The sequence below is a fragment of the Gopherus flavomarginatus genome, chromosome 9, assembly GCF_025201925.1.
Source record: "Gopherus flavomarginatus isolate rGopFla2 chromosome 9, rGopFla2.mat.asm, whole genome shotgun sequence".
In the NCBI taxonomy this organism is placed as follows: Eukaryota; Metazoa; Chordata; order Testudines; family Testudinidae; genus Gopherus; species Gopherus flavomarginatus.
In genome coordinates this window covers 25,413,299-25,549,822 of record NC_066625.1, presented here as the reverse complement: position 1 = coordinate 25,549,822, position 136,524 = coordinate 25,413,299, and the positions used below count along the sequence as shown (strand labels likewise).

Sequence of the window (136,524 nt, the reverse complement as noted above, 5' to 3'; positions counted from 1 at the left end):
GGTCCTGTTTCCATTCTGTCTTTCTGGGTATGAGTTTTATAATCAATCTATACAATTTTCTGTGGGCCATAATGTAGTACTTACAACATGCTGGTTTGGGAGTTTTACATACTCAAAATTGAGGGCAGCGATGTTGGTTTGTGACAAAGCTTGTATACCAATAGTACTTATATTCTATAGTAATAAGCACATTAGAATTGTAGCCTTTTTATAGTAGGGCAATTCTAAGCGACTTAAATGGTTAAACTTCTTAATTCATATGTTGCTTATAGAATGGTCTTCAAATTTAACCGAGGATATTGATCAGTTTGTATTTAGTTCTTGTGCAGAACATTTTCTATTGATCTTTCTAGATACTTTTTAGATATTTTTGAACTGGCATTTACATCAGCAGGTCCTTGTACCTCAATAACATATAGTTAATTTTTTTAAGGAATACAGGTCTGCCACATCTTACGCGCATTTAACATGTGCGATTTCAGCTTTACACGGTCGACAACAACAAAAAAAGAGAAAAATAACAATTTTAATACTGTACCTGTAGTGTGGGCAATTCCGCCTGCCATTCAACTCAATGAATTTTGACTATATGCAGTTTTCGCTTTACATGCTAACCGCAGAACAGATCCCCTGCATAAGGTGAGACTCGCCTGTATTCAACTTTAAATTTGGCACAACTTTTGTGTATAAAAAGCATTTTTACAGTTAATCCTCAGGTGTTTTCATAATCCAATGGAAAGCCTCTTATTTAACCCTTGTATTGCAACAGTGAAAGTTAAACTTGCTTTATTGTTACAGCTTAGAAGTGCAAAAATTGTAATTCACTTAAATTCATTTCTAATGTGTTTTCAAACTTACCCTTTCATGATCCCAGTTCTAATTGTCCGAGTACAGCCTCTTCATAGGCAGCCATATAATAGAAACAAGTAGAAAAAATTGGCCCCAATTGAATGTTTGCACAGGGACATAGAATATACACCTACCTCACCCAGCTAAATTCACTGCACCAAGTGGGAATGATGCTTTCCTCCAGGCTAGTCAAATTTCTTGTTTTTCCTCACTCCACCCAATTTCACTCTGGTGGGTTCTTTTTCCTTTTGGTGTGGGAAGGGGCAGGGTCTCTAATACAGCCTTGAAAAATTGATCACTCTGGATGATTCATCATTAACAGTAACCTGGGGGGAGGGTGAGCTATAGATTTTGTGGTTGGGAAGGCACGTCACAATTTTGCAGTGCTCTTTTACAGTCAACATTGGTGCTTTCTGCTACCAGCCCCCCTTGCCAAAAAAAAAAAAGTATGGTTCTAAATCAAGCAGAGCCTTGCTATCGGAGACAGCTATAACTAGAGCCCTGGCAATATCTTATGTTCACCATATAATTCAGTTTGGGGTGTGTGTGTGTGTATATACACATAGATAAAATGTCCCTATTTTTCAGAACAAGATCTGTTTACTTAAGTGCTAGATTTCTGTTAATATATTCAGTTTCTCAAATCTTAAAAGTAGGAAGTTGACACCATTACAGAACAACTTCTGTTTCCCCAAGGTTGCAGTCTGGTATGGGAGGCACACCTTGAATTTGGGGTGGAGGGGAAGATGGATCATTTTACAGTCTAAGGTAGCATCTACGGCCACTTAATTCTAAGATCTGGATGTTAAGATCTTCCCATACCACTTCTATGGTTTATACTTTTCAGAGAAAAAGTGTAATTAATGGATCACTATTGGAAGTTTTCATCAAAACCTGTCTTAGAAGCTGGTGGTTCTGTATACCACTTAAACAAAAATATCAGTTGTATACATGTGTAATGGAAACAAGCCAGACCTTCAAGGAATGAAGAATAGCATGCCCTGTAGTCTGTCATTCTTTATTTTTTCCGTTTCTTGTTGGTACACAAATTGACACTACTCAGTTTCTAATGTAGTATTCCGTTACACTAATTTTTCCAGCATCATATACCTTTAGTGTCCTGTTTTTTATAAAATAAGAAGTGAAATGATACAAAACATGCATGTTTTAAGATAGCCAGTGTTAAGAATCCTATGCTTCCGTGTCTCCCACTGCACTTTTGGCAAGCTGAAGTGTAACTGCATTTCCAGCTCCTATAATAATAACAAAGCATGTCTGTGCCAGTTATCAAACACTATTGGTGTGGGTTTTTTGTCAGCCCATCTAAGATCAGAAGGTAAGAAGCACTTGTCACCATGTATGTTTTTGTTTGCATGTGTGTTATAAGCATTTGAACCTAATGTTAGTGGTACTCTTCTTGAAGCAAACTAGTTTGTGACCATCTAATGCAGTGTACAAGACTGTGTGAGCGTAAAGGAATAGGGTTCCAGTAAACTATATGGTCACCTCACCACAGGCAATTGATAGGATGCATGTCTCTCTCACCCCGCCCCCCTTCCTCCCCAAAAAAAGATGATGTAAACAAGTCACTGCCACTTGTACTAGTCTCTTCCTTTCAATAGGCTTCAGAATGGTCTTAGTTTTCATTGCTGAACATTCTTTGTGGAATACAAGAAATTAGACTTCTTATAGCAGCTCTACAAGGAGAAACTTCAGGCTCCACAAAAAAGCAAGATGGGTGTTTCCTTGTACCTATTTCTGCATTTAATGAAATACTTGAATTCAACATCAATTGTGAGCCAGAACCATTGTCTGACCCATCCAAAACCCTTATGCCCCAGCCTTTTCCAAAGACTCAGGTTGTTTTGTTTGTTTTTTTCAGATTCTGAAGGCCAGCAGACTTTATGACCAAGGTGGGGCAAGTTCTAGAGAGCATCATAAATGCCTTCCTAGTAATCCATTCCTGCCTATAATTAGGCAGTTCCATCTTAAGAACTTCTGAAAGGCCTAATGCTATGGATTGCTGCAGGAAAAGAGAATTTTTTCCCTTCCTGTAAGGTGGGCTTCTGCCAGAGAAGCTGCAGTAAATTTTAGGCATGACCCTTAGTTGCTCTCTACTGAGGGTATGGCTACACTTGGAGATGTGCAGCGCTGGTAGTTACAGCTGTGTTCGTACAGCTGTGTAGGGCTAGCGCTGCACTGTGGCCACACTGACAGCTACCGGCACTGCAGTGTGGCCACATTTGCAGCGCTGTTTGGAGTGGTGCATTGTGGGCAGTTATCCCACAGGTCACCTCATCCCATTTTGGCACCGTGGGTTGTGGGAAGGGGACGGAAGGGTGCGGGTCATTCCGCTTCCTGTCCCAACACCCTGTGGTGCATCGCTTCACATCCCAGCAGTTTGGCGCCATTGTGAGTCTGCAGTGCGATTTCTGTGGGAAATGGAGCCCGAGCTGCTGAGGACTTTGCTGATGAATGTTGCCAGCACATCACGTTTGGCAGTTGAGCTATTCCTTCAGCTCCAAAGTGACAGTGAGGAGTCAGACGATATCGATTCGCCTGACGCGTGTGACACTAAATTGCTTGTGGCAGTAACGGACATGCTCAGCACCGTGGAATGCTGCCTCTGGGCTTGGGAAACAAGCACTGAGTGGTGGGATCACATCGTCCTGCAAGTCTGGGATGACAAGCAGTGGCTGCAGAACTTTAGGATGAGAAAAGCCACTTTCATGGGACTGTGTGAGGAGCTCACCCCACCCTGCGGCGCAAGGACACGAGATTAAGAGCTGCCCTGTCAGTGGAGAAGCGGGTGGCTATTGCAGTCTGGAAGCTAGCAACTCCAGACAGCTACCGATCGGTCGCGAACCAGTTTGGAGTGGGAAAGTCGATCGTTGGAATAGTGTTGATGCAAGTTTGCAGGGCCATTAACTGCATCCTGCTAAGAAGAACCGTGACTGGGGAACGTGCAGGACATTCTGGATGGCTTTGCACAAATGGGTTTCCCTAACCGTGGAGGGGCGATAGATGGGACGCATATTCCTATTCTGGCACCACCCCACCTGGCATCCGAGTACATTAATCGGAAGGGGTATTTCTGTATGGTTCTCCAGGTGCTTGTGGATCACCATGGGCATTTCATTGACGTTTACACAGGCTGGCCTGGAAAGGTGCATGATGCACGCATCTTTCGGAACAGTGGCCTGTTCAGGAAGCTGCAGGCCGGGACTTTTTTCCCAGACTGCAAGATCACAGTAGAGGACATCAAAATGCCCATTGTGATCCTTTGGAGACCCCACTTACCCGTTAATACCTTGGCTCATGAAACCGTATACAGGGAAGCTTGACAGGAGCAAGGACTGGTTCAACTACAGGCTGAGCTGGTGCAGAATGACTGTGGAGTGTGTTTTCGGCCGTTTAAAGGGACGTTGGAGATGTCTTTATGGGAAGCTAGACTTGGGGGGAAAGCAGCATCCCTGTGGTTATATCCGCGTGCTGTACCCTGCATAATATTTGTGAAGGGAAGGGTGAAACATTCAGTCAGGAATGGACCTCCGAGGTTCAACGCCTGGATGCTGAATTTGCACGGTAGAGAGCAGGGCTACTAGAGAGGCCCAGCACAGGGCTACAAGGATTAGGGATGCCTTAAGGGAGCAATTTGAGGCTGAAAGCCAACAGTAATGTTTGGTGCCTTGCACGGGAGTGAAGTGCACTGGTTACAATGATTTACAGTGCCTGTTTTTTCCTTGGGGTACAGTATCTTTCACTTTCTGCAATAATAACTGTTTTAAAAGCCAAAAAATCATTTCTTGAAAAGACAGTAAGTAAAAGGACAGGGGGGTAGGGTGGTGAACTGTACAGTCAAGGTTTGAATATGTCCTGCCTGGAGTGCAATGCAATGCCTGGTGCACTTCAGGATGAAAATGCTGCATGGTGATGGGGGTTGAGTGCAGAGGGTAAGGGTCGTAGTTCTCAGGGCTGGTAGGTGAACGTACAGGTGTTGGGGGCAGCTGGTGGTGGTAAGAACCTGGATGCTGGAGAAGGGGGTTTTGAGCTGAGCTGACATTGGGGCACAAGGGAGAGAGCTTTGGGATGAGGGGTGGGGGCGGGCGGCAGCACAGTAGTGCTCTGCCTGCATGGCTATGAGTGACTGCATACACTCCGTTTGGCGTGCCAGGAGGCTTATCAGCTGCTTTGTGCTTTTCTTCTTAGCCAATTCCTTTCTCCTGCTTTCTGTTTCCCTCCACTGCTGAATTTTTTCTCTCCAGTCCTGCAGCCTCTTACTCTCTCTGGCAGACTGATTCATAACTGCTTTCACCAAATCCTCTTTGCTTTTTCTTGGTTTCCTCCTCAGGTTCTGTAGCTTTTCAGCAGTCTGTGATAGGGACGGTGGCTTACTGGTACTATTCAAGGACACTTAGAAAAAAAACAGAAATAGAAACATTTATTACAGAGGCTGCATTGTTTATAATCACAGTGAAGGAGTTTTTAGTCTAATATGTAGCATCCTTTACACATTGCAAACATAGCACAGAGAGGCCACAGCAGTGAAGGCATGGTGAGTAATGGGGAATGAGTGATTAATGAAGCGATCTTGCTGCTGTGGCTCACCTGTGAAGGGCAACTGCTTGGGTCAGGGCTGCACTGAGGTTTCTGTGCATTGGGGAAGGCGGAGAGCAGCTGGGGGGAAACTACACTGAACACTACCCCTACATTTGCTGCAGCAGTTACTCCTGGAAGCCATCTCGCTTCCGCGGCTCACCTGGGAAGGGCAACTGCTTGGGTCTGGGCTGCACTGGGGTTTCTGTGCATTGGGGAAGTCAGAGCTGCGGGGGGGGGACCTGCACTGAACACTACCCCTACCTTTTCCACAGGATTTTATCCTGCCAGATATCTCGCTGCTGCGGGTTACCTGGGAAGAGCGGGAGGGTCTTCTCCAGCAATGCGGATTCCATCCTGGCCCCTATGCAGCTTGCCTGTGTGCAGCAATGGTCCCCCCACCCCTCGCGGCACAGTGGCGCAGATGCGTTAGCCTGACTGGGACAAGGACCACAGTGGCTCTTGCTATAAACTTGTGCAAGCGCATTGCCCACGCTCTGGCAGAAACTTTTGAAGAGATTACTGAGGCTGATTACCGTGATGTGATAGACCACATCAATGGGCTCTTCCACATCTAGGCATGCATGCATGCAGCCCTAACTCCCCCTTCTCTCCTGAAACATTTCCATCCTGAAAATAAAAGCTGCTTACCGGGAACCCGCTCCTCTGCTGCTTCTTCACCAACAAGTTCCAGCTGCTGTGACTGGCTAGCTTCCTCCTGGCTTGAGAAGAGCTCCTGGCTGCATGCCTCCTGGGACTCCGGGGTGTCTCCCACCACCTCAGTACCCTCACTCTCGGTTTCCTCCCACCCTCCACCTCCCCTTCCCCTCCCTGTGGGCAGTGCGCTTGCACAAGTTTATAGGGAGAGCCACTGTGGTCCTTGTGCCAGTCAGACTAACGCGTCTGCGCCACTGTGCCGCGAGGGGTGGGGGGACCATTTCTTTGAACTGTCCATCATGGTCCTCGGATTGGCAGTGGGGTCACCCCCAAGTATCGCATCCAGCTCCTTGTAAAAACAGCAGGTCGTGGGGGCAGCTCCTGAGCGGCGGTTTCCCTCACGGGCTTTGCAATAGGCACTCCGCAACTCCTTCACTTTAACCCTGCACGGCAGCGCATCCCGGTCATGGCCCCTTTCCACCATGGACTTTTATATCTGCCCATAGGTATCATAATTCCTACGGCTGGAGCGCAGCTGGGACTGCACAGCTTCCTCACCAAAAACACCTGATGAGGTCCAGCAGCTCGCCAGTGCTTCATGCTGGGGCTCATTTGGTGCGTGGAGGCATGGTCACTGATTGATTGCACTCCACACCTGGCTGAGCAAACAGGAAGGGAATGTTTTAAATTCCCAGGGCATTTAAAGGGCGGGTCACCTGAGCCCAGGGCAGTGGAGTGCGAAACGATGAGCAGAGTGGCTGAAAAGGTATTCTGGGATACCTCCTAATACCCTGGAGGCCAATAAAAGCGCTTTTGCTGGCCACTCTTGATGAGCAGCGCTGCATCACCAGTGCTGGAATCGTTACACCCCAAGCAGACCAGGTGTACAGCCAGCACTGTAGCCAGGGAGTTGCAGCGCTGGATGTGCCTTGCAGGTGTGGACAGTTACTAAGTTGCAGCGTTGTAAACCCACCACCAGCGCTGCAACTCTCCAGCGTAGCCAAGCCCTGAGGCTGGACGTTAATCAGAAGTTGGATGTTTAACGTGTGTGCCAGAAGCAGTAATACAATTTATATAGTGGGAGATGTCTCTACTTCTCTGTCTACCTCCAGTCTCCTGTGGATCCACTTGTGTAGAGTCCTAAAGCTGTTCTTACAAAAACTCATTTTACAGGTGTTGAAAATTCTCTTCTCTCTGACTCTCATCAATAAAATGGGGCTAATAATGCAGATAGCTATGATAAGATCAAGTGAGGTCTAAGCAATATTTGCTTTGTCATGGGGTCCTGTGTGTTCTAACATCTCCCAATGCAACTGTGCATTTCAGTTGGAGATTGGATAGTGTTTCACAGCCAGAGATTGGTTCTAGAGCAGGAGTCAGCAAACTTTCAGAAGTGATGTGCAGAGTCTTCATTTATTAACTCTAATTCAAGGTTTTGCGTGCCAGTAATACATGTTAACATTTTTAGAAGGTCTCTTTCTATAAGTCTATAATATATAACTAAACTATTGTATGTAAAGTAAATAAGGTTTTTAAAATGTTTAAGAAGCTTCATTTAAAATTAAATTAAAATTCAGAGCCCCCCGGACCGGTGGCCAGGACCCAGGCAGTGTGAGTGCCACTGAAAATTAGCTGGTGTGCCGCAGGTTGCCTACCCCTGCTATAGAGTGACATTTTTATTCAGCTACCAGCTTAATTGAATGTGATCATAATGTTGTAATAACCTTAGTCCCAGATTTGGACCTTAGCGTCCAAAATATGGGGTCAAGTATCAGAGGGTAGCCGTGTTAGTCTGGATCTGTAAAAGCAGCAAAGAATCCTGTGGCACCTTATAGACTAACAGACGTTTTGGAGCATGAGCTTTCGTGGGTGAATACCCACTTCCTCAGATGCATGTAATGGAAATATCCAGGGGCAGGTATATATATGTGTGCTAGCAAGCAAGCTAGAGATAACGAGGTCAGTTCAATCAGGGAGGATGAGGCCCTGTTCTAGCAGTTGAGGTGTGAAAACCAAGAGAGGAGAAACTGGTTCTGTAATTGGCAAGCCATTCACAGTCTTTGTTCAATCCTGAGCTGATGGTGTCAAATTTGCAGATGAACTGAAGCTCAGCAGTTTCTCTTTGAAGTCTGGTCCTGAAGTTTTTTTGCTGCAGGATGGCCACCTTAAGGTCTGCTATAGTGTGGCCAGGGAGGTTGAAGTGCTCTCCTACAGGTTTTTGTATATTGCCATTCCTAATGTCTGATTTGTGTCCATTTATCCTTTTTCGTAGAGACTGTCCAGTTTGGCCGATGTACATAGCAGAGGGGCATTGCTGGCATATGATGGCGTATATTACATTGGTGGATGTGCAGGTGAATGAACCAGTGATGGTGTGGCTGATCTGGTTAGGTCCTGTGATGGTGTCGCTGGTGTAGATATGTGGGCAGAGTTGGCATCGAGGTTTGTTGCATGGATTGGTTCCTGAGCTAGAGTTATTATGGTGTGGTGTGCAGTTACTGGTGAACACCACACCATAATAACTCTAGCTCAGGAACCAATCCATGCAACAAACCTCGATGCCAACTCTGCCCACATATCTACACCAGCGACACCATCACAGGACCTAACCAGATCAGCCACACCATCACTGGTTCATTCACCTGCACATCCACCAATGTAATATACGCCATCATATGCCAGCAATGCCCCTCTGCTATGTACATCGGCCAAACTGGACAGTCTCTACGAAAAAGGATAAATGGACACAAATCAGACATTAGGAATGGCAATATACAAAAACCTGTAGGAGAGCACTTCAACCTCCCTGGCCACACTATAGCAGACCTTAAGGTGGCCATCCTGCAGCAAAAAAACTTCAGGACCAGACTTCAAAGAGAAACTGCTGAGCTTCAGTTCATCTGCAAATTTGACACCATCAGCTCAGGATTGAACAAAGACTGTGAATGGCTTGCCAATTACAGAACCAGTTTCTCCTCTCTTGGTTTTCACACCTCAACTGCTAGAACAGGGCCTCATCCTCCCTGATTGAACTGACCTCGTTATCTCTAGCTTGCTTGCTAGCACACATATATATACCTGCCCCTGGATATTTCCATTACATGCATCTGAGGAAGTGGGTATTCACCCACGAAAGCTCATGCTCCAAAACGTCTGTTAGTCTATAAGGTGCCACAGGATTCTTTGCTGCTTTTACAAAATATGGGGGTTAGCATGAAAATCTCCAAGCTTAGTTACCAGCTTGGACCTGGTACCTGCTGCCACCACCCAAAAAATTAGAGTGTTTTGGGGCACTCCGGTCCCCCTGTAAAACCTTCCCTGGGGACCCCAAGACCCAAATCCCTTGAGTCTCACAACAAAGGGAAATAATCCTTTTTCCCTTCCCCCCTCCAGGTGCTCCTGGAGAGATACACAGACACAAGCTCTGTGAAACTACACAGAGTGACCCCCCCCCCTCTGTTCCCAGTCCTGGAAACAAAAAGTACTTTCCTCTTCCCCCAGAGGGAATGCGAAATTAAGCTAGCAATCCAACACACAGATCTCCCCTGATTTCTTCCTCCCACCAATTCCCTGGTGAGTACAGACTCAATTTCCCTGAAGTAAAGAAAAACTCCAACAGGTCTTAAAAGAAAGCTTTATATAAAAAGAAAGAAAAATAAGTACAAATGTTCTCTCTGTATTAGGATGATACAACACAGGGTCAATTGCTTAAAAGAATATTGAATAAACAGCCTTATTCAAAAAGAATACAAATCAAAGCACTCCAGCACTTATATTCATGCAAATACCAAAGAAAAGAAACCATATAACTTACTATCTGATCTCTTTGTCCTTACACTTAGAAACAGAAGACTAGAAAGTAGAACTACTTCTCCAAAGCTCAGAGAAAGCAGGCAGACGGAAAAAAAAGACAAAAGACTCAGACACTCAATTCCCTCCACCCAAAGTTGAAAAAATCCGGTTTCCTGATTGGTCCTCTGGTCAGGTGCTTCAGGTGAAAGAGACATTAACCCTTAGCTATCTGTTTATGACACGCCCCCCAAATTGCAGACAGTGGGGAAGCTCACTGGCGGCGATTTCCTTCTAGAACTTGAAAATAAACAGATTAATACAACACATAGACCTTTACATATACTCCTAAGTATATAACTAACAGACTTCTACAGTGTAAGAACACTTTTTAACTACTGAATTCTGGGAAACTCTCACGGGAGAGTGCATCAGCTACTTTGTTAGAAGCTCCTGTGATGTGTTGAATTTTAAAATCAAAATTTTGGAGAGCTAAACTTCAACGAAGAAGTTTCTTGTTGTTCCCCTTGGCAGTATGAAGCCACTTTAGTGCAGCATGGTCAGTTTGTAGTTGGAACCGCCGTCCCCAAACATATGGGCGTAGCTTTTCCAGGGCGTACACAATGGCATAGCATTTCTTTTCACTGACTGACCAGTGACTTTCCCTATCAGACAGTTTCTTGCTGAGAAACACGACAGGATGGAAGTTGTGATCTGTTGCTTCCTGCATGAGCACTGCTCCTATACCACGCTCAGATGCATCCGTGGTTACTAGGAATGGCTTGTCAAAGTCCGGGGCCCTGAGCACAGGGTCAGACATGAGCGTTGCCTTAAGTTGGGTAAAGGCCTTTTGACACTTATTAGTTTACTTAACTGCATTTGGCTGGGTCTTTTTGGTCAGGTCGGTCAGTGGGGCAGCGATTTGGCTGTAGTGTGGTACAAATTGCCTGTAGTATTCGGCCAAGCCTAAGAAGGATTGGACCTGCTTCTTGGACCGTGGGACAGGCCACTTTTGGATAGCATCCACCTTGGCCTGTAGGGGGTTTATGGTTCCTCGACCCACCTGGTGCCCCAGGTAAGTCACTCTGTTTTGGCCTATTTGACACTTTTTGGCCTTAACAGTTAGTTCTGCCTGCCTGATGCGCTTAAAGACCTTTTCCAGGTGTAGTAGGTGTTCGGGCCAGGAGTTTGAAAAAATGGCCACATCATCGAGGTAGGCAACTGCAAATTCTCCCAGTCCAGCTAGTAGACCATCTACCAGCCTCTGGAAGGTGGCGGGTGCATTTCGAAGGCCGAAAGGAAGGACATTGAATTCATACACCCCCGCATGGGTGACGAATGCTGACCTCTTCTTGGCAGGTTCATTTAGCGGTACTTGCCAGTACCCCTTGGTTAAGTCTATTGTAGAGATGAACTGGGCACGTCCCAACTTTTTCAATAGCTCATTGGTACGTGGCATTGGATAGTTGTTCGGACGAGTTACAGCATTTAGCTTACGGTAGTCCACGCAAAAGCGTATTTCCCCATCGGGTTTGGGTACCAGAACCACTGGAGATGCCCATGCTATAGCAGCTTGGGCATGAGGAGACACTCGGTAGGGTGGGGTTTTAATTGGGTGAGCATTACCTGTATCAATGGAGTGGTATGCCCGTTTAGTCCGTCCTGGGGTGGCTGAGAACAATGGGGCGAAGCTAGTGCACAGCTCCTTGATTTGTTGCCGCTGCAGACGTTCCAGGGTGGTTGAGAGGTTCACCTCTTCCACGCCACCGTCTTTTTTCCCGTCGTAGTAGACACCGTCAGGCCACTCAGCATCCTCTCCCTGGACTGTAAACTGACAAACCTGTAAGTCTCTGGAATAGAAAGGCTTGAGAGAATTAACATGGTACACTTTAGGCTTTAGTGAGGAATTGGGAAATGCTATGAGGTAGTTTACAGCTCCCAGGCGCTCTTGGACCGTGAATGGCCCTTCCCATGATGCTTCCATTTTATGGGCCTGTTGCGCCTTTAAGACCATAACCTGGTCTCCTACCTTGAAGGAACGTTCTCTGGCATGTCTGTCATACCAGGCCTTTTGCTCTTTTTGAGCATCCTTTAGGTTCTCTCTAGCAAGGGCTAAAGAGTGTCGGAGGGTGCTTTGTAGGTTGCTTACAAAGTCCAGAATGTTAGTTCCTGGAGAAGGCGTAAACCCCTCCCATTGCTGTTTCACCAACTGTAATGGCCCCTTAACCTCGTGACCATACACAAGTTCAAATGGTGAAAACCCTAAACTGGGATGTGGTACAGCCCTGTAGGCAAACAGCAACTGCTGCAACACTAGGTCCCAATTATTGGAGAATTTGTTGATGAATTTTCGTATCATGGCCCCCAAAGTTCCATTGAACCTTTCCACCAGGCCATTGGTTTGATGGTGGTACGGGGTGGCAACCAAGTGATTCATCCCATGAGTTTCCCACAGTTTTTCCATGGTCCCTGCCAGGAAATTAGACCCTGAATCTGTAAGGATGTCGGAGGGCCAACCTACCCTGGCAAAGATGTCTGTTAAGGCCAGGCACACAGTGTTAGCCCTGGTGTTGCCTAGAGCTACTGCTTCCGGCCATCGGGTAGCAAAGTCCACTAAAGTCAGTACGTACTGCTTTCCTCTGGGTGTCTTTTTTGGGAAAGGACCCAGAATATCCACAGCTACTTGCTGAAATGGGACCTCAATTATGGGGAGTGGCTGGAGGGGGGCCTTGACCTGGTCTTGAGGCTTTTCCACTGTTTGGCATACCTTACAAGACCGGACATACTTGGCAACGTCCTTGCCCATCCCCTCCCAGTGGAAGGACTTCCCCAACCGGTCCTTGGTTCTGTTCACCCCAGCATGGCCACTGGGATGATCATGGGCTAAGCTTAAGAGCTTCTCCCGGTACTTAGTTGGAACCACCAACTGTTTTTGCGGCTGCCATTCTTCCCGGTGTCCACCAGAAAGAATTTCCTTGTATAAAAGTCCTTGGTCTATAACAAACCGGGATCGATTAGAAGAGCTGAGAGGCGGTGGGGTGCTCCGTGCCACCGCCCAAGCTTTCTGAAGGCTGTCATCTGCTTCCTGCTCAGTCTGGAACTGTTCCCTTGAGGCTGGGGTCACCAGTTCTTCCTCAGACTGTGGACTTGGGCTTGGTCCCTCTGGAAGCGATGTAGGTGATGGGGTTGTTTCCGTTGCTGGTGAACCGCTCTCCGCTGGTGCACCTGAGGGTATTTCAGGCTCTGGCTGAGCCTTTTGGGTATGGCTGTCTTTTGCTTCTGCCAGTTCTGGCTCGCTGGCGCCCTCTGGCGTTGAGTTTGAAGATGTGGTTGCACTTGCTGGTGCTGGTTGCTGTTCCAGTTCCGGGCCTGGGACTGGAGATGCTGTGGCTGTTTCAGTGGTAGGCATGGAATCCGGGTCCACTACCTCTGCCTGGGTCTCTGGTAACACAGACGGGGCGTCTGTGGACGGCTCAGGAACAGGAATGGGTCTGGAAGCTTGCCTGGTTTGGCTACGTGTAACCATTCCCACTCTCTTGGCCCGCCTCACCTGGTTGGCCAAGTCTTCCCCCAGTAGCATGGGGATAGGATAATTGTCATAGACTGCAAAAGTCCACATTCCTGACCAGCCTTTGTACTGGACAGGCAGTTGAGCTGTAGGCAAGTCTACAGCTTGTGACATGAAGGGGTAAATTGTAACTTTGGCCTTTGGGTTGATGAATTTGGGGTCAACGAAGGATTGGTGGATAGCTGACACTTGTGCCCCCGTGTCTCTCCACGCAGTAACCTTCTTTCCGCCCACTTTCAAATTTTCCCTTCGCTCCAAGGGTATTTGAGAGGCATCCGGGCCTGGGGATCTTTGGTGTGATGGTGGTGTAATGAATTGCACTCGCATGGTGTTCTTGGGACACTTGGCCTTGATATGTCCCAGTTCATTACACTTAAAGCATCTTCCATCTGATGGGTCACTGGGCCGAGGTGAGTTACTGGAGACTGGTGAGGTTGAAGGGTAGGGTATCTGTGGCTTTACTTGGGTGGTATGTGGGGTCTTTGGCTGTCCTCGGTTGTAGGGTTTATGGTCTGTGTGCCCCCTGGGGTAATCGTTCCCCTTGACAGTAGCTTTCTTGCTTTCTGCCAGTTCCATCCATTTGGCTCCAATCTCCCCCGCCTCAGCGATATCTTTGGGATTTCCATCTTGTATGTACCGTGTGATGTCTTCAGGAACACCATCCAAGAACTGCTCCATTTGTATGAGGAGGTGCAGTTCTTCCAAGGTTTGAATGTTGTTTCCTGTTATTCAGGCCTCATAGTTTTTTGCAATGTAGTAGGCGTGTTTGGGAAATGACACCTCGGGTTTCCACTTTTGGGTTCTGAAGCGCCGACGGGCATGATCTGGGGTTATCCCCATTCGGTATCTGGCCTTGGTTAGAAAAAGTTTATAGTCATTCATTTGCTGCTTAGGCATTTCAGCTGCCACCTCTGCTAAAGGTCCACTGAGCTGTGACCTCAATTCTACCATGTACTGGTCTTCGGGAATGCTGTACCCAAGACAGGCTCTTTCAAAATTTTCCAAGAAGGCCTCGGTGTCATCACCTGCCTTGTAGGTGGGAAATTTCCTGTGCTGTGGAGCAATATTTGGCGCCGGGTTGTTAGGGTTGGCTGGCACAGGCAGCCCAGCTTTTGCCAAGTCCAGTTCATGTTTTCTCTGTTTTTCCTTCTTTTCATGTTGTTTTTCCATTTCTTTTTGTTGTTTTTCCATTTCTTTTTGGTGTTTTTCCATGTCTCGGCGGTGGGCCGCCTCTTCTTCTTCTTGCTTCCTTCTGTGGGCCAACTCTTCTTCTGCTTGTTTCCTTCGGTAGGCTACCTCTTCTTCTTCTAGTTTTCTTTTGTGTGCTGCCTCTTGGGCTGCTTGTTCTCTTTGGTAGGCTGCCTGTTCTCTTTGGTAGGCTGCCTCTTTGATCTGTTCTTCTCTTTCTTTCATCTCCATCTCTTTTTGTTTTATTTCCAGTTGCTGTTTGTGTTTTTCCATCTCTCGCCTGTGTTCAGCTTCTTTGATTTGTTCTTCGGCCTCAATTTTTGCCTTAGAAGTCATGGTTCCTGTTTTCTTGGGTTGGGGTGCCCTCCGGTGTTTATCTTCTGAACTGCAGGTTCTGTTGCCTCCTGAAGTCTGCCTAGCAACAGTGCTTTTTTCCTTTTCTCTCTCTAGCTAATGTTCAATGAAAGGAAACCAGAAAAACCACTTTATTTGCATGCCTATAAGTGCTGGTACTTGCCTCCTAATGGGAGGGCTATTGCATGACAAAAGACCCTCAACAGTCTGTTAATGGCTTCTCGCTTAACATGCAAGCCACAAACTGCCAGAGAGAGCAGAAAAAAAAATTCTCTCTGGTTCCCTTTTAAAACCAACTGTTTCTCTCTGCTAAAAAGCCCTTAGCAGAGAAAAGAAAAATATAATATTTCTACTGGCTTCTGGATTCTGTCTATATCCCACCGCTGCTACACCATGTAATAACCTTAGTCCCAGATTTGGACCTTAGCGTCCAAAATATGGGGGTTAGCATGAAAATCTCCAAGCTTAGTTACCAGCTTGGACCTGGTACCTGCTGCCACCACCCAAAAAATTAGAGTGTTTTGGGGCACTCCGGTCCCCCTGTAAAACCTTCCCTGGGGACCCCAAGACCCAAATCCCTTGAGTCTCACAACAAAGGGAAATAATCCTTTTTCCCTTCCCCCCTCCAGGTGCTCCTGGAGAGATACACAGACACAAGCTCTGTGAAACTACACAGAGTGACCCCCCCCCCCTCTGTTCCCAGTCCTGGAAACAAAAAGTACTTTCCTCTTCCCCCAGAGGGAATGCGAAATTAAGCTAGCAATCCAACACACAGATCTCCCCTGATTTCTTCCTCCCACCAATTCCCTGGTGAGTACAGACTCAATTTCCCTGAAGTAAAGAAAAACTCCAACAGGTCTTAAAAGAAAGCTTTATATAAAAAGAAAGAAAAATAAGTACAAATGTTCTCTCTGTATTAGGATGATACAACACAGGGTCAATTGCTTAAAAGAATATTGAATAAACAGCCTTATTCAAAAAGAATACAAATCAAAGCACTCCAGCACTTATATTCATGCAAATACCAAAGAAAAGAAACCATATAACTTACTATCTGATCTCTTTGTCCTTACACTTAGAAACAGAAGACTAGAAAGTAGAACTACTTCTCCAAAGCTCAGAGAAAGCAGGCAGACGGAAAACAAAGACAAAAGACTCAGACACTCAATTCCCTCCACCCAAAGTTGAAAAAATCCGGTTTCCTGATTGGTCCTCTGGTCAGGTGCTTCAGGTGAAAGAGACATTAACCCTTAGCTATCTGTTTATGACAAATGTGTTGCCAGCTAATCACTGAACTTGACTGTCCAGGGCTGTCTGTCTTGGAACAGCACCTGGCACAAAGGATGTCCTGATCTAAATGGGGTCATTTGAATAATACTTTAAGAAAGAATAAAGATGTCATGGGATCATACAGTGTCCACATACAGCATGCACAGCCATTGGTTTTTGACAGCTACTCTGAAAGCTCCCTGTGCAGTGAGCTCTGTGTATCTGACAATGAGGAAGGGCCACGTCAGTTTGCCAGCATAGGGCCTGTGGTCTCTAAGCAGACACACCTGCTGTAATTGAATTCCAAAGTGTGGTTTAAAGAATTCTTATGATTTTGGTTAGCTTGGAGTACTCTTAAAATACTGAGTATTGCCCTTCACCACAATTAAAAAATCTCTCCTTTGTCATGGAGCTGCTGTTCTTGTTTTCAGGCCCTGGCAATTAATCTAAGTTACCGAGTAAAAGATGCCCAGGCAAAGGGGTACACTATAGTGAGGAGCCAATGCTGGATTTTTATAACACTGGAAAAGGATTTACTGTCAGCAGTGAAAGGAAAGCCAGATAGACTACTGGTTTAATTTTACATCAGCATGCTTAAAATTTCCCTCTAATTTCACTCCCTCAAATAGTCTCATTCAACTCATTCCAATTGTGGACCATATATTAAGAGAGATTCCTCTGGTCCTAACTTCTCTGCAGTCATAAGTGTGTGGCCCATTACCCCTCACTGACATAACATCTCTACTGCTTACAGCCGCTGCTTACATGGAAAAGTGCTATTAAAGCACTGGTGTATGTTAGTTAGCATTAATGTGATAGGCATTGGGTCCTTTTTGAATGAAATTCATCAATGTCAGCTTTGTTCTTCATTTTGTCTACCTGTGTCATCTGGCCTGTTCAGCTAGAAGCAAAAAGAATCAGTGCCCTGTCACTGACCAGCTTGCTTAAGACTATCAGCGAGTCACTGATTCCAGCTTGGGTACTCATGAAACTATGTCTTCCATTTGTCAGATGCACTCTCCCTAAGAAATTTCAAAGTTGCAATTAGTTCTAGTACAGGGATGGGCAAACTTTCTGGCCTGAGGGCGACATCGAGGTAGGGAAATTGCTTGCAGGACTGTGAATGTAGGGCTGCAGCAGGGGGTTGGGGTGTAGGAGGGGTTGGGGTGTATGAGGGGGCTCAGGGAAGGATTGGGCTGCAGGAGTGATGCAAGCTGCAGCAGGGGGCTCAGGAAAGGATTGGGCTGCAGGAGGGGTGCAAGGTGCAGCAGGGGACTCAGGGCAGGGGGTTGGGGTGCAGGAGGGGTTCAGGGTGCAGGCTGTGGCCTGGCGCTGCTTACCTGGAGCAACTCCAGGGTTGCAGCGGCGCCCACTGGGGCCCTGGCCCACTCTGGGAAGCGGCCGGCACCACATCCCTGCGGCCCCTGGGGGGGGAAGGGGAGCAGAGGGCTCCAGGTACCTCCCCTGAAGCTCCCATTGGCCATGGTTACCTGTTTCTGGCCAATGGGAGATTCAGGGGAGGTACCCACAGGCAAGAGCAGCATGTGGAGCCCTCTGTCTCCTCCCCAGGGACGTCGCCAGCCGATTCCCGGAGCAGTGCGCGGCCGGCAGCACCATGGGGTGCCATCCCGTGGGCTGGATCCAAACCCCTGAGGAGCCGGATCCGGCCTGCGGGCCATAGTTTGCCCACCCCTGTTCTAGTACTTCTCCTCCATAAGTTCCCAAGGACTTAACAGCATTCCTGCCTTTAGGAACAATTGTTATTTTCCATATCCTTAACAGATCACTCCATTGTGTGTGGTAGTTTCCAGGCCTTCAAATGCAGACAACAGAGAGAACCCCACACACAAACTTCCACTATATTTTGGTGTCAACTTCTTTGTAGTAACTACTAGTTTAAATATTTAACCCAGGGGATTATTTTTGGTTGTAAATTAAACCTGTGATATTTTCAAACAATTTAACATTGCCCACCTATGCTGCCTTCTCTCTAATTCCTCAGCGTGTTCTCTTAAGCTGTCATTCGGTCATGTAATTTGGCTATTGCAACATCTTGCCTGTGTCTTTGTATTGTGTTATCTTATCCATACCTGTGATTTATAGTAATTGAGTTCTCAGACTAAACTGTGAAACTGACACCTTATGGTGAACAATTGAAATGCGCCATCTACTCAAAGCTTCAAAATTAAAGTTTCCTACCACTCAGGTAGCTCCATTGATGAGGCATGAACTAAAGATGTAGAACAGTGGTCCCCAACCTTTTCCGGGTGGTGGGCGTCGGACGACGAGCCACCGGGGACCGTGGCCGGCGGACAAGCATCCGCTGAAATGCTGCCATGAAGTGGCAACGTCAAGAGGGATCGCCGCCGAAATGCTGCTGAAGTAGCGTCATCAAGAGGCGTCGCTGCCAAAATGCCGCCGAAAATCAGCAGCTTTTTGGCAGCGCCGCCTCTTGGTGATGCCGCTTTTCGGCAGCATTTTGGCCGATGCTTGTCCGCCGGCCAGTACGCAGGCGCACGTAGATGGCACCCGCGGGCATGGGTTGGGGACCACTGATGTAAAAAGATGAGGACGATAGATTTCATTGGAACAGCTTCAAGAAGTTGAACTTCTGACTAGAAACAGTTTAAATATTTTTGCTGTATCAAAGACATTCAGATTTGTACTTTTGATATACAATGTTATTTCTAAATTATCTTAAGGGTTTGTTTACACTGAAATGCTACAGTGGCACAGCTGTAGCACTTCAGTGTAGATACTACCTATGCCTGGGAGGGGTTCACCTGTTGGTTTAGGTAATCCATCTCCCCAAGAGGGGGTAGCTCTTCTGTTGACCTAGCACTGTGTCTACATCGGGCCTTAGATCAACTTAACTATATTGCTCAGGGGGGTGGATATTTTTCACACCCTTAGGGGATGTAACTATGCTGATCTAAGTTCCTAGTGTTGATCTGCCCATAGAGTTTCACTAAGTTAGATTTTTAATTACTATTTATTTAGGAAGTATTCATAGATTCACAAATTCTTGTCATGTAAAAATTGGAAACAATACTATCATTACAATAGTGAGCTTATTGGAATATAGTCATCAGATATCTCTAACGGGGTGTTACCATGTTCTTTGAGTGATGGTCCCTATTGTATTCCACTCAGGGTTTACAAATGCACACCATGTGTCTAGTTTTAAATTCTCCAGCTTCAGTGCCTGTTGGTCTGCGCACATGCCCTGACTCGCCTCATGGTTTCATCAGAGATGATAAAGGGCGAGGGAGGGCAGATTGACCATGTCTGCAGTTCCTTCTCACCGCCACACAGGAATGCCAAAAGCTCCCTAGAAGTAGAGGGGCAACCAGCGCTCGAACTGAGGCCCTGCCCTCATGATGCCTCTTTCCCTGGTGCTACCCCCAAGGTCCCAACCCCCACTCCTCTCCTCCCTCTCCCTCCCAATGCTCACCCTTAAGGCTGGTAAAAAGTGGGAGGGGTACACATCAGAACTATCAGTGTCTGCTTGCATGTGACGCGCTTTCAAAAACCAAAGTTGTATACAATTTTTTTTACTGATTCACTGTTTTTAGATTAGGGATTTGTTTCTTTTGTAAACTCCTAAAATCTGTGCCTCCTGCCCATGTTCCTTCTTGGTGAGCAACGAAGATCAACACTGCTGCCTCTGCTTCTTGAGAGAAGGCCATATCACATCCAGGGGCAGTATCTGCCAGTCTTTCCTCAGAGGCATCTGAGGAGGTCAGGCTCTCCACCTCCAGAAGCACCTTATGGAAGTTGCCATGAGGCCTCGTTCAGAGCTAGGCCAGGGAATCCCCCCAGTATATCGGCTTGAGACTGCCAAGCATGCTCCTCTGGCTACAGAGTTTGAGCTCAGCTCTGATTATACTATCTCTTATGGACCCCATGCTAGGGCCTAGTCAGGAGGCAAGGAAGCATGGCCATAAGCATGGTGGTAAGTCTTTCTCCAAGACAAAGGAAGGGGATGCTACTTCCACAAGCTCCAGTCATGGAGAAGGAACATGCTCCAAGTCTCATAAGCATGAGAAGAGGCCCACAAGATGACGGATCCACTGGTATTGGGTACAGAACTGCCAGCACCGGCATCCTATAAGGCACAAGACCCGCCCACTTCAGGGAAGTCTGCCACTCTGGCACTGGTATAGAGAGGGGAAATTGGGGAGAGGGTCAGAATCCCAGGAAATGTTTGCACTGGGAGACCCAACATCTCCACACCTTTCTGGACCCTCTACTACAAGGGAGATTATTCTTCCCCCTCAGGACACATTGCAGTTGACACACCACTCTCCTTCTCCGATGATCTATACTCTGCTGCCGGCTCTGACAGTACTGCCTATGGAAGCTGTGTCCAAGTTTTATCTTCAGACAAGTTGGATGATGGCCAGGGAGCATCCATCCCATACCGCCAACACCAGTATTACAAGAAACAGTCTACACCGTGGCAGTTACCACATAGCCACTGGTTTCTCACACCGTGGGTACACCACAACACTCTTCAGATCTGACATGTTGGCAATATTGACCCTGGGAACCTGCCTGATCCGTGAGGGAAACTTCACTGATTTCCCCATCTCATGCCCCTTCTAGCACATGCTTGGAACCGGTGATGGTGGAAGAGCTGCTCAGTCCAACTTCCATCAGTTCCAGGACCTCCTCCGCAGGGTGGCAGGGGAGCTTCACACACCCCTGGAGGAGGTCCAGAATACTCAGCATCAGCTCTTAGACATCCTTCACTTGTCACCAGGTAAAGTTGTGTTTATCTATCAATGATGCTGTCCTCAAGCCAGACAGGACAGTCCGACATACACTGGCCATGTATATGCCTATCTCCAAAGAGGCAGAGAAGCATTATTAAATAGGGGTCTGAATTTCTGTTTACTTGGCACTCCCCCCCACCCCCCAAGTCTCTTGTGGTCCAGGCTGCGACAGAGCATTCCAGGCAGCAATGTCCACTCCATCTGATAAGGAGGGAAAGAGATTGGACCCTTCTTCCTTGATTGTGGTATTGTGCTTTTAGGGTATGTAGTAAAGTGATCTTGAACAATTCCCAAGTATCATTCACATTTTTTCTGATTAAATTCTTCCTCCTAGCTGATTTGGCTGATGATTGCTTTCAGCTTTGTGAAATTGGCCCTTTCAAAGCATGAAGTATGTACATCACTGGTCTGGACTTCATTCTGTTTTTGTTTGCACATCATAAATAAGTCATGATCACTTGTACCTAAGTTACCATTAATTTTTAGTTCTGTGATCAGTTTCTTTTTATCTATCAAGATGTGGTCTAATATAGAATTCCCCCATGTTGGATGCAACACTTTTTTGAGTTATGATATTGTCATCTTTTATAATTAGAAATTCCAAGGAAGTTTTAATACTGGGAGCATGAGACCTCCAGCATATATGTCACTCAGAATGAAGTTCCCCAGGGTCACACAGGTTTTTTTCCCCTACACATTATAGATAAGTGCATAAGGATCTCTTCATCCTGTTCCCTAATGTGATTTGGTGATCTGTAGCACCTTGTGCTTTATCTATGAGGACACTAATCCACAGTCATTCAAAATAATTTTCTTCTGAGTTGTCAGTGACTCAGAAACAAGTAATGCCATTTGTGACATAAAATGCCACTCCCCTGCCTTCTGTTCACTCAATCCTTCCTAAATTAGTTCTAACTAAGGAGTTTAACATTCCAATCATGGGAGTCATCTCACCAGGTTAGAGTGACCAGACGTCCCAATAAAATCGGGACCGTCCCAATATTTAGTTGTTTGTCCCGCATCCTGACCGATGTATGGTTAGGGCACCATTTGTTGCAATATTTTGACTTGGTGCTGGAGGAGTACACTGTTAAGCGCTCACCTGGGGTCCCGGCAATGCTTATTTGGGGCCGCTCTCAGGAAATGTCCAGCACAACCCTGTGGCCCCCAGGCACAGGGGCGGCTGGGGGGGTCTCTGCATGCTGCATCTACCACAAGCGCTGGCTCCATAATGGCAATGGGAGCTGTGGGTGCGGACAGGGCACAGATTCCCCCCTGCTGCCCCTGACCCTGGGGTGCTGCATGCTATTCACACCCCCAAGTAAATCCCACCCCCACATCTGCCAGCCAATGGCAGCTGGAGCCAGTGCTTGTGGCAGGCACATCACGTGGAATGGAGACTCCACTGGCCACCGCTGACCTTAGGAGCCAGAGGAACCTGTCAAGTGCTTCCCAGTGGGTGGGAACCATCCCCCAGGTAAGTGGCAGGGCTGTGGCTGGGGCTTGCTCTGGGCAGCAGCTGGGGCCCTGTACTTGTGGTGGGGGTCCCAGGCCATTCACCCCCAACCCGTGGCTTGCAGCGGGACTGGAGCGGGAACTGTGTGCCCCTGATCTGCAGCTTCCTCAGGCTTTGTATCCCCCTTCCCCCATGGCTCCCGTGGGGTTGGGGGTGTGAGCCTGTGGCTGCCCTCCACTCCCCATGTATCCCAATATTCTGTTCTTGTCATCTGGTCACCCTACATTAGGTTTCAGTAATATCAACTAGATCAAATTTCTGCTCATGAATGAGCAATTCCAATTCCTCTTGATTGTTACCCAGGCTCCTAGGTGTAATATGCAATGAAAGAATTTCTTCTCTTCATGTCCTTTGGTTTCTTGATTAATTTTGTTCTCTGCATCTTCATTTTGTGCAAATTGAGTGTTTGTATCTTCCCTCTTTTTATCTTCTCCTTTTGTTACTAGTTTAATTCTCTCCTGACTACCCTAATTTGCCTGTTCCTAGTCCTCTTTCTACTGAGATGGAGGCCAGCCAACCTATGCCATCTCCTCTCCCCATAAAAGGTGGACCAATATTCCACAAAACCAAAACTCTTCATCTTCCCCCACTTACCTAGACAACCTAGAATATTGTTTTGATTCTTTTGAGTATTGAATCCTCACAAGGATTGCCTGTCTGACTTGGATAGTTAGAGACCTCTTTGGACAAACTGGATTTTCTTACAGGTTTGGCTGAGCTGCCATCTGCTGGTGTGTCCTGTATATCTCTCTGTTTTCTTATACCCACTGGATCTTGAGAGGAGATTCCCAAACCTGAGCCATTTTTTTTAGGTGACAAATCTGAAGAACTGTCCCAGATTGAGGCGTCATTAGAGGAGGTTTTAGAACCAATTGGTAAATTAAACAGTAATAAGTCACCAGGACCAGATGGTATTCACCCAAAAGTTTGAAGAAACTCAAATGTGAAATTGCAGAACTACTAACTGGTATATAACCTATAATTTAAATCAGCTCCTGTACCACATGACTGGAGGGTAGCTAATGTGATGCCAAGTTTTAAAAAAGGCTCCAGGGGAGGTCCCAGAAATTACAGGCAGGTAAGCCTAACGTTAGTACCAGGCAAATTGGTTGAAACGATAGTGAAGAACAGAGTTATCACACACATAGATGAACATCATTTGTTGGAGAAGAGTTAACATGGTTTTTGTAAAGGGAGATCATGCCTCATCAATCTACTAGAATTCTTTGAGGGAGTCAACAAGCATGTGGATAAGGATGATCCAGTGGGTATAGTGTACTTAGATTTTTAGAAAGCCTTTGACAAGGTCTCTCACCAAAAGCTCTTTAGCAAAGTAAGCTGTCATGGCATAAGAGGGAAGGTCCTCTCATGGATCAGTAACTGGTTAAAAGATAAGAAACAAAGAGTAGGAATAAATGGTCAATTTTCACAATGGGGCAAGGTAAATAGTGGTGGTCTCCCTGAGGAGTCTGTCCTGGGACCAGTCCTTTTCAACATATTCATAAATGATCTGGAAAAAGGGGTAAACATTGGGTTAGCAAAATTTGCAGAGGATACAAAACTACTCAAGATAGTTAAGTCCAAAGCAGACTGTGAAGGGATGTCACAAAACTGGCTGACAGGGCAACAAAATGGCAGATGAAATTCAGTGTTGATAAATACAAAGTAATGCACATTGGAAAACATAATCCAGACTATATATATAAAATGAGGGGGTCTAAATTAGCTGTTACCACTCAAGAAAGAGACCTTGTGGAAAATTCTCTGAAAACATCCACTCAATGTGCAGCAGCAGTCAAAAAAAATGAACAGAATTTTGAGAATCATTAGGAAAGGAGTAGATATTAAGACAGAAATATAGTATTGCCTCTATATAAATACATGATACGCCCACATCTTGAATATTGCATACAGATGTGGTTGCCCCATCTCAAAAAAGATATGTTGGAAAAGGCACAGAAAAGGGCAACAAAAATGATTAGGGGTATGGAACAGCTTCCATCGGAGGAGAGATTAATAAGACAGGCTTTTCAGCTTGGAAAAGAGACAACTAAGGGGGGATATCATAGAGGTTTACAAAGTCATTACTGGTGTGGAGAAAGTAAATAAGGATGCGTTATTTACTACTACTTATAACACAAGAGCTAGGGGTCACCAAATGTGTAGCTGATCAGGAGAATCAGGGATGGGAGGTGGCAGCATATTAGAGAGGGGTTTTTTTTCTGGTGGTTACAAATAGGTATTGGGATGTTGCTTTTTCCTTATTGTTGAATAGGAGAGAAGTCCTGTTATGGAAAAGGTCAAGAACCACCATCATGTAACAGAATCATAGAAGGTTAGGGTTAGAAGAGACCTCAGGAGGTCATCTAGTTCAACTCCCTACTCAAAGCAGGACCAACCTCACCTAAATCATCCCAGCCAGGGCTTTGTCAAGCTGGGCCTTAAAAACCTCTAAGCATGGAGATTCCACCACCTCCCTAAGTAACCCATTCCATTACTTCACCACTCTCCCAGTGAAATAGTGTTTCCTAATTTCCAACCTAAACTTCCCCCATTGCAACTTGAAACCATTGCTCCTTGTTCTGTCATCTGGTACCACTGAGACTAGTCTAGCTCCATACTCTTTGGAACCCCCGTTCAGGTAGCTGAATGCTGCTATCAAATCCCCTCTCACTCTCCTCTTCTGCAGACTCAGTAAGCCCAGTTCCCGCAGCCTCTCCTCATAACTCATGTGCCCCAGCCCCCTAATCATTTTCAGTGCCCTCTGCTAGACATGCTCCAATTTGTCCACATCCTTTCTGCAGTGGGGTGAGTGGCCCAAAACTCAACACAATACTCCTAATGTGGCCTCATGAGTGCTGAATAGAGGGGAATAATCTTTTCCCTCAATCTGCTGGCAATACTCCTAATGCAACCCAATATGCCGTTAGCCTTCCTGGCAACAAGGGCACACTGTTGACTCATATCCAGCTTCTCGTCCACTGTAATCCTGAGGTCCTTTTCTGCAGAACTGCTGCTTAGCCAGTTGGTCCCTAGCCTGTAGCAGTGCATGGAATTCTTCCATCCTAAGACTAGGACTCTACACTTGTTGAACCTCAGATTTCTTTTGGCCCAATCCTCCAATTTGTCTAGGTGACTCTGAACCATATCCCTACCCTCCAGTGTATCTACCTCTCCCACCAGCTTAGTGCCATCCATGAACTTGTTGAAGGTGCAATCCATCCTATCATCCAGATCATTAATGAAGATGTTCAACAAAACTGGCCTCCGGACCAACCCCGGGGCACCCTGCTTGATACCGGCTGCCAACTAGACATCGAGCCATTGATCACTACCCCTTGAGCCCAATGATCTAGACAGCTTTCTATCCACTTTATAGTCCATTAATCCAATCTGTACTTGCTGGCTACCTTTGGGAGGGTTGGGTTGCACACTTAGGGGTCACTAGGATCTGAGCCCCAAACTGGGGGAGTCTTTCTCATTCCAATCCTGTTCAGTTATTTAACTTCCTTAGTATCAGCATGCTCCCTTGAGGAAGAGACTTCAGTCTTTCATTCAAGTATCAGAGGGGTAGCCGTGTTAGTCTGGATCTGTAAAAGCAGCAAGGAATCCTTATAGACTAACAGACGTTTTGGAGCATGAGCTTTCATGGGTGAATGCCCACTTCGTCAGATGCATGTAGTGGAAATTTCCAGGGGCAGGTATATATATGCAGGCAAGCTAGAGATAATGAGGTTAGTTCAGTCAGGGAGGATGAGGCCCTGTTCTAGCAGTTGAGGTGTGAAAACCAAGGGAGGAGAAACTGGTTTTGTAGTTGGCAAGCCATTCACAGTCTTTGTTTAATCCTGAGCTGATGGTGTCAAATTTTCAGACAGTCGCTACGGAAAAGGATAAACGGACACAAATCAGATATTAGGAATGGCAATATACAAAAACCTGTAGGAGAACACTTCAACCTCCCTGGCCACACTATAGCAGACCTTAAGGTGACCATCCTGCAGCAAAAAAACTTCAGGACCAGACTTTAAAGAGAAACTGCTGAGCAAGAAGTGTGTGGAAGGGGAAGAGCTCCTTCTTCCCTCCTACCAACCAGAATTATCTCTAGCTTGCCTGCATATATATATATATATATATATATATACACACACACACACACACACCTCTGCCTCTGGAAATTTCCACTACATGCATCTGACGAAGTGGGCATTCACCCACGAAAGCTCGTGCTCCAAAACGTCTGTTAGTCTATAAGGTGCCACAGGATTCTTTGCTGCTTTTACAGTCTTTCATTGTTTTCTTTTGTTTGCTGAGTCATTCCACCAATTTAAACTGCACCCTTCTGAATTGCTGAGAGAACTATTATAAATGAAACATTATTCACAACTTACTGAATCAAGTGAACTTACTGAAATTTTCCTGATGTGAAAAATAAGAATGGTGAGGTAGCAGATGCCTTTGTGCTCAGATGATCCCAAAGATGGATTGTCACTTTACAGACTAGATGTCTGCTAGCCTAAGAGTATACTTGCTTAGGGTGCCAGAGATCCTAGATTCATATCCCCCAAATGCTCAGGTGGCTGATGTGAAGACTCAGGCCCCTTTTGAAGTTTTCTTTATCCACCAAGGGGTATGGATGAAATCCTAGGCCTTCAGGATGTCAGACTAGATCAGTGTTTCTCAATCTTTTTGATACCAGGGACCAGCTTGCTGCATTCCGAAACTGTGTCAGGGACTGGCACTGGTCCATGGACTGGATGTTGAGAAACACTGGACTAACTTGTCATAACTATCCTTTTTTACCTTAAAATCTATGGGTGTGACCCTGGTCTTGACCACAATGGGCCCAGGGTTTCACCTTGTGAATCTGTCTGCTGGGAAGGGTGCTCTGCTGCATTGCTGTTGGAGCTCTGATTGCTTCTTGGGCTGGGATTATTTTATTTGACAAATGGTTTATGATCCCCAGAGGGGCTGCTCTTGTATTCAGAAATAAGAAGGTTTAGGGAGCTTGAAAGAGCAATCCTGCTGTGGATTGAAAGTGGCATTTGAGGACAGAATATCTCTATGGGCCTCACTCTGGTGACCCAGTAAGTGGAAACTGGTTTATGTTGCATTTAAAGACTTGTGTTTTAGTTAGCAGTACTACCACCCTGAACATATTTGTCATTCCTCTGATATCTCAGTACCCTGCTGTTGTGCCAAATCTCATTAAATCAGTCAGAATTGCTGCAGCTTCTCTTGTGGGCATGTTCCTCTAGCTGCTTCCTTTCTTACGGTCAACCAACTCCTATGTAACTGGGTTGACTCACCCAGATTTACATAAATATGGAATTTGCCCTAATTCACATCTGGATCACATTGACCGTGTGGCAAAGGCACACATGGGCAAGGTCTATATCCCTCCTGCATCCCAAATAAACTCTTTAAGCCTTCAACAGCTCCCCCTATCAACACATGTTCTCTTACAATTTTGGGTGACCTGCAGTTGGAATGTCAGGGTTCAGATTTTTTTTTTCTGTGTCTTCCTGTACCCTTTCTATCTTAAGAGCCCCCATCTCTAGAGAGACTGCTACTGAACCTTTTGGATTCCTTCCTTCTGTCTCTGCTAGGTGAACAGCACGTAAAAGGAAAGATAGTGTTGCTTATGATGCAAGATAGTGTTGCTTATGATGCACAAAATGTAAACATACTGGGCCAGCCAGATCCTCAGCTGGTGTAAATCAATGCAACACCATCTGAAGTCAACAGAACCATGCTGATATGATCCTGTATCTCTAAAGGGCACTTGAACAGCTGAAATTCCATGAAAGTGTTTGAACTCTGAAGGAAAGGTCAAAAATCAGCTTGAATGCGTACCAAAGATTCTAGCTCAGCAGGAACCTGGATGTTGTCAGTCAGCCACTTGTCTTGTTCCAGATGCCTGCTAAATTAGTTCATGTCTTCATTTTGTCTTATTGACTAACCAAACAGCTTAGAATTTAGGAACTCCTGGATTATGACACTTAATTCTGTTCAGAACACTTTTAGTCAGCAACAGCTGCCAATAAGTCTCTTAAAGTGAAATTCACAGCACTGTTATCACATTTTCTTGCATCTCTAGGAGGCTGGATACACAGATGAGGGGAGAGAGGCCACCTGAGCATGCCAGTATGGTGGCCAAAACTTTGTGAAGTAAGTCTTGTTTCTGTATTTCTGTGAATTAGGGCTTGAACCCATGCCTCTTAAAGTCAATGTGAATCTTTGTCTCAGTGTCTAAGAGAAGTATTGGACTTGGCTACACTAAGTTCTGCAGTCCTTGTATTTTCCTGCAGACATGTACAGGAAGTGGCAGTGTATTGACCTGTTTTCAGGACTAATCTGTCCTTGGGCTTTCTGCTGAGATATCAAGGGGTACCTCAATCAGGGTGGTGATTCTTGTGTTGTGGACATCTAGCCCAGTTCTTATTGGATGACATCACCAACTAATCTCATTCAGTTGACCAGTCCTCAGATGGGGACAACTTTTGACCAATGTGTATGTGTGTATATTTGGGAGGCTATCACCAACTTTTTGATATTTTGTCCAATCTTACTGTGCTACAACCATTCCTGAATAGAGAGAGATTTACCCTATCACTCGCAGACTCTTTAGATTTACAAATAGCGCTCACCAGAGTCGCTAGCAGCATTATTTGTATTACTGTAGCACCTGGAAGCCCATCTGAGACCAAGGGCCCCTCATGCCAGGTGCTGTACAAACACGTGGTAAGAGATGGGCCCTGTCCTGAAGACCTTACAAACTGAACAGACAAGACCAAGGGCAGGAGAGGAAACGGAAAAAGAGAGGGAAAGTGACTTGCCTGAGGTCACCACTCTCTTCTGGAATTGCAGCTGTACAGGTGCGCTTCAGATCATGAGACTGGCATGTGAAACAAGGGCAGGTTCAGTACTGAGGAAACTTCTAACCATTGAGAAGTGATGCAAGGCAGGTGGCGACTGCCACTGGTAAGCCAGAGAGAAGGGTAAACTAGCTTGGATAAAATAAATTGCCCAAACTGAATGCAAAACTCAGGTTGAGGTTTGGAAAGTGCAGTCAACATGACGAGTCCTTTCCCCACAGTATTTCTAGCCTGGCAGCTGAAAGTGATTCCAAAAAGTATCCAAACTATTGCTTACACTTGAGAGAGGAAACATGGTCTGCGGACTCAAGCCCTGAAGCATATGCCTGCCTTTAAGCAAAAGTAGTGCTATTGAAATGAATAGCTCTAGTCACATGCTTGAAGTCACTCATGTGAGAGTGAAAGTGGACAATAGAGTATCACGTTTCCAGAGGGGCCTAGTTCAGTGTGCCATTGGTGGGCTCAGGAGTGCCAGCTAGGCCAGGCTGCTAAGCAGCCAAACACAGAGCTATCAGCTTGCATCACCAGTCTCTGCGCATGCACAGAAAAGATCTTTCCTACACCCCGCCAACTGCATCACTTATTGCATGAATGAATGAAACAACATGCTTAAGCGCCATGCCAAGTGGAGGCCTACAGCACAGGGGAATAGGAGGGCCTGAGTTCTGTTCTCTCTCTCGTTGAGCCAAAGCATAGCTTTGGGGCAAGATAAAAATAAAGTGTGCGCTCATGCCTGTTGCAATGAGAAGTCTCTAGAATTCCAGTCTGGTTAGCTGAATGCAGTGTCCTCTCCTAATTAGCACAATAATTGACCAAACATGGGAAAACAGGAGTTAATGTGACCTTGGTTGCTTTAATTCCATAATCTGCTCTTTTCCCAAATTACTTGAAGAGTAATACAGTGGGAGTGAATAAGTATCTCTCAAAGGAATGTGCAGAGGCCATCCTTTTGAACAGACCCTTTGTTATCTCTAAAGGGAATACACTGCCCCTCAGAGCAGGTCACTTGGCAACCTCTAACTAGGCTTACCCACACCACTAATAAAATCTTTGTCAAGCTGAGCCAGATGTTCAACTGGTTTAAGCCATTGATGTCAATGGAGCTATGCCAACTGAGGATCTGGATCAAGCTAAGGGTTCTTTCACACAGCAAAGTTTCACAGTATTTTGGTGCTGGGGAAAACAAGGATTTACCCTTCTATCGATATAGTGCAGATTGCAGCTCCATTGATGTGAAGGGGACTTACGGGGAAAAAACTCATGAAAAAGAAGAACAAATCCTTAAATGTATCAAGCATACATGTGACTGTGAAATTTGCAGTGTTCAAGGGTCCTCGTAATGCTTTCTCTATGTGCTAGGGCAGCAATGTCACTGCTAGCGCGCTATGCTCAGTGTTGGTGTAATGCACTCATGCTGAGAACTCTTGGACTATGAGTGATTTCTTTCTTACATTGTTTCTGCTTCTTTTAACTTTGTTTCTTTTATAATACTGTAAAGGGGACACAGAATATTGAAGTTTTAGAAATGCTATGCTGATTCCAATTTTAACCAGCTGGGAAAGCAGAGATGGTGCCCCCAAAAAAGGGGGTGTTATGGTCAAAGCAGGATTCCAGGGTTAACTCCTGACCTTACTGAAGTCCCTGGGAGTTTTTTCATTGACTTCAGTGGGGCCAGGTTTCACCCCAGGTTTTTATTCTGGTGTGTAGTTTTGTGTAAATGGCGTAGTAACTTTTAGGTGCCTTGATTTACCCATCAATGCAGTGAGATAACACTGATCTCATGGGAATTGTGAGGTTTAATTGATGAACTTTAAGATTGTTGACTGAACAGTGCTGTAGAATAGAAGTATTGGGTCCAAGTTCCTTACTTCTAAAACATTGAAATTGCTAATCTGGAATAAATATGCCATATTTGTATGTTTACTGTACACCATAGAAGAAAATCTCTACACTGCCATCTTTCTTGTGTAGCAGGCATGAGTTTAACTTGACTGGTTAGCCTGCCTCTTTCACCTTACATGCCTTTCCACTGGGCAAGGGTAGTTTTTTTACTGTTGTTGATTCACAAGTTTTGCTTTATTGTTAAACCTGTGTTAATCTGCACATGAAACACATGAAGATCGGTCTGTGCGCTTTCAGTTTAAATCCCTTAGAAGGATAGTTTTGTCATGCAACCCAAAGACTCAGTATAATCCCATGCAGAAATCTGTTCCACTGCTGACCATCTTTGTGGATATGTGTGCAGTGAATGACCAGCTTGTTGACTTTCTGGTTTCAGGTAGGTTGGACTTCAAAGGAAGAGACTTCTCCTGATTATATTTGTAATCAAGTGAGTCCCCTTTTCTTCAAAAAGCTGGGTTTACCTCCATCTCAAACAGGACTTTGTCTACAGCCACCGCTATAGCTGAATGTTTCAGAAGCCTCAGGGAATTTATCTTCACAACACACTTGTGAAGCAGGGAAGTATTATTACCCCCATTATACGGATGGGGAACTGAGGCGTTTAGGTGGTGGTGTGCTTAGTGTTGCAATGCCTAACTGACTTAGGAACTGAAGTCTCATTTCAAAAGGTATTTAGGTACTATGGGCCAAAATTATATCAACAGTCAATGAGATTTAGGCACCTAAATGCTTAAATCCATTTTGAAAACGAGACATTAGGCTTCTTTAAAAATCTGGGTCACAGATTAAGTGACATGTCCACACAAGGTCTGTGGTAGTGCAAGAAACCTCCTCCACACAGAACTTCTGAGTTCCAATCCTAATGTCTTAGCCACGTGAAGATAGTATCTCCTGTGTTGTTTATGCAGATAGGATTATTCCTTTCCTAGTTTTAATTCTCTGGTACCTCCCGTTTGAATTTTCCATTAGCTGCCATATACTTTGCAGCCTGCCCTAACAGACTGACACTTAACCACAGGGCCTTGCTGTAGAATTTTGATCCAGCTTCCCACAGAGTAAATGGGACTTTGACAGTACATGGGGTATTTAATAAGATGATTGTCCCCATCATTTGACTTCTTTTCTTTACAGGACATGAACAAGAAGTGAATGATGGGAGCGGAAAGTCAATATTCACTGATGGTAAAATGCTCTTTTAGAATGACTTTTTTACAGAACAGGTGGATGTAGTGTCCTGGTGAGAGCCCTGCCTTATTCCTGACCAGAATTTTGGAACAACCATAGAAGAGATTGATCTTTGCAATATCTGGAATGGATTCTTAGTTACCCCAACAGATTCCAGGGCAAGACATTGGGAGTCTTGTTAAATAGCCAGTGGTGTGTGGCTGTTTGTGCACCGCAGGCATGATTGATTGATACAGCTTATAGTCATGTACCCCACTACTGAGTCTCAGTGCTTTGATTTAAGTGACTCACAGTTAGATGGGATCCCAGCACTTGCAAAGGGGCTTTTGCAAGATGTTCTGGTAGGTCTTTGACCTCCGTGTTTTATGAGCCTATAGGGCCTGATTCTCATCTACATGAAGTTCTCTTTATGCTGCAGGAGTGCTGTAAAGCGCCCATAGTGTGTAAGGCAAATCCACTGGCTGTTTTTTTTTAACCTCTCTGATGCTCAGTCCAGGTCTTGGGGGAGGTTCTGTGCCGTACCTTCAAGATGCTCAGCACAGAATGTGCAGCCTGCCCAGGCGTTGTGGGGGCTAAGGTGACTTTGAGCCCCCAGGGTCTGTCTAAGTTATGGCACTGCCCCAGCCCTTTTACTTAGTGTAAAGGATCCAGAGTGGAGGGTGGAAATCTCACCTCTGACATAAATGGTTGCGCTGAGGCTCAGACAACTATGCAATGGGACTGTTCTTTTAACAGACTCCCCCACCCCCTAATTTGGCCACCTGATAATCTTGACAGTAATATTATTCAGGTAAGTGAGAAGGGGAGCATAGGGGAGCTAAGTGAACTTCTAGAAGCAGAGCCATAAAATCTTGGTGCAGCAGAGTCAGGGAAAGGGTGGGTGTGGGGGGGAATGTGAATGAGAGCCAGGGAGAAGGAAAGAGTCCGAGGGTTAGGCCTGTGTGATGGAAGTAGCTCAGACAGGAGTCTCTGGCCTATGCTACACAAGAGCTCAGACTAGATGATTGTAAAGATCCCATCTGGCTTTAAAATCTATGAAATGGTGCAGGGGGTTGCTGAAAAGTGTCCAGCTCTCTGCCCTTGCAGGGTTGTTCTCTGAAGTAGGATTTATTATTTTAGGTTTTAACTGATGAATATGGATAAATCACCCCAGATACACCAACAAACACCCACAAAGAAAAGAAATCAGAGTTTTATCCAATAAACACCAGAAATGGTTACTTTGTTCCTAAGGAACTTGTTGACACAGCAGTAATTGGACTATGGGGGGAGTGATGTCTAAAGTGCACTAATACATTGCATGTTAATTGGTCTGTGTGGACCCTGCTGGAATCCACTACAGGTTCCATCGTGCTGTTTCAAAAACCGCTACATTAATCTCCTTGCAATGTTACCTAGTGCACTTTACTCATTTTGGTATATACTTCTGTAATGAGTAACATATATGACTCATCACTGTATATACAAAGACAGCCCCCCCAAAATCCTGATTTTTGGACTTCTACTGAAAACAAAAAAATGCTTACCCCCTCCCACCCAAAAAATTCTCCTTGGAAAAATTAAATTAATAAACATTGAAAAACAGAAGCCTTATCTCTAGTATACTCAGCACTGCTTTGTGTCTAATTCAGCCTTTTAAAATCTTTGTGCCCAAGTCTTGTTTCACATGAGGGGTACACTGGTGTGTCTCCATTGACTACAATAAAACTTACTCCAGATTTTTGCCCTTGTAAGTGGAAGAAGAATCAGTCCCTTCCCGCTTTTTAAACAAACTGAGTATTTTTGTTTCTTTCTGGTGAGGAGATAAGAAACAGAAAATCATAGCTGAGGTTTTCATCTCAGGTGGAGTTTTCAAGGCTGGACAGCTTAAAGCAAACAAAAGCCAACAATAACAAAAACCCAACAACAATAATTTGTCCTTTGAGTTGTGAACTGAGCCAATCTGATGTAGAATCACTGAGAGAATCAAGGCCCACAAAGTCATTTTCAGAGAGAGGCATTTCAGAAGCTAGTGGCTCTATAAATAATGAGCGCTAGTTATATTGGTGATGCTGAGATTTTTGTCTGGGAGTGGGGCAAGGGAGGGGAAAGCAGGCAGAGAAGGACTATCTGGGAGTGAATGAGTTCAGTGAACCATACAGTACATGATCTCCTTCTGGTAGTGTGTCCCCAGCTGAGAGAAAAAGCACAGGATAATCTGAGCCATTTCTGGTTTGCTACAGGAGTTTACTTCAGCTAGAAATTAGTCATGAAGGCATAAATTAAATCAGCTCCCTGTAGGACTAGGCTTGTCAAGGTCTTTCTATAATGGTGACTCAAGACTTTTGTGAAGCCACTTCTGGGAGAGGCTTTGCAGAGGTCAGTGAGAAGAAGGGAAAGTAATTTACAGGACTTACCGGTACTGCTGGAGTCCTGAGCGGGGGCGTGGCCTCATCTGGAAGAGGCGTGGCCTCTCAAGATTTAAAGGCCCTGGGGCACCTGCTGTGGCTGGGAGACCCAGGGCCTTTAAATCAACCAGAGGCTCCTAGGTGAAGAGGTGGCTGGGAGCCCCCCGCGGCTTAAGGGCAAATGAAAGGGCCAAGAGCTCTGGCCACCGGGGGGAACCCTGAGCTTTGCGGGGCTGGGGCAGGGATTTAAAGGACCCAGAGCTCCTGCTGCTGAGGGGAGCCCCAAGCCCTTTAAATCCTGGCCCCAGCACAGCTGCCAGAGCTGGCGGAGATTCTAAGGGCTCTGGGCTGCCCGCAGCCGTAGGGCACTCCGAGCCCTGAAATCCCAGCCGGGGAGGGCATTCAAAGGGCTCTGGGCTGCAGGCAGCCCTGGGGAGCTCTGAGCCCTTTAAATCTTGCCCCAGCCCAGCCGCCAGAGCCGTGGCCGGGATTCAAAGGGCTCTGGGCTGCCCGCAGCCGCGGGGAGCTCTGAGTCCTTTAAATCCCAGCCCCAGCCTGGCCGCCGGAGCCCATGACTGGGATTCAAAGGGCTCTGGGCTGCTTGCAGCCCCAGGGAGCTCTGAGCCCTTTAAATCCTGGCCCCAGCCCAGCCGTCAGAGCCAGGGCTGGGATTTAAAGGGCTCTGAGCTGCCCGCAGCTACAGGCAGCCCAGAGCCCTTTTAATCCCCACCATGGAAGCCAGTGCTGTCCAGCACAGCGTACTGGCTTTTTCTGGTACACCGGACCGGACCGGCTTACTTTCACCTCTGTCAGTGAGCACCAATCAAAATTGCTGAGGATGAAATTCACCTCTTTGCAGAGGGGCTGCAAGAGGACTGTGAACTATGCAAGTCCCACTTCGAGGGCTTACGCAGGGAGCAAATAGGGAGTAGGCCTTGACGTGGTTCTCTGCATAAGGGAAAATTTCTCCCATGAGAATAAATCATGCCCTGAACAAGAAGTGTGTGGAGGGGGAAGAGCTCCAGATGTGTACCATCTGCCCTCCTACCAACCCCCCCACATTCTCGGTGAGGTGTGGAGCTGGGGGGTTACCGCTACTGTCCTTGTTGTCATGCACGGAAATGCCGTGTGGAATGAGCATGCAAAAGAATGATCATATCAGCATTACGTTAGTTCTTCCACCAGCTGTGAGAAACCTCTCTGGGGTTGAAGGCAAGCAGAGAGCCCATGGGATGTTGCTACGCAGGCTGGGGAGGGTGAGGTGACCAGCAGGAAGTTGTGGGAAGGTCCAGGGCCTCTGTGGAGGAGCTGATCTGGTCTCACCTATTCTTTACCTATGGCACATAATAATGTATCTCCTGTAATATTTTGGTCTAATTTCCGTTGCTAGGGTTAGCGTGTGGGTGCTGGGTGGTGTTGGTGGGCTGCAATAGACAGGAAGTCGAACTGCATGTTCTGGTAGGCCCTTGTGGCGTTAAATTCTATGACTCTGGCCCAGTGTTCGGGTAGTTGTCACCAGGTCTCACCTTCCCCCTGTAGCCCCTCAGGCTTTCTCTGCTATTCTTATGCCCATCTCTTTTACCTTAGGTCGGCATGATGTATGTATTTAACTCAATGTTTGGAGTTGGAATCTTAGCCCTGCCCAAAGCCTTTGCTGATGCAGGCTGGCTGGCAAGCAGTGTTATCTTGGCACTTGCCATGGTGATGAGGTAAACTATAGAGAAACACCTTTTTACATGATCTCTCCTTTCTATCCTAGGGTTTAGTTGGGACCCATGCCTACTTTGCAACTCTTCTAACTGTGCTGTGTCTGATAAAATGTATATGAACAATTCTGTAATTGTGAGATTCCTTTTTCAGGTTGTAAGTCTTTGGAGCAGGGACCATTACCTCTTCTGTGTTTGTACAGCACCTAGCATAGCCAGGCCTAATTCTGATTGGGACTTTTGGTCACTATTGTAATAGAAATATTAAATCAGAATTATTTTTTTCTACTTTTTCTCCTGAGTCCTGAGACTATGGGCCAAGGGTGGGTAAGCTTTTTGGCCCAAGGGTCACATCTGGGAATAGAAATTGTATGGCGGGCCATGAATGCTCACAAATTGGGGGTTGGGGTGCAGGAGGGGATGAGGGATCTGGTTGGGGTACGGGATCCAGGGTGGGGCCAGAAAAGAGAAGTTCACAGTGTGGGAGGGGGCTCTGGGTTGGTGCAGGGGGAGAGGGGTGATGAGGGCTCAAATTGGGAGTGCGGGATCTGCGGTGGGGCAGGGGATGAGCAGTTTAGGGTGTAGGAGGATGCTCTGAGCTGGGACCAAGGGGTTCGGAGGGTGGGAGGGGGATATGGGCTGGGGCAGGTGGTTGGGGCATGGGGAGAGGCTCAGGGGTGCAGGCTCCGGGCGGCACTTACCTCAAGTGGCTCCCAGAAGCAGCATCATGTCCCTACTCCAGTTCCTACGTGAGGCATGGCCTGGCAGCTTTGCGCCCAGCTCGGCAGCTCTGCACACTGCCCTGTCCACAGGCACTGCCCCTGCAGCTCCCATTGGCTGTGGTTCTCAGCCAATGGGAGCTATGGGGGGGGTGCTTGGGGTGGCGGCAGTGTGCAAAGCGGAGACCCCTGGCTGCCCCACGCATAGGAGCCAGAGGGGGGCCATGCCTCTGCTTCTGAAAGTTGCGTGGAGTGGCCCCCGACCTTGCTTCCTGGCAGGAACACTGGAGTGGGACAAGCCCCAGATCCTGCTCCCCAGTGGGAACTTAAGGGCCGGATTAAAATGTCTAGTGGGCCAGATGTGGCCCACAGGCCGTAGTTTGCCCACCCCTGCTATAGACTGACCAAAACTATTGGCAAAGGTCCTGCTCTGATTGCCCACCTTGTGAAGCAGTGTTGCTGTCCCTTCAGAATGGTGAAGTATAAGATTATTATTACTAGAGCTGTTTATTATCTGCCAGTGCCCCCCAGTGGTAAGCAGTGTGCAAACCTAGAATAAAGTTCATAAGTTTATAAACTTATTACAAAGAGCTTCCAATCAATCTCTCTAAGGTAGATATATTGTCATATCTGAGTGCCTCACAGTCCTTAATGTATTTATCCTCACAACACCCTTGGAAGGCAGGGCTGTTATCCCCATTTTACAGAAGGGAAACCAAGGCACAGCTTCCAAGTGACTTGCCCGGTCACACAGGATGTCTGTGGCACAGCAGGAAAATGAACCAAGGTTTCCTGCATCCCATGCTAGGACCCTGACCACTGGGCAAGTCTTCCTCTCCTAGGTAACAACAGTATCTTTTTAACAGGACTATTGTCAGCACTATAGTGGGTGGAAGGAGGTTTATGACAGAAATATGGTGTCTGTTCCATCAATAATTTCCAACTGTTATCTCAGAGATGGCTTGGGATTTTATAATGGGAAAGGAGGACTAGGACTGTCAAGCCACTGGCTTTGTAAATAAGCCAAGCTGTAAAAATAAAATTGAAAGGAATACTATACTTTTGGCCATGGCCAGAAGTTTTTGTACAGGCTTCTAGGCTTTATTTGTAAAGCTCATGTTAAGATCCTTCTGATCGCCAAGTAAATTTTGCATAAACATAATTAGTGTCATAGTCACCTTGCCATGTGTTCTAAACAGCATGTGTCGTGGAGGAACATGAACTGCTCTTTTCAAACTTTAGACAGAAATGGATGGAGATTGACACTGAATCTCAGATCTGAGTTAGGTATCTAGATTACATAGGAATTTCTGGTCCTCCTATGCTCTTGAACCTCAGTGGGTTTTTAAAAAAAAAATAAAAAAAAATCCTTAAACCCTACTGCCATCTAGAGGTGCAAATGGGAGAAAACAGACCCACATGCAGCAAAAGCCCAACAGCTTCAGAATTTGCCAGGCTAATTTCCAGAGGTGTTTAAAAGCAGGGATGGCTCCAGGCTCTAGAGCCGCCCTGTTTAAAAATGTGTGACTGAGTATACAGTTCAGGAAGTACGTATTCACTCATACCATTCCAGATCATACGATAGTATTCAGGCTACACGAACGGAACAACATTTCCTGTTCTTACAATATTTTATTCTGAGGAGGATTCAGTTCCTGGCTTTGCCACTGACTTGCTGTGTGATCATGAGCAAGTCACTTTCCCTCTTCTGTGCCTTCCTTACTCCACCCACCCTCTGTCTTGTCTATTTAGAGCACAAACTCTTTGGGTTATGAGTGGTCTCTTGCTTTGTGTGTATACAGCACCTAGTACAATGGGGCCCTGAATCTCATTTGGGGCCTGTAGACGCTGCTGTAATGCAAATGAAAGAACTATGAGGCTTGACATATCACAGGCTATGGTCTGTGCATGCAGCAAGTATGAGTCACAGCACCCTGTGCGTCTGCATAAATAGATGCAAAATGGCTGCTCAGTAGCAACGGGGACATGCTCACATGTCTTACTGTACAAAACATGCTTTGCTCCACACACATGCTGCATAGTCCTTTCTCCAGTGATCCTTATTACAAACATGGGCTCAAAGGAAAAACTTAGACTAGACATGAGATAAAGCCAGAACCTCCAGTCTGATCCCATTTGAGTTTTGGGGGGTATAGTTGGGGAAAAGGAAAGGCAGGTTGTGGTAAAAATCCCTGGGTTCTAACCTGCCCTAATGGGTTTGGTTCCAAATCAGGGCTATAAGAGGAAGAGGGCTTCTTTTCTATTTCCAGTTCAGATTCAGCTGACATTAAAAAAAAAATAGCTGAAGGGATTTCAGGGGGTCAGATCCAAATAATGGGCCTGTTTCTCCTCTCATTTACACTCGACTAAAATCAAGATTAACTCCACTAAAAACAATGGAGTTGCACTGATAAAATGAGAAAGATCAGGTTCTTAAAATCCAGCCACAATTTTACCTGGAAACCCAAATTCCAGGCTAAATTAATTCAGATCCAGATCTAAATTTCTCCTCATTGTCCCATCTCAGTTAAAGATCTGAGTGAGATAAATGAATTGTTAGGGCTATTTTTTTGCAGTATCTTGTTAAGAATGAAGCAAGCATGCAATATTCCAGAATCAATGTCTCTTGCATTTTTCCCCTAGTTACATAACTGTGACCTTCCTGATTGAAGTAATGTCCTCTGCAAATGCAAGAATTATTTGGGACAGGAGTAATGACAGCCACCAAGAGGTGAATCTTTGTTTTTTGTTTTTTACAGTTTTTAAGTATTTTCCCTGAGATTAAATTAGTGCCTCTCTCCATTTGTGATATGAGCAGTGGTGCTCAAGCAGGTAACCTCCAGGTTTAAGCAGGAATGGGGGCAGAGCCTTTTAAGGAAGGTTCTTTGACTCTGCACCTTTGCCTCTCTGCCTCTGTCAGTGTCCAGATTTGTTGATCTTCGGGCTCTACTGCAAATATGATTTTTAAAATTTCAGTCAAAAATTATCATAGAAACTCTCAATTTCTTTGATCAGCTGTACCCAGGACAGATTCCTAAAGGTAGCGGTTACTTCCCTGAAACTCAATTGGGGCTCTTCTCCAGACTGTGAGACCTCGGGCAAGTCACCTCTTCCCTCTGGCCTCAATTCCCCACCTGTACAGTGCGGTGATAACACTTCTTTTCTCCCATCCTTTGTTTATCTTGTCTATTTAGATCATAAACTCTTGGGGGCAGGAACTGTTACTTGCTATGATTGTACAGTGCCTGCCTTAGGTGCTGCTGTAATGCAAACAATAAATAACCACACTGACAGTGTAACCAGAAGGTCAACAAATCTGCTGTATGTACTGATATGATCTACACGCACACTTATAAAAGGTGTCTGTAATATGTAGACTGGTAATCTTGCCTTTTGCAGCTGGCTAGTTGCTGTCGGTGGGATTTGAATAAGGAGAGCACGGTGACCTTGTGAACAAGTTCAGGCAGAGTGCTTCATGCATAAAGGCAGCACAGGGGAGGTGTTTGCTAGAGTAGAGGACAAACAGCATGTCGAAGATGGCAGTTATTTTAATTAAAATGCCAAAAAATTTTTGTCCCCAAAGCTTTTAGTCTAACTCTTTTCTCTAACCATAGGTATTGGGCCTATGACTTCTGCTTGTATTAATGTAACATGAAAGTCTCCAGTCACTGCATGCGGACTTTGTGAATAACAAAGCAGAGCAAAGTGGCTTTTTTATTCCTGTGCAACGCTTGGAGCGAGTTTGTCTGGATGATTTGTGCTTCTCTAAAATAGTTACTGCTTCAGTAGCTCCATCTTGGCTTGTATGGAGTATTTCATGTAGTTCAAAAGATATCGTATTCAGTAACATTCCCATTCATCATTTCATTAAACTACAAAAAAGCCCATTAACCTAATGTTAAAAGTCTGACTGAGAGCCAAAAAAGCAAGAGCTCTCAGAGTTAATGGCAAAATTTGGGGCTGATGAGCTCTGCCTTAACTTAACCATGTATGTGGCTATTGTAGCAAGTCACTGCATCCTACCTAGCCTTGTCCCTCTGCTCCCCCAGCAAGAAAACAAACAGAAGGCATAAAGGTTTCTTGAAAGTGCAGGAGATGCATCATTCAGCACGTGTGCCTTGTGTGTTGACTGTATAATGGCTTATTCTACAGATCTGTTCTACGCTGTATTGGTAATTTTGTTCTGTAATATAGGTACTGTTCATATGGAGCCTGATCCAAACCCCACTGAAGTCGATAGGAGTCTCTCTGTTGACTTTAATGAGTGTAAGTCTGGTTTTAGGGCATGAGCCATAGGTCATTGAAACCATTGGCAAGACACGCATTGACTACACTGAGCTTTGGATTTAGGCCCTTGATTTCTTAGATGTATGTACACAAACATCAATATTTCAAAATTAAATTCTTGACTAAAATAGCAAACTACAGACCAAACTCTCTTTAAAAAATCATGCAAAGTTCCAGCACGTTCATAGGCTAGTTTGACCCATACACTTGCCTTACATGCTTTTTTCCATATTGTTTTTTACAAATTAAATCTACACATAATGACTGGATGTTGTACTATTTCACTTTACAAGCAGTGAGGTGGTTTAATGACATGCAGATGACACTATGCAACAGTGGATGTATAATTCTGAATACTTAAGATTATAGCTGTATTGAATATTGCATCATCTGTAGTGCCATGCTCAACATATATGAATCAGCTCTTCTGTGGAATGTGGACATTAGTGTAGCTATATTGATTTACACCGGCTGAGGACTTGGCCTTAATTTTTACTATATTTATGGCTCTGCAAAGCTCCACTGACTTTCCCCTTTGCATTTTTAGAATGAAATGATATTGAAAGAAAATATTTCCATGTCTGCAAAGAGAGGAGAAGAGTCCACCCAGTCAAAGGCCCTTCATTCAGTAAGAATTTTTCTTTGGATAGGATTCTTTTGCTTGAAAGGGTAAGGGTAGGGCATCCCTTATTCTTCATTATAGCTCCACAGATCCTCTCTATTATCAAACATCTCACTAGAGCTACCATCCTTTTAGCTGAGAGCACTGAGAGGATCAGAGCCTATCGATCCTGCTTCCTAGCTGGTAAGTAGATGTTTCTATTCCATCATAGCATACAGGAGAAAGAATTGGTGCCATGTCTCCAACTTCTGATGGATGTGGTGAGCCCACACAATTTTACTTGTATCTGTTTTGTCTTTGAATTTGGATTCTGATGTAGAATTCTGAACCTAAAGTGTGACCTCTTACACAACCTTTGAACTAGAGATGGCTGTTCTGTTCCTATGCAAATGAAACCTTTCAAAAATGTGAAGATACTTCCAGAATAGTCAATAGCTAAATGATTAGTGCACCTCACAAACTCCTGCTGTAGCTGATCTGGTCTCTGACATCCTAGATGAGTGTTCTAACCACTGGGCTATTTGCTATTCTAGGGTGAGTCTCTCTGTCTGTGAGGCCAGAAATTCCATCCTGGACGTGAAGAAAGTTTCCATGAAACAATACATTTTGGAAATTATTATTATTTTTTTTTTTTTGTGGACCAAAAAAGTTTTGTTGAAAATTTTGGACCAGCTCTACTTTGAACCAAATATAACTCAAAGTATAGAGAAGAATCTAGCTAATACTGCTGTATTTCATCTTGAAGTCATATGGAGTCTCAACCTGATCTGAAGTCAGTGGAAAGATTCCTAGTGATTTCAATAGACATTGAACCATGTCTCTTAGTCTTACCCACTAATCACGTGAATTTAGCTTTTTGAGAGCCAACTGGTAAACCTAAATATTAGGAATTGACTCAAATCTATCAGTTATGCAGGACATAATAAAATGCTTCTAATTTCAGATACATTTTCCTATAGGGCTGATAAGCCTGTGGAATTATCAATTCTACAGGGAGAATGAATAATTTTATTTTTTATTCCAAGTGTGTGTATTATTATATGACTATATTATGGTATACAACACACATATTGTACAAATATATATTATGTATATACAATAAATATATATTACTGTTATAGAAACTGTATATAATAACACGAAGGTCAAAAAATCTGGTGTGTGTGTGTGTGTGTGTATACATACATATATAGAGTGTATATTATTATGTGATTATATCATGACTTAATAGGAAGCTATTTGGCTAGTAACAAGAGAAATTAAAAAGTGAGTGACTCACTACAGAGGCCTTCTGAGTACCGAATGTAAAGTACATAGTGGTCCCTTAAGGGATGTAGGAGCCCCATTAAGTAACTTCCTCTATGCTAACAATATGAATCCGATTTAATTGGACTAATCTGCTGCCTCCAGCTGCAATGGAAACTGACACCAGGACCTGACTAGTGTCTGGAAAGCGGGCTTGTTTGTAGAGTCAATGAACAGCTGCTGCAGCTGGGAAGAGAAAGTGTTGAATCAACAAATTTTTGACATTGAAAGCATCCTGTTAGTCATACTGAAATTAGCTGTGAAAAGAGCCCTTTTCTGCTATAAATGTTTTAAAATTCTGTTGGAGGCAGTGTTTGGGCCCTGCCAAGCCTATGGTGCCTTAAGATCCTTGGAGGTGAGACCTCCAAAAATTTCTCCTCACACACGCTCCCCTCAGTTGTTTGGGATATATCCCCAAAGAATCATCTTGCTAAGGAACACTTCCCAGAATCCCTAGGCCTGCTCTATGCAGAGTAGTGTGATAAAACACTGTTATATTTGAAGAGGGTTTTTTCAGCCCAGTCTGTTGTGTTGCAGTCCCAGTCAAAAATGCCAACGCCAGCTCTGAACTCTGCACCCACAGCAGTGTCCAATTCCAAGCCCAGTTGAGCGTTATATGCTCATATTTAGTGTACATGTAACAGCCCATCTCACATGGGTTGCCAGCAGGATTTTAACTGAGAATCTTCAACACCACAACAACAAACTTTTACCACTTGAGCTAAAAGAGTATCTCCCTGGTCTTTCATAAATAGTAAGTTGTTGTCCTCTAGTGGAATGCAATACCTGCTTTGCCAGTGTGTTACATAGAGTGCACATGACCAGAAAATAGTTCTGTCCCTTTTATGTTCTCTTGAAGGAATTCTCATCAAAGTACATTTGCTGCTGCTATTGCCTGCCAGATGATCCAAAGCCAAGTGTGTTTGATATAAATGAGCTGCTTTCTCTGACTGACCTGACCAAGATGTACTTCAGTACGGGTAGGTTTCCTGGCTGTATTTTGCATTCCTATTTTGCTTTGGAACTGATTCTCTGGGAAACTTTCAGAGTTATTCTCTCTATGTCCACCTTTGCAGGATGGAGCTGGATGAGGTTAGTCTGTTACCAGTGCGTTCAGCAGAGCACTTTACAAATGTAACCAGAATTGGGAATTGTGGGTACAAGTAATTGCATTTCTTGAAAGTTTTTGTCAGTGAAACACCATACAAAGCGCTTTCTGGACTCAAACCAAGCCAGTTTCTGAAGCTTAATTCTTTCCACAATCCTCTAAACTTACTCGGTTGCAATGTCCTAGAAGTTCCAAACTTTCTTGTTGGATATGTTTCCATTGGTTCCCTCGCTTCACGGGTTTTTCATCAAGGTCTTGTGACATTCCTAGGTGGTGTCTCATGAGCATATGTTCTGAGGTGAGCTGATTGAAAAATGGAATTTCCATCTTGTGGGAAAGTCTGTTGTTTTGCCATTTTGAAGTGCTACCTCCAGATTGGGAGAAAATAGAAAAACTTTTTGAGGATGAAGGATTCTGAAAATATTTGGTTTGCAAATGTCAGTGTTTTATTTTGGATCAACATCAGTCTTGGTGTCTGAGCTGCCATGGTGCCATGGGTTTGTAGTTTTAGGTCCCTTGTGCTCTCCTTCATCCTTATGGGCCTTGCTCCATGACTGCAGTATATCTCCCATGATGCACTGTGGTCTCTCCCTGTGACTGAATCATCATTAGTGGCTGTTCCAGTATCTAAAGTAATCCTCCCCCAAAGAGTCTTTGTGAAAAAAATATGTCAAAAATAAAACGCAACCGAGTGGTACTCCTGACAGAATTCTGCACCCCTGCAGGGGCGCAGAATTCAGATTGTCTGTCTGCAAATTTCTGTGCCCCCCATGCAGAAAAATGCAAAATAAATCTGTGGGGTGACATGCATCTCTTTCCCAGCAGTCCAGGCAGCGCGTCTGTTGCAGCGTGCCTGGAGCAGCCTCAGAGATGCAAATCACTGCAGAGGGAGGAGGACTGATCACCATCAGAGGGTGGCTCACCAGGGGTGGGGAGGGATAGGTCTTTTTATTATACAAGAGGAAGAGACTGTTCCTGAGGCAGAAATGTAGCACTCTGCCTGCTAGTTAATTGATCTCATTTTTTGAGCCTGCCTGCGTAATAACAGTGTTAATGGTCTAATGTTAGTTAACTTTTCCAAATCTCAGTCAATTCACCCAACAGCATGAAACCTATAAACATTTTAAGGCTTCTACATTGCCAAAGTGATGTAGAACTTTATAAATGACAGTAAGGGAATCAGCTAGGAGGATCTATGTGCTTTCTCGCTTTTTTCCTGTGCCAAAGTGGCACAATGGGGTTAGATTACAGCTCAGGATTTATTTTACTTACCCATTTAAAAAAAAGACTTTAAGGGCAAATATAACATTTACTAAGCAGTCAATAAAATGTCAGGACAATCAGAAGCGAACACTTCCCAAAGTACCCAGCCAGGTCCAGGACAACAATTAGCAAAACTATATGACTTTCATGTGTGAAAGTCTGAGTAATTTAAAATGACTTTTTTTTTGGCTGTTTGGTGTTCTGTAATGTAATTTAAATGAAAATCCAGGATTATAACTGCAATTTAGAGTATTAGTTATTATGTATTTGTAACTTAACTTTCATGTGTTTAGGAAATGCTGAATAGTTATTGTGACTTTTTTCTGTATTGTAGTTTAAATAAATTACCAAAACAATTGAAACTCATGTGATCATATTGCATTATTTTGACAAATAAAATATGCAGAATTTTAAATTTTTTTGGCACAGAATTTTTAATTTTTGGCCCAGAATCCCCCCAAGAGTACAGATGACAAGAAAGGTATTTGTATGAGTTGCATAGCTTTGCTTAGAGGCAGGGGTGTAGCCATGGATGGGTTGCGGCCAACCCACTTAGCATCCAGGCCCACCCAAATCTAAGCAGGGGTGTAGTGCTGCCAGAGCAGCCCCGAGCATCACTTGGGCACCTGAAATCCAGAACAGAACTATGTGCCCACTCTTCAGAAAGCTATGCTCTGACAGCTCTGCCTTGCCATTTTCTGAGCTCCAGGGCAGAGGGTCCCTGATGCCCTTACCCCTCTGGGCTGTCTAGCAGGAGCACTGACTGGCATGCAGCAGCCACACATGACGAAGCAGAGAGGAGGGCACTGCAGACACATTAGCCCCTCAGCTGTTCTGCCACTCCGCTTTCCTCCGCCCGGCCGTACCATCGGGCCGCTAATGTGCGGAGGTGGGGAAAGGAGGTTATGGGAACCACCACCCACGCGTGGGGCCTGGGCCCTCCTTCACGCAAAATTCAGCGTGGGCCATTTGTGCTGGGAAATGAACCCCGTGAGGGGTGGCTGCTGTACCCCCCCCCCCACTGCTGAATGGGGAATGGTTGGGCCCCCATTGGCAGCTGCTCTGAGAGGAAGGGGGGAGCAGGCATGCGGGAGTCCTGGGCCGGGTCCTTGCCAGGTTCAATAATGCCCAGATCCCTGTGCATGCGGAGCAAGGAGGTGATGCCATGGCTTCCCCCAGGACAGGTGAACTGAGAAGGAGCTGCTGGCAGTGATTGCCCAAGGTGAGGAATGCACGTGTCCAGCTCGGCAGATGAAGCCCTGTGTCTGTGGGCACCAGGGCTAGGATGAGGGCGTGGTGTCAGGGGAGAAGCTGAGCTAGCACAGTCTGTCATTGCCTGTCTACCCGAAAGTCGGGGCTCACCCAAATTTCCACTCCTAGCTACACAACTGCATAGAGGTAATGAGGATGCACATTGGACTCAAGTCTCCTCCTCCATTCTGCCTTAGAGTGGAGTGATCCTCTAAATCATGGAAACAAAAGGCCAGATCCTTAGTGGGTGGAAAATGGCTAATCTCCAGTAAAGTCAAGCTCTACCTCGAGATTCTTATCCCCTCCCTCTGCATACTAACAACCTCCCTTTCTCCATCTCTCCTTTCACGTGTGCCCGTGACCAGATCCTCAGCTGAGGTGAATCCAACCCTTCAATTTGAGCAGAGGATCAGTCCCATACTGTTTTGTTTTATACTGCTGTCTGTCTACACCTGCAGACAGAGGAAACCCTTATAGTTCCAATCTATAGATCTAGCTGTGTATTTTGTTTCTGCCTGTCTCACCTAGGTCTGTGTGTGTTTATAGCATAATATACCATGCCATCAGTTTCCACCCAGTCATTTTGAGTAGCAATGTGAAGTAAGAAATAACAACGAAGTCTGAATCAGTTTCATGTTTCTTTTGTTTTCCTTGGCAGTTGGAGACCTCCTGAGTCGAATTACATTAATGCTAGGCATATATGGATCTTTGGCCATGTTCCTGACCATGGTACCTTTCAGCCTCATGGAACTATTCTGGTCAGTAAGAATTCATAAAAATTAGCACAGATGGTGCTTTTTTAATTTTTTTCCTCCTCAACAGCATCTCCAACTGCGTCCATGTTAAACTTGGTTTCCTTTCAGAAGTCAGTAAAAACCAAGAGCTGACTTGGGACCACTGTCACCCTACTAGTGTCAAGTCTGCATTGGGCAAAGACTGTGTGAGGTAAAGGGGCAGGCAAGGAAGTGGATTTTTAAAGAGATACCAGTGTAAATAGGTAACTGTAAAAAGGTTCCTTTAAGGAGCCATATTTGATATGTATTTCTCCTATAGAATCTAGCTCTTTGAGGGTGGCACACCTATGAGGGTCTTCACATGTCTGAACTGGTAGTGTGCTTAGCTGTTGGGGTTCAGAATTGCCATGATAGCTGACTGCAGGAACAATGGTTTCCTTGCTGCAGAAGTTGAGGATGAACCCCACCCATGACTCCACTTTAATCAAAATGTAAAGCCCATCCTTTACACTAGCCTTGTCGTGATAATAAAGAACAAATCAAAGCAACTGCTCACTTTGGGGACTAGGGAGAGATGCACAGATTGCTCATTGGCTTTAGGGAATTTTGGTAAGACACCATGAGATTGGGCTGATGAGCATGATCTAAACATCTAGGGCTATATTGTACTGTATATTTTAAGAACTCCCAATTGATTTTAATGAGGAACTCTGCTTAAAAACTGAGGTGATGACACCCCCTAGCTAAGGTAGATAGAAATAGAATCTAACCCTTAATTACTTATAACTTTGAGCACCCCATGTGCTTATTAGACTTGGCAAAGACAGTGTTTAATTCTCCTCCTTCATGATGTTGCAGAGGGTGGTGTGGAGCTTGAGTTAGATTCACACCAATTCTGCAATCATGAGAGCTAAAAACTTTGTTTTAAATTAAATGAAAGCTGAGGTTCTCACATAATAACATGACTCTTGGAGGTTGGGATTTGTGAAAAATCCTAAATATTGTGTTACATGCAATAAAATTGAGAGAGTTGTTGCTCATCTCCATAGCATCTGAATGTCTCATAAGTAGGGTCCTACCAAAATCACGGCTGTGAAAAATGCAGCACGAGCCAATAAATCTGGTCTCCCCCATGAAATCTGGTCTTTTGTGTACTTTTACCTTATTCCAAAGGGTGAAAGTATAGAAAAGTACACAGCATTTCTCAAACTGGGTGCCCTGACCCAAAAGAGGATTGCAAGCCTATTGTAGGAGGTTCATGGTATTGCCACCCTTACTTCTGTGCTGCCTTTAAAGCTAGGTGATCGAAGAGTGGCAGCTGCTTGCCAGGCACCCAGCTCTGAAGGCAGCACTGCTGCTAGCAGCAGCGCCGAAGAAAGGATGGCGTGGTATGAATATGTCCATTAAATTTGCTATTTATGCCATGACCAACCCATGAAAAATTTTGATTTCTTTACGATTTAAGTAGATCCCTATTCATAAGAAAAGAAGGATGGCAATGATTTCTCTCTCTCCCTTCCTTGCCCCCAAGACACAGCCTGACATCAACAGGAGTATTCTTCAGAAATGTGTGAATTTTTGAAAATGACCTTATGATAGAAAATGTTTTATAGCTTCACTTCAGCTTTGGCTTCCAGTGAAGGGTAAAATGTGGCTAAGTCTCTGTTTATGTGCAATCATAACTGACTAATCATAGAAGATTGGGGTTGGAAGAGACCTCAGGAGGTCATCTAATCTACCCCCCTGCTCAGGGCAGGACCCAGGGCTTTGTCAAGTTGGGCCTTAAAAACCTCTTATGTTAGAGTGTGGGTCAGAAATAATACAAGCTACTGAACCTCTGCATCGATTTCAGCCTCATTGCTCACCTTGTAATAGCTTTAGGTTCCCACTCACTGATTTTATGTCAAAAGATTTGGGTGATGGCTACAGTCCTAGTAACAGCCACAGGAAGGAACAGTTGTTTGTGGTGGTGAAAGTATGCTTCCGGAGATAAATCCAGGGCCTGTCGTACTTAAGAGAGGTCATCAATGTGGTGGTAAAACCCTTTTATCATTTGAGTCTCACCCTACTGTCCCAGCCCATAAAATACTTTGTTTGGAATTCAATACATAAATACAGTACACATTTGATCCCCATGCACCATTTTCAAATACTCTTTATTAATGATATATTCTTTTCCTCACTATAGTCTGCAGCTAGGTGGGAGAGCTGTTTGCAAAGCATTTTCAACTCTGCTCATCTCTCTAGCGCAGGAAGACCTTTAAATAAACTGGCTTTTTCTTTGGGGTGTGAAGTGAGTAGGAAGAAACCCTCAGTTTGAAGACATATTAGTTCAGGAGTGAATTCTAGGCCTTTCACTGTGGTGGGTTCTTTTGTATGGTGTTACCTTATTCTCCTCTTGAGCAGCAGAGGGCAGTGGTGCTTCAGCAATACCTTTGTGTATTTCTGTTGTTGGCTGAGAGTTACCAACGGCAGAGAATTTGGTTCCCATTCTGCAAAGTGCTGAAGGCAGCGTGAGTTCAGGGCCACCGAGAGGATTCAGGAGGCCTGGGGCAAAGCAATTTCGGGGGCCCCTTCCATAAAAAAATGTTGCAATACTATAGAATACTATATTCTTGTGGGGGCCCCTGCGGGGCCCAGGGCTTGGGGCAAATTGCCCCACTTGCCCCCCTTCTGGGCAGCCCTGCATGAGTTGAGGATGCTCAGAGCCTTTCTTTAGGTGCTCAGCACCTGTTAGGGCGAGGTGCTTTGTTTGAACCGGCAAGAGAAGTGCAAAACTATGAAGAAAAAGGAATTCCAAATTCTTTCACAAACAGGGGTATAATCTTTGTTCTGGCTCAGCTGTAACTCTGCTAAGTCAATCACACAATGTTCTGCAACCCTTTGGAATATCAACAGGGCACTCCACTAGTTCAAACTTTTCTCTGCATGCCTACTCATCCCATGGAGTGTTCTGAAAAAGTCAGGAATACTGGATCCCAGCATCACCAGTCGGTTACTCCAGGGATACTGGAATGGGACGGGGGGGTGGTGGTGGGAGGAAGGGGTCATGCCCCCCACTTTTAGAAGTGGAAGGGCTATACCCACCCACTTTTTAACATGACACAGTTGACACCCTCCCCCCCCAAAGTGCAAGTCTCTGTAGGCATGGAGCAGCACAGGCAGGGGTTGCATATCATGGTGAGGGAGCTGATAGCTCCTCTGCCACAAAGCACAGCCCTTGCCCGTGGTGCCAGCCTCTTCCCCGTGGGTGGGCTGAGGTGGACTTTAGTGTCCCCTTGCCATGAGGCTCAGAATTGGGGTGCAGGAGGGGGTGCAAGGTGCAGCTTCTGGCCAGGTGGTGCTTACCTCAGGTGGCTCCTGGAAGCGACTGGCATGTCCCTGCAGCTCCTAGGCTCAGGACGGCTCTGTGCACTGCTTCTGCCTGCAGGCACTGCCCCTGCAGCTCCCATTGGCCATGGTTCCTGGGCAATGGGAGCTGTGGTGCTGGCGCTTGGGGTAGGGGCAGTGCATGAAGACTCCCTGACTGCCTCTGCCTATAGGGGCTGCAGGGATGTGCCAGCTGCTTCCAGGAGCCATGTGGATCCAGGGCAGGTAGGGAGCCTGCCTTATCCCCACTGCACCGCTGACCTGACCTTTGGCCTATTAAAATCTCCTGGATTGCTTTCAATAGCAACCGGGGGATTGAGGCCAATTCCAAGAGACTCCTGGCCAATCCAGAAGGGTTGGCAACCCTACTCTGACTTCAATAGAGCTATGCTGATTTTCATGAGCTAAAAATCTGACCATCCATCTTAGATATTGGTGTCCATTTCTGTGGTATCTACAGTAGACACTCAATACGCTATTTTAAGTGGCACTGCCATCGTCCAAGGGAACCTAAGATCTCCACCTCTTTGTGATTCAATATCTTCCATCCACTCTTGTTTCCTTCTTTCTCTCTCTTTTATCTGTCTAGGTTTTTAATGTGGTTCCCATTGCCATGGTATCTGAGCACTCCACTATTTACTGCTTGTCTTCTCTTTCCCCCTCCTCACTATTTGGCCATGAGCAACTATGAAAGAATGGATTTTGCATTGTGCTTTGAAAACATCTACGCTAGAAATACTGTGCTCAGAAGAGCTAAGCTAATTTATTCTAATTGTTCAGAGACTAGGGAACACTTAGTTCGGTTCTTGTCATTTCTGTGGTGACCGTTTATTCTGGGATTAATCAATGTGTTTTTCTGGAGGATTCAGACTAAGATCCATGTAAAATCGATGTGCTTTTTCACAGACATACCTGGCTAGTATGATTATTAAGGACTAGTAATGTTTTTTTTCTTTATGCTGCTCCCTCAATTGTCGGAACAAGAGATCCAGAAAAATGTAAAGCCAAGACAAGATATTGTCAAAGCTTCCTTAGCGGGTTGGTTAACATTCTGTAGGTTCTCTTTTGTGACCCATAACTGATGATCCCATCAGCACTCGTCATTTGATGCAGAGCAGTCTATTCCTGGGAGTTTTTCAAGAAACTATGGACTGAATAAAACTCCAGGAGGGCAGTCACTACAGTCAGCCAGAAGTTTCCCAGGTCCTTAGCCCTGTTTACTTGTGAGGCACAGGTTGGATACTGGGGCAGACACAGAATACAAAAAGCAAAGAGGAAATGAGTTAAGGCCGGATTTCTTTCAAAGAGGCTGAAGGGAGTAAGGCTCTCAAATCCCATTGCAAGTCACTGGGGATGTGTGCCTAATTCCCATAGTTCATTTTGAACCCCCCACCCCCACCAAATGTTGAGGCCTGTTAGGAATTTATAGTGTAGCCTGGATGAGAGAGAGAGGCATGAATGACTGGCAAATTACAAGTCAAAGGAAAAACTACAGGACCCTCTGGAGATAGTAATAACCGTTCGTGAGGACGGTTGAAATGTGAGCCTCTGGTGAGGGAGAAGTTGAGGGTGACCCCTGTGTTCCGCACCTGTCTTACCAGGCACCACTGTACTGTCTGAAAAATGGTCGTGCCTAACCTGCTGTCAGACTGCCCAAGATATGACACCAGGAACAGCACCTCAGTTTTGCCTCAGTTGAATTTTAACTTGCTGTTTCTCCTCCAACTGGACAGTGTGGTAGCCAAGGGACCATCCTGAATGGGATGACTGAGAGGGAAAGTGTAGAGTTCTGTATCACCAAAAAGTCCAGATGTGCTTGGAAGTGTGCAGCCACAATCAGTGATGAGGCGCAAGTCCCTGCACTCTGATTGGCTAATAATGTTCCTCAGCCAGTTGGAATACAAAGAGTTGTAAAGTGAATGGTTAAGTGACTTGAAAAAGACAAAATTGGGTTTGCACATTTTCCTCCTTTGTGATGCAGAAAGAAGGCACAAGCAGAATTTTTTCCAGCTTCTTTTATTCATAAGAAGAAATCCAGATATTGTTTGCCCTGTTTTTCCTGCTAGATTCTGTGGGCAACTGGAGATCTGGGAGAATTATGGCAATTAGAGAAATCATACAAGTTAAATAGCCAAAGGAAGAGATTTGTAGTCAGACTCTTTGAGCCTGATTCTCATTTATACCTCATGCCCTTAATGCTCTGGCAGTGTAAAAGGGCCTTAGTGTGAATGTTTTTTCTTGTTTGCTAACACTTGTTTAACTGTAATACCTATTAAGCACTCAGGAGTAAAGATACAACACATCCACCATTGGATTTATGGGTCAAGACTGCTCACATTCATACCTGGGGCTTCCAGCAAAACTAAAGACCATACTTTACAGTCCTTTCATAGGTGAAAAGCAAACAGAACAAGTGTTTTGAGACCAGACTAAAACTTTCCAGCTTTCTTGATCCATATCAAGTAATTTCAGAAGCCCAGTCCGTTCCAGTGCAAGTCGCCTTTAAAATCCACGTTCCCCAAAGCATGAATGTCTGCAGAAGGCAAGCACAAAAGATTCGTGAATGTGGCTGAAGGGAATTTGTTTAAAAATATGAAGAAATATTAATGGAACATGTTTTTTGCATTATTCACTTGATTCTATTATTTACTGCATTTTCTTGCTTGAGCATCAATTTAAAACCCAAAGAAAAGATTGCATTTATGGAAGGGAGCGCTGTGCTGAAAGTATGCCTTTCAAATAAGGTCTCTTTGTACAGTATATTGGTTGGCTATTTCATTGTTGCTTAGTTAAAAGACTAATGTGTCAGGCTGGATTTTGACTTTGACCTAGGAGAGAGGAAATTCATATTCATGTTGACTGCTCTCTCCATAGCCCTAGCTTCACTCAAATATCTTCTCAACCCCAAGGCTATCCTGCATTGAGGGGAGTGTGTGGGTGTGGGAGGGTGAGGGTGAATGAGTAATGTGTACTGAGTATGTGCAGTGAGTTCTCAGAGCTGGCTTCAATGAAAATAGATGAAGGCGACAGGAGTCCATTTAAAAGCAAAGCTAGAGCTAATTCCCCATCTGAAGCCAGCGAGTACTCTTGGGAGGGATATTTTCCCCTTGAGCACATTGATAACACCTCTGCTAATACTGCTACAGGGGAGTTGTGCATATAGGCCCTGATCCTGCAATTGGATGCTTGTGCCCATGTGAAAATTCCATCTTTGGTTCTGGTTTACTGCCTTTCTTCTTGAAGGGGCTGGGATGTCAGGGCATATTTGGTAGATGAGTTGCTGCTGCTGGGGTTGGGAAAAAAAGAACCTTGATTGGGTCTGGCTGAATAAAACTGTTTACCCTCAGGCTGCGATAGGCTTCACCATTGCTCTGGGAGGAAGATGCTAGTGGATTTGCAGCAGCAAATCTATCCTCCCTGTACCATTGCTCCCTGAACCCCTCAAACTAAGTGCATATGGGATTCGCATCCCATGTGTGGGCTGCTCCCTGCACTGTTCAGTGGAACTAGCCCTGATCCACTGCATCCAGAGCCCTGCATGACCATGGAAGAGAGGATTTGGATTTACTCCCAAGAGGGTAACATCCAGACCTCCTGAAATAACGCTGTCACTTTCAGCTGGTTATACAGCACGAATCATTTAATTGTTCCATAAACCCAGTCCACTGAGATGTGACACAGCCTAGCCCAGCCCAGCCCAGCCATGTATGATTACAGTGCAACTCCAGCACTTACCAATATTGCAGCCAGTCACTTGCTGTTCTGCCCATTCATCGTGTAGTCTGGTGAGGGGCCCCCTTTGCTTCCCCTTGAACGGAGGCTCATTCAGATGAAAAGCAATCGTGCTGTCTTAGACAGGGACTTGCCTTATTTATTACACTGGGTTTTGAAAGATCTCCATTTATTTTCAGTGTAGTTCTTTAATAGATGCTGTGCTCTTGATATCTCTGCCAGTGGAAGCTCTATAATCTTATCACACCGGCTTGCTGCTGTGATGCCTTTGTCGAGGCTGGTGTAATCAACTGGTGGGAATTTTTGCACAGTTCCACTTTACAGGGAACACAAAGAGTGGAAATTAAATAATATCCAATCTCCTCTCCCTCACCCCCCAAGGAAATTATCTCGTATGTTGTCCATATTACTGAGCAACTGCGGCACATTGAGTTACTGAAGAATTGTGACATCCAGGCTAGTACTATACACATGACAATCACTTAGGTCCCAGTTCTGCAATGTCATGCATAAAGGTTGAAGTCGATGGGGTGCTGCCCCAGACATTGGGGTCTGCCCACATGTATTTCATGTGGAGATCACAGGATTGGGGCCTTAGTGGTCCATATTCTTAGCTTATTTTTTCTCTCTTGTTGCCGTTGCTCTTAGAGTATGTCTATGCTGCAAAGAGAAACCTGTGGCGCCAAGTCTCAGAGCCCATGTCAGGTGACTCGTGCTTGCGGGTCCAGGGCTGGAGCCTGGGCTCTGAGATCCTCCCCACTTGCCAGGCTTCAGTGCAAGCCCAAATGTCTACACTGCTATTTTTAGCCCCACAGCCTGAGCCTCGTGAGCTCGAATCAATGGACCCAAGCTTTGGGACTTGGCTTTTCTTTGCAGTGGAGACATACCCTTGGTGTTCTCTGTGTGTGTGTGTGTGTGTGTGTGTGTGTGTGTGTGAGAGAGAGAGAGAGAGAGCAGTTCTTTGCAATTTTGTTGCTGTGCATCACATCTCTACATGTTGAAGGAGGCTGCCCAGCTGCAGTTATAGCTGCCCCTTTGTTGGACATGTTCAGTGCAGCTGGTTGGAGGAGCTGCACACTGAGACTCCTCCTCCATTGTTTTGTCTGGAAAATCAGCATGGGAAATACGTTCTTTTGTTATAGATTCCTGGTTCTCTTAGTGGTCAATCAGAGGGAGGATATGGATGTTATGGAGCCACTCCTGCCTGGATAATATTTCCATTGCCCTATTTCAGTGAATTGGTGGAATGTGTGCACTGGGTGATGCGATTTGGCTGCCTTTGCTGTACTGCTAGGTGGTTATCCTAGGCAGAGATTTTAAAATCATCATGTAGGGATAGATTCTAAGCCTGCCTCAAACAGCTCTGGAAACTCCAGTCCTGAAGTAATTCCCTGTAGGCAGATCCCCGGCACTTCTCATTGACTCACTGCAGGATCCAGGCCTAAATCTGTGCCTACAGAGTTCTTCTTTAATAAGAGTCTGTGAAACACTGACACGCAAGAGACTGGATCCAGTAATGATACCAAGTGACCATTCAACAATTAGGGCCACATTTTTTTCAAAAGAGGCAGCTGATTTTTGCATGCATGTATGGGTGCCAAACTCGTGTCCAAAGATTGAAGCATGCAGGATCAGTGACAATTCGGCTGAAGCTGAACTTTTGACAATAGCCTAAAAAATAAGGTAGGCAAGCATTTCTCTTTAAGAGTGCATAAATATTCAGGAGCCAAACTATTAAGGCTCTCATCTCATCGTACAAGCTGTTTGAGAGCGATGCTCATTCAGTCACAGGGGTATTTTAGTGCTTTAAAAAAAATTGCCACAAAACATCTGCAGTCTGCAAAGAGCTGTTCCAAAAAGCATCTTGTTGGCATTAGTCTGCGATGCATCCCCAAAGGATTTATTATCTCCAGTTGGCTGACTCTCAGCAAATCCCTTTTCTTTCGTGTAGATGGCACTCTAGAGTCTGGAAAAGTCTTGTACAGATTGCTGTAGAGTGCAGACGTTTTAGCAACTAATGCAAAGAATATGGCCTTTAATTTAACTTTAGTCAAGCTTATTTTGCATGAATGGGGCGGAGAGAAGAAGAATAAAGGGGGAACAATAGGATATCAATGCCACTTCTAAAATTTTAGGAGCTAAATGAACATGAGAGAAATACTGTTTATGGCTGGAGTAAATGCCAGTATCTTCAAATAAGTTTGTGTGTACATGTAAGAAATGAAGACAAATGATTTGTTCAGAGGCATTTTAACATGCGCATCTTCTCCTTAAAAAACAACTCCCATGTATAAAGTCCCATTACTCGAGCAGACTCATTTCTTGTTTCCATTCCTATTTTTGATCCTTTCCTCAGCTTGTCTGCTGAATGTTCAGTCTCCTTGCTCTGACTCTTCCACAGATCATTATATATTGTGTATATATAATGGCAAATAAATTGGGGAATTTGGGGGATTGGGCAGAGGAAGATCCCTAATATCGACAAAGATGCTCGAGTTGTTTCCAGCACAAGTGAGGAATTCTCCTGAGAGCACTTGCTCACCCAGTGGTGGGAATCTTGCTGGCGATTGCAGATTTATTTTTCTAGATACTCTAGGACCTGATCCTGCAGAGAATTCCATGTGGGTGGACCCTTGTGAATGTGCAGAGCCCTGCTGAGCTCCTGCCACTCTTCCTCAAGGAGAGGCTATCGAGCGGGATTGCAGGCAGGGCCTGAAAAGATTTTACTGTTTGTAAATTCTTTGGGTGCAGGGACTGTTGTTTGTTCTGTGTTTGTACAACACTGTAACTGGATGTGCTAAGTCAGATGCTGACTCAACGCCCTGTCACTCAATTCCCCACCAGGATTCATTAAGTGGGACCTGACTGAAAGACAGGCAGTTGGGCAGGGTGTTAATTAACTGCTGGAAGGAGGGCAGGAGTAGGCAGGATTGGAAGCAAGTGGGATAAGCAGGCTACTGACTGTAAATTGTCTCAAATAACATGCAGGATGTGGCCTGCTGAAGGGATATAATAAAGCAGGGTGCGGTTAAGCACACCTGGAGTTGATGGTCAGTTACTGAGGATCGAAAAGACTTCCAGGGGACCACCCCGCGACAAGTGTCTAACACAATGGGTCCCAGATCTGAGTGAGACCTCCTAGGCACTACCAGGCTATAAATTGTTAATAATAGAGCTGGGTGGAAAATTTGGTGTGCAGAGAATTGAGCTTTCAGTGAAAATTAAAAATGAAATGAAATGCTGCTGGGGTGCCTCATGGGAGTTGTAGGACAGGTGCCTATTCTCCTTTATAGGCAGGGCTCCTTGTTTGGACTACATCACCCATCATGCATGACAGCTTCCCCACTTGTTGAGGGGAGTAGGTGCATCGTGGCAGTCGCGTGGCCACAGTGCATCATGGGAGATGAAGTCTGGCTGGGGAGCTGTTTTGAGGGAAATTTTTTGACCCACCTTACTTAATAATAATAATAATAAAAACCTGCTTGCCCAGGGTGACTGGAAATTTGGAGTGGGCAAGTGAGCTTGGGAAAGAGATGGCAGGAGCAGTCTGGGCTTTGTCCCCAGGGAGGAGTGGGAGAGCCCAGTAACTGATCTCACTGGCAGCATGAGGAGCATGTGTCTGAGGGAAGTGTGCAGGGGAGAGAGATTGAGGAGATAAGCTAGAAAAGGGGACAGGGACAGAGACAGAAGTGAGGGGGAGCAGTAGGAGGAAATCAGGGACAGGAAATATAAAGGAAGAAAGTAGTACGAACAATGCAGGGAAGGAAAAGGCAGAAGTGATATAAAAGGACAGAGGGAGAGAGAGGCAAAATAGAGAGAGATGTTGAAAACCATTAGGGAGAAAAATACACAGTGTACAGTGGGGAAGATGTAGGTGGAGCCAGGAAAGGAAGGGAAAGAGTAAATTATGTAGTTTTAAAATGCATTAGAGAGTGTAAATTGTCAGTATCATTAAATGCAGTACACAGCCAATGCCACTGTTACAGGGGATGTGGCTCTGGGGGTTGAAGGAGTCTTCTAGGCTTAGTTTTGGGGCTAGCAGGGGTTGAGTTTAACCCCTGTATGTGTGTATACTGTATACGTATGCTTAGTTTATATGGCACTGCATAATCTCTCTACTCATTTTGCAACCCCCTGGTGCCATGCAGCGAGGGCACATTGTTTTAATGGCATGTCAGTAGAGGAAGATTCTTGTCTTGACTAAATCCCGTGCAAAACTCATAGTGGCCTGACTTCTTTAGAGTAAGACTCTCTTTAATTGAGGACCTCAGTGCTGGAAATGGTATTCAGGGATCTTTAGTTAAGATATTTCGATGTGTGTGTGTTCAGAGTAGCACAGATACATGCAGCTGCGCTAAATGAGCTCCCTTACAACATGTCGATACTCATTTAGATTTCACATGACATTTTGGAGAGCCACGTTTCTCACTCCTCTGAAGTCAGCTATGGACGGCTAGCTTTGTCTCTAAAACACTCTGGCATATTTTGGGAATCTCTTCTTGCATTGGATTGGGGAGGATTTTTGGTGTGCTGATTACTCCAAGTCATGAACATAATTCCCTCTCTCATTACTTGGAGGATAGCCCCCAGAAATATTTTGAGAAACATATAGTCAGAAGCAGGAATATGCAGATACTTCCTTTCCTGAATGGAGTGATATTTCTCCACAGCTGTTAAAATTATGGGTGCATGATTTGCTGGAAATTTCAATGGGGAAGAAAGTGTTGAGACTAGTTTCCTTATGCAGTTCTTTAAAAAGCAGACGTCCTTCATGCAGTGTCTCTCGGTAAACACTGATACTTCAACAGATCAAAGAGGTCACAAGCTTGTTACTAGGTACATATACTGATTAACTAGCATAATCTAAATCTTAAGCTTTTCCTTCCCTTTGTATTATAATTGACTGGAGTATGGTAGACAGGCAGCAGTGCACACACATGTACGCTCAGTTTTCCTGGTTACTTAGTGGTAAGGCCTCCACATTTCTGTGAAATAGCATGGAGCTTGAAGTATATGCTGGTTATTAACATACGTATATGACCAGTCCACACTGGGAGAGGACTTTGTCCCCTTCTATTGGCTGATCCACAGAATAGGTTAATGAGTCAGCTATAGCTGCTAGTTAGGGGAGTGACTCCTGTAGCTCCAGCAGCAAAGGCTCATTACGTGCTGTAGGTCTTGGGTTCAAACCTGGGATGCCTCAAGTGTGATGGATTACACCAGCATTTCTCACTGTTTCAGAATTCCACAACAAAACACAATGCGTGAGGTGCAAGGGAAGGCATTGTGGTTTTGTAGCTGGATACACACAGCCATGGATTCCTTTGCTGAGTTCAGTGGGGGCAATGAGCAATCTGTTTGCCGAAGAGATGCCACCACCAAGATAGACACTGCACTAATCAGATGCTTCTCCTCCTACCTCTTGCTGTTGGTAAATAAAGCTGCTCCTTACAGTGCTCGCCGATGTCTCCCAGGGCTGGCCAGAGGTGCAAGGGATATAGCTGTGTAATAGTTGCAGAGGGCAACGGGAGAGCAGCTATGAGCAACTCTAGTGACATTTGTCAAGTGCCCAATCCACAGCTCAATGGAAGACTTTCCTGGGTAAAAACTGATGAGCAAAGGCTTTTGTATCTGGCCTGAATCCTAAGCTGACCGTCATTCAGACTGGCCTAGTGTTTTATTTAAGAAGGGCCTTTTCCCAGTATTCATAAATACCAGTGAGATTTTCATTGGAGTTCCATATTAAACACTGCATGGTGGATCCTCAGCTGGTGTACGTTGTCATGGCTCCAATGGCTGTCATGGAGCTCTGACAATGTATACCAGCTGAGGTGCTCCCCCTGCGTTCCAGTGTACATTGTATATTGATGAAAGGGGGTGTAGCTAGACCCCTGAGCATTGCACAGACCTTGCTCTTTTCTCCTGCCTGGAGCACTGTTCCTTCCTCTGCTCTGGTGCCTTTTTGATTTGCTTATTTGTGTGTCTGCGTGTATTTCCTCAGGGCTCTTACCAAACTTAATGAATATAGAATGTTCATTTCCAAGCAGAGCTGATGGTTTGATACAAGTCTAAAATGGGTGTAGTTTGCAAAACCCAAGGCACAGCCTGCTGTCTGGCTGCCTTTTTCCGATCACCAAAGACACTGAGTGTTTCCTCCTTGTGTTAATCTGCACTTTGGGAAGCATTCCAAAAGGCCATTTCTCCTCTGCTACATCAAGTCCCTCTTCAAGGCTCTCTTCTACTGAGACAAACAATCAGCCGTTAAATAAGGGTCAGGCTGAGAGGCTGCAGTGTAAATTGATGGGAGTTTATTATATTCTGCTTTGTTTTTAAGTAATGTATATAAAACTGTACTCATTTTAATTGTACTCCTCTGTTACACATTGAGTGTTGGCTTCTTAGACATGTTTTATTACGCTCTGATACACTGATGTGCCTATCCTCTCCCTGACCGTTTTGCTGCTTTGGTGTATTCCACTTCCACTTCCTTTCTGTTCCTTGTCTCTTGTAGAGAGTAAACTCTTTCACCCAGGGATTGTCTTTTACTGTGTGTGTGTTTTTTATACAGCCCCTAGCTCATCAGGGCTTGATCCCTAGTGGGGCTTATTCAGCACTCCTGCTATACAAATAATAACACTTAGATTCATGACCTGTAGGGGATGCACTCCATCCACTTTCTGCACCGCTGCTCAGCTTTGTGACAGCACCCAGCTCTCTTATGGTATGTCTACACTGGAATTAAAAACCATGGCCAGCCCATACCAGCTGGTTCTGGCTCAGGCTGCAAGGTTGTTTAATTGTGGCTTAGATGTTTGGGCTCAGGCTTCAGCCTGGGCTCTAGGACCCTGCAAGATGGGAGGGTCCCAGAGCTTGGGCTGCAACCCGAGCCTGAATGTCCTCACTGCAATTAAACAGCCCCTCAGCCTGAGCCCTGTCAACCTGAGTCAGCTGGCACAGGCCAGCCACCGGTGTCTACTTTCAGTCTAGACTTACCCTTTGTTTTCCACAGTATGTTCCATTTTGGGGACCCCTGTAGGAGTCTTTGTCCTCTCCAAGGCAGAATTGCTTCTCGAAAGCTACAGAAGTGGGCAGACTCACAAATGGCTCATTAGATGAGGTGAGGGATGTTGACCTTTTGAATTTATTTTGATGGCAAGTCCTAGGAAGATCTGTCAATGTAACTGAGAGGTGCGGCATGTCCCTTTCCCACCACCTGGGTGCTGAGGGCACTAGTGTCTGTCTTGTTTTATCCTTTTGGCTTCTGGCCAAAGAGGAAGAAATGAGATGTTTTTGAGGAAGTGGCTGTGATTAGGAACAGGGTGAGGATCTGATCCCCAGAGATGCTGAGCATTTGCATCTCCCTTTGATTTCACTTGGAGTTGTAGGTGCTCAGTACCTCTGGGAATTAGATCTTACCTAAGTTATTCTCTGTGCTCTTGTCAAGTGGCCTTGGTGGCAGGTTTCTCTTGCAACGTGCTGCGTGGTACAACACATGGTCATGTACATGTTTCACTAAACCCTTACCTTTGTAAATAGAGAGGCTGAGAAGATATCTCCTGTGCAGGACCCATCCGCATATCCTGTGCAGGACCCGTCCACATATCCTGCACCGGAGCTGTCTTGGAAGCATGCAGACTGTATGCTGAACGACTAGACAGGAGCAGGGAAGAGGAGGGCATGACATACTGTTGGTGCTCTCCAATAGAGCCACTGCTGGCCATGAGATGGGTTGTCAGGTCACGTCGGTATGCCATGGGACTGACCAGTCCTGGCTGCTGGAGAACTTCAGGTTTGGCTTCACACATTGTAAACTAGAGTAGTTTTTAAAACTGCCTTGCTTCTACAAACAGAGATAGGACACTGTATCTTTCTGCTTTTTTCAGCAATATCCCTAGTTGCACAGGAGAGAGCAATTTCACAAGTAATTCCTATGATGAAAACCACTGCTGGGGGCCCATCAGCAGGATTAATGCTTACAGGATTTTTCTGGTGAGAATTTTTGGTGGCATTTACTGTAATTCCCTAGAAAGCAGAAGCTATTATATTAAAGGAGTCAGCCATCAGTAATTATATTCCTCCCCCTTTTGTTTTTTTTCTTTTCCCCGAACAGGCTGGCTTTGTTTTACTGATAGGACCGTTTGCATTTTTCTCCATTCAGAAGAATAAATTTATTCAACTCTTTGCTACCATTGTATCCTTTTCAGGTAAGATGAAATACAGAGCAGCCTTGGGATAATTTCAGGTTGTTGAGTGAGTAGAATTATTTATCTCTTCGAACAATAGCTACATTTCCAACCCCTGCCCTCCCAAACCACACAAGGGTCATTTTAAGGGATTTGTTTAATTCATATTTTGCCACTGATGTGCATGTCTTTCAAATGGTTTACGCTCCATCCTGCAGAGACTTCCATATGAAATAAGACTGGTATTTTCAATGGGGCCTAAGATGTTAGGGGCCTCATTCCCTTTGAAACTCAATAGGAATTAGGCACCTCCCTCCCTAGGTGCCCTTGAAAGCTAAATACTTGCCAAAAGCTTTGCAGGATGGGGGCCCTGGTTTCTGTTGGGCCAAATCATGCAAGGACACATTTTAAAAAAGTACCCAGAAGCTTCCCGTTTTGTGAGTAAGATTCAGAACAGCGTTGCACATTGATATGGAGCACAGGAATACCCAGAATTACTATTAGAATTGCAATTACTAAAACAGTGATTGGAAGGGATATTAAACCTCATGCTTCATGGCTTATGCCAACCTCTAGCTAACTATTTGGAGATAATGCCCTGAGGGAGCAGATTAGCTCAGAACTGACTGCCCTGTCTGTAATTTCTTGCATCTTCCTCTGAAGAGTGATGGTCACTGTTAGAGACAAGATACTGGACTAGATGCACTAGGGGTCTGATCCCATCTGGCAGCTCCTATGTATAATCTTTTGCTCTCAATGGAGTTACTGAGTGCTGAGCACTTCAGAAGAATCTGATTATTGATAAGGTGCCTGAATTGCAACTGAGCTCTTTTGAAAACCTGGCCCCAGTTCTGTTAGATGAGACCTTTTGAAAAGTCTGGCCTAAGGTTCTTGATCCAAAGTCCACTGAAATGAACAGAAGGGCTCCTGGATTCTGCTCTGAGCATGTGTGACTCAGTGCTAAGGAATATCTCAGAAGTTAGCTGCAGACAGAGAAGAGGGAATCAAGATGGTTTATAAAGAACATCCTACATCATTGATTATTTTTTCCTGTCAGCAGTTGTTGAGGCCATTTGTGATAGAAGATTGTGGGTATGACAGAAAGGTCTGAGATCATGGGTAAATCCCAAATGAACCTGAACTTGCGGACACATTGTTATATTTAACTTACTTCCTCAAACTGTACTTGAATAACTGTCACTTGGTGTCTCTGGTTCTCTTTTTGCAGTGATCCTTCTTTTGTTTCCTAATACCTCTCACCAGTTCCAAGAGTTATGGGAATAGGCTGTTCATTGAGACTCCAGAGCTTTGCATGATCCTGGATTGTTGTATTTTGTTTGCTTGGGTTTTTGTGGCCAAACGAAAGGCTTTTGCAAAACTATATTAAAAATGTCTGTTATGGACATTCATCATTCACCTGACTGTACGCATTGATACCAGTGTCAGCTGTTTGAGTTGAAGTACAGAGAGAGGATTATAATACATTTGAAACAGTATTGTCTGGTCACTCAATAAACACACTTACTAGACAAGTATGTGCATTTTGAAATGTTGGGGAGGCTTGGAAGACAGAGACTTGTCTCTTCTCTACAGCTGTTGACCCCACTGGTCTGTTATGAGCTTGGCAGCTTCTCTGAGGATTTGAGGTCTGTTTGCACTTAGAAGTTTGTTCAGTTTTTTCATGCTACTTCTCTTAAATCTGTGCACGAGCTGCTCTAGTTTCACATTTGCTTATTTAATTCTATGCACTCGACCTTTCCTGTTTGCATTGGCAGCATGAGGAGAAACACAGTTCTACTCCTCATTATTACTCTTGTGTTTACAGATGACTGGCTAGGGTCTTTCTTAATTTATGGGCTAATTAACTTCACTTCACCCAATGCCATTTTCAGGGGCTCGGTCTCCTACTCAGAATGTTGTATTAAACATTAGGGGCCAGATCTTCAGTATTGTAAATCCTTGTCTCCAAGGGAAGGCTAGTCTGGCCCTTACATTTGACTTTATATGAATGGGTCAGGAGTGTGATCTAGTGGTTAGAGAACTGACTGAGAAGTCAGGTCAGCAGCTTTTGGCGATTCCCAGGCTCAGACTGAGCAGGACATGACTTGTCATACCTGGCTGTACTGTGGAGGAACTAGGCATTTCAGAAATATGTGCTTTAAGCAGGGCTTTGGAGCTGTGCTCTGGCTCTGCTCCAGCTCCAGGCAAAAACCTGCTGCTCCACTGTTCTGGAGCTGCTCCGCACTCTAGCTCTGGGCTCCACTCCAAAGCCCTGGATTTAAGGACTCTGTCTCTTTCATAGACAATTTACTTTAGAAAGTTTTAACTTTATTTTAAAAGATTATTTCCATTTCATTTTTAAAGTTGAGAGGTGATAAAGCTTCTGGCTGAGTTTTCATTTTGCTGGATCGAAAAGAGAGGTGAGTTGGATGTTTAATTCCTGTGGGGATGCTTGAAGTATTACCTAACTGTTAAGAACATTGTTCCTGAAAGCGACTCAGCAGCCTGACCTACCTACACTGGTGACTCATCCACCTCATTTCTGGGGCGGATGGGGATATAAGCATATTCTTTTCATAGCCTCACGAATTATCACTTGCAGTTTCCTTTGTGTTTCAGGGCAGTGCAATGCTGCATGCGAAAGCCCCTGTCATGCTGGTTATGATGACCAGTGGTCGTGTTGCCATCTGTAGGCTCAGTGACATCCTTCAGGGGCAGTTAAGGTTAAAAAATTGGCTACAGTGCAAGTGTGACCCAGCGTTCTGTGAGTGTTAACCATCCTGCTGCATTCCTGATCCACAGAGACTACAGCTCCCATCCATGATCCTTTAACTCAAGCTGGCATGAGTCACATGTTTGCTCTGTCATTCCGGGGTTCAGTTACTGGTGATAGCCCTGATGATGATTGTTACACGAAGAAAATGAGGACAGCAACAAGGTCAAATATGGTTTGATGATTCCCAGTGGTGCAAGTAGAATTCATTTCTTACCTGTACACTGCACCAGCTAAAGGGGGGCATGTGACCCCCAACGTGACTCCTCACATGACCCTGCTCTGCCCCCAGCCTGGGCCACACGCTCTCTCCTTCCCCTCCCTGTGATCCATCCCACATTGCCTGCGGGGGGCTCTGTCTTCCTTCTGGTGCACTGGAGACTTCTCAACTGTAGGGCTCTCCAGAACCACAGCGGTGAAAGGAGCAGAATGTGGGGCAGCCAGGTGGCCCTGTGCCCGCAGCTCCTACAGCGCTGCCCCCCGCTCTGCCCCAAGTCCTTTCATGCAGTTGAGTCTCCTGAGTCCTGTCCGGGGTCTGTACAGCAGCCCCACCAGAGGACAGGGCCCGGGGCGGGGGCTGAGGCTAGGGGCGGTACAGCCGCGCTGGAGGAACTGCTGGCATGGAGTTCTGCTCCTTTTGCCGCTGTGGTTCCTGGGAGAGCCCTGAACCACATGGCTCTCCTGGGAACCGTAGTAGTGAAAGGAGCAGAATGTCAGGTGGCCCCGTGCCGGCAGCTCCTCCGGCGGGGATGCCGACAGACCCCAGACAGGAGACGTTAGACACAGCTGCATGGAAGAGCTGGGGGCGGTACAACTGTGCTGGAGGAGCTGCTGGCATGGGGCTGCTGGGTGGCCCCACATTCTGTCCTCCTGCGTCTTTCCAGTATGGCATATCAGCTATAAATGGCTCACTGCTCCAGTATATTGGACCGTACTGCTATACTTGCACCACTGATGGTTCCCAAATGGGTGATGTTCATTGGGCAGCATACTCAACTATTTGTTTTTCTTTTGCTTCTTTGCCCAGGTGGTGAATGCACCCAAGGAGCATTTGTACTCAGTCAAGCCCTGTCAAAGGAATCATTAGTAAATCCAAGAGAAATCTATTTGTCTCTTGTTTGTGTTGTCACGAAAGTGTTGTAATCCTCGCTTGTGTTTTCAGCTGTTCATTGCAGAGGGCCCAGGCAACTTAATTCATTTACTGAATGAGGTTTGTGTGTCTGTGTCTGATTTAGAGATAATTGGCCTTGGCAGGCAGCACTTTTTATGAATTCTGAGTAGGCCCAGCTGAAGCACAGTGTCCGAGCAGCAACCATAAACCCTGCTTAGCAGGGTTGAACATTATAGATTTTCTTTAATAGTCAGCATGACTGGGCAGATGCTGATGTTCTGTATTAGCCTTGATTTCTTCCCTGGCCCAGACTTCATACACGCTAGTGTTCAGGGGCTATTAGGGTGAGTGGGGCTGGGCTGTTCATCGTGCCTGTGGCTCTGCCTTTAAATAAGGGGTATTGATACCTGAGCCAGTCTTGTATAGGACAGGACTGCAGGGGGGGGGAGGGGAATGGGGCAATTTGCCCCAGGCCCCACAGGGGCCCCCACAAGAATATAATATAATCTACAGTTTTGCAACTTTATTTTATGGAAGGGGCCCCCAAAATTGCTTTGCCCCAGGCCCCCTGAATCCTTTGGGTGGCCCTGGTATAGGATGACAGTGAATTTTATGTTCATGTGGCACAACTTGCTTAGATCCTCCCTGTGACCTCATTTCATTATTTTAGTAGATACTGCCGTCTGATTTCCATGCCCCCTCCCTCCCTGGGAAGTCAGACAAGTTCCCTTGATGATTATCTGTTCTGTTCATTCCCTCTGGAGCACCTGGCATTGGCCACTGTCAGAAGACAGGATACTGGGCTAGATGGACCTTTGGTCTGACCCTGTATGGCTGTTCTTATGTTCTTATATTAAGTTAAAGTTCTCTAAGGATTGTTTTAACAATGTGATTTTCTGGGAGTCCATTGGTTTTCCAAGGAAAGGAAACTCTGTTCAGTTAAGATGTTACCTCAAATCTCACATCCAGATCATAACAGTGGTGTGTGTGAGATTAAAGGAACATTAAAGATACAAGATGTTAGCATCTTGCACACAGATAAGCTATCGCTTAGGCAAAACATCTGTAGCTTAAACTCTTTACACTTCACAGTCAGAGGTATTTCAAAGACTTTCCCATCCAAAAACCAATCTAGCAGAAGGAAAATGGACAGAGTCACTTAAAGTTAGAGGCTGCTTATTATTTGCCATTACTATTACAATGTTAGACAAAAATAAAAAGGTAAAACCAGATACTATAAAATTCTCCACTTTAAATTAGGGCTATAATTTTATTGATTTTTTTGAGGGAGGGAAAACATGTTTTTTCCCTGTATTGTTCACCTTTGATGGACATTATGGGAACCCACAGAGGGACATACCCTGTGTAAATACATAGAAAATGGAAGTCTCTTTTAAAGAAGCTGACTAGAGGGGATCACTGTTGCATTGAGAGGAAGGATAGTTTCGTGGATGGGGTACTAGCCTGGCATTTAGAGGGCATGGGTTTGAATCTCTGCTCTGCTACTGGATGTCTGTGTGATGTTTGGAAAATCGCTGATGGTAACATTTTTAGAAGTGGCTCAGTGATCTAGGAGTTAACGCCCATTGGCTTTGGTACCTAGGCCACTATTGAAAATAGGGGTTGGGCTCCTAAGTCACTTAGGCATTTGACCTGTTGTCTGTCTTGGCCTCGGTTCCTCATTTGCAACATGGGGATAATAGCACTGTCCTGGCTCTTAGGGCTTTTGTGAGGATAAATACATCAGACCTTGACGTGCTCAGATATTTGGTAATGGGGCTGAGATGAAGTACCTTTGAGAGTGGAACGGTAACTTGATTGCCACAAATCTCCTTCCCAAGCTTCTCCTGATCAGAGGATTCTAACAGTGCTGAACTTTTTGTGTACATTTTTTGAGTACAGTCTAGGTTGTTTCCTCACAAGCAGAGTCACCATTTACTATGCTATTGCTATTTTGTAATGCCCATCTCTCTTTCCTTGTAACTGGAGCAGAAGACCTCTTGGAAGCTGTCAGTATCCAGGATTGATGGATCCTCTTGCTAGGTGGCAACTAGCAGCTGAGCGTATGGTGAAGTTAGAGTCTTTATCAGTGGGGCCTTTCTGGTGGCATTTGCACTGCAAGCAGCAAATGTAAATAAAGGCAGGGGATGATACAAGAACCAGAAAGAATCCAGCCTGGCTGTAGGGTTGCCAAATTTTGACTGCAGAAAACTGAACACCCTTGCCCTGCCCTGCCCCTTCTCTGAGGTCCTGCCCTCATGCACTCCCTCCATCACTCACTCTCCCCCACCCTCGCTCACTGGCTTATTTTTCACCTGGTTGGGGCAGAGGGTTGGGGTGCGGGAAAGGGTGAGGGCTCTGGCTGCGGGGGAGCGGACTCCAGGGAGGGGCTGGGGATGAAGGGTTTGGGGTGCAGGAGGGGGCTCCAGACTTGGAGGTGGGGCCAAGAGTTTTGGAGCGCGGGAGGGGGCTCAGGGCTGGGGCAAGGGGTTGGGGTTTGGGAGGGGGTTCAGGGCTGGGGCAGGGAGTGGGGGTGCAGAGTGCGGGCTCCAGGAGAGAGTTTGGGTGCAGGAGGGGACTCAGGGCTGGAGCAAGGGGGTGGAGTGCGGACTCTGGATGGCGCTTACCTCAGGCAGCTCCTGGAAGCGGCTGGCATGTCCCTCTGGCTGCTAGGCACAGGGACAGCTGAGGGCTCTGCGTTTGCCCCTAGCCACACGCACCACTCCCACAGCTCCCATTAGCCCTGGTTCCCGGCCGATGGGAGCTATGGAGCCGGCGCTCGGGGTGGCACCTGCACTGTGGGCAGGGGCAGCGTGCAGATCCCCCCTAGCAGCGATTGGGGCTAGGAACCAGAGGAATATGCCAGCTGATTACACAGGAGCCACATGGAGCTGGCCGCTGTGGCCAACCAGACTTTTAACAGCCTGGTCACCTGTGTTGACTGGAGCTGCCAGGGTCCCTTTTTGACCGGGCGTTCGAGTCAAAAACTGGATGCCTGGCGTTCGAGTCAAAAACTGGATGCCTGGTGACTCTATCTGGCTGTCAGATCCCAGTTTGAGTTGGTAGAGCTGGCAGGTGGAGGTAAAAACATCATTTTGCTTAATAATAGAGAAAATCTGATCAGCTTGTCAGATAATGAAAAACATGGAACCCCAGAGTGCCATTCTTTGAATCGCTTTTCTAACTTCAAACGTATTTTAACTGAATCCAGCCTGTGGCAGTGACCACTTCATAGCACTCCTTGAAACTGGCTATTGTGTAGAAATTTCTTTCCTTCCAGAGGCCATTAAGTCTCTAGTTTGCACTGTCTGGTCACTAAATTAGTAATGTTGCTGCTTGATAATAATGGCTGCGAACTCTATTCAGGGTTTTGTTTTTATATTAAGCGATGTTGAAAGTACTGCATGTTTTAAAAGGAGCAATGACATTTGGACAGCAATCGGCCTTTGCAGCATATTGAAGATGGGTGCAGATGTACATATATATGCAGTGGAACGTATCTGCAATGAACTTTAGTGCAAGGAAACTTTTCTCCTGACTACACTGGGTTTGGAAGCAGGCCCTTAGTGAAGAGGAATAAAAATCTAGGGCAAAATCCTGGCTCCACCTAAGTCAATGGGAATTTTGTCATTGATTCAGTGGGGCCAGATTTTCACCCTTTGAATTGCGTTAGTACAGAGTGGTGTTCAAAACACTATTGCATTTCTAATGATCCTCTTCTTCTGGTGAATTTTTGTATAGAAAAGATTAATCCAAACTACAATGAGTGTGAATTATGTATGTGTGTGTAATATTTGCTCTGAAGTTTAAAGGTTAGTTAAAACAACCTTGAATAAGGTGGGGGTGGGGGGTGGGGAAGCTAAATTCCTATGTTAAATCTAAGTTTGTTGGTAATTGGTAAAAATCTGGAGAAAAATCAAAAGGGTTGTTGTATATTTAAATATATAATCAGCCTAGTTAAATCAAAGTGAACAAAGCAAGCTGTTTATAAATGGCCACTGCTCTTAACCAAATCAATGTAGGAAAAGCCAACTTTCCGAATTAATTATTCTAAAGCTAGGAAGCTGGCAGCAAGTTCTGAAGGATTTTTGCTTAACTCCATATGCTGCACATATGGTTTTATTCATTATATGAAGTCTGGGAAATGCTGGCAGAACAGAAACACCACAAAATGGAAAATTAATGTTACTGGCAGCGTGAATTGTACATGGGCCCAACTTATGAGGATTCCAGATCTCTTATAAGTGAAGCGTTTGGTTTTGCAGCTTGATCTAGACCAGTGTCAGGAAACTTGGGCTCTATTTCTGCCCTGACTTGTTGTGAACTATTTCTGCCTCTCAATTCTGTAAAATGGGGGAAATAATAATGTTTAGTGCTTTGAGATCCCAGATGACCAGTATTACTATAATTGTTCTAAGTGAATGTAACTTAGAGCTAGTGCATTATCCTGCATGCTTTTCCAGGTTAACAGAGTTACTGCTACTCTGTGCTACAGACACTGTGTCTTTGAGGAACCTTTCCCCAACATCTCACACACGCAAGTGCTAGCAATTGCCTACAGGCCACGGTGGATTACAGCATGACAGCTGCAATCAAAATATATTTCCTTACACACCTAAAAATGTCCTGTTTAGGGCACTAAGAAATGCAGGACTGTGCCCTAATATGAGTTTGAAAACCTATAATTTATGCTAAAAACCTTTCAGGTGAGTTTGACTTGCACCAACAGAGAGTCTTCTGAGTTTCCCCATTTCATAATCCATCCTTGCAGAAGCCCACGGAAAACTTCTATGTTTTAATTTAATATACAACAGTTTTGGATTGTGCTGATTGAGGAAATTGTGTTCTCTGTTCATGGGTTCTTATTTATTAACATTGCCCGTGCACGTTGCAATGTTTTGTTTGCTTGTGTGAGTGTAACCTGTAGGTAGCACTTCATCTAGGAAGTGATTTCAATCAAGATTCAGTCAGAACCGTGCTTTTCGGTGTTAGACTCAGTTTCCAAAAAGAAATGCACCACATTTGGCAATAAGCATTTATTGAAGAGATATTGAAATTATAGTACTAACTTTAATGTCGCCTCATGGCTTCCCATGTGATATGTCAGAACAGGTGTGGGCCATAAAAGTTAGCATGAACTTTAATGTATATATGTATATCTTGTAATCCTCAATGAAGAAATAATATGCTTAAAGAAAATACATTCCCATCTAAGAAAGACTTGATGAATGTATGAAAATAACAAGTAGGAAATGGGATTTATAGGATTGTAAATATTTTATTTGCTGTTAGGAAGGAAGGATTTAGAAGCTTCATTTATTGAAAATTAGTATTATTTTTCCCTGAAGGCGTTTTAAATTTAATCTACTTGATGCTCTTTTTATGACGCAGGGATTCTTATATAAATAGAAATTTTTTTTAGATCATTTCTCTTTGCAAGTAATTTTCCCCTTAAAAAGATCTCATGCCACAGACCTCCACTGATACTGATAATGCAGTATATTCTTTTGAAGTGCCAGTCTTTATTTCACATTATTCACCCTTTTGTTTTTTAAATCAAATTCCAAACTTGAATTAAAACTAGTGTTTTGACATTTCCTTCCTCACCTTGTCTCATCACCCTAGAGGCTTGACTCATTTTTCTTCCCTTTTTGGAATCAGACCACTTGTAGAATCTCTATGCTAAAGAGTGCATAGATTTTTGTTTAAGCAATAGCGGTAGTGTGTGAAGCATAGTAGACATGCTACAGGAGACTGTAGTTCATTTATGTATGATTAGGTGTGAAGGTCCTACGCACCATCCTGTACCTTACCAGTAAACAATAATCTGACTCCACTGGACCTGCTAATGAAGTGAAAGGAATGGTTTTTGCTTTCAGTCCTGTGCTTCATTTGAATATGTAGACTCTGCCAGCTGTGTAATGCAGCGGAGTAGCTTTGTGTCTAACAGACCCATAATATTGGCAGTGTCGCACCCCGTCCCTTCTCCACTCACTTCTGTGGCACGTGTCTAGTGGATAAATCATGGGGGAAAACTGTTTTCCTTTGCACTTTGACCTCTGGACTGCTGGAGGCCTGGGTGGTGGGGAATAGGCAGACAGCTCTTTCAGTCAGGGCCTATTGCTGTAAGGTTCTGAGCATCCCCATCTCCCATGAGCTGCCCCTTCAACATACCTGGTAACATATGTTGTGCTAGGTGTAGACCCAATACAATTTTCTCCTCCCTCCTGTGAGTATCAGAAGAATGGGAGTCACAATGTTTGAGTTATAATCTCTCATCTGGGCTCTTCTTGGGGCAGTTTAACAACGTGTTACCCTTTGCTCACAGCAGAGCATATAGTCACGATCTAGTCCTTGGAGATTAGATCGTGACTATATATGGTTGGATATAGGTAGTTGGAGGTTACTGAGCAAAGTAGAGCAGCATTTTCAGCAACCACAGCCATGATCCCTATGGGAAATGATTGGTGATTATGAAATCTCTGCTGTTTCTTAGTAGCCTGAGATAATGTTTACACACTCTTATGTGCATTACTATTAGATGAATGCAATCTGTGATCACATAATTGTGAATACTGATGGCTTGATCATATGCAGGTATTTCCATTTTCTGTGCAAATACAATGTCCCTTATCAAATGGGCTTCATTTATATTTTGACCTTTGATTTCTATTCTTTGTGATGGACAATGGCTTCTTTACTACTATATGAGGGTTTTGTGATTCTCACACTAAGCTGATCATGTGCCTACTTGATATTAGATGGAGCTTCAAAAGTGGTGCTTTCAAACCAAGGCCTCTATATACTATATATAAATTACTAGCATCGTGCTGTATTGCATCCCACTGCAGACTCTCCATGACAGTCTAATGCAACACAGCCCACAGTAGGCACTTGGATACAACTTTTTCTTAACGTACATGAATCCTCAGAGATGCTGATCAGCACATAGACTTTTTGGGAAAAAAAAGAAGATTGTCCTCTCCAGTAGTTGAATGAGGGCCAGATCCTTGGCTGGTGTAAATCAGTGGAGGTCCACTTGGAAGTAGAGCTGCACACAGGGTCCACCAGCTGAGTTCACCACACATTTTGACAGTATATGCAGTTGGTTACTAGTGTTTGGTGTTATGATACTTAGATCACAAGGGCGTCCTACGCAAATCATCATCCAATTCCCTTATTTGATCAACATGCCACTTCCAGGAGCTTCCGCTATTACATTTGTGGGAAGAACAAGCCAATTGTTTGTTTGTTTGAAATAATGCGATGTCACTGCTGAAGGGGATCAACAACGACATGATATGCAGTGCAATTTGTTCCCAAGGCTAGTCCTCAAACACTTGTAATTTACAGCTTTGAGGTGACAGGATGCTTGAAAACAAGGTTGAGTCCTATAGAACATAAATTACTATGTTCACTGTGAAACTCCATTTAAGGAGACCTGTAATGAGCAGCTTGGGACAATGTTTATCAGCCAGAATGCTGTTCAGAATCCTCTGCTGTGGGGGATATTCTGTGATACCATCCTTTATTTTCCCTTTATTAAATTAATTTGAATTAGAAAATTTCAAAGTAACTTCTACCTTCACAGCTGTACAAAGGCACCACAACATTCGGAGATCAACCACTGAATAGGGGGTGGTTGGGAAAAGTGGATAACAATTGTATTTACACATAGCTGTAGGTCTCTCCATTTTGATCCTGTTATGGATAAATGGAGCCTTATTTATTCATAGATTTTAAAGGCCAGAATGGACCATTATGACCATCTAGTCTAGCCTCCTCCATATCACAAGCAATAGAATTTCACCCAGTAGTTACTACATCAAGCCTATAACTTTTATTTGAGTGATAGCATACATCTTTTACAAAGACATCCAGTCTTGATTTAAAGACTCCAAGTGAAGGAGAATCCACTGTGGCCCTATGTAAATTGTTCCAATGGTTAAGTACTCTGTGTTAAAAATGTATGCCTTATTTCTAGTCTGAATTGGTCTAGATTCAGCTTCCAGCCACTGGATCTGATTATGCCTTTTTCTGCTACAAGAAAGAGAGTTGTTTGCTATCAGAAATCTCCTCCCTGTAAAAGTATTTTTAGACCATAATTGAATTGCCAGATTTGCCACTGAACTTTCCCTTGGATAAATTAAATAGACTGAGTTTGTTAAACTCATCACTGTAAGGCATGTTGTCCAGATGTTCAATCATTTTTGTAGCTCTTTTCTGAACTCTTTAGAATTTTGCAACATCAGAAAATTGATCTCAGAACTGGACGCAGTATCCAGTACTGATCTCACTAATGCTGCATAAAAGGCAATACCATCTTCTTACTACTTTTTTATATACCCCTACTTATTCGTCCAAGGATTGTGTTTGCCATGTTAGCAACAGCATCACACCGACAGCACCTATTCAGATGTTTCTCTACCTTTACTCCAACGTCCTTGTCAGTGTTGCTGTGCTCCAGGATAAGTGCTCCCATCTTGTAAGTGTGACTTACATTCTCTGTTCTAGATTCCACCTTGCATTTTGCTGTATTAAAACATAAGTTGCTCATATTGCCAAGCCTTCCAGATCAGTCTGTATAACTAACATGTCCCCATCATTATTTCCTACTCCACCAAGTATTCTGTCATCTGCAGATTTTACCAGTAGTAATTTTATATTTTCTTCCTGATCACTGATAAAGATCCTAAATAGCATTGGACCACTAGAAACATCCCCATAGGAGACTGTTTCTCTATTTACAATTATTTATTGAGCTCTATCAGTTAACCAGTTTTTAATCCATTTAACATGAGTTACATTGATTTTGTAAAGTACTTATTTTTATCAAATGCCTTACAGAAGTTAAAGTATTTCAGTATATCAACATGATTACCATTATCAACCAAACTTGTGATATCATCAAAAAACAATATCCAGTTTTCTTGACAAGACTTATTTCCCATAAATCTGTGTTGTCTGGCATTAATTATGCTACCATTCTTGAATTATTTACTGATTATCTTCTTATCACTATTTCCATATTTTGTCCAGGATTGATTTTGTGCTAGCCAGTCTACAGTTTCCTAGGCCATTCCAATTACCCTTTTAAAATATTTGTTCCAGTCTTCTGGAACTTCCTAGTGTCTTTCAAGACTTGTTAAAAATCAACATTAATGGTTCAGAGAGCTCCTTGATCAGTACTTTGAATCCTCTTGGATAAAAGTTATCCAGTCTTGCTGGTTTAAAAAGGTTGCTTGAATGTAAGTTTCTTACAGTCAGCGTATCCAGCCAGAGCTCTGAGAGCCCAAACAATAAGGTAAAATTCACGTGAATTAGAATATAATTGATAATACTGACTGATTGCCAGATAGCACCAGCACAAACACAGACACCTAAAGACAGCTCCAATTGCAATCTCTGGCCTTGATCTTACAAAGGCTTATGTATATGCTTAACTTGAAGCACTGTAAGTAGTTCCATTGACTTATAATTGCCTTGCAGTCTGCCCGTTCTCACTCCAGCTAGGCTCACTCGAGAGGAATAACCTGAGTGCAGATAACTGGAGTTGGCTTTGCAGTGAAGTCCTACCCTTGGGGAGGGGTTATTATGGAGGTGGACAACAACAGGACTAGATCTGGTGAGTCAAAGTACAGACAGAGTTCTGTATGTGTGTACACTGCTATAGCAAAAGGCGTCAAAGGCTTGCATGTTAGAGGTCATGGATTTATAAGCACCCAGGATGAAGGTCCTCATAGAAAGAGTTAGGGGTTGTGAGTCTGAGTTTTTGTGTGGGTTAAACCACTTTGTCTGGGTCATTAGACTGTGCTGAGTTTCCTTAGGTTGCAGGGCAGCTGCACAGAAGGAGCGTTAATAAAGGTTACCTTTCCAGACCATGAAGTCTGAGGGGAGCCTGAGATTAGGGGTTTCCCCTGGTGCATAGCGTGAGGAGTTGAGGGCACAAAAGGTGAACAGAGTGAGTTGAAGCAGTTGGGTCTGTTTGAGCTTTGTGTGAGTCCTGGAGAGAGACAGAGGCCCAGAACAGCTGCTCCAGGGGACAGAGCACTCGATCTTCAGCTTGTGGGTTCTGCACGAGGGAGTTGCCTGTGTGCTGTTTGGTACAACCACTGTGCAAAGAGTTAGGACTTGTGTACAATTTGTAGCTAAATCAATCACAGTTAAGAAGTCTCTGACTCCATGTCACTGATTTGTGCTCGAAATGGGAAAGTGATGTGTAAGGCCCCCAAATCTGCTTCCACTCAGCAAAGAAGCAAGAGGATAATATTCTCCCTAGAACTAATTTCACAGTGCTGGATGGAAAATAAAAATCTGACGCCTAGCATTTAATTTTTACTGTCACTTGCTTCCATTGTGCTTCTTTACTTAATGCTTACAGCTCTGTTGTTGAAAATCGCCAAATGTTGTTAATTGTATGTTGTTATGGATTTTAGAGGATGGTGTCTCCACTTGCCCTGCAACTGTGAGTGCCTTACAATGCTTTGCTGTTGTAGCTCCCAGCCTGGGATGCTCACAACCAGCCAACAAGTACACAGATCACACCTTGAAGTGTCTGTGTGCCAGACAGCACTGGCTTAGCAGTTCAGACCCCATCACCCTGTTTACAACCCCACTCTGGCTTCCACCAGCCTTGGTTACAACCAGCAAGGTGACCCAAACAGACACTCAGTCCCAAATTTTCCCAAAGCCATGTGCTCTGGAATGTCCATCCCTCTCCTGGACATTTCAGAGAAACGAGGTTTGTTCATTCTTGTAAAGACACAAAGCATGTCACAGCTTATTAGCTTAACATCCTTCCATTTAAACACAACACTGAGTTGGTTTATAGTAAAAATAAAACAAATGTATTAAACAGAACAGAGGTTAAGTGATGCCAAGTAAAAGGAATAAAGTTAAAAGGGGTTTCAAGCAAATAAAAGTGAAAACGTGCATATAAAAGTCTAATACTTAACCTAGCAAGGTACAGGCTTTCTTCAAGATGGTTTCTCACCTATATTCAGTTTCCAGAGACTTCACCCCCTCTCCCATGACCCACCGTGGTTGAAGTTCCCATCTTTCTCAGCTTGCAAAAGCTCTTTTTGCTTGTCTGCCCAGTGATGAATGCCAGAGATGGTTTTTGTCTTAGCTCATATCTTCCAAAGTTCAATGACTTTGTTTCAAGAAGCAGGATGACCTCATGCTGTTCTTTCCTTCTTATGGGCTTCCCATTCCTCTATATATATAAATGGGACTTCCATTGTTTTGATTCCACAACACTTAATTTACATAGGAGACAGGTAAATAGCTGCCTTCTCTTCTGTCTGGGAAGGAACCTTTTTCTCCCTGTTCTGCTACAGACTTTAAAACATAATATCCTTAAGTATCCATAGTTCCATATAGATTTCACAGGTACATTTCACATAGATATTAATCACCAGTGTGTCATTAGCTTCCAGAAAAGATCTCACTCTTATATCCTTTTATAATACAGTAATATTGTATACCATCAGTTGAGTCAATTGCTTATCACTTGAGGTTTGTGCCCCTACCCCATCTTTATAGACCAGGAACCTTTGAAATGGATTCTTTTGAGGGTCACCCCTTTAAGATAAAGTTTATTCAAACTGTGAGGCAGGCAACAAGGAATCTGGTGGTGAAGGAATCCATGTTGTTTTTCTCTCTCCCTACTTGTTAGCTTATTAGCTTTGTTTACCTAATACATAGGTATTAGACCTTCATTGTCTTTGCCTGAGGATCAGGCTGGTCAGAGAATCAAATACACATTCCTTTGTCTAAGGCAGACCTGTTAACCAGCTCCTCGAACATGCCTGGTTTAAACACACTTTTGTCACAACTCTAACATATATCCATAACTCTTAGTACCCACTGTGTACATACATCATGCAAGAATATTAATGATCAATGAGTTATTTGTTTTCAAATATCTGACAAGGCATATTTTATACAAAAATATTACAGTAGTGTGCAGGGTGTGAATAAAGGGGTTCTTAGTGTTAATACATCTTGTTTAAAATTCTTCCATTGCTCCTTCAAAAATATGTAATCCAAATAGCAGTCCAGGCCAATCAGATTTTCTGCTCTGAGAAGAAGGCCACAGCATGTAACTGGAGCGTGATGCACCTGGCATCTGAAGGCAGCAAATTGTTTTCTTTCTGAAATAGATCCAAGTCTTAAATGAAGTGGTTTTGCAAGTGATCTATTTTGTATTCATTGCATTCCTATCTAGAGGGGATATTTTCTTTCCATCTTCCACAAATGGAAAAGACAGAAGTGGCCTGATTTTAGTTTCTATTACAATACCAACTAACTTTTCTCTGCTGCTTCCTCAGTTCTAGCACAAATACCACTGGCTTTTTATTCTCCCCTGGGAGTGCATTTCTTGGTTGAAGCAGTGGGGTTAACTGGAGTGGGAGCATGGAGAGCAGTTTATCAACTGCTGAGGAAACTGATTCATACTGCCCATGCCTAAAAATAAAAGCCACTTTGAAGCGCTTCTGTGGGTGAGTAACTGCTGCCCAAATACTCAGCTGACTGTTGCTCAGAATCCAGGTCTGTATTACTGTGCCCAGGGTGAGGAGAGGAGGTGTGCAAGTTAACAGGCACTGCTGTTAGAGCAAAATAGTACACTGTAATTCACAATTGCAGTGCAGTGTCTACTCAGTTAAATGGCACTACTGCCCTTGTATTCCAGAGGAGTGATTGCTTTCCTAGGTGCTTATATAATTATGTTATGCTGCAGGGCATGGGCCAACTTACAACTGAGGGTTAGAAGAAAACTTTCCCTTTGAACAGGTTATTCTGTAAGTCCCTATTACAGGGTTTCTGGTTTCTTCCTCTGAGGCATCAAGTGATGGCTACTCTCAGAGAGACAAGATATTTGACCCAATGGACTACAGGTCTGATCCAGTCTGCCATTTCCTACATAGAGCTGGGAGGGAATTTCGGAGACAATTCTGCTCTTTAGGATTTGCTTTTGTTCCAAAACAGAACAAAACCAAAATAATTTGATATTTCTCATGAAACAAAATGTTGGGTGCATATACTAGGATATCTCTTCCCATAAGGAAGGGGAATAAGCTATAGTGGTGTAAGGCATCTTTATACTGCTATAGCAGAGTCTGCACTGGGGCTTTAACTGGTATAACTATATTGGTAGAAAATCAGCCTACTGATACAGTTACACCATACAGCTTTCAAGTGCAGACCAGGCCATTCTGTAGAGGAGGCATCCATGTACACACAGGCACATCCAAATCTTTTTGGTCTGTACCAAGAGCTTCAGTAGCGGGAAATTGTAGTCAGGAAAAACTTTCCCAATTCTTGACAAAAAGGAGCATCTGCTTTGCATCCCTGGCCTGTGATAACAACGCTAGGTCAGTCCATCTAGTCTCTTTCCCTAATCCATCATTTTGGTGGGTGCGTGTTTTTAATCTAGTTTTTTTGGTGTGCTTTCTGTTGCAAAGAGACACGAGTGCACTGTTGTCAAATCCTGTAGTGGAAGGGAACATTTCTTATCCAATTTTAATACATCAGATCAGTAGAAAAAGCAAATCAGGAAGGAATAACATAAGAAAGAAAACAAGTGAAATTATAGAATTACTGATTCTGAAGAACTCTGCAGCCATTCATGCATGTTTCTGGTTGCACTTCAAGGTGTTACATTGCTCACCAGATATTGCACCATCTTAGTTTAAAGGAATAGGATAAAAATGATTTCAGAGGCAATGTCACAAACCCACAATCTCGTTTGAGTTTCTGATTCCACTACTGTATGTGACAGGATTTTGATAAGGGAAACAATTCATTACGGGGGTGGGGTGGGTTTGTATTTTGTTATAAAAAGATTTGGGTAAATAATAATGATTCTTTGCATTTCTAGAGTGCTTTCCATCAGAGAATCTCAAAGCCCTTTACAAGCAGGACTTAATTATCTATATTCTAGAGGCCTCATTCTAAGAAAATGGCACTCTTGTGCTAGGTGCTGTAGGAACACATATTAGAAGCAGAATTACCAGCCCTCAAGTGATCAAAAATCATGAGTCAGGCCCCATCAAATCATAAAATTGGCTTGAAAATTATGTGATTAAAATAGTGGGGTTCTTTTTTCTTTAGCACTTACGGTTATGCTTAGATCATGTTTTCCAGCTTTTCTCTGCCACCAGGAGGGCTAGAAACGTCCTTATTTTTAATGAAAAGTGAGAGTCTCATGACTCCAGGAACCTGAGGCTTTGAGATGGACCAAATGTAGGTAGACTCATGAAAAAATTGTTGTGAGAGTTGACAATGCTGTGAAAGCGTTTCTGCCCCAAGTAGGCAAAACAGGCAAAGGGCAGGAGGAAAGAACTATTATTATCCCCAGGTCTAAAATGGGGAACTGAGATACAAAGAGATTAAGTGTCTGGGCAAAGATCATATGGTGAGTCTATAGCAGAGCAGGGGCTAGAACTCAGCTTGCTGGGTCCATGCCACAAACAAAGATAAAGCAGGCACGGTGCTGTAATTAGTGAGGCTTTCTGAAATACTGCCTTGTAAGGCTTTTTGTGTGAATGTTTTTCAAAAATAGAGTGTGTTTTTCTGTAACAGTTTTATGGCTGACCTGACATGCTTTCTCATGACAGGGTAACATTAGAATTAATATTGTGTAGCATAGTATATTGCAGGGGTTCTCAATCTTTTTCTTTCCGAGGCCTTCCCAAACACGCTAGAGAAACCTGTGCCACAACAACTGCTTTTCTGCATATAAAAGCCGGGGCCGGTATTAGGGGGTAGTATGCAGGCCAGTTGCCCATGGCCCTACGCCACAGGGGCCCTTGCTAAACTAAGGCCACGTCCAGACTAGGAATTAAAATCGATTTTAGATACGCAACTTCAGCTACGTGAATAACGTAGCTGAAGTCGAATTTCTAAAATCGAGGTACTCACCAGTCTGGACGGCGCGGCATCGATGTCCGCGGCTCTCCGTGTCGATTCCGGAACTCCGTTCGGATTGATGGAGTTCCGGAATCGATGTAAGCGCGCTCGGGGATCGATACACCGCGTCCAGACTAGACGCGATATATCGATCCCCGAGCAATCGATTTTAACCCGCCGATGCCGCGGGTTAGTCTGGACGTGCGCTAAGTTGCTCAGGCTTCAGCTTAAGCCCTGGATGGAGGCAGGGCTCAGGACCCTGAGCTTCAGCCTCAAGTCTAATGCCAGCCGTGCCTGGCAGACCCCCTGAAACCTGCTCATGACCCCTGAGGGGCCCCGGACCCCTGGTTGAGAACCACAGGTACATTGTATACTTGATTGGAGACAATGTATGCGTCCCACTGTCCTACATAATTTTGGTTCCTCCTGGTATAAAATACATATTTAAAGTCAATCCATGAACTAACAGACCAAGTAGGGGTGTGCCCAACTTTTCATACTGTAGTGACTTTAGCTGTATTTCTGCACTTTGACAGGAACCTTCAACTGAGCTGGTAACATGACGTAGCTGAAAGAGGTATAGTCCAGAATCTGTGGGGGCCACTGAATTGATGTATTATGGCCCTGGACATTAACTGCAGTGAAACGACTCCCATTGACTTAAATGTGCTTTGGATCAAACCCTACTTCTCTGCGTGCTGTCTTGGCTAATGAATGCTATAAGTGTTGGCCTGTGTTCTGAGTTGTGCTGTGTCCATTAAGGGCTCTATATAAATGTTTTATAGTAATTTATGTTCTAGGGATAGTCATGCATGGAATCGGACCACTGCAAATACAGGGGACCTGGCTCCAGCCAAGGACCATATTATTTCCCTAGCTACACTCCTGCATAAAGGAGTAAGGGGATGTAAGAAGTTCCCTGTCTCCTGTTCATGGGTCAGCCTTATTGTGGGGAGGAGCAGAGGACAAAAAGCAGCCTCCATGAGTCTGCAAGTCCCACACCTGTGGGGAATGGGCAGGCAGGACAAGTGAGTGAAGCCAAGGCTCCACCCTTCTCAACACAGCTGAGCCAGCATGACAGGGGTGCAGTCTGCTCCAGGTATTGGGCAGGTGTAGATTACTTCCCCCTTGCTGAGGAGTACAGGCTGCATTGATTGCAACTCTGAGTCACAATGTGGTTTCTGGTCTGCTCCTGGGGCAGAGCAACTGTGGACTGTGCCTTACTCAGGGCTTGTGGCAAAGCCACAGCTGATCCCCAATTAATCAGGGGGAAATTCTGCCATGTGTTAGCCAGATGAACTGAGGGAGAGGGTCCTGGGAGCCCTCCATCTCCTCTTGTTCTAAGTAGTGCACTTGCCTGGAAATAGCGAAGGCTTTAACCCAAGTACTCTCCTCAGGAGGCCAAGAGTGCAAGGGCAGTGTGAGGTCATGCCCAGGCCCCAAAATGCCCCTATCCCATTCATGCTGCTGCTATGGGAGAAGGGAAATACATGCAGTTCCTTCATGGAGCAGCTTTGCTGAGCAAGCTCACTCCACTCTCCTCACCCCAGTAAGGCAGGTTCCCCCCCATCCCCTTCCCTCCTCTTTTGTTTAACAAGGAAAGGAAGTAGCATCCCCTGCCTCCAATACACCAACTGACCATTTGCCTAATTGAATGTGGGACTATTTACGGATTCAGAGGCAGCTTCTGCACCTTGTATTGAATACAACTTTACATTATACTGGGGTTTATAAGTGGGCGATACATCTTGGCAATTAGATCTCAGGTGAGCGTGCAAGTGCCCAGTTTCTGGTCCTCAATGTCTAATAATTTGAAACATTTACTTCATTAAAAACGTACATCACCCTGTGCATCCAAGGATCTCCAAATGCTTTATAAATATTAATGAACTACCTGCCCTGTGGGTAGGTATTAGTGCCCTCTGGCAGGAGGGGCAGCCAGGATGAAGGGAAGTTGAGTGCCTTCCCAAATGTGGCAGAGTAGAACCCAGTATAGCCAACTCTTAGTTCCCTGACAGCTTGGCCTAATGGTAATTGCACACTCCTGGCCCTTGCTAGAATTAAAGCATCAGCTTAGAAGTGAGCCCTGTGGCCTGGGGAGCATGAGTGAGAGCGGCAATGCATCCAGTGGGGTGGCACTTTGTCTGGTCCTCTCCCTGGCTACTTTACCAACACTCCAGCAATAGTGACAACCTTCACTCGTGCTGCTTCGTGACCCCTAAAACGTGTTCTTCCCTTCATTGTTGATTTACCATTTGCCATCCTTTTACTACTTCAGTGTGGTGCCTAGAGGGTTCCTAAGTCCCTGCATTCAGCAAGAAGTTATTAAATATGCACTCTACTTTATTACTCGTGACAAATTGTTATCATAAGCATTCAACCGTGTATCAGCTTAATGGAGAGTCAGGTTATCTCTGAGGCATAAAATCCAAACAAAACAGTGTTCTGTGCTTTAGTGCATGCTTCCTCCTTAAGGAGTTTGGAGGCTTTTTTCCCCGCTCAGAAGGCCAATCCATATGTCGTTGCCTAAAAGCTGTAACGAACAGGGCGTACATTCCTTTCCTGAAAAGTTTTATGATTAGAGGAAAAACACCTCATAGCTTCAAAACTACTTCCTGCATGGCTTTCCCCTGCATTGTCTCAGTGGTTGGAAGCAGTGATGGGCAAGAGCAGTTTGGCTTGGATATCACTCAAAAGGTCCCTCTATCCTATTCGACTGAGGTTCCCTTATCCTCACTCAGGATTTTGATTTGTATTACAATAGCACCCGGAGACCCCAAAGGAGATTGAATCCTACTGGGATAGGCACTGTCCATCATGTGATAGGCTGGATCACAGAAACCCCCTTGGGAACTGCCAACTGATGTGCCAAGACTAGTTCTGCCCCTGCTTTCCCTGCCAGCTTGGGACTCCAGCACCCTGTCTTGCTGAGCCAGATACACCTGTCTGCTCTAACACAGACCCAGGGTCTGAACCTCATGCCCCAAAACTGCAGACTTAACCTGAAAGCAACTTACAGAAGTGTTCCTGTCTTTAACACTCAGATGCCCAACTTCCAATGGGGTCTAAACCCCAAATAAATCCGTTTTACTCATAAATTGTTTACCTTCTATAACACTGATAGAGAGACATGCACAGCTGTTTGCCCTCCCAGGTATTAATACATACGCTGGGTTAAGTAAAAAGTGATTTTATTAAATACAGAAAGTAGGATTTAAGTGGTTCCAAGTAGTAACAGACAGAACAAAGTGAATTACCAAGTAAAATAAAATAGAACACGCAAGTCTATGTCTAAGAAAACTGAATACAAATAAAACCTCACCAGTTCCAGTAAGCTTCCTTTTACAGACTAGCCTCCTGCTAGTTTGGGTCCAGCAATCACTCATACCCCCTGTAGTTACTGTCCTTTGTTCCGCTTTCTTTCAGGTATCCTTGGGGGTGGAGAGGCTCTCTCTTGAGCCAGCTGAAGACAAAATGGAGGGGTCTTCCACAGGCTTAAATAGACTCTCTCTTGTGGGGGGAGAACCCCTCCTCTCTCCTATGCAAAGTCCAGCTCCAAGATGGAGTTTTGGAGTCACCAGGGAAAGTCACATGTCCATGCATAACTGAGTTTCTTACCAGGAAAGCCACATTCCTGGGAAAGCTCCGATGTGGACTGGTGTCTTCAAGTTCATTGTTGGCTTAAGTGGTTCTTGATTGGGCATTTAATTTGCACATTCCTTTCTCAATAGAAATCAAGCAAGTAAACACCCAATATTCCTAACTTCAAGTACAAAAATGATACATGCATACATATAGGAGGAATGTATTCAGTAGATCATAAAGTTAAATAGATATGTTACATGGCATATGGAGCATAAAACATATTCCAGTTTTTTTATATGTATATTTCCCCATGAAGACTTATGGGGTACACCATCACACATCACTTTGTGCTAGGCACTCATAACTGTAAGAGACAGTCCCTACCTAAAACATTCTAATCTAAATAGACAGGGCAGACAAACAGTGGGAGGAGAAACTGAGGCACAAGGTGGTGAAGTGACTTGTCTAAGGTGACAGTAACAGGGTGACTTGCCAGTGGACTGGAGAACCTGGGGCTGAGCCAGTCCTGATTCTGAGATGAGCCTCACCTACGGGGAATCAGGTACTCTAATATAAAAGGCAGCAGGAAGCTGCAGGAGTGGAAGAAAGGAGGGAGGGAGGGAATAAAAAAATCAGGGTCAGACGGCTGAGCTCCAGCCAGAAAGGGCTGGTAAGTGGCAGCTTCAGGTGTAGCAGACTGACAAAGAGTTCTGGGTGTGGCTACTGGTGAATTATAAATTTGGACTTAGTCGGGAACTCAGCAAGGATTGTTCGGATTACTTTGTGTGATTAAGGATTCTGGAGTCTGTGTGAACTTTATTTGATGTTAAACCAGACCTAGGAAAAGGCTGCTGTGAGCCACAACAGAGACTGTCTGGCATGCTTAAAGGGGCTAATAGGGGTGAGGTGCCTGTAAGGTGACCCCTGGCCATGGAGGTGTCAATAAGCAGTGGGACTTAATTTCACAGCAGGTCAGTGGCAAAGACAAGAATAGAATCCAGGTCTCCTGAGTCCCAGTCCAGGACCTCATTTAATGGACTTCAGGGCCTCTCAGAGGCTCCCTCCAACATTTCCTATGCCTCCCAAACATAGCCCTCCAGTAAAAACCTGATGTAGCTATACACATTGTACATGGGATTGTTACTATACAAATCGGCTGAATATTAAACTTGCGAACAAATTAAAATGTTAACACACAATCTCTCTCTTGGGGTCTTTGCTCTTCCCCCAACTCCTTTCACAGATGGTGGCAATTTGGATGCTATTCCTGCACTTTGGTGGCATTTGGATGCCATTTTGAATTCCCTGCCTGCCTTCTCCTTTGTCTCCTGCCTCCTCCCGCCGCCCCCCTTGTGTATGCCCCATAAGCAGTGGAGCAATAACCCACAAGAAGGAGCTTCCTAGCCTGCTTGAAAATTCAGGCCTTACATGTCTGTAATCAGAGGCCCTAGCCTGAATTTTCAAAGGTGCCCACTTTTGAAGACTCTTTGGTCCTGATTTTCAGAAGGGCTGAACATCCATTCCTGCTGGGTGAAGTCACTGGGGCCTGTGGGTGCTCAGCACCTCTGAAAACCAGGTCCAAGGAGTCTTAGGTTGGGCAAAGGCACTTTTTATAAATTTGGATCTCGGCCCTGGCCCTTGCAGCTGGTGTGTCTGCTTCTTCCAGGTAAAACCTCATCTGCCTTGAGAGGGAACCTTCCAGGACAGGCCAATGTGGCCTCCACACCCAGCCTTTAGGAAGCATCCTTTTGAATGTCTCATTCTCTTGACCTCTTCCCTCACCCTCTGCTACCTACTTTGTTGGTGTCATGTCCCTGTCCCACCCACTGTCACCTGTTGCTGCCATCCTCACACCAGCCTTTAGGAGGAAGGGGTTAGAGCCCTGTCAGGAGCTAGGGGAATGATCCTAAATTAAACAGCAAAGACGCTTAGCTCAGCAGTTAAAGTAGCTTAAAACAGCAGGTGGCTGTCTCACCACATGAGCCAAGGAGAAGGGAAGCTGTATGGGAACACTACCCCGCAAGGCCAGTGAGAGGAGAGGAAGCTCTTCCTTTGATCTTAGCTACGCTCAGGGCCGGCGCTTCCATTTAGGCGGCCTAGGCAATCACTTAGGGTGCCAGGATTATGGGTGGGTGGCTCTGGTGGAGCTGCCGCAGTCATGCCTGCGGAGGGTCCGCTGGTCCGCGGCTCTGGTGGAGCTGCCGCAGTCGTGCCTGCAGACGGTCGGCTGCTCCTGCGGCTCCGGTGGACCTCCCACAGGCACCACTGCGGCAGCTCCACCGGAGCTGCAGGACCAGCAGACCCTCCGCAGGCACCACTGCGGCAGCTCCACTGGAGCCGCGGGACCAGGGTGCGGGGCGGCGAAATTGCCATGCGCCTAGGGCGCTAAAACCCCTAGCGCTGGTCCTGGCTACGCTCTCCTCTGCACTGCCCTGACTCTAACCCAGCGTTAACTCTGGTTAGCCAGCAGCCTGAAATGCTTGGCAAGCATTCACAAGCAGAAGGTTCTAAAATAAGTGGTTAACAGTATCAATCCTGGTGCATATATCTGCACTGCAATCAGAGATGTGACTGCAGCATGTGTAGACATGTCCAAGCTAGCTTTGATCGAGCCAGCTGGAACAATAGCCGTGAAGCTGTGGTAGCATAGGCTAGCTAGTCACTGGAGTACCTCATACATAGCATCTCAGACGGGGCTGTACAGGCCAAGCTGCCACTCAATCACAGTTATTGTTATTTGAGCTAGCTAGATCAAAGCTAGCTCTCTGCAATTCTACACGTGCTGCAAGGTAAGAACTTGGTAAGAGACAAGCTTTCAAGCCACACAGAGCTCCTTTTCTTATTACCTCACCCACCTTGTCTCTCTCTCATCCTTGGATGGATGTGGCTACCACTACACTGCATATGCACGCCACAGTGTCTACATACAGAATTGTTCTGCGAGTCTCCCTATGCATTTCATGCTGCTGTAGGCTTTCAGTTTGCTAGCGAACTGAGCACCACTTGACAGAAGAATTATTCTCTGGTGTGCTGCAGAGTACACTGCATCCCTGGTGCAATGCAGAGCAGAGCTAAATACCCCATGATGTAGCTGTTTGGGTTCAAAGTCCATCTATTCTTACACTGCTGCCTCCAGAGCTGTGAATGATTCCTCTCTCAAACAGTAAGAAGTAAGCCTTTTCCCTTCCGCACCCAACAATTACTGCTCTGGCTGCACCCTTTGTAAATTAATCTTCTTTACTATTCAGATAATCAATCCTGTCAAACCAGTGACGTCCTTTGCCCTATTGACTGATTTACACTGCTATCCTGGTTGATACTGAATTACAAACGCTTCTGTGCTTAGTTGCTGGCTCCATGTGTTTCTGCTTCAGGGAACTTTACCAGAGTTGGTTTCTGTAGAAGCAGTAATAAAGGGGAGGGGGGGGGGCTTTTTGAGGAGTGCAACTTCAAATGGAGAGAGAATCTTTTTTGTGCCAGACGTTTTGGTGTAAGTTGTGTTGCAGTTAGTCAGACATCTGGAATGACATCTGGACTCTTATGTAATAGGAAAAAAAAGACAGGAACAATTATTAACTCTCATTGAATGCCATTGATATGGGTAATAGGCTCTGGATCAGAGCGCTGTTCCTTCTCTGACTGGGGAAGTTTGAGGAGCAGAGGAAGGCTTCTTCTGACTCATTCTAGGGTCAATTAAAAAATCAACTGAAATAAGAGAAATCTCATTTTCTTCCTTCCTTTATCTCTTTCCAGGGTTCACAAGAGGTAGTTCCTTCTTGCTGTGATGCCGTAACATGCTGCTCATAGACATGTAGGTTTTGAAGCCAGAAGGGATCATTATGATCATCTAGTCTGACCTCCTGCTCAATAAATACGAGCTGTAGATTCCATACAGTGCTTGTCCCACATAAGCTCCCATTTAATTTGATGGCAGCTAGGCTGAGCCCTGATCCTGCAGACAGAGCTGTCGGGGTGGGACTCCTGCAACTGTGCAGAACCCTACTGAATTCAGTGGGATTCTTCTGGGTGTCCTGTTGAAGCCAGTGTAGTTCTGCATGAACCATCTGTCTATCTTTGAACTAGATAACTATCTAGTAACTAGATAAATTCATGGAGGTTAAGTCCATTAATGGCTTGTAGAGGTGTTGGGACTCACTACTGTGGCACCTCCTGCTGGTGACACCAGGAATTAGCTCAGTCCTTGGAGGAGCACCCTCTGGCGGTGGTGTCCCATCGGTCCTCTGCTCCTTTACCGTTGTCTAGACCCACGTTACTTCCTGCTCAGTGGCATCTCCTTCAGGACACTGCCATCCAGCAGTGCTCACTGTTCCAGTCTCACCCCCTTCCAGGGGTCTGGTGTTATCAGCAGTCCTTCTCTGCACCCCATCCACCATGATCAATCACACCCCAAAGTCTAACCCCTAGTGTCAGGGTCTGGTGCAGTCCACTCTCCCCACATCCACTGGCTGGGTGTTTGTGCAAGGGGGAGACTCAGGCCCACCCTCTACACTGGGTCTTGACCCAGGGACCCTTTGGTGGCAGCCTTCTTTCCCTCCTTCTCTCCCCTTGTGCGCCTCTCTCCCTGGGTTGCTTCCCCTTCAGCCCCTCACACAGGGTAGGTCCTTCCCTCACAGCCTACAGCCTGGCAGGTATCAGGTTGGAGTTCCCTTCTACTCCCCCAAGGCTGCACTGTCCCAGGTGCTGGTCTCCTCAACTCCTCTGAAAGTCTGGGAGAGACTCCCTGCTGCTCTTCTGGGCAGCCTTTATATATGGCCCAGCCTAGCTTTCATTGGCTGGCTCTAATCTTGGCCTTGATTGGCTCTCAGTAAGCCCTTCCCTGATTGGCTGCTGGCCTGTGCAGCCTCTCTGGCCTACTCTAGCCCCCTCTCACAAGGGGGCGGGGGACAGCCACCCCACCACACGGCTAATAGCCACAAAGGGTAAGGAATGGTGTCCCTAGCCTCTGTTTGTCAGCAGGTGGAGATGGATGGCAGGAGAGAGATCACTTGGTCATTGCCTGTAAGTTTCACTCTATCTGGGGCACCTGGCATTGGCCACTGTCAGTAGACAGGATGTTGGGCTAGATGGACCCTTGGTCTGACCCAGTATGGCCGTCCTTATGTTCTCAGCACAGGCTGCTCTACTTATAGGCAACTGTCTGGTGTGGCAGACTTCTAAGGGCAGCAGATTTTTGGAAACTCACCCTGATTCTCTTCACTGGAGGTGGTGGCAGGGTCTGTGAAGCGGATGGGGCAGGTTGCTGGCTCGGACTTGGAGGAGCAGGAAGCAGCCCCCAGCCAGGCTGCTGGGAAAGCACTACTTCACCCTCCCCAGCCACCTCCTGCCCTAGGGGCCAAGTGCGGGAGGTGGGGGTGGGGGTGGGGCTGGATGGGAGTTGTGAGAGGCCAGGTTGGGGAGTATAGAGGCTGCAGGGGGCCAGATGAAGGGAATGAATGCAGCTGGTGCCGATCCACTTGGAGAGGGCCTTGAGAGAGGACAGTCCTGGCTGGGGGCTGTCGCCTGCTGAGGAACCAGGTCTTGGGCTCTTGCGGGCTCTTGGGGCAGAGGTGGAGGGACTTTCATCTGGGCCTGGCCCAGCTCAGCCTGCTCCGGTGTCAGAATGTTCCCATTCCGCAGGGGTCATGGGTCCTCTGCACCCCAGGCCAGAGTCTGCCCAATGAGCCTCCAACCAGGATGCATAAGGTTCAGGGGTTGGGGGGCTACAGCAGGGGAGGTGTATGGGGTGTCTACTGTGAGCTCTTAAGTTGGTAGGAGGGGCAAGGCACACCGAAGTTTTGCCAAGGGTGGCAGATTGTCTTGAATGGCTCTGGGGCTCTGACTGTGGGATTAGGGCTTTAGCATAGACGGTCTCCTGCAATGATGTTATGTTTCTGTGCTCAAATGCTTGCAAATTCATGTTAAAAAACAAGAGAAAATCACAGAAATGAAGGAGAACTCAATGCGGGAAGTGTCCATTGAGAGGCAGCATGGATAATGAAGGATATTGGTTTGGGAGTCAGGAGATCTCGGTTTTGTTACCGGCTTTGACAATGTCTTGTACAACTTTAGGCTAGTCACGTCTCCTCGTCTCTCTTTCCCTCTTACCCTTGTCTACCTTATCTGTTTAGACAGTCCCTGCCCAGATGAATTTATGCCCTCCACTGATTGGCCAGCCCTGTGGCTTTTATATTTTGTTGTCTGTTGGGGAATGTGTGCAAAAAGGTTTTCTGTTCTGGCAAGGGCTGCTTCTGGAGCTAGAAATTGAGCCCAGGAATCCTGACTTGCAGTCCCCTGCTCTGTCCACTAGAAAACAGTCTCTCCAACCTCAGAGACAGGCATGTATTAGATCCAGCCTCAGATGTATTGTACGGGATTGTCAGGAATAGCTAGGGCCTGATTCCCCACTCACTTACTGCATCTGTTTTATACCCGTGTGACTCTGTTGGTGTCAATGGCATAACTCCTGATTTACTCCAGTTTGAGAGGAGAATCAAGCCCATCATGTTTATCATTCAGCAACAACCTTCATCTAGCAAAGCAGAATTAGATTGCTTTTTCTTATTTGTAGTTTAAAGTTAAAAGCCTTTTCTTTCCTACTTGTACGAGTCTCATTTCTTTGGATGACAGATGTGCTACAGTACATTAATCTAAGCTCCTGAACATTCACATTGCTCCTGGGAAGTTCGGCCTTCAAAACAGACCCCAAGTCAGTACCATCCATCACTAGAAGCACACAGCTTTGGAGGACTGCTGGAACTTTGTTGCTGGATGTTCAAAATAAGCCCAATCTGTTGAATTGAGCTTGGAGCTTTTAAAAAAGTTATATCCTTAGCTGTGTCTGTGCTCAGTGCGGCTGAGGTAGGGGTTAGGGGAGCAAAGATCAATCAGATGTCACAGCAGTCTCGTCAGATACCAGGGGACAGTTTGGCCCCAGTGTAGGTCTTAGCTGCTTCAGGGCTGCTCTAAACTGCAACTGGAGCACAATGTTCTCTAGCCACGTTTTCCCATTACCCTAACATGAATCCTACAGTGTGTGTGTGTGATGGATATAAAGTAAGGTTGTTGCTTCATTTTTAGTACTTCAGTATCCACCAAAAGCAGTACCAATATGTGCGCTACTAAGGGCTAATCTCTCAATGTGGGGCAGGAGAAATAGGACACGCAATCCTGCTCTCCCCTCTGCACTGCATTGGCATTTTACCCTAATGAATCTCTTTTCTTTCCATTCTTGTGATGTCCCGGGTGCTATGCTGTCACATCAGACTACAAGGCAGTAGGATGTGGGGAGGGCAGATCTCACATAATGATTTCAGGTCAGATGTATGAAACCCAGAGTCGTCATAGGTAGAATGAAATTGACAGGTGAAAATGGAAATGCTCTGTTTGTATCAAGGGCTTCTATACAACAGCTAAATGCATACTTTATTCTTTTGTCAGCTTGCATGTTCACATCAATCAGTTCATCCTGGAGTGTGATGTCTTGGCCCCCCTATCCTTTCTGTAAGATATTGTTTATTTAAACTGTAGTTTACTCTCTGGTAACTCAGCAACAGACATAATGGGGGTATATAAAAACATATATACCATCTTCAGAGAAATGCACAGGATTTAGTCCACAAATTCCCTTGAATCCTATATGAGTGAGGCAGGTACATCCAGTAACACCATTTGAAAACGTAGAGGATGGAGTACATGAGATAAAGAAAATGAAAATGATTGTCTATGGGAAAGAACCCTGGATGAGCTTATACCTTTAAAAATAACAAGCAGCCAGGTAAGGAAGTTCTTCCTGAGAATTCAGGAACTGTAAATCTTGTAGAACTTGGCAGGAGCTGTAAAACTTGGAAGGAACTGTAAATCTTTGCTAATGTCAGCCTATGACTGAAACTGTGTTAGCTTGAAACCCTTACTTGTTTTGCCAAATAAGAGTTAGGAAAACATTTTTATCTTCCTTGGTCAATTATTCTCCCCACTGATAGTGAGACTGATCCAAAGCAGCATTATTGAGGCTTGGATACAGTGGTTGCAGCTACAGTGAGCTGAGATCCCCCAGAGCAACTCTTCCAAGAAACAAAGACAGTTGATTCACAGTGTCAGCTGTCTTTATCATTACATTTAAAACTGGAACTTGTTTTTCACTCCAAATATATATCTATATAACAATGAAAGCTTAGAAAAGGGGCTGTTCTAAACACTGCATAGGTCTCACCGGGATTTGAAATTCCATTGAATGAAAATATTAATATTTTCTTCAAAATCACGCAGGGAATATTTAACCCAGTGCATTTATAAGTCTACAGGAGAAACTCGATCTGGTTTGTTTTAGCCCATTTGTACATTAGAGTTAGTCTAACAGTATTAGTGCCCAGAGAGAAATTTACCATGGGAATACAACCTGATAACAATAACTAGAGAGCTCGAGAGAGAGGCTGTGCTTTTAGTTAAGACAGTGAATTGGTATTTGAGAGACCTTAGTTCAATTCCTGAGTGTGGCACAGATGTCCTGTGTGTGATCTTAAACACATGCTTAAGTTCCATTGAAGTAAAAGGTAACGTTACTGAATCATAGCCTTAATCTCTCTGTGCCTCAGTTCCCCATCTGTAAAATGAGGATAATACTATTCCATTTCTCCCACCCTTTGTGTGTCCTTGTCTATTTAGATTGTAAGCTCTTTGTTTGTATGGCACTTAGCACAATGGGGCCCCTATCTTGGCTGGGGCCTCCAGACGCTATTGTGGTACAAATCAACTATAACAACCAAATTCTCTGGCTCTTCTGTGTTTAAAATCTCTCCCAAAGCACTGCACTAATATTTATCTGTCATTAAGTAGGGCCATGTAGAGAGAGAGAGACTGTGCCTAGGTATAGTAAAAGAATAAGCCTTAGTGATTTCTTTGGAGTGAATCTAATAATATATTACAGCTAGAAATGCTAGGAACACCAGGGGGGAAAATAGGTTTAACAGTTAAAAAGCTTTCGAGCTTATAAAGAGAGCTTGTCTCTCTCTCACCAACAGAAGTTGGTGCAATGAAAGATATTACCTCACCAGCCTTGTCTTTCTAATATCCTGGGACCAACATGGCTACAACAACACTGCATAATTAAAAAGGATGCCATTTCTAAAATGACAGTACTGTATAGTGTGAATTAGGTGAACAGGAGAACATTTATTAGTTCTAATACTGTTTTGAAAATAAAACAGAAGTGATGCTGATTAGTAAATGGAGTTTCATATTAATAATCAGAAAACATGATGTTATTTCTTCTTCCTGGACTAGTATCTGTTCAGTTTGCCCCAACAAATACACACTTGCCTGAAGAAGAGAACTTTTCCAGACTACAAACAATGCTCTACAAATGGTAAACCTCTTTCCTTAAAGGAAATCAAGTCTGACAGATTGATTTTGATTTGTTTCTAGCCCTACACACACTTGCTATGTGAAATAGCTGTGAACTGAAGATATGGGAGTGTTGAATTATTCATGGCATTCAAAGCGTCTGGTGATCCTTCCAGTTACCATCGGTTAGTGCACACCTGATCCATTAAATATTGGACATCTGTTTGGAGGAATTTAAATATATAGATATATGGTTTCCTTGCATTCTGTTTGCTGTAGGGGAACCTGCATCAAAAGATATTTACTCCATTTGCTAACTGACAAAAATCTGCAAATTCATTAGTAGGTTTGGAGGAAACAACTGTGTGAACTTTTGCTTTGCGAATATTTGCATGTGAAAACTAGCATCCTCTTAAGTTTCCAGAAATAGTTTTGCAGTCTTGTGCTATGAGTGGTATTTTTCCATCAAAGGTAGTTTTGCAAATTTAGCACAATTTGTGAATTTTCAGCACAGCAAAAGTTTCACTGTTTTTGTGTTGAAAATAATGAATTCCCTGCTCCTCCGTCCCAAGAGGAATAGAAGTTTTCACTCTGCAACTACCAGCCATTCATTTTCCAGCCTACACAAAAAAAAAAAAAAAAAAAAAAAATTAAAAATAAAAAGACAAACTGAGAACATGCTTCCTTCTTTGGCAAGAATGTGATTCTTTATTATGGCTGGTTTTGCTGGGGGTATGAATTGGCAGAGGATCTGCTGTGTGTGGTGGGAGGGCTCTTAGTGAAAATTAGTGACATGTTATTAAAATGCCCCTCTGCCAACAGGGACTGATTTAAAAGGCTCAAAAACATACATGATTAAAATGATAATTCAAACCATAACTAATAGCAACGTGACCTGCCAAAGGCTCCTCTATATAAAGGAAAAGAAGGGTCCATAACACTTGAGCTACAGATGCAAGATAACAACCCTTCTACCTCTGTAAGATGCAGCACAATCTCCTTGTACCTAAGAGGTCTGTAATTTGGGAGCCAGAAGCTCAGAATAAGGAAAAGCTAGTTAGAGGCCTTACGACTATCTCTATAATATTTGTAAGCTAACAGATGTGATATTTTCTCAGCTCCTGGAATAGTGGTGAGGTATTTTGATCTAAGCACAGCTCTTCTGTGAATGAGCTGGGGAATAGTTCTAATGCAGGCATTCTTGAGCTCCAACCCTCGTATGGACTATCTGAGGGTATGTCCAGACTTCCCGCCCTATTGGCGAGTAGCAATCGATTTATCGGGGATCGATATATCGCGTCTCATCTAGATGCGATATATCGATCCCCGAACGCACTCCGCATTGACTCCAGAACTCCACCAAAGCGAGCGGCAGTAGCGGAGTTGACGGGGAAGCCACGGACATCGATCCCATGCCGTGAGGACCCGAGGTAAATCGATCTAAGATACTTGGACTTCAGCTACGCTATTCATGTAGCTGAAGATGTGTATCTTAGATCGACACCCCCCCCAGTGTAGACCAGCCCTGAGGTTCTTGCCTGGCCTCTCCCTAACTGTTTTCAGTTGCATGACATCCCCGTGGCCACTACAGCAACTGCTTACATGGAAAGATAATATTTGGACAGTATTTATGCATTTTTATCTCCTTTCAATGTTCATTAGTCATTGGAAACCAGGAGGAAGAGTCAGGACCATGTGAACAGCCACTATGTTGGGGATCACCCACAAGTGCTTTTCCAGACCGAGAGTGATTCATGGACCTCTGGTTTGCAGCCTCTGTTCTAAGGGAAGCATGTGAGCCAGGCTGATGTTTCTCAGACAAGAATTCTCTGACATCACCCGCTGTTCACTGTGAATCCTGAGGTTCAAGTGCAAACACCTCTTGTTGCCTAAGTTACTATAAGATGACACCCGACATTAGAGTGGAATAACACTGAAAAAAGACCAAGCAATGAGTTTGCTTGTATGTTTTCAGATTCTGTACTTATCTCTGGGTCCAGCCAGTCATACCGAAAATAGACTTTTTTATGGGGAGAATTTTTGAGCAGCATGCATTAGTGTAAGACAGATATTTTGAGCCAGCAGACCAAGGTCAGGTAGATTACCATTGCTAGTTAATTAATCCTTATTCTCCAGTGCTATTTTCAGAGTTGTGCAGCTTCCCACTTGGATTTACTGTGGCAAGTTTTCTATTATTCTTGAACTCGTGATTTTTATCTATTTTTAGTATGAAAACATCATATTTTTTCATCTGGAGTGAAATCTCTGAACATCCATTATTCAGAAGAATCTTTGTCTTCAAATTATACAAGCAAAAAAGAAAAGAAAAAGTGACTAGTTTGTCAGAAATGCTGTGCTAAAAGAAGCTGGAACAAGCATGGCTTTTGGGGGCATAGATGTGACATCTAATCAGAAAACCAGAGGAGTTAAACTACATTTGGGAGACCTATTGCTCCCTCTTTCAGAATAGGAGATCTGCTGAGTTTCTCCAAACAGGACTAGGGGCTGCGATTCAGAATTGCTTAAGATGCATTTGTTAAAATTTTATTTCCAAAACCCTAGCTCTGGTCTGTTGCTGTCAAATGGCTGAATTTCAGCAGAACTGGGAAATAGGCAGGGCCATAAGTTGTTCTTTGTAGTAGAAAATGTGCAGAAAGATCTAATAGCTCCAGAAAGCAGCTACAACAGTGAACTATGTAAGTTATCATGCTGTCCAGTTCTGAGAAAGAAATGACACTCGTAACTGGCCTTAGGCATGGCTGAAAACACACACTGAAAAGTGCCCAAGACTATGGAGACCTTGACTGGGAAGATGCTTGCCACTGCTCTATTCATATATGGCAGCATTAAAATTCCAATATGCCTGTAATTAGGGGGCAAAATTATTCAAGCCTCTCTCAGACTGAGAGAAACCCCCCACCCCACCTAAACAGATGGTCTCAGTATGGTAAGAAATCCACTGATAATATGAACTGCAGATGTCTGCCAGTCATAAATTAGTGCCATCTTAAGTAGCAATAGCCAATCACGCCTCTTCTGTAGTAAGTTACGTTTTTCCCCACCACATTATCAAATGGGCCTCAAGCTTCAATCCTGCCTGTGGTCTGAGAATTGTCTGTATGAAACGATGCATACATTGCAATTCCATGTGGCACTGTGCAAGTTAGGACTTTTGGCTTGTGTTCCAGTTTTCAAGGGAGTTTCTTTAATATGTTGCTATGCTTTTTAATATGCTAGATAGAGGATCAGATGGCCCAGAATTTCCCAGAAAGCTCAGAAAATCCATTATTTGTCTCTACCCAAATTGTATTTTGTTCATCTTTGTTTCAAAGTAAAATTATTGTCATCATTCTAGAATAGTAGGATAATGAGCCAATTTGTTTGGGAATTAATAAATAAATGTCAATTAGTGGCCATATGCTGGGTGTAGAGTCTTTGTGCTTGAAATCCTCTATGTATTGGGTATTACATTTAGTCTAGCGGAGAAAGGCATAACTAGAGCCAATGTCTGGAAGTTAAAGGCAGACAAATTCAAATGAGAAATAAGGTACAATTTTTAACAGGGTAGGTAATTAATCATTGGAACAAACTACCAAGTAAAATAATGGATTTTCTTTCTCTTGAAGTCTTCCTAGTCTTTCTAAAGGGTATGCTTTGGTCAAACACCACAAGTGATTGGGTGCAGTACAGGAGTCACTGGATGACATTCTGTGTGTGGTCTGTGCTGTACAGGGGGTCAGTTTAGATAATATAATGGCACCTTTGGGCCTTAAAACCTATTTATCCATTTCCTAAGTACAGCAGTATAAGCTTCCCTGTATTATATCACCAACATGCCTCAATCTGTTTTCTAGAGGTTACTTCTAGGGATGAAAGGATAGTTTAGTTTCTCTGCTCCTTCAATCCTTGGATTCTCTATTGAGTCTCTCAGCAACGGTGACAATTCTGGTGTGGACACTGTGACACTAAGGAGACCTGTATTCAAACTCTACATGCTATTGTAATAATCTTTGTGCAAACTAGGTCTAATATGCCTATTAGTTTGAAAACTAATAACGCACTGATCGTTAATGTTCTTGCACAATGTGTGTACACGGTGGGTATGGATATATGCTAGAATTATGACTGAAATGCATTTAAACCAGACATGTCAGAGGGAGTTGGTAAACAGGTCTGCCTTAGACAAAGGAATGTGTATTTGATTTTCTGCCGATCTTAAGGCAAAGACCATGAAGATTCATTTTTACACATTAGGTAAACAAAGCTATTAAGCGAACAAGTGTGTGGGAAGGGCAGCGGCATGGAGCGTCCTTCACCACCAGACTCCTTGTCGCCTTTCTCACAGCTTGAGTAAACTTTACTTTGAGGCATAACTCTCAGAAGAATCCATTTCAAAGGTTCACTCATCTATAAAGACAGGAAGGGTTGAACCTGAAATAATAAGCAATTGAATTGACTGATTATATGCAATATTACTGTTTTATAAGAGTGTACAGAACGAGGTATTTCTGGAAGCTAATGACACACTGGTGATTAATATCATTGTGAAATGTATTAACACTATCTGAAGAAATATGGATACTTAATGATATTAAGTTTTAAAGCCTGTGGCAAAATAAGGAGAAAGACATTCCTGCTCGGACCGTAGAGAAGTGATTAAGCAAGGTGTGACCATAACCAATGGAAGCCCCATTTAATAGAAATCACCAGGGCATGGGAAACAGCATGAGGTCGTCCTGCCTCTTGAAACAGAGTCATTGAACTTTGGAAGATATGAGTAAAGACAGAAGTCATTTTTGGCATCCATCACTAGACAGACACAAGGAAACAGAGCTTTTGCAAGCTGAGAAAGATGGGTCCTTCAACCAAGGGGTGGGGAGGGTTTGAAGTCTCTGGGAGCTGAATATAGATGAGGAAAGACATCTTGAACAAAGCCTGTACCTTGCTAGATTTAAGTTTAGAGTTTTACATGTGTGCTCACTTTTATTTGCTTGTAACTCTTTCTAACTTTATTCCTTTTAGTTGGTATCATTTAACCTATGTTCTTTTGTTAATAAATTTGTTTTATTTTTACGATAAGCCAACTCAGTGCTGTGTTTAAATGGAAGGGTGTATTTACCCCAGTTACATTAATAAGCTGTGATGTACTTTTGTGTCTTTACAAGAGAAAACGAAATTTATTGTTTCTTTGAACTGTCCAGGAGAGGGCTGGACTTTACAGAGCACATGGTTTTGGGAAAACTCTGGGCTGAGAGTGTGCTGGGGTCAGTTTGCTGACTGTAAGGCTGGTGAAAGCCAGAGTGGGGTTCTGGACTGTAAACAGGCTGCTCGGGTCAGAGCTGCTGAACCAGGACTGTCTAGCACACAGACACTTCAGGATGTGACCTACATGCTTGTAGGCTGGTTGTGAGTGTCCCAGGCTGGAAGCTACAACAGCAAAGCAGGGTTTCAGGGCAAGTGGTGACACAACCCCTCACTGGTCTGAATTGCCCCCTGAAACCAATGACAGATGCCTGTCGGAATTGGAGTGACTGACACGTGCCAATGAACAAAAATAATAGCTTTCACTTACTACTGCCTTGAACTTCAGCTGATTGAGCTACAGACAGAAGGCTATGTATCCCTTACTACTGCCTTGAACTTCAGCTGATTGAGCTAGAGGCAGAAGGCTATGTATCCCATTACCAGCCCCCTCAGCCATTTAGTCCTGTCTCCTGGCAATAATTTTAAAATCAGCTTCATTCTAAATAATGCTCTCTCAAACTGACGGCCCATATTACACTGGGGCCTAAAGCCAAAGCTGTGATTTCAGAGCTTCAGCTCGTGAGTGTTTGTCCTATGTAGTAGGTGCTGACTGTCTCTGAAAGGGCTTTACTGTACATAATTTTGATAATAAGGTTCTAGGAAGGCACTTTATGAGTCATGTACAAATTAACCACATGCTGATGTCCATCTGCAGCTGGGCATGCTTGCCAGGTTTGCTAAGTCAATACTAGTAATGAGCATGCATGTTCCCTACCACTACTCTGGTAGTGTCATGGTCTTCACAACACTTCTCCGGTCCTGTGTGCACATCCCTTTGAAAATGTTGTTCTGCAGCAGTTTGGAATGTTAATATTGCTGTAGTTCTCTCATCTATCTTTACTGGTGCCTTTTCGCTGTTTAGCAAACTGAGGTCCTTTTTATACCTGATGGTACCTTGTTGCTCAAAATTTGAATGTGGATAGCAAGCTGAGGTCATAAGCTTCCTGGAGTGAATGAAAGACAGTTCCCTTCACATCACCTAAGGCCTGAGTCTAATTTCAAATAGGAGGTGCCTATATCAATCTGCTCTCTGTGGAGTAGCTGATTTTCTGTGATATGGTAGCTGATGATGAATGCCATTTGGCTAAGAGAAGAAACACTTCATAAATCATTAGTAAGTAAAGAGGTATACTTTATATTCATGTGATAGCACTCTTGCAGCATTTAAACAGCCCATAGTTAACTCTATATAGAATCACAGAATTATAGAATATCAGGGTTGTAAGGGACCTCAGGAGATCATCTAGTCCAACCCCCTGCTCAAAGCAGAACTAATCCTCAATTAAATCATCCCAGCCAGAGTTTGTCAAGCCTAACCTTAAAAAGCTCTAAGGAAGAAGATTTTACCACCTCCCTAGGTAACCCATTCCAGTGCTTCACCACCTTCCTAGTGAAAAAGTTTTTCCTAATATCCAACCTAAACTTCCCTCACTGCAACTTGAGACAATTACTCCTTGTTCTGACATCTGGTACCACTGAGAACAGTCTAGATCCATCCTCTTTGGAACCCCCTTTCGGGTAGTTGAAAGCAACTATCAAATCTCCCCTCATTCTTCTCTTCTCCAAACTAAATAATCCCAGTCCGCTCAGCCTCTCCTCATAAATCATGTGCTCCAGCCCCCTAATAATTTTTGTTGCCCTTTGCTGGACTCTTTCCAATTTTTTCACATCCTTCTTGTAGTGCGGGGCCCAAAACTGGACACAGTACTCCAGATGAGGCTTCACCAATGCTGAGTAGAGGGGAATGATCACAGCCCTCCATCTGCTGGCAATGGTCCTATTCATACAGCCCAAAATGCGGTTAGCCTTCTTGGCAACAAGGGCACACTGTTGACACATATCCAGCTTCTAGTCCACTGTAACCCCTAGGTCCTTTTCTGCAGAACTGCTGCCTAGCCACTCAGTCCCTAGTCTGTAGCAGTGCATGGGATTCTTCTGTCCTAAGTGCAGGACTCTGCACTTGTCCTTGTTGAATCTCATCAAATTTCTTTTGGCCCAATCCTCTAATTTGTCTAGGTCCCTCTGTATCCTATCCCTACCCTAGGATCGACCCTTACTCTAGGATCGATCCCTATGTTTCTATTCACAGACTTCTAAGAAAAAAATACCTTACTGAGAAAACGCTTAAATAGTTCAGGGTCTTTTGCCCTTTACAAACTTAGATACAGCCCGTGTTAATTCTTATCGTTTTAGTAGTTGCAATTATCCTAGGTATATGTCCTCCTTGATTACAGATTTCCTAGATTCACATGGACTTCACAACACTTGCCCCCACTTCTCCCCCAACCACTGTAAATAATAAAAAAGTCATGTTAGAGGGTTTGGTGGTTTTTTAAATCCCTACCATCAATCTAACTATTCCTTTGAGAGCTACAGGAAAAGCTTATTGCAGGGAAATGCCATGAATATATAATTGGTTATTCAAGACTCATGGTACTGCAGTGGAGATTCATGTTCCTTAAGCCGACTTTGACTCCCAGATAGCCTGCCATGTGGTTCTGCCCCATAATGCTGCTGCTGGCATTAAATTATGCAGGAAATCTACCTTGAAAAATTGCTTCTCTTTATCCAAAGACCTGATGACTTTCTTAGATCGGCAGGGACTCAAACAGAGTGAGATAAGAGACACCCACAAAGTTCAATACGCAAAGGGCTAAGGACACTTTTTAGTGTTAGAGCATAGGAATTAAAATATATTGACCCATCTATTGATGGTTACACCTCTTTTGTTAACTCTTTTATTGCATTTTTCTCTATCAAGTGGCCAATTATGAAGAACATATTTTTCCCTCTAACAATAGAGGAAATGTTTGAGGTAGAAGCTGAAGGGTGCACAGCTGGTTTTCTCACCATTTAAGTGTGCACTGCAGACATGTAGCACAGTAATTCCACAGTAAAGGAAGGAAGCTATAACCAGTTGGCATAAGAAGGGTAATAGAAGTCTGTTATTTTTTTATGCATGAGATTACTTACATTCATAATTTCCATCAGTTAATGAGGAATTAAGCATGTAAATCCTTAATGCACCAAGAGGACAATAGGCTCCTACAGTGTCAGTTATGCCAAACTTCTGTCTGTTGACAAATTAACTTAATTTCTGAGGTGTATATGCTGAAACAAATACATTTCCTCATCTCCCCTTCCACAGCATGACACTGATCCAAACCCTATTGAAGTATTTCTATTGATTTCAATGGGCTTCAGATCAGGCTTTAAGAAACAAAATGAAGAATATTTCATACCTTGTGTTGTTTCTACTGAAATTAACCAGTGAGTTTACAGGACTATGCAATCAGTGGCTGGTAAATTACACAGTTTCAAGTCTCGCTGGCTTGAATTTGAGTTTTTTCACTGCCTCCTTACTTAACTCTGCAGGTTTGTTTTCTTCAAAATGAAAACAAAGAGTTTCAGCAGGCAGAATGCATCAGAGGACAGACTGACAATGGGCATTCTCTGTCTATAAAAATAAGTAAATAACTATTTTCAAAGAGCCCTTTGGTAGATGGGAATTGGGTTTGACCAGCTGGTTCATATATCATGGGCCAGATTCTGGTCTTAATTATGTTGGCATAAATTTGTAATAATCCTGATGTCAATGAAGTTATTGGGGAGCTTTGCTGGCATAAATGAGATGGGAATCTAGTCCACTAGGTGGAAAACTCAGTACACAAACCAGCTTCGTACATTTGGATTGTCTGAAGTTACATTGTGCCTTGCAATGTACAGACTAAAAATGTAAGAAATAATCAGGTATTTCCAACAGACGGTGCAGTTGTTTGGAGCAATAATTTTTGCAGGCATGGTAATAAGCAGGCAGTACTATTTTCTGTTTGTGTGGCATCTGAGAAAGTATAATGAGATGTGGAAATGGAAATTACACAGACTATCACTGAGCCAAACACCATAGCTGAATTGAAAAAGGGCTGGAAAATGTTATGACCTATTAAATTATGCTGATCTAGTGGCCAGGGTATGTGGGAGTTCTTATCTCTATTTTTATTAAAGACTAAGAACTGGAATTTTTAATTGCTGGGAATGTGGGATTCAACTGCTTCAACTCCTGTATAGTCACTCTCACAAAACCCTTTACTCTGGCTTTGGACCAGGGATTAGGGTAGACTTCACCTTTGGTGCAGGAGGTGTTTGAGCCATATGGACAGACTCCCATTGACATCAGGCCTAAAGTGAATCAGTGCACATGAAAAACAGTGTTTTGTATGTGTAGATGCATATTTCACTCGAGCAACTTAGATTTTGGTGCATGAAAATATTGGCATAAAGGTTAATGACCACTGAGTGGAATAAAAGGCTGTAGGCCACACATGAGCTAAGATATTATAAACGAGTGATGTAGGGGAAAAATTATATAGCAATAGTTTCAGCACATGGTTTTTGTAGACTTCTCACAGTTTAGGTGAGAACTTTGTTGACTTGAAATTGGATAATAAAACCATTGCTCACCAAATGTCAGATTAGACTGATGTTAGCAGTAGGGCAATCATAAAAGATTTTTTAAAAAATGAAGTCATCAACTTGGGCATCAAAAAGCACTTTAGAGTTTGCTTAGTGATATAACCCATCTAATTCAAGGCAAGTAAGGGTTACATCTTTTTAATTTGTCATAATATTTGAGCACAAAGGGGTTGCAAAGGGGCTGCAGAAAGTATCTAACACTTAATCAATCAGAATGCATGTAATAAATTTACGTCTTAAGGCAGTGATGAGTTGCCAAAATCTTAACAACCGGTTCCCTGTAAAAAGTTCTGATTTAAGGGATGTGCCACAGTTTGTATTTTTTTGTACCAAGAAGGTTACCATACGGTTGTATTTTCCCAGAGGAATTTTTAAAATTTTTTAAAAATTTTTTTAAAAATTCCTCCTGAACGGCGATTTAAGAACCCAAAAGCCTGACATGTCCGGGAAAATATGGCTGTATGTTAACCCTATCTAAAGTTCCTTTTTATAAAGATGGGCCTGAACTAGAAATGAGCTCTGTTTCACGTGTGGGTCCCGCCACTCCCTGGGGGTTTGGCGTGCACATGTGTGGGTCCCAGCTGCTCCCTGCCCCCCTCATTGAAGCAGGTGTGCAGGGTTACTGCCCTGGAAACTGCAGGGCACCAGTGGATGTGGGGCCGGCTGCAGACAGGGGCGTGGGGCACAGGGGCAGCTCCAGCAAAGCAAGCACCTGCTTTGGGCAGCCCATTTCCAGGGGCGGCATGGGAGCTGAGAACCAACAGGGGGCTCTGGCAGCTGTAGTTCCTTGGTTAGCTCCCTGCCTATAGAGCCAGCCCTGGAGCAGGGAAAGAACTACATTTCCCAGCATTCCCTTGGCCACTACCAACTGGAAAGGAAGGAGCGGGACCTCATGCCTCAGCATGTGCTGTGAGTGGAGAGTGGTAGGGAGACCATATTTTAACATTCAAAAAACAGGACACTCTAGGGGGAGGGTAGCCCCACCCTGCCACCATCCACTCCCTCAGACTGTCCCCCACAGAAATCTCAACCCATCCAACCCCCTCCCCCTGCTCCCTGTCCCCTGATCACCCCCTCCTGGGACCCCTGCCCCTAACTGCCCCCCAGGACCTCATCCCCTATGTAAGCACTGCTGATCCTTGTCCCCTGATCACCCCCTCCCGGGACCCCTGCCCCTAACTGCCCCCCAGGACCTCACCCCCTATGTAAGCACTGCTGGTCCTTGTCCCCTGATTGCCCCCTCCTGGGACCTCTGCCCCAACTGCCCCCAGGACCCGACCCCCTATCTAAGCGTCCCTTCTCCTTGTCCCCAACTGCCCCCTCCTGAGACCCCCCCAACTTCCCTCCAGGACCCCACCCCCTACCTGTCCCCTGACAAACCCCTGGGACTCCCATGCCTATCCAACTGCTGCCTGATCTCTGATTGCCCCCTGAACCTCTACCCCATCCAACCCCCCCCTGCTCCCTGTCCCTTGACTGCCCCCCCCGGAACGTCCTACCCCTTCTCCAACCCCCCAGCCCCCTTACCATACCACTCAGACCAGCGTGTCTGGCTCCTCGCAGCTCCAGACACGCTGCTGCATACATGCTGCTGTGCTCCTCCGTGGCGCCCACAGCTCCCCGCCCCCCTACACGCACCGAGCACCTGCCTTCCAGATTTGAACACCTCAAAATTCAGGAGTGCTCAAGCTCAGTTTGGGCAGCTGTTACTTCATTTCTCCCAAATCAAATATACTGATCCACTGTAACTTGCTATAGAAAAAGTAGAAGAAAGAGAAAGAAATGCTTCCCAGTGGTTATTAGGACTGGAATTGCTATTTTCAACAGCCATTGCCTTTTTTTTGTTTGTTTATTTAAAAGGAAGACAGTGATATTGCATTGGCAAGTTCCCCATAGAAACAAAGAGTGGAACAAAAGAATAATTAAGGCACCTCAACTTTTCCTCATTTATGGAGGATAGTCTTATAATATGCATCCAGATATCCTCCAATCACACAAGCTGAAAATTGTTCCACTTTACTGCAGCTCTGTAACCATATGGGAACCAATCCTGACTGTGTTTTGTGCACATCCAAAATTCCTGCTGAATGACCCGCCCTGGGAGCGAGTTACCAGTGACCCAGGGCTGCAGCGGAAGGAGGGTGCAGGTGTGTGGGGGGGAGAGCCCAGGGCTGGGGCGGCAGCGGGGTGGGGAAGGGCACTGGTGGAGGGGAAAGGGGGAAGCCCAGCGCTGGCGCGGCACGGGGTGTGGGGGGGGAGAGCCCAGGGCTGGGGCGGCAGTGGGGTTGGGGGAGGGCACTGGTGGAGGGGAAAGGGGGAAGTCCAGCGCTGGGGCGGCAGGGGGTGTGTGCGGGAGGAGAGCCCAGGGCTGGGGCAGCAGCAGCGTGGGGGGAGGGCACTGGTGGGGGGGAAAGGGGGAAGCCCAGCGCTGGGGTGGCAGGAGGTGCGGGGGGGTGGGGAAAGCCCAGGGCTGGGGCAGCAGGGGAGGGTGCAGGGGGGAGCCCAGGGCTGGGACGGGAGGCAGAAAAAATTATTTTTGCTTGGGGCAGCAAAAAACATAGAGCCGGGCCTGGTGGGACAGGGCTAGCTGGAGGCAGGGGGTGCGGGGCTGGCTGCAGGCAGAGCAGTGGGTGTGGAGCTGGCTGGAGACAGGAGGGTGAGGGGTTGACTGGAGATGCGGGGGTGCGGGGCTGGCTGCAGACAGGGCAGGGGATGCAGAGCTGGCTGGAGACAGGAAGGTGCAGGGTTGGCTGGAGGCAACGGGGTGCAGGGTTGGCTGGAGATGGGGGAGTGTGGGGCTGGCTGGAGGCAGGGCAGGGGCTGACTGGAGGTAGGGGCTGGCTGCAGGCAGGGCAGGGATGTATGGGGCTGGCTGGCTTTGGGCAGAGCTGCAGGGGGGTGTGGCAGGGGTTGGCTGGAGGCAGAGGAGTGCAGGGCTGGCTGGCTTCAGGCAGCGGGGTGCAGCAGGGATTGGCTGGAGACAGGGCAGGGGGTGCGGCAGGGGCCCCTCGCAGGGAAGTGGGTTAACAAGCAGTTCCAAAACCTCTTCAAAATTTAACCGGTTCACATGAACCAGTGCGAACCGGCTTCAGTTCACCCCTGTCTGAAGAGAGACTCTTTGGGGTTATGGGTCATGGAATAAGTAAAATATTGGCAGCTTGAACTGCTACAGAACAGGAAACAAAGGACAGCCTTAAATCCCTTTCAAGGTGGATAGGAGTCAGTTGAGGTACTGCAAGGATCCGTAAGGGAACACCAGCTTTCTGTTAATGTACTTATATAAATGACTGTAAGATGTACAGAAACAGAGCAGATGCTGCTCTAGGAGGAATGCCAGTACCTGGAAAAAGAAGGTCTCAAACACAATAGGATAGATCATTTTGCTGATTGGTTGTCAGTGCAGATAAGGGTGGAAAAAGTAGCCTGGGAGACAAAAGTATTAGTATAAATATTTGCTGGGACTAAACCTTTCACATATAAACCCAGAGAAATGAAGCCATTTAAGAATGAATTTTTAGCTTGGGAGTCTTGGTTAACAGAGTCTGGAAGGCAAGAAGTTTAGTTTCTGACAATTGATTGGTGCAACAAAGACACAGAGACACATGGGTAGAACAATTGCTATTGTTTGCTACAGCTGGTTAAACATTTTCCATCACAGTGGGGTTTCTTTTTTTTGACAGAATTTTTTTTAAGTAACCAAAATGTTTGCACAAGAAAATGGTTTTTCCTCAAACATTTGTTTTTAATTCAAACGCTAAATGTTCTTCATTGTTTGGCAAATGAAAATTGATTTTTTTTGTTTCTGAACTGAACATTTTGATGAAAACTGAACATTTTCCATTGCTGAAAACTGATTCTTTTTAGCTTTTTGACAATTCCCCCAAATTTCAAAGTTTTAAATTTTGACAAAAACCAGGACAAAAATAACTTCTGTCAAATTTTCACAGAAAAAGAAAATCCTAATGAGCTCTACTGCTTTTATATGTAAGTATAAATCACCAAGGCTTCATTGGAGCCAGTTCCTAGTTATCATTTTCCATGAAGCTTCCAGCTACCCAGAAGAAAAGTCTAGTTCAAGTAGCTAGAAGGTCCTTTTTGTTTATCAGCCTTCCGTCTGTACTTCCATCTCTCTCTCACTATCTATAATTACTCTGCTTCCGTTCTGGGCCTGAATGGATTGAGAAAGAAAAAAACCAAGTTTGAGGTTCTCAGTTAAAAACTCTCCAAACATGGTTACAAATGATACCGTAAGTGAAGATCTTGATTTTTTTTTTAAAAAACACGTCAGTACCCACAAGATATTTTGCTATTTCCCAAAGTGTTTCAGTGGATGTACCAGAGCAAATAGACGATGGTGAGTGCTGTGGTGGATTAGATTAGATTGTGTGGTAGTATCTAATTTAGGGTTTGACTGTGGAGTTACCATAAACCCTGAGTAAGGGACAGCATGGAGCTATGCTGCCCCTGGGGATTGAATTGTGACTGAGCCTGGTTCCTCCCCCTTGTTCTAGGGAAGAAATACTCTGTGCCAGCACTTTAATGTGTACAGACTACCTTCCTCCTCTGTGCTAGTTCAGCTGCATTGGCTGGTGCATTGTGGGAGGTGTGGAGTCAAGATTCTGCCCACCAGTTTGGAATTAGGAGTAGCATCTCCAGGAAAGCTGTGCAATACCTGCAGCCCATGCAGGGGAGCAAGGGTTCTTATACCCTCTTAGTGCCAGCATGAGCACAGATGGTGTCTTTACTCCCGAGGTTTTCATGTCAGTTCAGATAAGCGTATCTCATGCATTAACTCAGACAGACACATGGCTAGAGGTGGGCGTGAAACAAGGCCTCATAACCGCCCCTCTGCACTGCTTCTCCAGCTCCTTCCCAAAATAGCCCCAGGCAAAGTTCAGGTGCAGACCAGAACTTCTTGGCCCGCCATTGCTAGCATCACTGGAAAGAAGAGAGTTGGAAGCTGAGTTCACAGTATGTGATATTGAGGGCTAGGAAGTAGAGAGAGATGCTGAAACAACCCCTGCTGTGCATGGAGTTTGGAATGTTATGCTGGCAGCTGAAATCTGTAGATATTTTCAACTAGTAATGTTTTCTATTGTGTCACCTGGCAAAAATTAGCTCAGCGTGACCTGGCACTGTACACGTATAGTGAGTTTGCCAGGTGGCCCATTAATCATACATGGCAGAAAGCAAGGACTCAACCACTGACATTATTCAATGCCAAGGAGTTACATCAGGCGGCAGTAACACATACAGTATAGCAGTATTTGTGTGATAGCACAGAATTCTTCACAACAAGCAGAAAATCCACCTTGATATTTTGGATTAAAGCTGTTTGGAGAAAAGAGAGTTTCTTAACAACCTATCTGGCACATTTATATTGTACCTTGGGAGGCAGCCCTTCTTTATTTTGTTACAAACTTGCTTCTTTATGAATCATTCTCCAGAAAAGCAATTGGCTGAGATTTTCAAAGCAGTACAGGGAGTTCAGTCATCCATTTTCTGCTTAGATTAAGAGCAGAGTCTGGCTAAATCCCCTGCATTGCTTGTTCTTTCGCTTGTGAGCTCTTTTGGGATAGGTGCTGTCTCTTAGTAGGTGTTTGTATGGTGACAAACACAATGGGGCCCCAATTCTGGTTGGAGTTTTTGGGCATTGATACATTACAAATAATCAAGTGTTTTTTTCAACACTAGTTACTATGTTCCATTCAGCTGAGTTATGCCAGTGCCTGTCTGTATGTCCGAGGACCTCAGATCTTCTGTGGGACAGAGCTATTCTGGAGGGAACATTAAGCAGTGAACGGAAACTGGAAGCCACAGCCCTGCACTTGAAGGGAGCATGGAGCCAGCCAATGCAGCCCAGAGAGTGGGCTAGGCTGACTCGGGAGAGTATGTGTGGCCAGCACCTCTCCTGGCCAGCCTCTGCCAGAGGGAGAACTCAAGACATACATTAATGCCGCCAATGCAGCAGAACCCCTGTAGGAAGATGGTAGTGCAAGGGTGTGTTTGAGAATCTGTCCTGTTCATTTAATAGGCTCTGGCAAGGTCTTTATCAATTGCTGAGAACTGACATTGAGAGTGGAGAACTGGGAAATATTTCCATTATTTTTTTATAAATATCATCTGCCTTCACTGTATCTGTGTCATAATACCCTGCTTGAGCGCACAGAGTTAACTCGAAAGGGGTTGTTAAAGAAACCAGGCAGGAAAGGTAGTAGAATGACCTAGATAAAGCAGCATCCCCATCAACACAACAGCCTAGTTTATAGCTATGAAGAGGCAACTCCTCAGCCCAACCCTGGCATAAGAGCTGTTTGCCAAGCCTGAAATGCTGAGACCACAAGACATGGATCTGTTAAAGGATTTGCCTTGCAGAGAGGACGGGGGAAGTCCTCAGCATTTTCAGGCTGTCAGAGACTGACTGGGAGTCCAGGCATTGCAACAAGCAGACTGTAACTGAGGAGACACCAGGGCCAAGTTGGTTCTATTCTGGAGTTTGAGGGGAATGCTAAGTGTGGGTAAGAGAACACGCTTGTAGATCTATTTGTTATTTTAAATCCACATCTCTGAGCGCTGTGCTCATAGTTTGTGTTGAAGAAGTTGCTCCTGTGTTAGTGCATAACATTACAGACCATTACAGCCTTCCAGGGGAAACTGGCAGGTACCAAGCCCATTGGTCTGCTAGGTATCATGGTTGGGTGCCAGAGGCAAGCACTTGGGAGGGCAGGAAGAGGGTCTCAGAAGGGCCCATGACACTGGACATCTGTGCTTTTGGGTCATCTTTTAAGATTTAACATCGAGGGTTAGGCCTTCCTCTTGTTTAAACGGACAGAGTTCCACTGAAGTCAGCGGAGGTACACAGATTTACACCAGCTGAGGATCTGACCTCTACACCAGTAGAGCTGATTTTTCTACCTGTTTTGAGCTGAAAGGCTATTTGTATGTCTGCAGCCTGGGAGTATTGCAAGTAGAGCTGATAGGTTTCAGAGTAGTAGCCATGTTAGTCTGTATCTGCAAAAAGAATAGGAGTACTTGTGGCACCTTAGAGACTAACAAATTTATTGTAGCATAAGCTTTCGTGGGATACAGCTCAGAAGTGTACCCCACAAAAGCTTATGCTACAATAAATTTGTTAGTCTTTAAGGTGCCACAAGTACTCCTGTTCTTTTTGCAAGTAGAGCTGTGTGAGAATCTGTGTGACAAACCATGCCTGGGCGGGAAGATGGATTCATGGGTCTGTTCAGTCTCCACCGTCTGTGGTCCTGCAATGCAAAGGCAGGTGGCACTCACTTGTTGGAAAAACTGGCAGGTTTCTTTTCCTGGACAGATTTCCCGGTTCTGGACAGATAGCACGAAGTAGGGGATATGCTGAAAAGTGTGGATGAAACCAGTAAGTTTCCTGGTCAGGGTTTCTCATTACAAAACTGACGAGTCTCACTGGGCTCCTAAAAATAACTATCAAAATCAGAGTTTCTCAAACAGGGTGTAATAACCTTAGTCCCAGATTTGGACCTTAGCGTCCAAAATATGGGGGTTAGCATGAAAACCTCCAAGCTTAGTTACCAGCTTGGACCTGGTACCTGCTGCCACCACCCAAAAAATTAGAGTGTTTTGGGGCACTCTGGTCCCTCTGAAAAACCTTCCCTGGGGACCCCAAGACCCAAATCCCTTGAGTCTCACAACAAAGGGAAATAATCCTTTTTCCCTTCCCCCCTCCAGGTGCTCCTGGAGAGATACACAGACACAAGCTCTGTGAAACTACACAGAGAGACTCCCCCTCTCTGTTCCCAATCCTGGAAACAAAAAGTACTTTCCTATTCCCCCAGAGGGAATGCAAAATCAGGCTAGCAATCCAACACACAGATCTCCCCGATTTCTTCCTCCCACCAATTCCCTGGTGAGTACAGACTCAATTTCCCTGAAGTAAAGAAAAACTTCAACCGGTCTTAAAAGAAAGCTTTATATAAAAAGAAAGAAAAATATAAATGGTCTCTCTGTATTAAGATGATACAATACAGGGTCGATTGCTTAAAAGAATATTGAATAAACAGCCTTATTCAAAAAGAATACAAATCAAAGCACTCCAGCACTTATATTCATGCAAATACCAAGGAAAAGAAACCATAGAACTTACTATCTGATTTCTTTGTCCTTACACTTAGAAACAGAAGACTAGAAAGTAGAAAGTACTTCTCCAAAGCTCAGAGAAAGCAGGCAGACTCACAAAAGACAAAAGACTCAGACACTCAATTCCCTCCACCCAAAGTTGAAAAAATCCGGTTTCCTGATTGGTCCTCTGGTCAGGTGCTTCAGGTGAAAGAGACATTAACCCTTAGCTATCTGTTTATGACACAGGGGTCACAGCTTGGGTAGGGAAAGCCCCCGGAGGACTGGACCAGTGTGTTTACCTGCCCCGTCCGCAGTTCAGCCAATCGCGGCTCCCACTGGCCACAGATCGCTGCTCTGGGCCAATGGGAGCTGCTGGAAGTGGCGGCCAGTAAGTCCCTCATACTGCACCACTTCCAGCAGCTCCCATTGGCCCGGAGCAGCGATCCGTGGCCAGTGGGAGCCATGATTGGCCGGACCTGTGGATGGGGCTGGTAAACACACAAGCCTGGCCCGCCAGGGGCTTTCCCTACACAAGCAACGACCCCTGTTTGATAAACCCTGATCAAAACCCAGTAGTTTCCTGAGAAGATACAGTGAAATTCACCAGTTCTGGCAAAACTTGCTGGTTTTGGCTGAGTGTTGCTTTGAGTTAATGAACATGAAACTGGAGGGGGGTCACAAATGCTGTGTATTGAACTGATCAGAAAACTTCTCTAAAGCTGTGTACAAACCCAAACCAATTTGTTCATCCACCAAGGCATTTGTATTGTGTTCTTCATTTCCAGCCTGGCACATGACTTTAGGCATTCTCTCATATAAAGTGCCTGGAACCAAAGTGTAGATGATTTTCTTGGGTCTTCCTTTGCTTATATAGAGTATTTAGTCACTCATGCTCTAACCCAGGGGTGGGCAAACTATGATCCAGGGGCCACATCCAGCTCTTCAGACTTTTTAATCCTGCCCTCAAGCTCCCACCAGGGAGCGGGGTCCAGGGCTTGCCCTGCTCTGCGTGTGCCATGGCTCCCAGAAGCAGCAGCATATCCCCCCTCCGACTCCTATGCATAGAGGCAGCCAGGGGGTTCTACATGCTGCTCCCACCCCAAGCGCCGCCCCACAGCTCCCGTTGGCTGGGAAGCATGGACAATGGGAGCTGTAGGGGTGGTGCCTGCAGATGCAGCAGTGCGCAGAGCCGCCTGGCTGCACCTCCACGTAGGAGCTGGGGTGGGGGAACATGCTGCTGCTTCCAGGAGCTGCTTGAGGTAAGCGCTGTCTGGAACCTGCACCCCGACCTCCTTCTGCACCCCAACCCCCTGCCCTAGCCCTGATCCTCCTCCCACCCTCTGAACCCCTCGGTCCCAGCCTGGAGCACCCTCCTGCACCCCTAACCCCTCATCCACAGCCCCACCCCAGAGCCCACACCCCCAGCTGGAGCCCTCACCCCACCCACACCCCAACCCCCTGCCCCAGTCTGGAACCTCTCCCACACCCTGGACTCCTCATTTCTGGCCCCACCCCAGGTCCCTCACCCTCTCCTGCACCCCACCCCCCCAGTTTTGTGAGCATTCAGGGCCCACTATACAATTTCTATACCCAGATGTGGCCCTCGGGCCAAAAAGTTTGCCCTCCCCTGCTCTAACCCATAAAGTCAGACCAGGCCTATTAACTAATTTATGTCTGAGCTCTATTCTTCACCTTCTCTTTTGCTTGCCCAGGTCCATGGATAAGTGGTGCATGTACATTTGGAGTCAGAGTCAGATCATCAGCTGGTGTAAATCAGTGTTGCTCCACTGAAATCAGTGGAGCTATCCTGACTTATATCAGCTGGATTGGAGCCTATTAGTCATCCCCTTCTAGTACTATTTATTGTTTTGCTAGAGATTAGCCCTCAGCTACAAAGTCCAAATTCAGAGCTGTTTGCATCCATGGTTTTATTTTGGGCTTGTCTTAGCTGCTGGTTACTACAGTAAATAACAATCAGAAAAGGGAGGTGTTAAAGGGGGAAATTGGATGGTTAGTACCTGGATTTAAAAAAGGAATAAAGAAGTTGCATGAGTGTCTTCATCAGTAATCTAGCAATTAGAGTTTACCACCAACACTTTCAATCCTAACTCTCTTATTCTCTTTTACAGTTTTTTGCATTATGTTCATCACGGCCCTCCACCTCCTAGCTATTGGCCGAGGCAAAGGAAATCCTGCTCTGGCTAACTTCAGTGCTCTTCCAAACATCTTTGGAGCTTGTTCACTAGCGGCTGTATCCCATGCCACCCTTCCTCATATCATTCCTCCCATACTAAACAAGGCCAACCTTGGTCTGGGAATTGCTATTGTCTTCATAGTTGTGGGTGCTTTTTATGCACTGCTTTCATTAACAATCATGTTCACCTTTGAAAATGACAAGATTCAGGAGATTGTTCTGTTAAATTTTTTTGATTGCTTGATTGTTCCTGGAGTGTTCTTCATTTACTTCTTGGGACTCTATACCACTTTTAAGGTGAGTGCCATCTTTCCCCTGAATGCAGTGGCTTTAAGAGACAACATATGGGCTATGTTCAGCTCCTTCCAATGTTCTCGCATTTGGGCTGTTGAAAGACTCCTCTTTCCGCTTTTGGCCATCATCCCACCAACTGTGATTGCAGTCGTTACTGAAAACATAGAGGCGATTGTAGGAATAACTGGCTCCTATGCTGCAACCACCATCCAGTTTATCATCCCACCTCTGTTGGTTCACTATAGCCGCACAGATACCCAGGAGAAGTTTGGCCCAAGTGTTCGTATCAAGCATGCCTCTCCATTTCAGCACAAGTTTTGGATAATTCTAGCCATCATCTTTGCTGTATTTACTATCACCACGGTGACAATATTGTATATAACACATCAAAGTTAATAAAAAATATCAGTGTTAAGTAATGGAAATGCATTTTCAGTGAGCCAAGTGATCAGCAGTACCTTAAAAATTCATACGAAGTGTTCAAGTTAGAAACATAGCCCCTCATAATAGTGATGATTTATTATTGATTCTTACTCAGGCAGGTACTGTATAGAATATAAATAGATTCCATGTTAATTGTACATTCTAACCTAGTTATTTTCAGCATGAGGACAGTTTGCAAGAGAATGATGTGTTGCATTAGTTGTTGCTCTTATAATTTAAAAATATTAGTAATAACATAAAATGTGTTGTACTGAACTAGTTAAGGTGGAAGGTGAAATGAGATAGTTACCTCCGCTTTACTGAAATGCAGCACACTTCTAGAGTGAAACATAGCAGCTGTTTGATATACAATAGCTTTCCGCAGGAACTAAAGAAAAATGTGTCTGTAGGATGAATGCTGTTGGGAGACTAAATATCCAAGTTCAGAAATCTTTTTGGTATGTCTTTACAGTCATGTACAGTATTCCCTATTAATGTTAAAATGTTTACTTTGCATGACGGCCTTACCAGGTGTCTAGTTGTCACCTGGATAAAGTGAGGGCACATTCAGTGCTCATCCCCAGTATCTACCTGCACGTGTGTGTTCTATATACACACCCTTGCTTAATTCAGAGAAGCATTTTGAGGATAAGTAAGTTAATGGTTATAAAGTACTTTGAGGTACTTAGATTTATTAATGATGATACATGAATCTCTGTCATTGTGATCCTATTACCATGCATAACTCCTACCAGTACACAGACATTTTCATAATAATAATCCGATGAATAGTTTTTAACAAAGTGAGGAAGTGCCAGTCTACCCATAGCATTATTATCTATCTCCCTCTCTAGCTATGAATGATGTGCACCAGGAATCCACTGCAGTTTCCCATACATTGCTAGTTCTGTACTAATGAGCAGATTTAAAATTAACAAATCTTGTGAGGTAAAAAGAGTTCTTTTGTTTTTAAAGCTCTTGAAGGAAAAATCTCTATATGACAAATAAAATTACCATTACGGTGTTAATTTAGCATAGCTGTATACATTATACACAACTAGAATAAATCTGAAATTGCTGACACATTCAGAGTTCACTTGGCACATTATTAAAGCGAGGAATGTGTTAGTCTCAGTAAGTCAGGGAGTAATTTTTTTTTTCTAAGGAGAGTTGGGAAATTAATACATGTTGCTTGTCTGTTGATACCTGGTCACCAGTTGAAATTTCTTCATGCTGATATCAAATTAGACAAGATGGCCCTGTTGCAACTGCCAAAGGCATGAAATTATAAATCCTATGTGATTGGGAGTGCTCAGACTATACCTGTCCTCATAATGGCATCTTCATAAGACTTGGCCTATTAGAATGCATACCTGTTGCTTTCCTCAGTGCAGATATTGTCCTCCCATGACAAGCTGATCTTCTGCACTTACTCTTGGTTGCCCCCAGACTTTTTATTGCATCTGGGAGACACAGTCCTTCTCTTCCCATGTTGGACAATTTGAATTGTGAAGTATGGGATGTGTTGGTTGTGGTGAAACTTACTTGAATGAAACAATATAAAAATGACATTTGAAGATTGGCCACCCTACCCCTCTTGAAATTTGAAGGGTCTCTGACACAAGGCTTCAGTTTTGATACATCTACAATATAAGTAGGCTTTTCCTCCAAGATAAAGTGTAGTTTGTTTAATTTCTGATAATGAATGTCTTCTTTTTGGGAATTTATGCCTTTTCCACAGACAGCATGTAATTAGCCATGCAATAAATTACCAAACCAGTGGACTAACTAGAAAAAAGTAGTGACAAAGGAAGTTTACATTAGAGACTTTACAGCGGTACAACTACCACGGCACCTGCGCCGCTGTAAGATCTCCCATGTAGCTGCTCTATGCCGACAGGAGAGAGCTCTTCACTCAATATAATTAAAGCACCTCCAGTGAGCGGCGGTAGCTATGTTGGTGGGAGAGCATCCCCCACAGGCATAGCACTGTCCACATCGGCGCTTCTGTTGGTGAAACTTATGTCTCTCAGGGGAATGGTTTTTTTCACATCCCTCATTGACAAAAGTGGTAGTGTAGACATAGCATTAGTTTCCCAGACCTGAAGTACTCTGTGTAAGCTCGAAAGCTTGTCTTTCTCACTGACAGAAGTTGGTCCAATAAAAGATATTACTTCACCCACCTTGTGTCTCTGACTTTATGGGTGTCATTTTAAAGAAAGGTGGTTTGTAAATGCACCCAAATCCTTTCTCTGCCTGTCCTTGCCATTCCAACCTAGCCTGTCCTTCAATCCCATCACTGACTTTCTATTGTTACTCCTCTTCCACGTGGTAATAGCTGTAGGGCCTTGTGTGTCACTTTCCCATTGGAGGAGAAACCAGTGACATGGAGTCTGGATGTATTCTCGGTGCAACTTGTTTTATTTACACATACTCCAGTGCTGGAATGGAAGCTAGGGAGTCCAGTGGGCTTTGCTAGCTTACCTCAGATGTTTTTTTTCCCTTGTATTGAAGTTGGACAGTCCAAGACAACCTATGCTTCCTGCCTCATTCATTTTCCATGGGATACCTTGATATTTTCCCCTGCAGTGATTGTTCTGAATCTCTGCTCCTTGCTTACAGTCCCTTAATGCAAAAATGTCTGAAGGGTCTCTTTCCAGTTTGACTCTGTCCCTGTATGTGTTTGCTGCCCCCTACAATGTGGTGACCTCAGCAGATTTGATACGGGTTGAAGTTACAGCAAAGATATGTGAAACAATGAATGGGACTGATTAACAAAGAACTTAAATCTCTGTGAAGCAACCCAAACAGGCAGAGGTTTACAAGGGAGCTGTGGCAGGCCTAGAGGAGGCTTTGTTGGAAGATGGATGCATGAACAACTGAAATGTTCTGGTGATGGACCAGCCTCTTGTTTTACCTGAGCATTCTTAACTGTTGTGAGGGATACAACTTTGCAGTCCATCAGTGGCCAATAGACTCCAATCTGAGAACCTCTATCCTAGATTTTTCATCTTGCGGCACTCTGTATTATGGAGAAGCCCTAACTCAGCCATAGTTAAGGCTGACTGGAGTTTACTGTTTAACAGCTGATTTTTCTAGGGACTCTAAAATTGACATGCATGCTCAGATTGCCCTGAGCATTAGTGTGTGTCATTGGAATCTGGGGTAAGTTTAATGGTGCAAAATTGGTGTCATTTGGTCAAGGGGTCCCTGAGAATCAGTACCTTTAGTAAAAGGACATGTCAGTAAAATTTTCCTGTTCTTCTAATGTTTTTGCAAACATCTGAGGCCCAAATGCATCACGGAACTGTCCTAAATTGATATTGCCCAGTCAGGTTTGATCTCAGATAGTGTCTGGCACCCACAGCCACTTTGGGGAATCAATATTGGGAAGATTATTAGGGGTTGAAGTTGGTCCTACGATGTGCCTCAGTCCTGGATGATGTGCTCCAGACTGTACCTGGTGCATGCGCCACAGGACTGCTGCTCTATGACAAAACAAGCGTGTGAAGGAACAGCTGATGTCAGCCTTAATTCTGTATTAAAGTCCTTCTGTCAGTGAATGAACAGTAACATGCCTTCCTCCCTAGTTCTTAAACTGAGTCAACAGGCTTCTGGAAGGTGACAAAGATTCATCCCACTGAACGTCACAGCACTGGGGTGATCTCATTACATCCACATCAATAGAGTGGTCATTGTATATTTTTGGTTCAATTTTAGTTTTTAGCATTGGTGGAGAACCCATACACTGTGCCCTCCTTGGTGAATTTTAGCCTGTGTCACGTTTGTCCTCCTTTCTGTAACTCTGGCTATTTTGCAGACTTGAGAAGGGTGACTTATATTATGTAGAATAAATATGTAATGTCAGGTCTGACAATAACAGGATGATGTAATGGGCTGCTATTAAAAATAGGCTTTTTTTTTGCCATTTCATATTCTTGTCACTGTGTTAGAAATGTCATAAGGTTACATTTGTTTTCCCTACCATTTTCTCTTCTCGTTACTGTCTTCATCACAGGAATAAATTAATTTTGTTGGCATGAGTTTTTGTCCTTGCTGTGACAGTGGGGAAAATGGAATGAAACGACTTGACTTTTTCACAGTATCTATGGCTCCCCCAGGACAACAGATTTGCATTTGTATCACAGATTTTACAGTGAGAGTTATGGGTCCAAAGCTTTGTTCTGTAGAGTGTACTTGGAAATTTAATTTATGCTCTTGTAGGAAGCAGTTGACCTTTCTAAGGATAGAAACATCAGTAGCCCATAGCAGAGAGAGGGGAAAACTGCTTTTCATCATTCCAATTATAGAAACACAGATGTCTTATGTTAAAGTTGGCTGAGCTCCCTACAGCTGATCTGCTGTATTTTTGTCAATAAATAACAATGTAACAATGAAGAAAAACAGCATATGCAACAGTTTATAAAGATTATTTTGGCTAAAAAAAACAAAAAGCAGCCACATTCTGAAGTGGCTTAAATAGAAAATAGGATGAAGAGAAGAAAAGATTTTTGCAGAGTCAAATCAGTTGATTGAACTATTTAAGTCCCTCTTGTTGGTCTGCTTAGCTGTCCCAAAATCTGATCTATTAAGTTTGTCATACATAATCTCTGCGAAGTTTATGTCAAAGTACTCCTGTAGTCTTCTAGGAAATGACTCAATGAAATAAAAAGCTTGCCCCAGATGTTTCTGTGAAAGCAGAGGATGTTGTTGGCATTATAAATTATCTATACCACCCATAAAAAAATTCATGGCTAGTATATTTATTTCTGATGGCTTTCAAATGATGGTCCAAAACAAGAGTCTCAGCTGGCATAAATCAGTATAACTCTGTTGAAGTCAACGGACTGACCTTGATTTATACTAGCTGAAGATCTGTCCCTTTGAGTTCATTTGGCAAGGATGGGTGAGGGCTGGAGGAAGGAGACACAGAACTTGAAACCTCTGCAGTGTGGTACAATGGGGAAGGCACTGGACTGGGAGTGGAGTCTGTGCAATTTAAGCAAATCACTTCCTCTTTTTCTGCCTCATCATTTCCATCTGTAAACAGGAATAAGAGTGTAAAGTGCTTTGAGATCTTTGAATTAAAAGCACTACATATGTGTGAAGCGTTGTTGTCTATTGCTAACAATATGAAAATAAATATGTAAAGAGAATGTCATCGGTAAGTCTTTGCGTACACTCAATGTCTTCCTGTAAAGATTCAGTCAAACTCTGCGGCCTCCCTGCAGAATATTTTCAAAGCATCTTGCACTCTGTGATTTCAATGTGTTGGCTCTGAATGACTGTAACAGCAGTCACTGTCCTATAGTAAGTTTTGTGGGAGTATCTGCCTGGGACGGCAGCATGAACTCCCAGCTCTGAGTGGGCAGCTGAAGAATCCATCTCCATCTAAACTTGCCCTCTGAACTTTAAAATTATAAAGAAATGATCCAGTGGCTACTCCAAACAGGAATCCAAGCCTTAAAAGCTACAGCTCAGGAGGATTCACCTCAGCTCCATGAAAGGAATGAGATGATGCCTAGGCTACCTAAAGAGGAGAAGGAAAAGACCCTCACTCTGCTTCAGAAGCTGATCTGGAAATGCTTCTAACAATGATCAAGGCAACCCTATCTAATATTCACTCCAAGCTGCTAGCTATAGGAAAAGATGGGGCTGATCTAGATCAGAGGGTTAGCACAGCTGAAAGTGGAATAGAAGAGAATGCAGATGCAGCATTGAATCAGCAGGTCCAAACCAAGCAGCTGGAGAGATGCACCAGAAGGAGATGCTATGGAGAATCAGGAAAGAAGGAGCCACACAAGAATAAAGGATCCCTGAGAACTTCTTTAACATTCAAGACAAGTTTAGAGAATGGGAAGCTGTAATAGACAGGTTCTTTAATTGAACCCTGAAACCAAAATGTGATTGATCTGACAGAAACATTTCTAAAAAGAGGCTCCATTTTAGTTAGTTACTGGTGGACATTCTCAGAGATGATGGAGAACTGTACATTTGAATGATAAACATTTTGCTTATTTCTCTTGCAGGAATAGAACACACGCACACGCACACGCACACGCACACGCACACGCACACGCACACAGACAGACAGACAGACTTGATTTTCATCACATATTCTCACTTGCAATTAGCTGATGGCAGCACCACTGGAAACATCACATGGTCAGATCAGATGCAAGTCTCACTCCACTAAGAAACGGATTGGCTGAATCCCCATTCCCCATTAATTTATGGTGATTGATACAGGGTCTTGAGGTCCAAATCTGTCCATAGGACCAATTTATATAATGACACAAACAAAACTGATCAAGTATTTTTCAAAAATTGCCACATGAATGATGGAAATTACATATCTTAGTAACAGAGCAAACAAAAAGAAACATTTAGCTGATGAAGCAGAAATATTATGAGAGAGGAAATAAAAGGAGAGACTTTTGACCTGGAAATTGAAAGATTTGTGGGAAAAACACAAATGAGAAATACCCAGTGTAAATGTAAATGATTTCTTTGAGAAATGTAAAATGATTTACATTTCTCAAAGAAATGAGCATTGTGTTTGAAGAGTACTATAGCAATTTGAACAAATTCAGAAGTAGATAAAACCTATAACTATGTACAGGCCGTTAATTTCTCAGGATTTATATTTCAGATAGAGAAACATGGGAAGTGGCTGTAATGGAAGAAGTATAAGAGAAGCTTTCATACAGGAGAGCCACTGGTGTGTGTGTGTGTGTGTGTGTGTGTGTGTGTGTGTGTGCTGGTGGGGGCTATAGTCACCCAAAAATTTGCCTTAGCCCCACTTCCCCCCAAAGCCACCTCATAGCAACTGCTGTTCTCCAGCCACCTGGCTTTGAAGACAAAGTGGAGAGAGCAGTGGCTGCTGGCTGGATGCCCAGCTCCAGCAGCAGTGCAGGAGTAAGCCCAGGCGGGGGGCCAGAATGCCCCAGAGTAGCCCCCGGCCCATCTCCTTGTCTGCCAGGCCTGCCGCCCAGGGCAGGTGGAGGGTACAGGGCTCCTTGCAGCAGGCGGCACTGACCTGCTCTGATCTGGGTTCCTGGCCTCCCCCTGCCATGGTCATTGCACCCTGAGAGCTGTGCCGGCCCCATAGCCGGAGCCCCCTGCTTTTACCACCTGTGAGCAGCCATCACCCTGCACTTACCTGCTCTGACTTCTGACTTGGCCACATTTCCAAGTGTTTGTTTGAAACTGGCTAATATATATCTATATTTTAAAGTAATTCCTTTTTTCCAACACTTAAAACATTTTTTAAAATAAAAAATAAGCAAAACTGATTTTTTTGGTAAACAATGTTTTGATAACTATTTAACAATGTTTTTGTTAAATTATATTTTCAAAAATGCACTACTGACCTAGACTGGAGTTAAATAACAGTAAAAATTGGGCCAAGATTCTGGCTCCTAGGAAAAGCAAAATACGATCTATACATGTACAGAGACTTCACATATGCTTCCTCTGGGGTGAGCAGCTGTCAGACAGCATTAGACAAGTGCTGGGGATTATCCACTCTGCCTGTTCAAAGAAAGACCCACGCACATTATTAGTTTTGGATGCTGAAAAAGCCTTTGATCAAGAGTGGAATTAATTGAAGGCAGGCATGGAACAATACTGAATTGTACCTAACTTTCTTAGGTGGATAAAAGCACTATGGGCCTGATCCCAAGCCCATAGAAGTCAATGGAAAAGCTCCCAATGACTTGGCTGGGCTTTGGTTTGTGCCCTATATTGGGAACCGGTGGAGGTGAGGATTTAGTGGCCACAAATCAGAAGTGTTTTCTCTGTCTACAAGGCATTAGGCAGGCACATTCATAACCAGTTAGATACCATCATTGGCCGTGTGCACATAAAAATACATGATTTGTGCTCTCACACTGGCTCTTGGGAGCATGAGTCGTATGCCTGTTAACATACTGGCACACATGCGATTGTGGATGATCATCCTAGAAAACCAGGCCTTACATGCCTGTTCATATTTCAGAGATATTCATATTTCGTTAGCTATGATGAATATCTTCTGTGTTACATAGGAATGTACTGTTTGGGATTTGTCATTGAGTTTTTGTTGATGTTTTATCATTGCTTTGTGTAGACCATTGGGACCTACAAAGTTGAAGTTTGGTTTCCAAAATGTTTATATTTGGTCTCCTAGTTCAGAATGAGGAGACTGGTTGTTTTACAAAATAGGCAGTGAAGAGAGGACTGGATGACTAAGAGGATTGGTAATAGGATATAGGGCCCTTCAACTCTAGCAGGCCTATCTGAATTCAATTCAAGTCATAGTGATTGACAATAATTCCAATCTGTTAGCTGTTGTTTACATGGAATGAGTTTGATGCAATACCCAGTAGACAAATTATATCAGCCACCCATCACCAAAGTTAGTACTAATTGATATCCTTGTTGGCCATATCAGCAGGTGACAAGGACTGAGAACTTAAGCCCCTGTATAACTTTAAGCACCTTGTGACAAGGTATTGGGCAGAAGGTTGCTGATTCAGCCCTTTGTCACACCAGGTCCCATTTAGGGGAATAAATTAGAGCTGGCTGGAGATAACCTGGCCCTAACTGGGGAAGCAGAGATAGCTGTCACCTAATTAGCCTGGGGCTGTATAAAAGCCCTCGGGAAGGAAGTCAAGGAGGGAGCAGAAAGAAAGGGAAAAGGTAGAGAGTGAAAGCTGGGAGGTAGCTCTCCCCCCTTCCAGATGGTGAAAGGCCAACTGTATGTGGTGAAATGGTGGTGGGAAAAAGCCTGTAAATAAACTGCACCTGTGGTTACTAACCCCAGGGTCTCAGAGTGACTTTGTGGCCTTAGCAGAGACAGAAGCTAAAGAGCTCTGCTACACACTTGTGGAATTTCATTGACTGCAATGGGACCATTCACATGCTTAAATGTGTGGAGAAGCTTCAGTAACTTGCTAGATTGGGGACCGAAGGGGGAGAGATTGAACTATTGCGTTACTTGCAGAGGTGGTCAGGATGGGGATGATCGCTCTGCCCATTATAATACTACTCTGTGGGTGAACAGAATACTCCAGACACCCACCAGGGCCTAGATCATCAAAGGTTTTTAGGCACCTAACTCCCATTGTGATTAAGAATTTAAACTAATCTTTCACATGTACATGTATTCACAGGAAGAGGCGGAGTAGGGGGGAGGCATGTGATGTTCTGGGATCTGTTCATGCTCCCACCGAAGTTGATAAGTTTTGCCATTGACTTCAGTGAGAGCTTGAGTTTGCCCTTAAAGTGAGGAAAGGATTGTTTACAAAGCTTCATTTTTCATGATGTTTCAAATGTTTTGTTTGTTCCAAAGAATCCAGTTGTGCATGATTCTCCTTCCCCCTTAAACTAATGTGGTTAGGGATTTAATTGTCAAATCACAATAGCCTATTGGCCGCTGTGTCCCCATGGTTTAATAGTAAGCTATGCATCTTGAAAGGTTTCAAGCAGTGGAATAAAGGTTTCTCTTTTCTTGTTATGCTGGGTTGTCCAATGCAGGGGAAAGGTTTATGAACTCATCTACTTCAGAATCACTGTAGATAATCCATGCAATTAAAATGCCAACTCTCCGCAGTGTCTTTGGAGCTGGAGGGCATTTCACTGAACCTCTGCTCCGATTTAAATAAATAACTCCTCCCCTGACCAAGTCCCAACCTCAGAACTCATTAAACCTTGGTTGGTTGAAGTGCAGCATTAGCAAAAAATCTTTCTATTTTTCTGCGGAACAAATTTATACAGCACATATTGTTATTGTATTCAGCCCAAGAGTGGTGATTATTAATTTTGCTCTGCTAACCTATGCTGATAGTAAACTATTCTGATTCAGTTAGAAGAAAGTTGGCAATTAAAATCCATTGGCAGGCCAAAGAACTGCACGTGAGCTGGATAGAGGAATCCAGTGATAGTAAACTTTGTGCTGGGAAGCTGTATAGCAATTATGTTCCAAGGGATATGTATATGGGCTGTCTCAGAATGGATGCATTGTGGGGGGGAGGGAGGACAAAGGGAGCAATCTCCCTCCTCTTGCCCCTTAGTATACCTGCACTGGAACCAGCCACAATGTAATCTAGTGATGGCTGGGGCTCTAGCCTGGATGTTTCACTAGCATTCCCTGGGACTTTTGTTGGCCTCAGAAGGGCATGACCATCTGCACTATTGCTGATGGCTGGCTGGGTGAGGCAGAGAGTGGATGCTGGGTCTTTTGAAAGCAGCAGTTATGTCTACTGCTAAGCAGACCCCCCAAAAAATCTCCCTCCTCCCCAGAGCTAGTCTGTCCTTTGCTATGCCCACAAAGAACACCTGGAGCCATCTCTGCTTGGCTTCTACAGCTCGGTTTTCTGCATAATCCACTTCAAGGGCCAGCAGTCACAATCTTGCCCTAAGGGTTTAATTAAGGGATCTAATTTAGAACACTAAACTAAGGATGACCTGACAACTGAGCTAAGGCCAGAAATGTGTGCATAAAGCTCTCCCTCGCCAGGCTGGCAGGGCATTCAGCATTTACATAATTCTCAATCTGTTACTTAAGAATTTCCTTGTCACCCCCTTTTAAAGGCTGTCAGCTGGTTCTGCCTTTGCTATTGATGCCCTAGAATCCATCATTTGACATCCCAGAAAGCTCCTCTGATGCATGGAGCTGCCCCATAAGGGATGACCTCCAGCCCTAAAAACATACTAGGGCAATTAGGTTCAACAATGTCTTGCATTCAGTGAGACAGATCTGCTGCTGACACGAACTGAAGTCAGCAGATCTATGCCGATTTATACCAGATAGGCCACTATTTGTTTTCTAGTTCTTCTGACTTTCTCAGAGAATGATTAGCTTCAATACTGCCAACCCTAAATATTAAAAAAAAAAAGTTATCATGCCCCCAAAATCATGAACTTGGCTTGAAAATCAGAGGATTTTAAAATAATAAATTTGGTATTCTCTTTGCCTTCTGGGGATCGAGCTTTTATGGGTCACATTTCCAGGCTTTTCTCCACAGCCAAGAGGCCTAAACATTTTTTTCCCTTTGGTGTTGAGGCTGTAAGAAAAACACCAATATTGTGAGAGTTGCAACAACATTGACCGTTGGCAATACTTTATTTCAGAAGATGGAGAAAGCTGCTAAGGGAGATTCTGTTCTAGATTTGATTTTGATAAATAAGGAGGAACCGACTGAGAATTTGAAAGTGGAAGGCATCTTGGATGAAAGTGATCCTGAAATGGTGGAGCTGATAATTCTAAGGAATAGTACAAGGGAAAACAGCACTATAAAGATAATGGATTTCAAGAAGGCGGACTTTAGCAAACTCAGGGGTCTGGTAGTAGGATCCCACAGGAAGCAAGTCTAAGGAGAAAAACAGTTCAAGAGAGTTGGCAGTTTTTCAGAGAGACATTATTAAGGGCACAAGAACAAACTATCCCACTGCATAGGGAAGATAAAGATAAGAGAAGAGACCACCTTGCTTAGTCAGGAGATCTTCAATGATCTAAAAATCAAAAAAGAGTCCCATGAAAAGTGGAAACTAGGTCAAATTACAAAGAATGAATATAAACCAATAGCACAATTATGTAAAGTCAAAATTAGAAAGGCCAAGGCACAAAACGAGATCAATCTAGCTACAGACATAAAGCGTAACAAGAAAACATTCTACAAATACATTAGAAACAAGAGGAAGACCAAGGACAGGGTAGGCCCGGTAATAAATGAGGGGGGAAAACAATAACAGAAAATGTGGAAATGGCAGAAGTGCTAAATGATTTTTTTGTTTCAGTTTTCACAAGAAGGCTTATTGGACATCTAACATGAATGCCAATGAAAATGCGGTAGGATCAGAGGCTAAAGTAGGGAAAGAACAAGTTAAATATTACATAGACAAGTTAGATGTCTTCAAGTCATCAGGGCCTCATGAAATACATCCTAGAATACACAGGGAGCTGTCTGAGGAGATATCTGAACCACTAGTGATTATCTTTGAAAAGTCATGGAAGATGGGAGAGATTCCAAAGGACTGGAAAAAGGCAAATATAATGCCAATCTATAAAAAGGGGGGAATAAGAACAACACAGGGAATTACAGACCAGTCAGCATAATTTCAGTACCTGGAAAGATAATGGAGCAAATAATTAAGTAATCAATTTGCAAACACCTAGAAGATAATGCGGTGATAAGTGACAGTCAGCATGGACTTATCAAGAACAAATCATATCAAACCAACCTGATAGCTTTCTTTGACAGGGTAACAAGAATTGTGGATAGGGGGAACCAGTAGATGAGGCATTTCTTGATTTTAGTGAGGCTTTTGATACTGTCTCCCATGACCTTCTCTTAAACAAACCAGGGAAATACAACCTAGATGGAGCTACTATAAGGTGGGTGCATAACAGATTGGAAGATTGAAAAAACTGGGTTTGTTTAGTCTGGAGAAGAGAAGGCTGAGGGAGGACATACATTTTCAAGTACATAAAAGGTTGATACAAGGAGGAGGGAGGTAAATTGTTCTCATTAACCTCTGAGAAACAATGAACTTAAATTGCAGCAAGGGCAGTTTAGGTTGGACATTAGGAAAAACTTCCTAACTGTCAGGGTAGTAAGCACTAGATTAAATTGCCTAGGGAGGTTGCGGAATCTCCACCATTGGAGATTTTTAAAAGCAGGTTAGACAAACATTCTGTCAGGGATGGTCTACAGAATACTTAGCCCTGCCATGGGTGCAGGGGACTGGGCTAGAAGACCTCTCAAGGTCCCTTCCAGTCCTATGATTTTATGATTCTACCATGTGCTTAAGTTTCGGTATGTGTTTAAAAATGAATGTGCTGAATTGCTTTCCTGAATTGGGGCACTGGGGGCTGATTCTCCATTCTGCAACTCCAATTCTTGAGATGTAACTCCTCAATGGTATTAAATTCACAGTGCCAAGGGACCAAATAGCCTACTGGTGACAGTAGGCATAATGGGACTGTCTTAAGGGGGAGATGCCACATTACCTCAGTAGTGACTCTGGCCCCAGCAATTTATACACATGAGTAACTATTTAAAGCCTAGTCCTAGCAAGATCTCAGATAAAAATCACATGCAAATGTCCCTCTGCACTTTGCCTCTCAGTTCTGAGGCCCAGCAGGAAGTTCATAATCCCCTTAGCTGCTTATCAGAAATGATTTCTGTTCGCTTCAAGTCTTCCCTCATCAGCCAGCGTACTGCACCTTGCCTGACTTACCTTATCTTAATTTAATAACCTCCAGGGAGAATGGAATTATCCCATTTGGCTGAGCCCAGGAGCCTGGAAGTTTAAAAAAGAAGACAACGACTTTAAATAAATCATAAAATGCATTGAAAATTTAAAAAAAAATTGCAATTGTTATTTCTGAGCCTTCTCCTGGTGCCAGCCAAGCAGCTGCTGTCAGGAGTGTTATTGGCAGTGGTCATGTGAGAGCCCAATATCAAAGTCTTAAGTAACATGTTACGCTATTTTATACTCTTTATCATAAGAGAAATTGTTTAATTTATTATTTACTGCAAGTCACTGCAGAGAGTGCAGACGCTGGCATCACACCTGCCGATGTGATGAACATTAAACGTGTCAAATATCAGAGGGGTAGCCGTGTTAGTCTGGATCTGTAAAAGTGGCAAAGTGTTCTGTGGCACCTTACAGACTAACAAACACATTGGAGCATGAGCTTTCGTGAGTGAATACCCACTTCGTCAGATGCATAACAGTAAACATGTGAGTAGCCCTGTGGAATTCAATGGGGCTACTCATGTGCATAATGTTACGTGCAGGCAGACAGAGATTAAGGGACTCTTGAGTCTGCAAAGATTTAGGCCCATGTTAATGCCACTGGCTTTCATGGGACTGTGCACTTGCATAGTTAAATATGTAACAAACCATCCTGATGTGCAGGAAGAATAGAAAATATAGCAGGCGACCAGCTTGGCTTAACAGTGAAATCTTTGGTGAGCTTAAACTCAAAAAGGAAACTTACAAGAAGTGGAAATTTGGACAGATGACTAGGGAGGAGTATAAAAATATTGCTAGAGCATGCAGAGGTGTAATCAGGAAGGCCAAGGCACAAGTGGAGTTGCAGCTAGCAAGAAATGTGAAGGGTAACAAAAAGGGTTTCTACAGATATGTTAGCAACAAGAAGAAGGTCAGGGAGAGTGTGAGACCCTTACTGAATGGGGGAGGCAATATAGTGACAGATGATGTGGAAAAAGCTGACATACTCAATGCTTTTTTTGCCTCGTTCTTGACAGACAAGGTCACCTCCCAGACTGCTGCACTGGGCACCATAGTATGTGGAGGAGGTGAGCAGCCCTCAAAGGTGAAAGAACAGGTTAGGACTATTTAGAAAAACTGGACATGCACAAGTCCATGGGTCCAGATCTAATGCATCCGAGGGTGCTGAGGGAGTTGGCTGATGTAATTGCAGAGACATTGGCCATTATCTTTGAAAATTTGTGGCGATTGGGGGTGGTCCTGGACTATTGGAAAAAGGCAAATATAGTGCCCATATTTAAAAAAAGGAAGAAAGAGAACCTGGGAAACTACAGACCCATCAGGCTCACTTCAGTCCCCGGCAAAATCATGGAGCAGATCCTCAAGGAATCCATTTTGAAGCACTTGTAGGAGCGGAAGGTGATCAGGAACAGTCAACATGGATTCACCAGGGGCAAGTGATGCCTGACCAACCTGGTTGCCTTCTATGATGAGAAAACTGGCTCTGTGGATTGGGGAAAGCGGTGGGTGTAATATGTCTTGACTTTTGCAAAGCTTTTGATACAGTCTCCCAGTATTCTTGCCAGCAGTATGGATTGGATGAATAGACTATAAAGTGGATAGAAATCCGGCTAGATTGTCAAGCTCAATGGGTAGTGGTCAATGGCTCCATGTCTAGTTGGCAGCCGGTATCAAGTGGCGTGCCCCAGGGGTCAGTCCTGGGGCCAGTTTTGTTCAACATCTTCATTAATGATCTAGATGATGGGATGAATTACACCCTCAGCAAGTTCACAGATGACACTAAGTTGGGGGGAGAGGTAGATACAGTGGAGGGTAGGGATAGGGTCCAGAGTGACCTAGGCAAATTGCAGGATTGGGCCAAAAGAAATCAGATGAGGTTCAACAAGGTTCAACAAGTCCTGCACTTAGGAAGGAAGAATCTCATGCACTGCTATAGGCTGGGGACCGACTGGCTAAGCAGCAGTTCTTCAGAAAAGGACCTGGGGATTACAGTGGACAAGAAGCTGGATATGAGTCAGAAGTGTGCCTTTGTTGCCAAGAAGACTAATGGCATATTGGGCTGCATTAGTAGGAGCATTGCTGGCAGATCGAGGGAAGTGATTATTCCCCTCTATTCAGCACTGGTGAGGCCACACCTGGAGCATTGTGTCCAGTTTTGGTCCCCCCACTACAGAAGGGATGTGGACAAATTGGAGAGAGTCCAGCAGAGGGCAACGAAAATGATTAGGGGCTGGGGCACATGACTTATGAGAAGAGGCTGAGGGAACTGGGTTTATTTAGTCTGCAGAAGAGAAGAGTGAGGAGGGATTTGATAGCTGCTTTCAACTACCTGAAGGGGGGTTCCAAAGAGGATGGAGCTCGGCTGTTCTCAGTGGTAGCAAATGACAGAACAAAAAGCAATGGTTTCAAGTTGCAGTGGGGGAGGTCTAGGTTGGATATTTGGAAATGCTATTTCACTAGGAAGGTGGTGAAGCACTGGAATGGATTACCTAGGGAGCTGGTGGAATCTCCATCCTTAGAGGTTTTTAAGGCCCAGCTTGACAAAGCCCTGTCTGGGATGATTTAGTTGATGTTGGTCCTGCTTTAAGCAGAGGATTGAGTTAGATGACCTCCTATGGTCTCTTCCAACCCTAATATATTCTATGTACATTAGTATTTTCAGTAATGGAGACTTAATGTTGAATGCCATTAACCTCATGGTAGTTTCCTTCTTTGTGTAGGACCTGATCCAGGACAGAAGCTCAAGATTTGGTGGTGATGGGGGACTTCAACTATCCAGATATATGTTGGGAAAATAACACCGCCGGGCACACACTATCCAATAAGTTCCTGGACTGCATTGCAGACAACTTTTTATTGCAGAAAGTTGAAAAAGCTATTAGGGGGGAAGCTGTTCTAGACTTGATTTTAACAAATAGGGAGGAACTTGTTGAGAATTTGAAAGTAGAAGGAAGCTTGGGTGAAAGTGATCATGAAATCATAGAGTTTGCAATTCTAAGGAAGGGTAGAAGTGAGTACAGCAAAATAGAGACAATGGATTTCAGGAAGGCGGATTTTGGTAAGCTCAGAGAGCTGATAGGTAAGGTCCCATGGGAATCAAGACTGAGGGGAAAAACAACTGAGGAGAGTTGGCAGTTTTTCAAAGGAATGCTATTAAGGGCCCAAAAGCAAGCTATTCCGATGGTTAGGAAAGATAGAAAATGTGGCAAAAGACCACCTTGGCTTAACCACGAGATCTTGCGTGACCTACAAAATAAAAAGGCGTCATATAAAAAATGGAAACTAGGTCAGATCACGAAGGACGAATATAGGCAAATAACACAGGAATGCAGAGGCAAGATTAGAAAGGCAAAGGCACAAAATGAGCTCAAACTAGCTATGGGAATAAAGGGAAACAAGAAGACTTTTTATCAATACATTAGAAGCAAGAGAAAGACCAAGGACAGGGTAGGCCCACTGCTCAGTGAGGAGGGGGAAACAGTAACGGGAGACTTGGAAATGGCAGAGATGCTTAATGACTTCTTTGTTTCGGTCTTCACTGAGAAGTCTGAAGGAATGTCTAATATAGTGAATGCTTACGGGAAGAGGGTAGGTTTAGAAGATAAAATAAAAAAAGAGCAAGTAAAAAATCACTTAGAAAAGTTAAATGCCTGCAAGTCACCAGGGCCTGATGAAATGCATCCTAGAATACTCAAGGAGTTAATAGAAGAGGTATCTGAGCCTCTAGCTATTATCTTTGGGAAATCATGGGAGACGGGGGAGATTCCAGAAGACTGGAAGGGGGCAAATATAGTGCCCATCTATAAAAAGGGAAATAAAAACAACCCAGGAAACTACAGACCAGTTAGTTTAACTTCTGTGCCAGGGAAGATAATGGAGCAGGTAATTAAAGAAATCATCTGCAAACACTTGGAAGGTGGTAAGGTGATAGGGAATAGCCAGCATGGATTTGTAAAGAACAAATCGTGTCAAACTAATCTGATAGCGTTCTTTGATAGGATAACGAGCCTTGTGGATAAGGGAGAAGTGGTGGATGTGATATACCTAGACTTTAGTAAGGCATTTGATACGGTCTCACATGATATTCTTATAGATAAACTAGGAAAGTACAATTTAGATGGGGCTACTATAAGGTGGGTGCATAACTGGCTGGATAACCGTACTCAGAGAGTAGTTATTAATGGCTCTCAATCCTGCTGGAAAGGTATAACAAGTGGGATTCCGCAGGGGTCTGTTTTGGGACCGGCTCTGTTCAATATCTTCATCAACGATTTAGATGTTGGCATAGAAAGTACGCTTATTAAGTTTGTGGATGATACCAAACTGGGAGGGATTGCAACTGCTTTGGAGGACAGGGTCAAAATTCAAAATGATCTGGACAAATTGGAGAAATGGTCTGAGGTAAACAGGATGAAGTTCAATAAAGATAAATGCAAAGTGCTCCACCTAGGAAGGAACAATCAGTTTCTCACATACAGAATGGGAAGAGACTGTCTAGGAAGGAGTATGGCAGAAAGAGATCTAGGGATCATAGTAGACCACAAGCTTAATATGAGTCAACAGTGTGATACTGTTGCAAAAAAAGCAAACGTGATTCTGGGATGCACTAACAGGTGTGTTGTAAACAAGGCACGAGAAGTCATTCTTCCGCTTTACTCTGCGCTGGTTAGGCCTCAATTGGAGTATTGCGTCCAGTTCTGGGCATCACATTTCAAGAAAGACGTGGAGAAATTGGAGAGGGTCCAGAGAAGAGCAACAAGAATGATTAAAGGTCTTGAGAACATGACCTATGAAGGAAGGCTGAAGGAATTGGGTTTATTTAGTTTGGAAAAGAGAAGACTGAGAGGGGACATGATAGCAGTTTTCAGGTATCTAAAAGGGTGTCATCAGGAGGAGGGAGAAAACTTGTTCACCTTAGCCTCCAATGATAGAACAAGAAGCAATGGGCTTAAACTGCAGCAAGGGAGATTTAGGTTGGACATTAGGAAAAAGTTCCTAACTGTCAGGGTAGTTAAACACTGGAATAGATTGCCTAGGGAAGTTGTGGAATATCCATCTCTGGAGATATTTAAGAGTAGGTTAGATAAATGTCTATTAGGGATGGTCTAGACAGTATTTGGTCCTGCCATTAGGGAGGGGACTGGACTCGATGACCTCTCGAGGTCCCTTCCAGTCCTAGAGTCTATGAGTCTATGAGAACTGAAGCTCATGTTTCAATCCCATTCACAGTAACAAAACTTAAAGTTAAGCCATGTGCTCAAGCACTTTCCTGTATCAAGGCCCTCCTGGGACACCTGGGCATCCTTCTCACAGAGATAAACAAACCACGGCATGGTTTTGCCACTGTGGAAAGCAGGCTTAATTTGCTGCTATTGTTGCATGTTCTTAATTTGAAGATTGTGATCGCAGGTCATGGGGCTTCCAGTTCATTCAACCCTGATTGAATCTCACTGATTACACAGAGGCACACAATTTATTAATTAAGAGTAGATGGTGACTCCCCTCATATTTTGATTAACCTTAATAGTCTTTACAGCATGATTTGTGAAGAACTGAAGACACCATTACAACTTTTTATAAAATAATTTGAAAAGCTATTAAGCGCATCCCTTGAAACCCTTTCACTTATTAGATGGCTAATCTGCATGAGTAACTGCTTGGCAGCTGAACACGAGCCACCATGGAAAACATTCTGCTGCTGATTTTGTGAAATTACTTTTAATCATGCTTGAGAAGGCAGATGGTCTGTCAGACTTTAACCAGATTTGTTTTCAGGAAGAGAAGACGTGAAGGACAAGGGACCTCTCCCTCTTTATAAGCCCTTCAGCACAGTGAGAAACGGCCAGACGCAAACTAAGACTTCTCGCAGCTGATGCCAAGAGGCAGAGGTGCTGGATAATCGGAAGAGAGGAAGACAGTGTGACACTGAAGGTGGGAGTAGAAATGAAGGATTTGTGTTTCAGTGGTGCTGAGCCATCACAGTTTTGATCAAAGTCACTGGGAGTGTGCAACACCTCCAAAAAGTTATCCCTTTAATGACTAGATTATGGAGGGTTCTATCACATCCCAACACATAGGCTATTTGTTCACTTATTCCCTCCCTGCCGCATGTGGGTGGAGCCTTGAGTACATGCTCCTCTCACTGGGCCTGTGTAGTGGAGACTGAAATGTGCTGGAGGTATTGGTTAAAGGTAACTTAGTGTCCATTGGGAGCAAGGAGGAATTGTCACTCAGAGGAGTGTCTTGGAAGCAGAATGGCTCCCGGCTTTTCTCCTGCGTTGGTGCAGCATGTACATCCCTTCTTGCTCAGACTGCACCTAAAGTTGGAATCTAGCTTTAAACTCTAACCCTCTGTACAGCAAGTAATTGCCCAGCCACGGCACTAGTACCTGCCATTAAAGCTTCAGACAGTGAGATCCGCTGAAGAAAATGGGCAGGGAAAAGAGGAGAGCAATGGAGTCCTGGGTTGCCCTTCTGTGGCTCCCTGTCATCTTTGCCTTTTTCTCTGGAACAGAGAAGTACGGTTATGTGACGTACATGATCTGTTATAAGGAAATGTGAATCCATGAGGCCTGAGTGATTTGGAAACTTGGGCTATTGCAAGTAAAATCCCACCCTCCAGTAAACTTATAGTTCATCCCTTGTTTTTTTCCACTCTGTCTCAGGGCACAGACTACAGTCTTCATCAGCTATTCTATTTGGAGGCTCACCTGCTTTTCTGCAGAATAAATGTTGATATGTATTGCTCTCTCCTAATGGCAGTTTGGCCATTTTGTATCCTTTGGGATTGATTATTCTCTTCCTGGCATCATGCCTCTTTCCCCTTCTTCTGCAAAGGCTCCTGTAACAGAAGATGCAAAGGCAGAGTTATTTCCTGGGTCATAAAAGACAGCATTATGAGAGGGGATACCAGGGTGACTTTGAAGTGGCACTTCTACTTAGTGGTGGTGGAACCTCAAAAGAATTCAGAATTCAGGTTTGTTTTGCATAAGGATCAAAATATGTGGCTATTTAAGTTCATCCAGGCTTCTTGTGTCTGTAAAATGAGGGTGAAAATCTAAGAAGCATGAGCTTCTGGCATATCTGCTGCCAGTTGCAGCCAGACATGGCCCTTCCAGTTGAGTCCTGACCATTAACCTGCAGTGACAAAATGTCTGGAGTCCTTCCAAGCCGCAAACTTCTTTTGTCAAAGAAGTTCCCACATCCCTGCCTTTGGCTGGCTTTTTGTTAGGAATTCAAACACTTCCTGAGTGTGTCCCATGGGGGGACTATTTCCTCGAGTCTCAAATATTTACAGTGCACTTTGATCATTAAAACTTATTGTGATATTCCCCAACATATGGCAAAAAAAAAAGACAAATCTTTATAGCCATATCTGAAAATGACTGCACAAACCCTCGCCTGCATATCAGGGCACAATGATTCCACTGAAGAGATTCCACTGAAATATTATAGAAATGATTCATTTTGCATACACCTGTTTACATTAACTCCACTGACTTCAATACAATTATTCACAATTTCCGCCAGTGAGAGGGAACTTTGGCTATTCATCCTTAGTCAGGGACT

At 44.5% G+C, this 136,524-nt stretch overlaps 1 protein-coding gene across 1 annotated transcript; it reads left to right on the top strand.

Annotated features, from left to right (window-relative positions):
- The first annotated feature begins 28,660 nt into the window (after nt 1–28,660).
- On the top strand, nt 28,661–115,839 carry LOC127057613 (transmembrane protein 104-like). Its single transcript, XM_050966517.1, has 10 exons — nt 28,661–28,732; nt 32,473–32,523; nt 36,501–36,622; nt 39,982–40,069; nt 42,173–42,253; nt 44,412–44,532; nt 47,833–47,932; nt 62,893–62,998; nt 63,120–63,213; nt 114,929–115,839. The coding sequence occupies exons 2-10, from the start codon at nt 32,491–32,493 to the stop codon at nt 115,681–115,683; spliced, it is 1,500 nt and encodes a 499-aa protein (XP_050822474.1). The 5' UTR covers nt 28,661–28,732; nt 32,473–32,490; the 3' UTR covers nt 115,684–115,839.
- Nucleotides 115,840–136,524: the final 20,685 nt, after the last annotated feature.

Bases quoted from the DNA above. Each gene is read 5' to 3' on its own strand.
- LOC127057613 (XM_050966517.1), top strand. From the start codon at position 32,491: ATGATGGGAGCGGAAAGTCAATATTCACTGATG. The intron at 44,533-47,832 runs GTAGGTTTCCTG...TTTCCTTGGCAG, and splicing joins CAAGATGTACTTCAGTACGG to TTGGAGACCTCCTGAGTCGA. The intron at 47,933-62,892 runs GTCAGTAAGAAT...TGCTTTTTTCAG, and splicing joins AGCCTCATGGAACTATTCTG to CAATATCCCTAGTTGCACAG.